The 144,179-nt window shown below is 40.5% G+C and overlaps 1 protein-coding gene and 1 long non-coding RNA gene across 3 annotated transcripts; one reads left to right on the top strand and one right to left on the bottom strand.

The window, feature by feature from the left end:
• The first annotated feature begins 26,380 nt into the window (after positions 1-26,380).
• LOC126277900 (ras-related protein Rab6) lies at positions 26,381-115,090 on the top strand. 2 transcript variants are annotated; one of them, XM_049977459.1, is made up of 7 exons: positions 26,381-26,641; positions 28,856-28,914; positions 49,732-49,785; positions 52,554-52,659; positions 60,149-60,354; positions 94,268-94,334; positions 109,799-111,034. In XM_049977459.1, exons 1-7 carry the CDS (start codon positions 26,572-26,574, stop codon positions 109,879-109,881), a joined length of 645 nt encoding a protein of 214 aa, XP_049833416.1. In that variant the 5' UTR covers positions 26,381-26,571; the 3' UTR covers positions 109,882-111,034. The 2 variants fall into 2 exon arrangements, with proteins under 2 accessions (XP_049833416.1, XP_049833424.1); XM_049977467.1 differs by lacking the exon at positions 109,799-111,034 and adding an exon at positions 113,672-115,090 and having other exon boundaries at positions 26,386-26,641.
• LOC126277909 (uncharacterized) lies at positions 110,828-112,144 on the bottom strand. The gene is made up of 2 exons (XR_007550620.1): positions 111,657-112,144; positions 110,828-111,534 (listed from the first exon to the last, which is right to left on the bottom strand). It is a non-coding gene; the product is annotated as an uncharacterized LOC126277909 (long non-coding RNA).
• Positions 115,091-144,179: the final 29,089 nt, after the last annotated feature.

Below are 144,179 nucleotides of genomic sequence, written 5' to 3'. Positions count from 1 at the left end.
ATATTTTGCCCACCCACAAAAATTGGGGCTATGCTGGGGACTGTAAAAGATGACCTGGGGCTACGCAAGCCAGGTATTTACAACATACCATGCCAGTGTGGGATGTCATACATTGGCCAGACCACCAGAACTGTGGACATCAGGTGTAAAGAACACCAGAGACATACCAGACTCAGACAGGCAACTAAATCAGCCATAGCAGAGCATTGTCTGGAACTTGGTCATTCAATGGATTACAATGACACCAAGATTGTGACACAGACCTCAAGATATTGGGACAGTGTCATTAAAGAAGCAATTGAGATTAAGGTCACAGACAATCTAATCAACCGTGACTCGGGATACCAAATCAGCACTGCCTGGAATCCTGCGCTTGAGCTTGTGAAAACTCAACGCAGGACACTCCAGGATTCAGAAGGAAATATAAGTGGAGACCGAGGGAACAGCTGTGAGACAAGGTGTTGGACATTAGAGACCAGATCTGACACACCCCAGGTCATGAACTCGACTTCAGAAGACGGCCAGGCCGGGCGCGGACGGCGGAGGGAACACCGGCCACCAGAGAGGGACAATGTAGCCGCGTCTGGCGGGCGCGGACCTCAGATGGAACACACGACGCGGCGCGGACCGATTAGGGAGCGCCCAGCACGCAACAGAAGTGGAAACCGTAGTAACAGTCATGAGATAGAGTACCTAACATCTCAGATCGGGCCTGACACACCTCAAATGACAACCACAACCGTTGAGGACGGCCAAAACCGGCGCCGACGGCAGTCGGAACATCCGCGACTGGAGGGGTCCGTTGAAGCCGAGTCTGGCGGGCGCGGACCACAGATGGAACACTCGACTGGGCGCGGACCGATTAGGGAACGCCCAGCTCCTCCCAGGCATAAATACTGGACTCGATCGACCCTAGGACCAGTCTCAGGTAGCACCTGAAGAAGACAGCGAGGTACGCTGTTGAAATATCGTGCGAGAACGACGCGAACATCCGGCTGGATTCCCGAATATCCAAGATGTCAACAGATCGCCGGGAAAGCATGAAGAATTACATCAGAAGACTCTACGGGGAGGAGATGTACCGTAACATCAAGAAGCTGGACAAGCTTCGACAAAGGAAAGGGAGGATGCTGTGTTCTCTCAGTTTCCTGCTGAGATGCCGAGAGGGTGAAGTAGTTCCAGTTTTCGCCAGGATCAAGCATCACATTAACTCGAGAGCGGCAAACAGGATCAAACACCGAGCTAGTCTCGCTCTGGTTAGAGAGAGAGTGCGCGACCTGCGCCACCGATTGGATTTGACATCCAGGGAACTGCTGTATCTTCACCTAACTATAGCAGCTTCCTTAACCACTCAAGACTGGGACCAGGTTGATGGTGCCTCCTGGTCTCTAGCAGAATGCACCAGCAAGAAGTCAATGGCACGCCAGCTAGCCAAGTTTGAGCGCCTCAACAACAAGGTGCAACAGACTGTGGACACACGCACAGTGGTCAATCTAACTGACAAGAAGCTCGATGAGACCACCTTAAAAGTACTTAGCAAGGGCCTCAATTTCGCAGTGACCCCTAGAAACGTTCCTGTCACAGCCTTTGTCAGTGCAGTTGAGCAAGTGGCCATCACGCTTCCCTCTAGTGTGGCCGAAGAGATCCGAAGAGAAACCTGCAGGGCGCTCACCAAGACCAAGCCACCCAAATCCAACATCTCAGGTGATGAAAGGGTGGCACTGAGGCGACTCCGGGAGGATGACAGCATTGTGGTGTTGCCTGCAGACAAGGGGAACTCCACAGTCATCCTACAAAAAACAGAATATGACAGAAAGGTGCAACAACTTCTGGAGGATCCTGCATACAGGTCAATAGCCGGCGACCCTACAGAGAAAGTGGACAAAAAGACCAGGGCTCTGTTGAAGGAGACAGGCCTGCCTGAACAAGTCATCAAGAAGCTGCGTCCCAAAGCGCCAACACCCCCTAGACTTTATGGACTCCCCAAGATTCACAAGGATGGGGTTCCACTGCGACCTATTGTCAGCAATATTGGTGCAGCAACTTACCCTACTGCGAAATACCTGAAGAAGATGTTGACACCACATGTGGGTAAATGTGCACATCACATCCGGAACTCAGAGGATTTCCTACATCGACTGGGCCAGCAACACATCACAGACACAGACATCATGGTTAGTTTCGATGTGGTGTCTCTCTTTACACGTGTACCACTGAAGGAGTCACTTGAGCTTATTGGAGAGAAGTTCGATGGGGCTCTCCTTGACCTGTTCAGGCATATACTGACATCGACGTACTTCCTATATGGGGGTCAATTTTATGAACAAACAGAAGGGGTGGCGATGGGTAGCCCTCTATCACCAGTGGTGGCCAACCTATTTATGGAAAGGTTTGAAGAGGAAGCACTCTCTTCAGCCAGATATCAACCCAAGTGCTTTTTTAGGTATGTGGATGATACCTTTGTCATCTGGCCCCATGGTAGAAGGAAGTTAGATGAGTTCCTGCTACATCTGAACTCTTGCCATCCGAACATTAAGTTCACAATGGAAATGGAGAAGGATGGAATACTTCCATTCTTGGATGTTCTGGTGAAGAGAAAGGGAGATGGCACATTTGGACACAGTGTGTACCGCAAACCTACGCACACTGACTTATACCTTCAAGCCAGCAGTTGCCACCATCCGGCACAGAAGAATGGAGTGCTCAAAACACTGGTCCACAGAGCACAAACTCTGTCAGATCCTGATAGTCTGGCCACAGAAATAGAACACTTACAATCAGTGTTCAGCAGGAATGGGTACTCCTCTAGAGATATCCAGAAGGCACTTCAACCTGCCAACCGGCCAAAGGATTCAGAAGAAGAACCAGAAGAGGCAAAGAAGATGGCATACTTGCCATATGCCGGACCTATCTCTACCAAGATCAGCAGGATTCTCCAGAAATATGACATCAGGAGCATATTTTGCCCACCCACAAAAATTGGGGCTATGCTGGGGACTGTAAAAGATGACCTGGGGCTACGCAAGCCAGGTATTTACAACATACCATGCCAGTGTGGGATGTCATACATTGGCCAGACCACCAGAACTGTGGACATCAGGTGTAAAGAACACCAGAGACATACCAGACTCAGACAGGCAACTAAATCAGCCATAGCAGAGCATTGTCTGGAACTTGGTCATTCAATGGATTACAATGACACCAAGATTGTGACACAGACCTCAAGATATTGGGACAGTGTCATTAAAGAAGCAATTGAGATTAAGGTCACAGACAATCTAATCAACCGTGACTCGGGATACCAAATCAGCACTGCCTGGAATCCTGCGCTTGAGCTTGTGAAAACTCAACGCAGGACACTCCAGGATTCAGAAGGAAATATAAGTGGAGACCGAGGGAACAGCTGTGAGACAAGGTGTTGGACATTAGAGACCAGATCTGACACACCCCGGGTCATGAACTCGACTTCAGAAGACGGCCAGGCCGGGCGCGGACGGCGGAGGGAACACCGGCCACCAGAGAGGGACAATGTAGCCGCGTCTGGCGGGCGCGGACCTCAGATGGAACACACGACGCGGCGCGGACCGATTAGGGAGCGCCCAGCACGCAACAGAAGTGGAAACCGTAGTAACAGTCATGAGATAGAGTACCTAACATCTCAGATCGGGCCTGACACACCTCAAATGACAACCACAACCGTTGAGGACGGCCAAAACCGGCGCCGACGGCAGTCGGAACATCCGCGACTGGAGGGGTCCGTTGAAGCCGAGTCTGGCGGGCGCGGACCACAGATGGAACACTCGACTGGGCGCGGACCGATTAGGGAACGCCCAGCTCCTCCCAGGCATAAATACTGGACTCGATCGACCCTAGGACCAGTCTCAGGTAGCACCTGAAGAAGACAGCGAGGTACGCTGTTGAAATATCGTGCGAGAACGACGCGAACATCCGGCTGGATTCCCGAATATCCAAGATGTCAACAGATCGCCGGGATAGCATGAAGAATTACACATAAGGAAGCTTGCTCTTGGCGGTTGTTTTCCGGTGAAGACACTGTTACCCTGCCGTTAGCAACGAGACGAACTCCATTAGTCAATCTAGATACTCAGCTGAACTGTGAAATTTTGGTCGATAGCGAAAAGGTACTCAAACTCACAAAAGTACTTCACATACCAGCAATAATCAAATGCACAACAGGAGGTCGAAGAGATATTGTTTTTTTCTAACCATCAGTCTTATGACTGGTTTAATGTGGCCTGCCACAAATTCCTCTACTGTGCCAATATCTTCATCTCAGAGTAGCACTTATAATGTACCTCCTCAATTACTTGCAGGATATATTCAAATCTCTGTTTTTCTCTAAAGTTTTTAGCCTCTACAGCTCCCTCTAATATCCATATGCCCTGATGTCTTAACTGGTATCCTATTATCCTGCTCTTCTTATTGTCAGTGTCTTCCATATATTCCTTTCCTCTCCGATTCTGCGCAGAACCTCCACATTTCACTACCGTACAATGCTGTGCACCAAACGTACATCTCACAAATTTCTTCCTCAAGTTACGGTCCATGTTTTATATCAGTAGACGTCTCGGCTCAGGAATACTCTGCTTTTTATGACCTCATGGATTGTTTTGCTGTCTAGGTAGAAGAATTCCTTAACTTCATCTACTTCGTGATCACCAAGCCTGATGTTAAGTTTCTCGCTGTTCTCATTTCTGCAACTTCTCATTACTTTTGCCTTTCTTGGGTCTACTCTGAATTCACACTGTGTACTCATTAGAATGTTCATTCCATTCAGCAGATCCTTTAATTCTCCTTCACTTTCACCCAGGATAGCAATGTCATCAAATGGCTCTGAGTACTATGTGACTTAACATCTCTGGTTATCAGTCGCCTAGAACTTAGAACTAATTAAACCTAACTAACCTAAAAAATCACACACATCCATGCCCGAGGCAGGATTCGAACCTGCGACCGTAGCAGTCGCACGGTTCCGGACTGAGGGCCTAGAACCGCGAGACCACCGCGGCCGGCGCAGGGAGCATGGATCCATGTGCTTGTCTCCAATGTCATCAGTGAATCTTTCACCTTGTGTTTAATTCCACTCTTGAACGTTTCTTTTATTTTCGTAACTGCTTCTTCAATGTATAGATTGAATATTAGGAAAGAAAGACTACATCCTTGTCTAACACTCTTTTTAATCCCTGCACTTCGTTCTTCGCCTTCCACTCTCACTATTCCCTCTTGGACCATCCACCAATCAGCCAGTGTTCGTTTGGAGTGTCAGTGTCTGAACGAAGCATATTTTGGGAGGAAGTGTAGAAGATACTGAAAAACGACATCATTTAACATTCAGAGGCTCCCCTTCAGTAGTGCTCGTGAACAAGACCGTGGTATTACTGCATCTACTACCGACAACTGAACAAAATTACGAAAAAAGATGTCTACCACTTGCCACACGAGGATGACATGCTACACTGTTTGAAAGGGGCAAAGTGTATGTCAACTATGGACATGCAGACGGGTTACTGGGAAATCGAGACTGACGAAGCTGATCGGGAAAAGAGTAACTTTGTAATACCTGATGGCGTCTCTGAGTCCAAAGTTAATGACGTTTCGACTAGGTAATGCTCCACCCACCTTCGAGTATAGCATGGACAACCGTCTCTGACACCTTAAATGGATGACGTACCTTTGCTTTGTGGTGACATTGTCGTTTTTTCCCGAATGTATTTGAAGAATATCTAAGTTGCCTGATAAACGTGCTGAAGTTTGTTCACACCGTAGGCATCCGCCTGAATCCAAAAAAGGGCCTATTCATCGCCCAAAAAACGAAAATCTCGGAGCTTCTAGTTAATGATGATACAATCTGTCCTGATCCAGAGAAAATTAGAGCAGTCACCTGCTTTCCGACTTCTTGGCACTTTTGTGATGTCAGAAGTTTTGTCGGAATCCGGTTGTAGCCCACTACTGACGATTCATGTAAACGCCTTCTGTACCGTCGCCGTCCATTGCAAGAACAACTGCAGAGAAACGCGATTTTTTCCTGGAACGAGGCGTAAAAAACCTTTCCTTGTCCGTAAGAAGACGCTAACATCTTCCCCAGTCCTAGCATTAAATGATGAGAATGCCAAGGCGTAGTTCTAGTGCAAATTCAGGAAGGTGTAGAAAATGTGATAGCTCATGCTACCAGAGTACTCTCGAAGTCCGAGATGAACTACGCTACAACCGAGAAAGAGTGCCTTGCAGTTGTTTGGGCCATTAAAAAGTTCCAGACGTCTTTATTTGACAAACCTTTCACCACTGTGACAGACCACCAATCCCTGTATTGTCATACAAGCCTGAACAATCCGTCAGGTCAACTGATGTGATAGGCGCTGAGGCTTCAGTAGTATAAGCCACAGTGGTATACAAACATGGACGCAGACACAAGGACGGCGACTGTTTTTCAAGGAATCATTCGACAGAACGCAGCAGCATGGACGAAATCTCAGTCGTTGGTGCATTAAATGACGTTGCTGCTGAACAGACGGAAGATCCAGCATTGCTGTAGCCCACAGAGGCGTTGAAGGAGGAACAGACCAAAGAATTCCAATTAATAAACGGAACATTGCATAAGAGGAACTGTGAACCGATGGGGCAGAAATGATTGCTCGTAATCCCAGCTCATCTACAGCCAGCTATCATGAAGTATTTGGTGCAAATGGCTCTGAGCACTATGGGATTTAACTTGTGAGTTCATCAGTCCCCTAGAACTTAGAACTACTTAAACCTAACTAACCTAAGGACATCACACACATCCATGCCCGAAGCAGGATTCGAACCTGCGATCATAGCTGTCACGCGGTTCCAGACTGTAGCGCCTAGAACCGCTCGGCCACCACGGCCGGCCATGAAGTATATCCACGACGCTCCAACATCTGGTCACCTGGGATTCGCTGATATCACTGGTAAGCTCTCCAACGATCCGTTAGACACTATGTGACCCACTGTAGGTAATAAATACAAAATATATCTGTTTTAAAAAGCAGATAGAAATTAGCTTGGCGCCTTCCTATCTAATTACGCAAGCATAGGCCAGATGTGGCATAAATTAGAAGAAATAGGATCGAAGACATCTGAGAGATTTGTACCAAATAAATCAATAAGAAATGGAAATGATCCACCATAATACACAAAAGATGTCAGATCACTGCTGCAGAAGCAACTAAAAAAGCATGCCAAATTTAAAAGAACACAGAATTTCCAAGAGTGGCAATGTTTCACAGAAGCTCGAAATTTAGCGCGAACCTCAATTTTTAATAGTTTCCACAAAGAAGTTCTGTCTCAAATTATGGCAGAAAATCCTAACACATTCTAGTCATATGTAAAGTAGCCCACCGACAAGACACAATCAATACCTTCAATGTGCGGTAGCAGTCGTAGCGTTGTCGATGACGGTGGCAACGAAGCGGAATTACCCGTACTAAACACGGATTTCCTAAATTCTTTCATCAAAGAACGCGAAGAAAATATTCCACAATTCGAATCAATAACAATTAACAATAAGAGAAACATGTAAGTAAGTGTCCTCAGTGTAGCGAAACAATTTAAATCACTTAATAAAGACAGGTCTTCTGGTCAAGATTGTGTACCAGTTAGGTTCATTTTAGAGTATGCTGATACAATGGCTGCATACTTAGCACTCATATACAACCGCTCGCTCGACGAAAGATCCATTCCTGAATACTGGAAAGTTGCACAGGAAATAATAGTAACCCGCTCAATTATCACTGACGTCGCTCTGAAGTATGATTTTGGAACATATACAGTCTGGAATCGTGATTTACCTCGAAGAAAACGATCTATTGACACACAGTCACCACGAATTCAGAAAAAGTCATTCCTGTGGAACAGAACTACCTCTTTATTCACACGAAGTGCTGGGTGCTGTCTACAGGGGTCCTCAGATTGATTCGATATATCTATAGTCCCAGTTAGCTTTTGACACCACATCTCACAAGCGACTTCTAATCAAATTGCGTGCGTATGGAGTGTCGGCTCAGTTGTGCAACTGGATTCGTGGTTTCCCTTCAAGGAGATCACAATTCGTAGTAACTGACGGGAAGCCACCCCGTGTAAAACAGAAGTGATTTCTGGCGTTCCCCAAGAAAGTATTACAGGGCCTCTGCTGTTACTAATCTACATAAATGATTTAGGAGACAATCTGAGCAGTCCCTTTGGACTGTTTGCAGGTGATATTTCATTTATCGTCTCGTAAGGTAATCAGAACACCAACAGAAATTTCAAAACGACTTAGACAAGATATCTGTGTGGTGAGATAATTAACAATTCCCATTAAATAATGGAGAGTGTGAGGTCATCCACATGAATACTAAAAAGAATCCATTAAATATCGTTTACAGGATAAATCACACAAATTTAAGGGTTGTCAATTCAACTAAATACTTAGGAATTACAATTACGAACAATTTAAATTGGAACGATTACATAGATAATGTTGCGGAGAAGACGAACTAAAGACAGAGTTATATTGTCACATCACTGAGATGATGTAACAGGTCTACTAAAGAGATTGCCAACCTTGTCCACCTTTTTTGAAGTACTGTTGCGAGGAATGAGGTCCTTACCGAATAGGATTGACGGAGGACGCCGAAAAAGTTGAAAGAAGGGTGGCTAGTTTTGCATTATCGCGTAGTATTGGAAAGACTGTTACGGACATGATATCTGAGTTGGGAGGGGCAATCACACTCACAGGATGACAACTGCTATCACCCACAAACAAATGGACTCTTCACCAAATAGTTTAATAAGACACTAGCGGATATGCTTCCGATGTATACGTTGATGTTGAATAGAGAAATTAGGACACAATACTGTTTGTCAGGACATAGCTGAATAACTCCTTGCTCAAGTGCCAGAGGTGCACAAACGCATTATTAACTTGCTCAGTTTCTGATGCTCTTTCTCTTGAATAAATGATCCAATTTTTCTGAAATTGTAAACTGATCAGGAGCGAATTATTTTGTGTCACCTGTGTGCTTTGGTAGTTTAGTTTGTATGTTAACCAAATTTATTAGATACAGTTCTTGCACAGTGTCTACAGTAGAGATTTGCAGCGTGTGTCTATAGTCGCTTGTCTGTCAGTATAGTGCAGTTTTCCACCATCTTTGGAATGGATACAGATTGTGATTGCTGTGTGCGGACGTGAGCTGAGTTGATGACACTTCACTCTCAGCTCCAGGCTGTGTTGGTTTCGGTTACATAGCTTGAGGCTGCAGTGGATGGGCACCACTGTTGTGGACCGCCGATGGGGATCCAACGGACGTCCAGCAGGACCCAAGAGTCCGCCGACCGATCTACGCTTTTGGTCAGCCCAGTTACTGCTCGCATTGGAGTTCAGTCCCTTACCTGTGGTCGAGCGGGAGGTCGTAACAGTATAGTTGACAGCACTGATTGCTGACCTGTAGTACAGAGCCGAGAACAGAGTTTGAATCAGAGGCTTCGATTGTTCTGCGACAGTGTGGTAGCAGATTCCTCGACTTGCGATACAGGGTGGTGGGTTTTCGGGTTCCGCTAAATAGGTCAGGAGCCCATTACACGCAGGAGGCTGCTACACGGCTAGCGGGGGCTGAGTAGGGTGGACTGTGAGGTTTCTTTTTTTTAGGTTAGAGGGCCTCGGACAAACACAAAAAGGGCTTCAGTCTCAAAGAGTGCAGAAGGAACATAGGATGAATGTAGATCTAGGAACCATCAGTATAACAGTTGTAAACTGTTGTAGCTGTATTGGGAAAGTACCAGGACTCCAAGCGCTGAAAATTGGCCAAAGCCGAAGATAAATCCAGTCAAAATGTTTGCAAATGATCCAACGGTGATCAGAAAGGATAGGTGGAGGCGTGTTTGTTGCTGTTAGAAGTAATCTATCTTTTAACGAAATTGAAGTAGGTAGTTCCTGTGAGTAATCAGGGATAGTGCTAATTCTTGGCAACAGGAATAATGATTGGATCCCTTTATCTACCTCCCAACTCAGATGATATAGTTACTGAGAGGTTTAAAGAAAACTCGAGTCTGATTTTAAACACGTAGCCAACTATTACAATTGTAATTGGTGACGACTTCAATTTTTCCGCGATATGTTGGCGAAAATACGTGTTTAAATCCGGAGGTACGTATGAAACATCATCCGAAGTTGTACTAAACGCATTCTCTGAAAATTTTTTCTAGCAATTAGTTCATGAGCGCACTCGAATAGTAAACGGTTGTGAAAACACACCTGACCTCTTAGCCAAAAAATAATCCTAAGCTAATATCGAGCATCAAAGCAGATACAGGGATTAGTGAACTCAAGGTTGTCGCAGCGAGACTGAATACCGTAACTCCCAAATCCCCCCAAAATTAATAAGCAGATAATAATTTGCTTGACGCCTTCCTGAGAGAGAATCTCCACTCCTTACATACTAACAAAGTAAGTGTAGACCAGATGTCCCTTGAATTCGAAGAAATAGTATCGTTAGTAATTGAGATATTTGTACCAAATAAGTTAACAAACGACGGAGCTATCCCTCACATTACACAAAACAGGTCAGAACACTGTTGCAGTAACAACGAAAAACCAAACTTAAACGAAAGCAAAACCTCCAAGATTGGTCATATTTTACACAAGAACGAAATTAAGTTAGGGCTTTAATGCGAGTTTCCACAACGAAACTTAGTCTCAAAACGTGGCAGAAAATCCAAAGAGATTCTGGTCGTACGTAAATTATGCTAGCGGCAAGGCACAATCAGTGCCCTCTCTGCGCAATAACAATGGAAATACTGTCGATGACAGTGCTGGTAAAGCAGAGTTACTAAACACAGCCTTCCGAAATTTCTTCATCAAAGAAGACGAAGCAGATATTTCAGAATTTGAATCGCGAACAGTTGCTAACATGGCTAACTTCAAAGCAGATATCCTCGGAGGAGTGAAAGAACATAAATTACTTATTAAAATCAAGTCTTCCGAGCTGGGTTGTATACCAGTTATGTTCCTTTTAGAGTATTCTGACGCAAAGCTCCACACTCTATCTAGGTATTTAGTTCTGTTAAGGCTGTACATCAGTGTACCCAATAAACGGAGTTTCAGTGCTAAACGTTCTACTTCACTAACGGCCTTACTTTCCAATTTAGACTTGAGTGTGGTTACGACGCGACAACCTACAACAGTGGTTGCTGTAACACTACTAGAATGCGAATTTCACAAGAAACTTGTTTGTTCATTGCTTCAGCACTGAAAGTGCTTTTGGCAAGAACATCGCGTTTGCTATCAAATACTAATTAATGGAATGCATAAGACAATGGCGCGACACCAATTTGCTGAAATATTTCCAGATTACAAAAGTGACATGGAAGAAACATTGCTGGTCTCTGGTCAGTGTTAACGGATATTTTTTACGGTCTGCTTCATCCCGGAAAACACTGTATTTCTAAATCGTTTACGTCCCTCGGAGATGATATGAGTTGAATGGGTGAAAGTCCTGGTTCACTGCTTCAGACTCACTACCACTACGTTTCCTATGTGGTCGCATTTGTTACAAATCCTACAGGAACATGGAATAAAGGACAATCGTACCATTCATTGACATAAAAGCAATATGGACACGACAGAAGAGCTTGTTGGGGGAATGCACTGATGACTTGGTTCGCCGTTTCTTTTTCTGACAATGGTGTTGCTACACGACGCTTAGCCAACGGTCTAAAGTTACAGACACAGAAATGACCAATGGCTGGCTGAGGCCTCAGCTGCTTAGAACGAGACAGTAGTCAGCCGAAGGGCTGGCAGTCGTTATGTTGCGCCTCATGTGCACCACAGACACGGCTATATATCTGTGACATCTCACTCCGGACCAAAAAAGAAAATACATTGGGGCATTATAAGTTACAGTCCAACTCCACGAACGGCATATTTGTACCTTTTCTTGTTAACTTCGCTAACATTAAGAGGAATTTTTGATTTTATTAGTATGTCGGAACAATTTTTAATGGATCTCCCATGAACCTAGCAATAAGCTGAGGAACGAAGACCAGTCTGGACTCAATATTTCTGACAAGAGGTCTCGTCCAAGACGTGGAGGAGATCACACTGCTGGCAGTTGTTGAATGCATTTAGTAGAACCAGTGGCAAATCCTTGTTCATATCAATATCAATACACATGTAGTCTGAGCGCAGTGGCGACTTATTCAGTAAAATCTAATGACATAGAAACAGTCAGAATGTTCTGCACTTTTCCAAAACTGCTATTTTTTTTACTTCTAGAACAAAGAAATAAAAGATACACACAATCACAAATGTTGACAGCAAAGTAGAGCCCAGTTGTCATCAATAGCACGTGTAAAAGTTTCGAAAATAATTATTCACTAGTGTTTTGGGACAAAGTGTATAATCATCATACTGTAGTGTTGTAGAATAGTAAAGAGTTGGAAACGTGGAATATTGTCAAAGTTTTGTTGCCTATGCCGAGAGCCAGAGGCAGTAGGTTAGCCAAGAGGTAAGAGCATTGCACATATATCGGAATGTGTCGTCATGCAGGGGCAGTGGCCTGGTTACACACAACAGGCAAGAGAGAATTGCTTAGCACACGGGTCTGTGTTAGTCGGAGACTTTCGTAGAGTGTAAGACAGAGATATAGCGTCAGCTGTACTGCATTTCACAACTTCGCGTAAGTCTGCCGTAACAACACATAACTCTGTCGCAAGAACACCTAGGGGGCGAGTATGACAGATAAATCAGCAGTATAAGTGGAACGAATGCGTTCATTACAAACGAGCATGACATCAGGATGTCGCTCGTGCTTCCTTTAAATACGCCAGCTTTGATAGCAACACGGCACTCGCAGTCAGACTTGCAATTAGATGTGTACTGGGTCGCTGCGTAGCGCTCAGCTCGGTGATAGACATGTTAATCTTTATTAAGGAGATGTTGCAGCAAAGGCGGCCCATCCAGCAGCAGACATGAGGGGACACTACCAGCTCTGGTCCTTTCTGCTGCCGCTGTCAATCATCAACCCAGGATTAGCAAACATCGCGGCAGTCTCGCTCGCCGCCAATGCTGACCACATCAGTGGGCCGTCGTCGAGATCGTGCGGCGCCTAGGCCCTGTGCATCCGCCGTCACAACCGGGTGAGCCGACGACACTGGGGGACTGCAGCCCGTTCCGGTTGTCCACCGCGGACAAGCCACCAGGAGGAGCAGGGAAGAAGACGGGGTGGGAGAGAGTACACTCCCCACTACGAGAACGCCTCTCGTGCCGACAGCGCCGGAATTCCAACCCGGAGCCTCCTGCTGTCCGTCGCCGAGCCGGCCGGCCAGCCGGGAGCCACCAGCCACTCGCGGCCGAAGTACGAAGTAAGGACGTTCCTTCGCTACATCACAGCACGCGGCGCTGTGCTAGCAAGACTGGTACGGCCCGGAGCTGGTGTCATCGCTACGAGTCAGCGAGGACTCGGGGAAGGTCGTTGATATCTCCAAGTTCAGCCAACATGTGTTACGCGGACCACATTGTACTTGGCAGGTGTAAAGGTGTTGTGAATTAATAATGTTTCTTTGGCGTTTCTGACGCGTCCACAGTCATTTCCTGGCAACCTTGCAACTGGAGAGGTCACTGCTCGGCCTACAGTCCCCCGTAGGTGACTGGGACCACCGGGGCGCCTTCAGGTTTGGTGTCAGAAGTCCTCGCGCCCACCGCCCATAATACAGAGAAAGAAGAGGATTTTAGCACTAGAAGACGCTAAGTGTAGCAGCAGCATACGAAGGAAGACAGTGACAGGGATGGCGTATTTCAGTCCATGTGCTAGGAGACGTACACATAACTCTCTTCCATGAGTGTGACCACTTGAGTACCATCATCTGCAGGATGTTTGAGATCAGACATTAATCAAATGGAGTGCTTTAGAGCTGTGGCATAAGATCCTTCTCTCTCGCTCTCCAACCCCCATTCTTCAATCTGGCATATACAGTTAGAAGCAGCTAGTGCTCTAGAGGTCGACGTTAGGAAAAAATCAGTTGAATCTTCTGGAAACTTGTGAGGCACGCATAAGATAGTCTGCATGTTAATATCAATTGTGTAATACGGTATTACTGTGTCAGTGCGAAGAAACATTGCATCGTGCTTCTTACAAACACAGGCACTGCAACATCGTATTTATCTGCCGATACCAAGCTAGCGACTTTCGATTAAATGTATCCCCTGTATGAGAATGATGGTAAGTATACGAGTGCAGTTTAATGGCGATGGATGATGACACATGGAAGTTTGGATCTGGCCATGACATACTCATATAGCTTTAACGGTCAAGGTGAAAATGGAATGTCATGTGGCTAAGGCCTCCCATCAGGTAGACCATTCGCGTGGTGCAAGTCTTTTGAGTTGACGCCACTTCGGCGTCTTGTGTGTCGATGGGGACATGATGATGATGAGGACAACACAACACCCAGTCCCTGAGCAGAGAAATTCTCCAACCCAGCTGGGAATCGGACCCAGGCCCCTGGGCATGAAACTCCGTTATGCTGACCGGGGCGGACGGTGGTCAAGGTGACCACTCACGATGGTTGGGACATCCAGGTTCAATTCTTGGCCAGGTGCAGGTTTTCAATGTCATTATTCCATTCTACAGTTAGACGTTGCCCAAATTTGCAACTGTGAATACATTTCCTGTGCTCTGTTGTGTGAGATGGTGGCAGTTACATCATCCATTTGTAAATGAAGTCTGCTTTCAACTGCCAATCAACCCTGTGATAGGCCTGAGGGGGATGGCGTCGTACTCTGTTGTGGGAATGAGGTCGTTCCTTGAGAGCTGAGGGCTATAATGTATCCACTTAGTATACATAGTGGGGCACACCATCATTTATTTCAAGCCAGAGAACAGGAATAGAAATGAGTTTGCCAATTTGCAACCGTTGATAGTGGTCCACCAATTACAGACATAGCTGGTTCAGATGATGGGTTTCCTGATCATCATGTACTTATATCATGCTAGACTCTAGGGGTGGGGGAGGGATAGAATGTCTTTGGCTCATGTCTGGCATGCATGGTGAATGAATGTGCAGACGAGATAATGTTGCAAAGGGCTCTTAAGGAGACAGCCTACAGTGCTGAATGTAGGTGTTGCAGCAGCACATAACGCTACTGGCCATGTATCACCACCTTGGCTGGACAGTGCCGATTAAATGGCGTAGTCCAATAGGTGGTTGAGAAAGGGGGTTAGTGTTGTACTGGTGAACGGCTCTTCCGCTTCTTTTTATATCTGTTTCTGAAAGTTGTGAATCATTCTAAGACATCATCTGCAGATTGTAGACCGAACGTTTAAGAGAGTAGGTGCTTGCTGCTGTTTTTCAGCAATGAGATGAGATCACACACAGGACTAATCTGAGGCAAGACAAACACAAGATGCGAAGTGTGAGCAAGAAATTTAATAGGGCAAAGGTGTATGTGCCAAGCAGCTCTCACCTATCCGCTTTCTGCCACCATGACCATCACCTGTACTGTCTCCACAGCCTCCTTGGTCATACCACCATAACCTCCATAACCACCCTCATTACCTGTGTCTTGACTACCATATTCTCCTCTTCCTCTTCCACTTCTGTGACTGCTATTATAGATTCCAGCCATTCCATCTAGCTTTTGCATTGCTTTTCCATTGATGCTTCGTTTTGCCGATCACAGAAACTCCTGCACAACATGTTCAGGTTCAAATGTGATACAGCAGAAACTTTTCCACTGGTTCTTTGACTTGACAACTGTCATTTCTACCTCCAGTATTGTTCCTCACTGTAAAAAGTAGTTCTTTATGTCATCAACTGACAGCTGTGGAACCAGAGTTTTCTCATACCTGGCCTTCTCTATCTTTGGCTCAACCTTTCTGTCGTTTATTATGTGGCCCCCTGCACTCATTACATTGTTAATTCAGCCTCCCTGTGAGGAACAACCAAGGCAAACCCTCTTGACCTGCCAGTGTTTAGGTCGATCTTCACAGTAATGGATTCAGTCCAACCAGATGTTTGGAAGTGTTCCCTTTCTTGACTGTCGTTTTTCAGCTGTGCCACCAGCAAACAGTTACCTGTCAGTGTCCCTTCCTTAAGCTTCTGCTCTATTGCTATTTGTTGGCACATCACCATCACCTCCATCATCAGCATTATTTGTTTCTTTCCCTTCAGCATTAACTTATTGTTGCTGCTGCTGTTGCTGTTCGTCAGATTGGCTTTTCTTTTCACCACTGTCCTGCTGATACTCGCCGTTTACAACCTCATAGTCGCGATTTTCATCCATATCTAGTCTCCGATTTTCTCACACAACTTCAGTCTAACTGTAGTTGATGAGTTGGTAGCTTTGACTGTATTGTTCTCAGTTGCCATTACTATCAGCACATCTGATACAGAAGCCTCCCAGATCTCCCTTTCACATGCAATATCCCATCCAACGTACCCTAAAAAGGTAGCAAGCCACACATAGTAACTGAAACACAGAGAATGTGGCCATAGAGTAAAGAAGTAAACGTCAGTTTTGACCTCATGGCTAGAAGCTGCATAACCTCCTTTGCCCAAAATTTGCCTATCACACTGTAATATATATCCTGTTATGTAACTGAATTATTATAATTGAAACGAAGATACAATAAATTCTTTTCCCTTTATTGAGATGTAGCTGACTGGTTTCTACACATGTGGTGCAATTAATTACATTTCGCTCATTTCCTGACAAATACCACTTTTCCTGGACACCACACATTTGTAAAAGCGCCATGGTGAGGCAGCTGGTGTATATACTGGTGCGCCGGCAGTTTGTGATAATAATGACGATTCTTGTGATCCTTCTAGTTCATCAACCTACTATGCAGAAACCGGTTTTCATTGCAGAGTAAATTTGCGAACGAGTCCTCCTTACGAGACCTAACTTTACTGACAAAAGAAAATTAAATTATACCTACTATAACTTCTTTTGGACACAAGGAAGGAAATTATGCATACACCAGTTGCAACCTCAACGCCTCTTTCGATTCATATCACACAGATAATCTACACAGTCAATGACATCACAGAAAGCGGACCTTTTCTTATGTAATTATAGTGCATGTCAACTATAGCACGATTTTTAAATCTGATATTATAATTTTGCATGTTTAATTTATGACTATCCTCATGGGCAAATTCGAGTAGTCATCCATACACTTTTATTGTTTACTTTTGAAGATTAAGCAACAAATGTGACATGTAAAATTAACTCTCTTTTGTTACAATAGATGTCTCAGAAACCACAGCTATGAAAGTGGAAGGGTGCCCTCCCCCCCCCCCCCCCCCCGCCATGAAGTTATTTTTAATATATCAATAGTAGGTTACAGCACTTTTATGGATTAATCGTGCATAATTGTGCTGTCTGGTGGAAGGATTTAGTAGTGCATTGACACTCATCCGTAAAAGAGAAAGTGTTCACAAGGACTGCCAATTTAAGTCCATCATCTTTCACAATTCGAGCTCAATATAAGTGGGAAACTATTCCCCCTTAGGGACCACTAACAAAGGATCTAAAACTACACCCTGTAGAATGACCAAAAAGTTATATGAATAGATAGTCATTGAAGAATAGACAAAATTTGTTGTATGTGTAGGGAATTAGATCAGGAGATAAGACACAAAAATGAGTTTTGATATTTCAGTAGGAAAATACCTGATGATAATATTTCAGAGGATATCGAATGTAGACTGACTATAGCAAAAAGATAAATATGTTACAATGGAGTATAAAGTTAAGAGTCAGGAAGTCTTTCCTTAACGAATTCGTTTGGAGTGTTGACTCACATGGAATTAAAAAGTAGAGGATATACACTAAGGATAAAGAGAGAGTCGAAGATTTTATAATGTGATGTTTCAGAAAAATATTGAAGGTTAGGTAGGTAGATAACACAACCAATGAAGGGATACTGTATCAAATGGGGAGAAAATAACTTAAGGGCACAACTTGAGTATAAGAAGGGATGCTTAGGCATTGAAGAATACAGGTGCTCAAATTGCTAATGGAGGAAAGTGTGTTGTGGGTTGGAGGTAGGGAGGGAGGGGTGGGCTAAAATTGTAGAGAGATATCAAGGCTTGACTGCAGTAAGCAACTTCAAGTGGATGTTAGTTTCAGTATTTATGCAGAGGCTTGCAGAGGCTAGACTACCCTGGAGAGATGCATGAAACAAGTCTTCAGACTGAAGACCATGACAAAAAAATGTGCTTATCGGTAGAATTTATGATTAGCATGGAGGATATAATAATTTCATGAAAGGTTTCTGCTGTTTACTGAATGCACTCTCTACAAACCAGCTACCCTTCCTACAGCAGTTGTGTAGCAGTAGAGTAACCTCGAAGGGGTCACACCAGCAGATGACAGAGGTTCAATCATACATGCTGCCTTGGCCATCAGGCGGCACAGCGAGCACAGCCAGAGGTCGCTGGCCGTGCGGCCCTGTTTCCCTTCGTGGGTCATGTGGCTACAAACAATTCCTCTAGTATCTCTATGCGACGTGGTTATTCAGAGCGGCACTTTTTTACACCAAGATGCGTGGCCCCTTTAATGCATGGGGTTTGTAGCACTTGTTAACTCTTGCTATGTGGCTAATCCAGCACTGCAGGTAGACAGTGTCAGTGGCACCCAGCAGCACATCTTCTTCTTGACCTATGCAGTCCTGGAAATTTATCATGTACTGCAGCAACACACCCTGAAGTGGAACCGAATGCCCTCCCATACAATCCATTGAAGAATTGTTTATTAGACCGATGACCTCAGCAGTTTGGTCCCATAGAAACTTACTACCACCACTTGTTTATTAGAGTATTTCGACTCTCGTGGAGCTTGAAGTGGCCTTTCATAGGAATTTTAACTGCCACAAGCATAGTGGGCAATTTTACAGAGATTTAATAGACCTGCCTGATTTAACTGGTGATTGTCGGTGCCATTGTTATAAGCCTCAATGTAAACAGTTCCGCGTGACTTCTTCTGTTGAAGATATGATTCTTGTGCATTCACCAGGGGAAGGAATTCGTAACGACTCCCTCAAACTCAAGGATCCCAAGTTAGAAAATTGCCTCCCCATCCTTAGGGCTTTTGAACAGTCTCTGCTGTCATCAGCAACATTATGTAACACTCTGCAAGTGTTTGCAGCCAGCCCGACTCACTGACCCCAATCCCAGACATGTCGTTTACAACACTCTGATTCACCTCTGGCCGGCAAGCCCTCAGCCAATGTGCAGCACCCACAGCAGTTATCCTCATGCAGCATCTATTTTGTCACTCATCCACAGCAACAGTGTTATTATCACTGGGCTATATGATTTTCATGTGGCAAGACAGGATGCAAGGCAGAAGTCTGCCAATCTTCCCTCAAGATGAATGTAGACTGTGTCCACATGGACCCCTCTTCCCCTGGAGTTGAGGAGGTGGGTAACACTGGAGTTAAGACTGATATGGATTCTTCAATAGCTACTGAGATTTGGAGACTTATCAACGTTTGGGCTCACCCACGCTACAGGGATTCTGCAGATGTCTGCATAGCTATGGCAGTGATACTATCGAAGTGAAACGACATTTCATGGCTTGCATTTGGTATCTTTCTACTATGCTAATAGCATGCATCTTGGCAGTTTATACTGATGAAGCCACAAGCATCCTTGGTTTGAAGCTTTTTAATACTTTGGGCTTACATGTACATGACTCCACCAGTAGTAGTGATTAGCTGCTACTTATATGACCTATGCTGCAGGTACAAGTCAGTTTTTTCTCATTCTACAACTGGTGTCACTGGTTTAGAGCGGCATGTCATCCTCCTTCCGACAGCCACTCCTCCACTTCATCAAAGTATAGAATGTTCTATTCACTCTGGGGGCAAGCTACAATCAGAACTACAGCACCTGCAAGAGAAAGGCATTTTCAGTTAGCCACCAGCAGTCAGTGGGCTACCACATCGTTATTGTGGAAAAGCTCAATGAGTCACTTCGAATCTATGATGACTTCAAGGTCACAATCAACCCACAGTCCATCATTGAAGCCTACCCAATTCCAAAAGTGGCCTGCATTATAGCACGACTTGCAAGAGGCAAGGTTTTTACCAAAAATGCTTTGCGAGATGTTTATGTTCAGCTCCCTCTGAACGAGGCTTCACAGAGCATTCTGGCCATTAACACTCTGTTTGGATTATTCTGCTACAACAGGCTTGCTTTAGATAATCTCTGTGATTTGCCTGTTTTTTCAGTGGTACTTGGAACAACTGATGTGGGACGTACCTGGCGCAACAAACTATCTGGATGACATTCTGCCCACTGGTAACAACGTCCAGGAGTTGGTGCCAACCTTGACGGTCTTTTTGATGTTCTTGAAGAAGCCAATCTCAAGTTTAACGCAGAGAAATGCCGCTTATTTGTCCCTCACGTTCAATGTCTTGAATGTGTTCTCAGTGGTTCAGGAATACGACCCACATCACAATATATTCAACCCTTCCATCAACTCCCAGTCGCAAAGGACATTAATCAACTGTAATTTGTCGTCTGCCAATTCAATTATTATCGCAAGTTCATCTCATATCCTGTGGCCATAGCACAACTGCTCCATTAGTTGTTATGGAAAAATATAGAGTTACAATCGTGTCTGTGACAGAGTCATCCAAGATCTCAAGTGAGCCCTGCTCAGCCTGACATGTCCTATGGCCCGTGAACCATTAAAACCTTTAGTCATAGCAGCTGATGCCTCTGATTATGGTTTGACTTTGGTGTTATCTCATGAGATAAATGGTGTGGAACGTCCTATTGCATTCATATCGACTCTTACACAGATGTAACGCAACTACAGCCAAATAGGAAAGGAGGCCCTGGCTATCATGTTTGCAATAAAGAAATTCCGCGATTATATATACAGTCGACGTTTTATGTTATTAACTGGCTAGAAAAACTCTTTTGCTATTGTTATAGGCACAATCCAGTGTTCTGATCAAATCAATATATCGTCTCTGGAGGTGGCCACTGTTTTTGTCTTGCTACCGATATGATGTCAGATATGCTCAACAGCTCTACATAAAATTCTCTCTAAGTTGCCATTAGGACAGGACATGCATTCTGATTTGTAACAAGAAGTCTGTAGCAACATAGACATGGAAGCTGATGAAGCTATAGAAACCCTATCCCTGAATGCAAGAGTCATCACATGCCACTCCTTGGTGGACCAAGTTATCTGGGAAACACTCTATCTGGTTCACCAAGAGTGACTCACGGATTCGAAACAATTGGATCACCCATAAGTCCAAGCATTCTCGAACACCCACATTTCCACCCTCCGCAGAGTCCTCTTGTTGCAAGTAGAAAATGCATCATGATCCCTTCCGGCTTCCACTTTATAGCACCATACCCTATCCCTCCTACATCAAGGCCACTGGGGAATTGTGCACACAAACAGGCTGGTATGTCAACATGTGTACTGGTGAGAGATCAATGCAAATATTGCCAACAAAGTGGTTTCATGTGAGACCTACTAAAGCAAACAGGCAGCACACGCTCACAAATACACTCCTGGAAATGGAAAAAAGAACACATTGACACCGGTGTGTCAGACCCACCATACTTGCTCTGGACACTGCGAGAGGGCTGTACAAGCAATGATCACACGCACGGCACAGCGGACACACCAGGAACCGCGGTGTTGGCCGTCGAATGGCGCTAGCTGCGCAGCATTTGTGCACCGCCGCCGTCAGTGTCAGCCAGTTTGCCGTGGCATACGGAGCTCCATCGCAGTCTTTAACACTGGTAGCATGCGGCGACAGCTTGGACGTGAACCGTATGTTCAGTTGACGGACTTTGAGCGAGGGCGTATAGTGGGCATGCGGGAGGCCGGGTGGACGTACCGCCGAATTGCTCAACACGTGGGGCGTGAGGTCTCCACAGTACATCGATGTTGTCGCCAGTCGTCGGCGGAAGGTGCACGTGACCGTCGACCTGGGACCGGACCGCAGCGACGCACGGATGCACGTCAAGACCGTAGGATCCTACGCAGTGCCGTAGGGGACCGCACCACCACTTCCCAGCAAGTTAGGGACACTGTTGCTCCTGGGGTATCGGCGAGGACCATTCGCAACCGTCTCCATGAAGCTGGGCTACGGTCCCGCACACCGTTAGGCTGTCTTCCGCTCACGCCCCAACATCGTGCAGCAAGCCTCCAGTGGTGTCGCGACAGGCGTGAATGGAGGGACGAATGGAGACGTGTCGTCTTCAGCGATGAGAGTCGCTTCTGCCTTGGTACCAATGATGGTCGTATGCGTGTTTGGCGCCGTGCAGGTGAGCGCCACAATCAGGACTGCATACGACCGAGGCACACAGGGCCAACACCCGGCATCATGGTGTGGGGAGCGATCTCCTACACTGGCCGTACACCTCTGGTGATCGTGGAGGGGACACTGAATAGTGCACGGTACATCCAAACCGTCATCGAACCCATCGTTCTACCATTCCTAGACCGGCAAGGGAACTTGCTGTCCCAACACGACAATGCACGTCCGCATGTATCCCGTGCCACCCAACGTGCTCTAGAAGGTGTAAGTCAACTACCCTGGCCAGCAAGATCTCCGGATCTGTCCCCCATTGAGCATGTTTGGGACTGGATGAAGCGTCGTCTCACGCGGTCTGCATGTCCAGCACGAACGCTGGTCCAACTGAGGCGCCAGGTGGAAATGGCATGGTAAGCCGTTCCACAGGACTACATCCAGCATCTCTACTATCGTCTCCATGGGAGAATAGCAGCCTGCATTGCTGCGAAAGGTGGATATACACTGTACTAGTGCCGACATTGTGCATGCTCTGTTGCCTGTGTCTATGTGCCTGTGGTTCTGTCAGTGTGATCATGTGATGTATCTGACTCTAGGAATGTGTCAATAAAGTTTCCCCTTCCTGGGACAATGAATTCGCGGTGTTCTTATTTCAATTTCCAGGAGTGTACTTTGCTTGGCCATATCTACATCTACATCTACATCCATACTCCGCAAGCCACCTGACGGTGTGTGGCGGAGGGTACCCTGAGTACCTCTCTCAGTTCTCCCTTCTATTCCAGTCTCGTATTGTTCGTGGAAAGAGGGATTGTCGGTATGCTTCTGTGTGCGCTCTAATCTCACTGATTCAGCACTCTGATCATGACGCCATTTAGATTTTGCAGGCCCCTTCATTGGCTAGTCATGAGTTACTATGGGTGCTCCAGGGACCAAATTCCCCATGTTTCTCGGATGTCTTCAGCTTTCTCAGCACAGACTATTCAGACACTGGTATGGATCTTCACCGAAGAAGAATTCCTGGAAACCATGGTAACTAACAATGGGTCTCAGTTCACATTTTCCAAAATTACCTTTACATCACCAACAGAATCACCCTGGTGTACATAGCATCTCTCCAACACTTATCCAATGGATTATCGGAATGTTTTGTCCACATTTCAAGTCACACTAGGCAAAGCTGCACTGCTGTTATGACTTAAATCAAGCCCTCACTCTAGTTTTGGCGTCTTAACGTGTCACCTGTCAGGATGGCGTCAGCTCAGATGGAGATCTCCCTGGATGGCAGTACCAGGTCAAACATGTCATCCACTATACTATGAGAACTCTGTCCCAACTGAGGTGTCGACGCCACCGTTAGTACAAAAAAAGATGATGTCTAGGCATTATTTTCTCCGAAATTCGCCGCCAGTGGTCACCAGCAGTGATCACCCATTAGCTGGAGTAGATCATGGTGCAAGCACGACTGCACCATGGTTCCATTTTTCACACTGCCTCGGCCTGCATGTGACAGATCAAGCATCACTAGAGATCCCTGGCCATGTGGTGCTGTTTCCCTTCAGTGGCTACATGATCACAAATAGTTCCGCCAGCATCTCTATTTGGTCTAGGTATTTAGAGCAGAGGGCAGAGCAAAACCTCTCTGTCACATCTTCCATTAATGCTTTGGCCGAAATGCCGACTGCATTTGCAGTTCAACAAGAGTCTCAATCGGAACCTTCACAATGTTCGATGCTATGTCAACCACTTGCACCCTCAGCAAACAGAGATGCCTCCTAGCTGTGAATTAACACAATCTTTTGTCCCAGAGTTGGACATCCCTCCTCCCAAAATCTTGGACAGCAGCACAATCACAGCAGCTAAAGGGTCCACATTCTGCGGCCACTTGTTTCTTTCTGTCTCTCTTTGTCGTGTGGCAGCTTGCTGCCAGGTGCAAGTCTCTTTATGTGATGCCATTTAGGCGACTTGTACGTCATTGACGATGAGGGCAATACAACACCCAGTTCTCAAGTGGAGAAAATCTCTGAACCAGCTGGGAATCGAACCTGTGCCCTTTTGGCTGGCATTCAGTCATGCTAACGCCACAGCTACTAAGGTGGATTCAGCCTACGATGAGAAACCCCCCCCCCCCAATATGGACACCAGCTTTGATGGACATCATCCTCAGCCCTATGGGGTCACCAGTTCCATAGGCAGCTAATGAAGAGGCACCAGGTTCCTAGGACATTCAGATGTGCTGCACCCTCTCGTCCTTTGAGTGGAGGAGGGATGCTGTGTATGAGCTGTATGCTATACAGACAGGCAACCCGTCTCACAGTAGTGGTGTGGTGGCGGCCTAACCTCGAAGGAGCTACATCAGCAGATGACAGTGCATGAATGATGCACACTGCCTCGGCCTGCACGTTACAGATCAAGCATCGTAGAGATCCCTGGCCGTGTGGTGCTGTTTCCCTTCACTGGCCACATGATCATAAATAATTCCACCAGCATCTCTACTTGGCCTAGGTATTGAGAGCAGAGGGCAGAGCAAAACCTCTCTGTCGCATCTTCCATTAATGCTTTGGGCCAAATGCTGACTGCATTTGCAGTTCAACAAGAGTCTCAATCGGAACCTTCACAATGTTCGATGCCATGTCACATCAGCACCAACGACTAAGGGAGCTGTTAGTGTCTGCCTTTACCATCACTGGGACTTGGCCTCTGGACTCAAAATTAAAAATATTCTTTAACCGCCTTGAAGGTAGTCTTGACAGTATCAGGGGCCTAAACAAAACAATTATAGTATGTGGAGACTGTAACGCTGACTTTAACAAAGTTTCAAAAAATAGAGATGACCTTATGGTTATTTGTCCAACACGCAACCTGCTCTCAATTATAAATTCCCCTACCTGAGTTACAAGTGTATCCAGCACCACTATTGATATGATACTGATAAACAAGGAAAGCCATGAAAATGCAGCTAGAAACTTCATCACAGATTTCAGTGACCACTATGCACAGCTTCTTGAAATACCTTCAATACAAACCTAATTAAAAAAATAGAAACAAAAAAGTAGGAAGAACCTTCAGTCACTAAAACATTGAATACTTTAGGAATTTACTAAAGATGGAAACATGGACTGAAATGTAGATATGAAATCACAGATGAGAAGTTCAACATATTTATGGATATATTTACACACTATTTTACCACGTCATTTCCAGTTAAAAATCAGAAAATCACGTGTAGATTTCTAAGACTCGATTTCTCCGTGATCTGTTTCAAATTTTTCCTCGATATATGCAACCGAAATGTGATGTATCAAAATTACATTTCTCTGAATCCTCTGCGTTGCTAAATAGGGCTGTTAGCGTTGGCAGGTAATATCGATATCAAACTAAAAACATCTCCCAATATTCTGACACTGTCTGATATTACAAGTGAAATCTGACTGCAAGAAAATTACATTTGTCATGAGAATCATTGTTTTCTCCTTTCCTGCAAATTTTAAAATAAAATAAGCTACCTCGTTTTATTTTATCGGGGAAGTGTAAACACAACTACAGCCTTAGTTAGGAATACGTGGCTTTACGGTATGCACACTGTAAGTGACTGCTGAACTCTGTCTTGTCCATCATATCATCATATATGATGAAGACATTGAAATAAATTCGGAGACTAGAGAGAACGAAAAGTAATAGAAGAAAAAAGAAGCACAAATACAAGCACTTTGATAAAGCTTCACATGTTATCTGAAATTTCTGACAGCGTCTGATAAAAGGCGGAGATGCTTGCTGATGTTTTGTGTGATCGAACATTCAAGATTTTGTTGTGATAATTTGCTAAGCTCTCTTTCTGTTTATACGAAAAAAGGTATAACTTATTGGCAATGACGATGTAATTATATAAAACATGAAAAGCTTTGGAGTGGATTAACGCTTTTATTGATATCCTAAAAACTCTGATTATATATATTATTATAACTAATTTGAGAGCCGTGTACTGCCTCTCATATGATCATTCCAAAAATAATCATTGATCGCCTGTTTTATCGGATCCATAGTTATCGAACTACATTGTACGTCTCTGGAATAGTCCACCTATTGTTATCTATGACAGAAGTGGGATTGTAGTGACGTCACGGGCTGTAACGTCGTAACGTGGCGGATTAGTGATTAATAGGAGGGGCTGTCAATTTTCGTGGTTTAATGATTTCTGTGAAACGGTTTGCATAAAAGTTACATCTAATATACGTACTAATTTAGATAAACGAGCCGAAAAATGTCATCCTCGGGCGATTTCGGCAACCCATTACGCAAGTTTAAATTAGTTTTCTTAGGAGAGCAAAGCGGTAAGTTGTGCTTTACTGTTTTCAGCATAAAAGCATTCTTTATAAATATTACGAGCAATATATCGTGTTCATGCTGTGATTATTTTATTGGCAACTAGACTATGTACTTTCGAAACATGACGTGCATTGTTCATATCCGGCTGTCAACTACTGTCATACCGTAATTTAAGTTTGTTAGTACTATTGTGCACCAATTTTTACATTGCTGTTACTTTGCCTAGATGTAAATAACGGCCGTCGTACAACATATTTACTTTCTGCGGTAGTGACGGGTTCCTTTACTTAATAGAGAACAAACTTTCATCGATGTTTTTGCGTATTACCAATTAACCCATAAAATTCAGTAAATAAAATTCCGTATTTTACTCATAAATTGTATTATAAAAGATCGCGAAAGGACATACTAAGTTTGCTCATAAAATTACTAATTTTCTAAATGAGATAAAAGCGTAAAAATCCGAATGACTTTTTAAATTCTTCCGTGCTCGTAATATGTTGATGCAAAGTTCACTGAAGATAGATATAATTTGTTGTTTTTCTGTAAATGGTACATGCCCTTTATTAAATGTCATTGTTTTTTATGTTAGGAACTTTCAGCAATTTCCATAATGTACGTGACGTTTTTATGTATCAGCAACGTACATTTTTCACGATGAAGGAGACAGTCAGGCTCAGAATGTGGGTAGTTGAAACTTAGAATGTAATATTTAATGATATTTCGGTTTGTCAGTCTGATTGGTAGTGATCCTTTCAATTATTTCTTAATAATATGTAAATATCACTCACAAATGGTTAAGAATTAGACGTGATGGAAATGAATTGCTTTCTCTTATAATGTACGTGAAATGGAGAAGTAGGCAGTTGTCAGTTATATGGTTGTAGGCATGTAGATCTTCAGTGACATGTTTCAGTGGTGCTGCTGCTATATAGAACCTTTCTGCTCCATTGATATGAGTAAATCTGGCTCGTATATGTACTTCTTTGAAAGTCAATATGACAACTGCAAGCAGCACAGTATTATATGGTCACTACTATGTCCTGCATTAGACATTTATTGATTTGATCCCGTTAGGAAATAACGGGCTTCACATTCCCTTCAAATCATCCTGATTTAGGTCTGTCTTGTGGTTTTCCTAAATAGTTTAAAGCAAATATTTAAAGATTTCCATTGGTTTTGTCCCCCATTGTTGCCCTACATGAGATTTTGCTCCATCTGTAATGGCCTTGTCATTGGTGGAATGTTGTACCCTAAATTCTTCTTTACGTCTGGCACTGATACAATCAGTTCATACCAAGTGAAGTGATGCCGTAGTTAGAACACTGGACTCTTATTCAGGAGAGTGATGGTCAAATTCTCATCTGGCCATCCAGATTTAGGTTTTCTTTGTTTTCTTTAAATCACTCCAGGTGAAAGCCAAGATGGCTCCTTTGAAAAGAGTATGGCCAATTTCCTTTGCCATCCTTTTGTAATCAGAGCTTTTGCTTGGTCTCTGATGATAGTTTTGACAGGGTATTAAACTTCTTTTTCCTGTCAGAAGTTCTTGCAGTTTCATCTATGAATGTGATAGGAACAGAGAATCAGAAGAAGATAGCAATTAGAAAGAACAAGTATATCAAATGAATCAATCATTACAGTTGCCAGCTAAGTAGGACATACATTGCACATACAGGTGACTAGGGTAAAAGTTGCATAGTGGACTGTGCTTGTATTTTTGTTGTTTATGTATGATCTGTGTACTTAATGTGCATCAAAATACTCATCCATTATCTGATGTAGGTTTTCTAAATTCATCTTTGAGTTTTAGCTTTCATGGTGAGAAGTGTATTAAATAGGGCACGAGCATAAACAGTAGGGTGGGCAACAGATAACTGTAGTACCACAACCTTCGTTTGGCTCTCACATTTGTTGGCTTTGCCAACTCTCAACCAAATTATTACCTTCCAACGTAACCTACACTTTGGGTTATGCTACAGATCAGTGCCAAGACAATAAAGACTTTGGAGGGAGGGGATTCCAGTGTCACACTCTAGTCTTGGTCAATATTTATGGAGTGTTTCTTTTACATGTTGGTAAGACCTAGTTTGCTTGTTGCTTTCTGGTGCTGAATTTTGAAAGCTGCCTAAAACAATTTAAGAACTTGATGACATAATTTAACATGCATTGTTAAATCATTTTATCAATAATGCTTGTAATTAACAATTTTCTTTTTGCAGTTGGGAAAACGTCTCTCATCACAAGGTTTATGTATGACAGCTTTGACAACACATATCAGGTAATGAACTCATCCTTATTTTGGTATGTGAAATATTTCAACCTACTTCAGACATTTTACAATAATGTCTGATTTACCCTAAATCCACATGGCGTAGATGACATTCATTTGCTCGCTCACTCACACTTGATCAATTTCTGCATTGGTTACAATAACTATTCGGACTAGCATTTTATGTGCCAGAAAGTGAATTCCACTTTGATGGTTGAAAATGGTTACTGCAGTAACTGCAGTTGTAAGGCATTGGTCGTTGCAGTTGTTAATGCGTGTTGAGCATGGTAAATTGTTAAACAGTTGTATGTTTGGTTATTAATATGAATTTCCCTATATATTTCCTGCATTCTGTGGGCAGCTTGTTAAATTGAAGTTTCCTGTGTTTGAAATATCATATGAATCACATCTGTCAAAAAAATATATTAGCCTACTCACATTACAGGGACAAAAATTTCACGATAAAAATAGTAGATAAAATGGAGAAAATGAATGTCACTTACTGTGAATTGATGTTTTGGGACATAAAAACTTAACTAGTTTCTGATCCATCAGTGTTTTTCTTTTGTAAGTTCTCTCTCACTGAATAAGGGTTGTCAGTGTACTGTTGTGCCAGTGAATTGTTGCACATCAGCAATGTGCCACTGTTCATCTATTTTCATTTTTGTTATTACTCATCCAATATAAACATAAAAATATTGCATGGCAGTTGTATTAGTGCAGTGCTTAAAATGAAAAACTGATTAGTTATAACAGTATTTGTAAATGAAAATTATACCCCCTAGTCTCAATGTTTTGGAATTTGTTTACTATCAAATAATCTCAATTTTTCAACATGTAATTTTTGTGACTTTACTTCATTGTATATTTATTAGGGCATGAATATGATCATTCCTTACACATAGTTACATTCATTCCTTCTTACGTTATTATCCATTATTCTTTTACCCTGGGATGAAGGGAAGTAGTATCACACTATAATTAAAAGGTTTGAGGTAGGTAATGTAGATCTATAAATTACAATGGCTGTTGTAGCATTGTAATGTTTGCAGGTGCATGTTGTGGTGATGTAAAAGGTGTGCTGATGTAGTCCATGCAGTTGTGCAGAGCCACTATGCAGGGGTGGCTTAGGGGTTGTGCAACTGCCTAGCAGAAGATTGGTGAAATCCCAGGCTTCTTACCTGAAAGATTCTGCTAGAATGCAGTGTTAACACTTAAAATTGAAATTAACCAGCCCTTTTTCAAACCTCATTACTTCGTTGTAGTACAAGCCAGCAATGTAACATTTGCAGATTGTGTAAAAGAAATTGCTCAACAAATTCTGAAAATTTACTGGCTAAAGTAAGCATAGTGTTCAGTTCTTCTATTTTGTGCTGCTGTTGACATTACATCATTGGCTATAGCCAATCTGGTGGTAACATAGCGTAGCCAATTGTAGACTGATAACGGAAATGCTGAAAGTGCCAAATGTCAAACTAAGAAAACAGAAAGTAACAAAGATTTATTCACATTAAAATTATATTATTTGAAAGGATGCAAATTATAATTTCATATCATTTGCAGTATCTAACAGAAAATTTTTTACAAGAGTGTAAAAAGTTCAGAATTTAAAAAAAATATGAAAACAAAAAATTTAGGTAAAAATTTAAGTGCCATGGTTCATTTCTGAGGAGTCACTGAATGTGTAAAGCTCTTATTTCAAATCAATTACAAAGAATACAGTAACTGAAATCACTGGTACAATAGGAAATAAAATTCCCTGTGTTTCACTTAAAAGCGGTGGACCCTGTTTCTTTTGTTTTCAGCACTTAATATATTGATCAATGGGAGGTAGTGAACATTTCCTAGGACGAGTAGATCATGCCGCTTGAACCCCAAAATTACTGCAAATTTTGTTTTGTTTTATTATGCTGTACAATGCGCAGCTAAATTCGAGTGATTTCAACTTACGTCTTGGTAGTTCTTTTTACTAGACAACAGCTGCCATTTGCTTCAGACACTTTCCTGGAACACTTCGCTGAGTATTCTTCTTCATTTCTAATCTTGTTGTTCCTTTCCAACATAAAGCACAGGACACTGAAATTAAGTAGCATATGCTGTTGCTTGTCGCTTGCAGCAAAGTTAGTGAGAAAAAGGTTATATCGTGCTTCCACCACAGTCGCATACATTTGGGGCATTCAGTATTCCTTATGCCTCGGACATAGGATCTTACACTGCATAATCTAGTGTAATGTTTTGAAGTGCCAGGGAAGTCATTTGGGTACTTTCAACGTATATCTCAAGTTATTAGCCTTGGCACATTCAGTGGTTTACAGGAAACAAATGAAAGTATCAAATTTTGACACTTTCTGCGTTTCCAGTTTTGAGCCTTCAATTAGAATCACTCACTTGTCAAGTCTTGGTCATCACAAATATTTGGCTGATATTTCCAAACATGTCCCAATTTATGGTGTTGTGGTCAGGTTGGTACCTAGTGATGCAGCTTAAATTGGTGCTAATGAAATGAGCAGCAATGAAATTTGCAATCTTTTTTGACATTTATAAGTGGCTATTTTGTACAAGATACTGCAAGATTTCTGAGGTTGTGGTTAGGCTGAGACCCAATAGTACAGTTTACATTGCTCCAAATGAAATAACATTTCTAATCTGGATTATCACAAATATTTGGCTGTTTTAGAGTGAAACAGAATAACAGCCAATTTGATTTATGAGGGAAAGAAAATTATGGATGAATAATTTGACTGACTCCACATCCGAAACAATTCATCGTGATCACTTCTCGTCATTTGTTAAGCAAACCATTACTAACAACAGAAAATCTGCAAATATCTTAAGTACGTTTTCACGCATTTACTTAAATCATGCAGACAATTATGTGATAAGCAAATGTGATAGAAGTGGCCAGTAACAGAGTTGAATAAACTGATTTCTTTTGTATAGTTGCACCAAACTTTAACATTGTATACTGTAAAATGAGTAGCTTTTATTGACTTTTCTATGTGCCTTGTGGGATGTATGCCAAGGCTTGCTGGTGAGATTGCAGTGTAGTAATTTTCCTTGCACTCATCTGACGGCTTCTGTGTATGTAAAATGACCCTTGGACAAAAGAATGTAGATACTGATCCTTAACAACTGTGTCAGCATTCCAAGATTCCATTGGCTTCTCTGAATATCCACAAATGTAGAACCAGCTGATTCATATACACACACACCCCACAATATTGTTTGACATATTGCAACATGTTAAGGACACACAAAACACCTGTTCTGTTCATATTTGTCTGTGTAAAAGACGCATCAGTATAAAAGACTCATTCTTTTTAAGATCTTTTTTAGGGAAAAAATTTTCTCACCTAATACATCTACTGTAAGACAACTATAACGTGTATTTGAATGTGTGTCAAATGTCTAGGCAGTGTAAGTAGGAAAGATTGCTCACCTTTTAATTTTTATTCTCAGAAACAAAGGAAAAATACTTACAGCTGTCATGTCAGTGTGTGGATCCTCATACCATAAATTATCCTCTGTACATTCCATTTGAATATTGATTCCAAAATTCAAAGATGGGTTAATCAATGTTTCAGTTTCTATAGGAGTCCCATGAAGCTCTGACTCTCACACATGAGAAATGCTGTTATCTTCCTCCTTTCTGATGGTGTAGTTTCAAACCTCCTACATTCGTCCCTTAACTAGTGCTTTGATAGATGCATCTAACAACTGAAGTAAACTAGTAGCCCACCTGGACTTAGAGATAACGTGTCTTAAATTAAATTCGTCTTTTTTATTGTCTTGTTGTGAGAGACGAAGTCTGATACCTTACTAACAGAGCAGACTTCTTCAATTGGTCTCCACATTGACTATACCAAATGTAATTGGCCAATGACTGTGCAAGGGGTCTTGTCATGATTTGAAGTCTTAACAGTAAGTGATCGAACAAGTGTTTGCCTGGGATGCACCCAGTTCTAACAGTAATGTCTTTTGTGCCCTTGGAATTAAGTTCTGTTTGAAGTTACATTGAAAGTTAGCAGTGTTTTGCCCCTTAATAAAATTTTGCAGAAGTTCAAACTTTCCTCTTTTCCTTGCATTAATGACAAATCAATGAAATTCAACAATTTGTTCTTCATACTCATCATCTGCAATATTTTTGCCGTGGCCTGCATACAAAGTTGAGACCGCTTCATAAATCTTCAACACTGCGATGTTGATGTTGTGAAGCTTGGCATTGCTTTTGCTCGAGGATAAATTTTGTAAAAACTGAAATTCCTGCTTGTCTGTTGTCTAAAATTCAAGTATTGAGCTCTGCTTCAAGTTTTGGCCCTTTAACAGTTCAACTTCTCATATTATGTTTACTGTAAGGTACTTTCTTTAAAATGTCTACCTGATCCCACCAATGTCTTAAGATTTTTTCAATTGGAGGTGGCCCAAAATGGCTTTCTACAGCCCTGTTTTTATGTTCTTTAGTATATGCAATCACTTGCACCTTAAATGCAATAGTATAGCAATACCATTTTCCAGCCACCATGGTTTGCAAGCAAAACCACAATAAAGATATGACTCCAGTGGGTCTCTGCATGAGACACAATAACTGAAGCTTGAACAAACTATATAAACTGTTAACAGCTGCGCATGTGCATCTAATAAACTCTGAACAATGTTCAAAATTTCCAAGGAAGCTAACAGTGATTTGCTTCAAGCCCAAACACAGAAATTTTGAGCTTTTAGGTATATACCGTAACTTGCTGCCAGTGTATGATACACCCAGTTTTCGGGCCTATTTTCGAAGGAAAACATGTCGTAAAAATCTGGAGAACATCAGCATCAGACTTGGCTGGAAGTAGAAAGAGAACTGAAGAGTAGAGGAGATGGAACAAAAACCAAAAACATAACGTGGATGAAGGCTGAATCAGTTGCACAAACTGTTATTTATGGTGAAAACAATATTCCATGTACCTAAAAAGGAGTCTCTCTCTCTCTCTCTCTCTCTCTCTCTCTCTCTCTCTCTCTCTCTCTCTCTACCCTTGAGCAAGTGCACCTATGTATAAACTGTGCCAGCCACAAATAACATTGTTTTGTACTGTTCCATTGTTTTCAGTTGCAAACCCTCTTTTATTCCTTTATTATTTATTCAGCCAACAGTGATAAGGTGTATTGCTATGCACCCAAGTAAGCAACAGTAATATAAAATAAACAGCAAGCCAAGTGAGAAAAAAATTACATTCCATGCTAGCAGAATAACCCCATAATGAGGCAGTTGCCCGCGAGATAATTACTAATCGAATGAGTTTTTGGCAGGTATCTGATGGAACTGTACTGTTTCATGTTCCGAGTGGATTATTACTGTGCAGTAACACTTGAATGGGGCAACTGTCATATGATGAAAGTTCATTTCATTGTTTAATTAAACTGAGGTTAAACTGTGATTCTACTCATACATGTTTACCTTGGTAACAAATATAGTTATCCTCTACATGTATGTAAAGTATGCCATGCACCCATTCCTATTATGAAAATTGGTGTGCCTGCTCAAGGATTATAAAGAGAATAAGCAGAAGTGTACAGTTTTACATGAGCCACAATAAAGTGAAGGTTAGGGTGCCAGAAATGGTAAAGGTAGAGAAACAAGTTATTGAGATTGAGTATTATATTTTAAGTAAGACATAAGGTCTACAGGCCTCAAATTTGCTGCAGTGTTACTGACAAAATACTGGAAGTGCCTCACAATGGAGGAGGCATTGAAAAAGCTTGTTAAGAGTATTTCAAGCAGAAAACTTTGGAACAAATGAAGTGAAAAAAAAGTTAGAATTAACAAGAATCAAAAAAATGTCAGATTAGAATGGTTCCAGAAAAGAAAGATGTAACCTATAACTATGCAGTACACAGCAATTCATCTGCAAAAATTTAATAGGAGAGGAGGAATAAAAGTTCATAAACTTGTGTGTGACAATTTCAAAACTGTTTCCTACAAATTAGCAAATCGAATGACTATGAACCGATATTCATATCTTCCTGGAAGGAAATAAGCTAGATTGACTCACACTTTCAATAATTACTGTCATATTGAAGACAGCTTTAAGAGGCAGAAGAGGCTCAGTAGAATTCAAAAACAGTGAAGGTTATCATTCATATGGAGCTACATAATACCAAGAAATGCTTAAATAATTACCTGTCTTGCCAGTTGGTATTTACAAAATAGAAAGATGGAGTAAAATCGAAGTACCAGGAATAAAAGTAGGCAGTACTGTTAACCACTGGAGCAGCAACTATAATATTACTCAAAACAGGGACAAGTCGATGGTGAACTACCTGCTGTATTAAGAAATCAGCAGCTGGAAACTGGTATGGCCATGTTATAGCAATGAAAAATATAGACAGCAAGCACAATGATTTGATGCAGAGGAAGCAAACGGGTACTAGGCAGGTAGTGGTTAGGAATGGTCAAGACAGAAGTAGTTTGTGAGGGGTTAAAGTTCAGAAGCAGGAAATGTGAAATGAATAGAAGAGTTGAGATTTTTTGCACCATGCCCAGGAAGTTAAGAGTTTAATAATATTTTCATCTGAAAAAAATCAAATGAGGAACACAAATTAGGGGGTATGTATATGAAGAATATTGATCTCCATGCTTTCTGTACTTAGACGTAAGGCATGTACTTCTCAGTTATTGTTAAATTGCTACATGGGAGATTGTTTTTACACTGTTTCATATAAAAGTCTCGTATTCTGCCAAGGCTCATTGTTTGTTTCCCACATAGTCACCAATTTATCCACGTGTACTTCCAGTAATTGGTGCCACTACGCAAAAGTTGCAAATTGTTTGAAACCAGACATGTTGGACTTCAATCCTGCAAAATCCTCTTCTGTACACAACATAAACATTTCTGTGTGTACATATATTCTTATTCATCATGAATTAGGTTATGTTTGACTATGTGGTACATCCAGGAAGTCATTTCTGAAAGCATTTGTATGGCATGTAGCCATGTATGGAAGTGAAACATGGACGATAAATAGTTTGGACAGGAAGAGAATAGAAGCTTTCGAAATGTGGTGCTACAGAAGAATGCTGAAGATTAGATGGGTAGATCACTTAACTAACGAGGATGTATTGAATGGGACTGAGGAGAAGACAAGTTTGTGGCACAACTTCACGAGAAGGGATCGATTAGTAGGACATGTTCTGAGGCATCAAGGGATCACCAATTTAGTATTGGAGGGCAGCGTGGAGGGTAAAAATCGTAGAGGGAGACAGAGAGATGAGTACACTAAGCAGATTCAGAAGGATGTAGGTTGCAGTAGGTACTGGGAGATGAAGAGGCTTGCACAGGATAGAGTAGCATGGAGAGCTGCATCAAACCAGTCCCAGGACTGAAGACAACAACATCAATATGTGGTACATCATGCTCCAGGACAACATAAAGCCCTAAATTTTTGTTTTTAACATACTAATTTCTAATATTTACTTTTGTTTGTATAAACTTTATTATACCTGAAGCCATTTGGTAGAGTTATGACATCATTTAGTGTCTGTCTGGCTGCCCAGCAGTTGTAAGTGGGTGCATCACCAGAGTTCGTTTATATGAAACAGTAGAAGATAAAATGGGAGATAATATAATTCAAACCCATTATGTCACTCTTCTAAAGTTTCATGTGACATTACATTGATTTGAGGTACTGTGCTGTCATGGTTGTTACTATAGAAGTAAAAGGCATTCATTTTAATAATCTACGAAAAGACGGCACTTGTAAGTTTTGAGAAAATAAATGTTTCCGAAATATATACATCGTCTTAAAGTTAAAGGAAGATAATAAGGCTCTGATCTCCAGCTTATTTCGTTTTAGCTGCTGTTACGCGATGACAGTATTATTTGACCTGGCACGTTTAGGACCATTCAGTGTGTTATTGTTGTTTGGTATGAAGCCATGAAGAATTTTATATTTTGATAAGGCATTTAGTAACAAAGCCCATTGAAATATCGTATTTACTAGTTTATCTGTGTCTGGTGCGTTTTGTTACGAAACTCAAATTTCGATGTCTCTTTTACAGGGTTTAGAGAAACACTTGCGTCGAATATGGACGGAGACGTACATTTTACGTTAGAAACGCGCCAGATTTCCGTGAATCTGTTTAATGTACGGATATAATTTATTATTATTACGTTAGCCATAAAGAAATAACCATCCACAGACAGATCTGTTAATTATGTAAATATTTTGCATTTGTCGAAAATGAACTTAAGTATCGGTAGAAGATTGACTTTGGGTATGGAGAGGTATCATTAAAATTTTTGACGTAAAATAAATGAAAATTCCGAAATTACATATTTAATTTCTATTATTAGGCCTACTCTTCTTTATTCGCCTTCCTGTTATTCGTAGTTAGTTCATCATTTTTCGTTAGTCACAGGTGTGAACAACCTCTTCCAAAAGTAGACGCAGTTACGATTTGTTTCTCTAGGTAAATGTTAGCAGAGCAGTGTCACCGACCTGCTCGGTACCACAGTGGAAGGTAGGAGAACGATCGTCTTAGGAGGGAGTATTGATTTTTTCCCCCGTGTCGCTGTTAACAGGCGCCGGGCTGGCTGTGTTGAACTAAGCGTCTCAGAGGCGGGACATGCCGCAGTGTGCGCGTCAGTACACATTGTTTATTTTTCTTGGCTCTTTGTTAGAAAGGCCTGTTTGAACCAGTCGTGATTATCTCATACTCTGCAGAGTAGCTTCGCACCTTGCGTGTTAACTATTTTACTGAGAAGAAAAGTATTTTGGGTGGTAAAACAGCATTCAGAGCGACAAGTACGGGTACTAGTTTTGGGGAGATTTGCAGACGCAAGAAAGTACTGAACGCATTAATGTGAGAATTTTGTAGGAGACGTATTCCCTGAGACTAAGTGAGGCTGCTCTCTGAAGTACAGTTAATCTCAGTTTCTGATAGCAGAGATAGAAAAAAAGATTTTCAAAATTTTGTGTTACGTTCACAGTGGCACCGACAACGGTCGTCAAACTCTGTAATCAGAAGTCGTCCAGTGACATCATGGTCACAGTGTTCCCGATATCATTCCTCGGTTTTTGGCGGGGTAGTGGTGGTTGAGGTTAAAATCTAAACTGCTTCATACGCAGAATTGATTCTAACCTAAAGTGGATAACATGACACTTCTGTACTTGGATACGAGTACTGCAACGCGGCGTTTGCTATTAAGATGATGCTGAATGCATGTAAACGAGCTATAGGGCTGTCACGAAAAGAACATGATGAGTAATGTAAACTTCACCGCACTGTAAAAACTTGCCAAGTGGATTTGAGAAAGGAGGTAACAAGATTGCTGGTGCCAGTGTTACTTCAGATTGAATATAGCTTTTAATAAAGGAAATCATCCATATTACAGCGTTTCTTAATAGACTTCCACGAAGCTCCAGAATTCGGTATGGAATAATTTAAAAAATCGTATTTGGGATGCAAGAATGAAAATATTAGCCTTTAGATTAGTAATTTAGGGCATCGTAAATAGCGTCAAACATATCGCACAGAACTTTGAAACTTTACTTTTCAGAACTTAGTATACTGTTATGCCGAATGATTGGAAATATGTAATAGTTGGACGTCCAATAACAAAGTGACACTACTTTTACTTGAGCCAGAACTGTATCTTTAATGTGAGTATCGGATTGTTTAATAGAATTCGAATCATACCTCTACAAGTACTCAAAATCTGCTTTGATGAATTTATTTGATGATGGGCAGACATACGCCAACTAACCTTCAATGGCTGTCATTCGGATTACGCATGACATCGTTTATAATAAGATATTCAGAACACCTAAAGTACTGAAAAGTGGAAAAATGTACATACATAAAATGTGCAAACCACTTCATGTGACAGAATAACAATTCTACTAGAGTAAAAACGGCAGTAAGCAGTAATAATAAATTGTAGGCAGCTGACGTCCACCCATCACTGTCCAAAAATATCCCTTGCAGTAACTTTGAGCATAAGATACACCATACTTGTCACGTTAACTAATGTTTTTAGAGGTTATAATCTGTTCCTTAAATTTCGAATAAAGACTTTGCCAACTTGTTGTTTCCAATAAACTTTGATTTCAGTCCATTAAGTCCGCACTGAATCCCTATTATGATATTTTTCACCCCCCAGGACGCCAGACTTTTCTGACTGCACTTAAGTTTCCAAGTTTATTTTTAGTGTCGTATTGAGCATTATGACTAAAAAAAAAAGCTGATTTGAATTTCACCTATCTTCGTCAGAAATCCTTACGTTCAGGCGATGAGATATGCAGCATTGAGACCGCGCACGTGGTGGCGTAATTATTCGAAAAGATATGCCGTCATTGGCCGATGAGCGCTGTCGAAGTGGCACTGATATCTGTGGATACCGCCGACGACCGACATCGGCCGAAGACGGCGGATGAAGCCTTCGGCTGCGGTCACAGTGGCTCAGATATCAGTGGATTTCGCCGACGGCCCCCGTGGGCGGGGACGACCGATCTTATCCAATCACTACGTCCGCGGTCGCACGACGCCCGAAAGTATGGACCTCGGACGACGATCGGTGAAATTAAAATCAGTTCTTCTTCGGTCGGATCGACCCACGTTCTCGAACACAAAATATGGAGTGTGGGAAACTGACAAGATTAGTTCAAGAAAGACTGAGCTTGTGGTATCCTGAGGATGAAATTATAATAATCAGGATATAGGTCAGAATCCGTGGACTGAAATCACAGGTTTAGTCGAACCTTAAAATAGGCAAAATCTTTAGTGGAGATTTTAGCCATAGATTGTAACTGCAAAACTAATTTGTTCAAAAAGGGTGTATCTTATAATCTTATAGCGACTGTACTGGATCTTTCTTGTGATAGGTTGTCATTAGTTGTCCACAAATTTATTACTTCTTACTGGTGTTTTATGCCAGTAGGGTACTGATTTAGTATGAAGTGGTTTGGAAATGTGGTGTGTAGTATGTATCTTAACTTTGAAGTGCTTTAGATTTTCAGAGTATTTTATGCTACAATTTATGCTTGTCTTTCACTCGAATGCTAAATGACAGTCATTGAATGTTAGCTGACGTAAGTCTGCACAACTTTACATAAATAAATCAAAATGAAGTTTATAGCTTGCTTTTCCAGATCACCACAAATTCTCGAGTATATAGCAGAACGTTTCTCCCATCATCTCGTTTGTAAAATTTGTCTGCTTATTCTGATAACCGTGTATAGTACTCACTATTTTGTTTACAAGACAAGAAAGCTCATTCACATGCATTCAGTATCTCTTTAAGTAGCAGAAGCGGCTATGCAGCACTGGCTTCCAAGTGCAGAGGCATCATGGTATCCACCCCACATTAGTAGGTTAAAATCTAACCTACTACATACATAAGAGATTCTAACATAGCCTAACCTCCTTGACTGACCATGCTATCAGCCGATGTTATTGGGCGACCTCTGCCAATGGTGTCTGACGACAATTGTTGGTGCCAATGTGAATGCAGCCTTAGAGAAGTGTCTTCTGTATGTGAGAACTTTCGGCAAACTTTTTAATAGGTTGAAAACTAAAGCTCTTTTAAAAGAGGCAATCTGAGATGTGTGGTACAGAGTAGACAAGGGCTTCATTGTTGTCAAGCATGTAGTGGCTTAGAAATCAGCAAATATTTGTAGGTGCTTAATTGGAACTGTAAAGCTAACCTTGTGATTGTTGATGGCTGACTGTACACTGCAAACACATTCTTGGTGCCTGGGAAACTAGGCCTTGAATGCATTGAAGTGCAGTGCTCTGACATTTTTTAATGATCGGAATAAGCCTGCATTCTGTAATCGAAGTACTACACTTTAGAACTTGGCCCCATTTGTGTAATATCAGTAAATTTAACATCGTCAGAAAATTTGGCAGCTGCATGAATCAAACAATAACATTCCGGTCGCCTTGAAACCATTCTTGTTAATTGCCTTTTTTGTCATCAATGTGATGAAAAATATGAAAACAGTGTGCCAGAACAGCCACAAAATTATCAGAGCACCTTACCAGCAAGAAGCAGATATAAATCCCTGACATATCAAATACTGACATTCGTAAACTTATATACACATAAATAGCTGTATACTTAAAATTTAATGTACCTTAATTAGCAAATGTAAGGGTTGTATTGGTCTAGCAAAAAATGAAATTTTTAAAAACTCTTTTTCCCTGTTGTAATAGTTTGAGGTAGATTAGTACTATTACTTCTAAATTTGTTTTGAGAATTGTGTGTTGGGGAATATCTCTGTACGAGCTGTTTCTTGGGTGGTGTTACTACTGTGTCCATGCATGCTCTATGTGGGTATCAGAATGACTTTCCTAAATTTTTCTTCATAGAATTTGCATGAAATTGGGCATATTTAAAATTTTTCCTCCCTTTTTCATTACATGAGTCAAATTTTTGACCAGTTGTCGCTGTTTGCACATTGTTGTATTCATGTAGTCTAACCGAATATTGCTACCACACATTTGTATAGAAGCCACAAGCATTTTGTAAGTAATGTCTCCTGGGGATACCCAATAAACAGCAGTGGCCTGAAGCCTGTATTGCCCAAGTAATAGCAACAGGAATTTGAGTCTGAGAAATCAGTCAACTGAGTATATTAGTTAATTACACGAATTCTGTAACACCAGTTGTCAATATAAACAGTATGCTTGTTAAAGACTGACTACATATTCCTTCTCTTAAGCATCACACACAACCACATCATGTACTGAGATTACATCTAATATAATCTGTTGGTATGACTTATTTTGGAGCTATAACCATTCCAAAGAGCACACTTGAAATTATTCATGTCATCAAAATTCTTGTTTCTTACCCAATTCTCATGATCATAAAGTGAGAAAATCAGGGGTGACGGCTGAATTGTCACTTAGTGTAATGAAAATGATTCTGTACTTTTACCAACAGGGTTTTGCAAGAATGTCACCATCTTTGTTTCAAACTTTCGCATTTAAATTCCAGATGTGATGATACATGCTCCTCCTCAGAATGTACTATCTTGGTATAATGTATTAACTTCTGCAGTTCGTCAAACAGTTGGTTCTGGGTCAGCATCATAATACTTGATGCCATTTAACAAGCAATAAGCAATGCCTTTGTTGCACCCTGATTCAGGTGTTAAAATGCTGAGTAATATTACAGAGCTGCTGTATTCAACAATGTTTCCTCACAAAATTCCTCCAAAATTGTTCCTTGTTCAGTTCATTGTGGCATCAATACAGACACTAAGTACTTTTAAAATTATTGAAGTTGCTTTTTCTGCAAAAATTTCAACGCAGTTTTCTTCTTACAAAGTGACCATAAACCAAACACGTAATGCTGATACACTAGCCTAAAGTAAATGTCTATTTTATTATGATTTGATTTTGGCCCTGTTAAAGGTTGTAGACCTACTGTAATCACATTTTTTTCGCAATCAGTAAAGTTCCATCCCTGATTCTTTAAAGAATCGAACTCCCATGTTTACGTTGGCACCTAAGTTTGTAGCATTTTTCATTTTGCATGCTGATATTCCCATTTATTAATGGGTCATTTTCTTACTTGTCGTTGACTGTTCCACAGGAGTTTACATTTTGTCATTTGGAGGTAGTGGAATGGTGCTGTGGATGCTTGAAATTGGAATGCCAAGTGAAAAAATATCACAGTATTCATTGTGGAAAGGTTGACGTATCTGTGTCAAGTGACATGAACTTTGTGATGGCATGGACATAAACTTAAAGCAGCTATGGAACAACCAATATGCACTCACGACACAGAAATGATGATTGACAGCACCAGGAATGGAAAAAAAAGTATCTAACAAAGTCTTGCAGAAGAAATAAAAAAGTTCTCCGCAAAATACAAAAAAAATTCAGATTAGGCTGATAGTTGTGCTTCTCAAGTTGCCCTGTCGGCAACTCTGAATCATCGGCGCAGTGGTGCCTACTTAAAATAATATGTACAGATATCATAGTGTTTCCTCTTTGGCATCAGTTCATATGAACAATTCAGACATCTTACCTCAAAAAGGATGATCGCAATTGGAAATAAATTTCTGCTGCTTGTCATAAATTTGCTCCTAAGGCAGCTGATCTAATACTGGTTCATTTTTGTTCAAAAAAGGTAGCAAACATGCAAAAACTAAATATATCTACTCAGTAAATACATGTTTCAAAATCAGGTAGCCCAAAAGCAATGATAAGCAAAAACATTGGTGTACTCAGTGACAGTCATGAATGTGTAATTGGTGCATTATTGAGAGATAAATGTAATTTCATGATAACAGATTTTGTAAAGCCAGTAGTGCAGTTTTATGAAAGAAACTAACAAACTATTCTTTAAAATCTGGCATCAGTAAAGGCGATTTTGGTGTACTTCTTGGTGGTTCGAATGATACTTATATAGAAATCGTTAAGTTTACAACAGAAATGAATAAAAGTTTCAAAAATTAATCACATACAAATATACTCATTGTTAATGTTCCTCCTCGTGATTTCTCTTCCTGGTCCTGTGTTGACTGAGAAATTTGCATTACAAACAAACTAATCTCAGAAATAATGTAAAGATAGATACATACAGTTTAGGAAGATGATTTTCATACAGCTCATGGGATACATTTAAATATATTGGGGAAAGACCAACTAACAGGAAATCAATAAAATCATATCCTGAAGAGAACAACCCGAAGTTTCAAAATAGCCAGACAAACACAAATTACAGAGTGGTTTAGACGAAATATAACAGTAGCATGAGCTCAAGCATAACAGTGCCAACCATTCAAAATCATATCATCTACTGAAAATTACCTGCAAGAAGCCACACACAGAAAAAACTAATCTGCAAATTTTTTAGGTAAGTGCTTTGTCACATTAACTTTTAGAAAAAGTTAATTACACATTCATCTCAGAAACCACAAAGCCCAACATTTGTTGTATTACGTCATAATGTCCAGTTTATCAGAAACAAAATTCCATTGCTGGGAGTATTTCTTAAGTCTCAGATTCAGAAGTAATGTGCATTACTGAATAGTTGCTGTGTAAAGAAGAAATTCAGTCAATGTCTAGTCCAAGGTACCCACTATTGTAGGCAGTTCTTCACTCAAGGTGGTGCTGCCATCTTTGCAAGGGACCAGAAAAATTCAGTGAGGTTTGATCTGAACTGTCAGTAGATAAGGACTGTGAGCTTTGTGTGATGAAACTGCCTGATCTAAACTATATAATTAGAAATGTTAATAGAGCAGCAAGTTTTAGTATTCTTATCATTATTAGAAGTTCTGCTCATTAGTGTCAGCTCATTAATATGAAAATAATACTTCATGGAGATTTTTAAGTGATTTTCAAAAAAAAAAAAGCTGTAATACTTCACATGCTGTGATAAATGTATGCAAATTATTCAATATTATCCCTACAATACTCTCTCCAAGATCAACTGAGCACACAGGTTCAATAATTGACCAAATCTTCATAACTGATACTAGCTTTGTATTTACTGCCACTGCTACTGATCATTGATATGGGAAAAAGTAATTCAAAGAAGAACCTTTTCTGGAGACAGTATTAAGAGTTTAATTTCCTGTTAGCCAGTGGAAATTGGAAAAGTATTTACATGCAAATTGCTGATGGCAGTAGGTTCTTAAGTTTTCATTACATCTTATTTTAATGCAGGATTTCCTCTTGAAACAAAAATTTCAAGCAATAAAAATAGAAAGTCGTAGGTAACAAAAATAAATGTAAATGTCTAGTGAGAAAAACAGATTTCTACAATATTTCTTAAATACAGTCTCTAAAGATTTTTCCAATTATTGTAAAGCCTGCAAAAACACATCTTAGAATTAATAGACAGGCAAAACTTTTATGGAATGACTATTTCATAAGTAACTCTTCAAACAAAATGAAAGCCATGTGGAAAGCTATTAAAAAAGAAACTTGTAACGCCTAAAAAGAGAATATCTGTTACTTTAAGATTCTAAGGTTATAGATCGACATACAGTTGTCAAGAAATTCAGTGAATATTTCAACTCGGTAGCCAAATATTATTCAGGCTAACTGCAAGGTACCAATCTCAAGTGCCACCAATCTACCGCACACTACTGACATTTTAATGTTAGTTAATGAAGCAAACCCCAACAAAATTATGAACATAATAAAATCATTGAGCAATAATACATCTAGCAGCTATGATGAAGTACCTGACTCCATATTAAGTGTGCGCTCCCCTCATAGTAAAGCCATTATCAACCCTCTTCAACCATTCACAAAAAATTAGTGCACTCTTGGATTTTCAGTTCTTCCACTCTATTGAACAACCTTCAAGGAACTTCCTTTCTGGATGAAAATGTGCCCTGAACATGAATCAACAAGTTGTTCACCTCACAACCATGTGGTTTTTAGAGTCGCAGAATCAAAAAGTTACCCCAGCATTGGCAGATAGTTGTAAATAATAAAGGAAATTTATTACTGATAACTAGAGTGTCTGTTAGGTGTATCTGTTGCTATGTACTTTTGTACCAACCTAATATAAAACAACTTCAGCTGATTACTTTACAAATTAATTAATGTGTTAAATATTTGATTAATCATGTGAGAGAGAAGTTTAAAAAAAGGTGTGAAACTATCTTTAAAGTTTGTTGGATGCCACCTAGTGCCCGCATTCTCAAATATTGGAGGAATAATATTCTCTTTCTAACTGTAAGGTTTTACTTACTGTGTTAAGTCTATAAAATTGTAGGGCTACCTCTTTAATGATTGACACATTTTAAATTTTGGTCAGTAATTACATGAAACATTGCAAATGAAATTTGTGTTGCCCCTTAAAGCTGTTAGATAGGCAACCTGCAACTAATCTTCGCACCAGATTGACTGTTTAGTAATATAGATAGGACAATTTTTTAATTTATTTTGTTTGTACAGATTCAAATTGGTGCATCAAAATAGATGACAAAGTTGACAATTATTTTGCTGCTTAAACAAGGGTGAAAAAGTTTTTATTACCCCCTCCATTGTCTTTCTGCAAAATAATACATAAATTTTATTTTGTAAATAAATACTATTACTCCTTGCCTCCAAACACACTTTACCTGTGATATTATATCTATACATTTTTGTTAGATAATTAAATCAATTTTACTTAATAAAATTTCAACAGTAGTTGCTAAAAAATTAAATCAAAATCTCAAGTACGACTGAACAGCTTCTCAGTTGCAATTCAAATGCCACAAAATGGCAAATGTACTTAAAAACGACTCAAAAATGGAAAACCTAGGATGGAACGTAACAATATTATGAAAAGGAAATTACATTCTCCACCAGGGTTTCGACTATCTGAAATGTGAAATGTCCTGTCCACTATCTTTCCCACCCCTTTCACAGTGATATTCTGCCGTCCACCTAACCTACACAATATACTCGTACATGCCTAACAACCCATGCTCCTCCCAACCCCTTAACTTGTGGCTCATATCCCTGTAAAAGACCTAGATGCAAGACCTGTCCCATACAACCTCCCACCATCTGCTCCAGTCCGGTCACATCACCTATCCTATCAGAGGCAGGGCTGCCTATGAAACCTGTCATGTGATCTACAAGCTAAACTGCAACCAATGTGCTACATTGTATGTGGCATGACAAGACATGTTGTCTGTCCTCACGAATGGCTACTGACAAACTGTGCCCAAGAAACAAGTGGACCACCCTGTTGCTGAGCACGCTGCCCAACACGACATCCTTCATTTCAATGGCTGTGTTACAGCCTGTGCCATTTGGATCCTTCCCACTAGCACCAGCTTTCCTGAATTGCGCATGTGGGAACTCTCCGTACAATATATCCTACATTCCTGTAACCCTCCTGGTCTCATCCTTTGTTAGTCATTGTCCTCACCCATCCAGCCCCTTCCCTGTTCCCATTACAGCAGTACAAAGCCCTGTTCCACCAATGCGCCCATTCTTTTTACTTCTCCACTTATCCGCTACCTCCACCTCTTGCCTGCCCCCCATCTAACCTCCCAACTGCCCCTAGCCGCTCTACCCCTCTCCACCTTGTCCCTGTGTGCTCCCCAGCAGCAAGTCAGTCCCCCACTGCTACCCTTACCCCACCCAGTTGAATTGCTGCTGCTGCTGTTCAGTGTGTCTTCAGCTGCCACAGAACTGCAGTCGTGCGTGTGTGCGTGCATGTACAGTCTGTTTCTGACAAAAGCATTGTTGGCCGAAAGCTTATTTGTGACGTTCTGTTTGTTGTGACTATCTGCGACTCAGCTTCTCTGCAGTGGTGCCACAGTTGGTTGAATTTGACTCCCATGATCACACTGCTCTTTCACGTAACAAAATACAATAAATAGTTTCTCATTATTGAGTGTTGCTGAAGTGGGAGAAATGAGTGCTGAACTTCATTTTTGTAACCTTACACTGAGCACCTCTGTCATATTTTGTATGGAGCATATCAATCTTTCATTCTTAGCTTCATGTTTCTGAATTTGATGTCTGCGGCCATTGCCACACTGATAAGGACTCAAGATGCTGGAGTCCCTTGCACTTCTCTGGAACCTTTCCAGCAAATATCTTCCATTCACCTTCTGTAATCCTGATGGTAAAATCAAGCTTATCCCCTTTTTGTACATATTGTTTCTATTACCCGTAAATATTTAAATGAAGACATACAACCCAAATGTTCGCTACTGATTTTATAATTATGTGCTATTGGGTTCTTTCTGTTTGTTACGGACATTACCAAGCTATTCCTTGCACTAAATGAAACTTTCATCAAAGTTTGGTAGGAGTTTCTTAAAATAGCCAAACAACAATATTTTCTGGTCATTGCATTGTTAGCAAGCAGTCTTGTTTATTGTATTTGATAAACTGACTATTCGTATAGAGACCATCAGAGGTGTTGTTCTAAACACTCCTAATGCTACTTTTTTCTTTTGAACATCCACTACCCAGTATCACATCTGGTTTCAGTTAGTGAAAATGCAGCTGGAAAATCGCATATCTGCAAAGATACTTAGTATGATTGATTGTATTTTGGTTATTAGTTGTCAGTGTGATGCTGTCATATGCTTTTCATAAATATTGAAGAATAAAACTACCATTCAATGCCCATTGATTTTTCACAAAATATTGTGTATCAGTTAAGCAATCTGCATTTGACAAGAGTGGTTTCTTTCTGAACCCATGCTGGTTCTTTGAAAGGTGCTTCCATTCCTTGAGGTATATCATAATGTTTGACTGCAGAATATTCTTATTGATTTGCTGTCTGCAACAGACGGAAGATCTGTAAGGCATTGGTTACTGAGACCCCAGGAAGAGAGGATCCCAGGGCTAGGAACCCTCTAATCCTGGGATCTTTGTGGCAATTCCTTCCCTTTGAATCTTCCCCAAAGAATCCTTCTCTCCTCCCTGAGGTTTCAAATATCTATTAAGTTTGTTGCTTTCGTTTTTGTGTGTGCATGTTGGTAATGGTGTGTGTGTGTGGGGGGGGGGGGGGGGGGGGGGTAGTAAAGTGTGCTAGACTATGAGAGCAGAGGTCTTAGGTTCAATCCCCAGTCGATCTTAGGATTTTTATCTGCCACTTACCTCCTCCTTCACCTGTGCAAATGATTGTTGGTACAAAAAAAGCTGAGTTCCGCTGTGGTTTGGAATCAGTGTTAAACTTTAGGCCTCCCCCCAATAGCTGGATAAGTTAGTTCAAAGGATGTAGCAAGCCAACAGCATACCATGTCCAACAGAACCATGTGTTCTCGTGCACTGTGGTGTTCTAATAATTGAATTGATGACTGCTGAACTTCAGTGCAGTATTACATACTTCGCCCGCTAGGCAGCAATTTTCGCAAAATATATGTGTGAACTTCGGTGTTTTTTTTTCCCATCTTGAAATGCCTTCTGGTTATTCTATGAACTTCGTTGGGCTACTGAAGCATGTGTACATCAGTTTTGTCTGTTTCAGTTTATGGATGTGACTGTAATGTCTGCAAGACTAATAATTCAGTTTAATTTTAATATTTTATTTCTAATAATTTTGCGTACACATTAGTGTGTGAATAATATCTGTAGCTTGACTGAAATCTACAACATTGAACTTGTGTTTCAACCATACTTTGTGGAAAACAAACATTTTTATTATTGTCCAGATACATTAGACAGTGATAATTCATCGGGTTTGATTTCAATATTTTCAGTTTAATCAGTCTCAGTTGGGATGAGAGAAATTTGAAATATGTTTATTATTTGAAGTTGTGGGGAGAATCATTTATTGAACACTGTTGTAAAATACATACATTTCCAGTCCATGTCTTCGGTTGAAATAGTAAAAGGGAATAAATGTTTATGAAACATATTTGAGAAATAATTGAATTCCTGAAAGTAAGCCATAGATGATCAGTATATGTTCTTAAACAAGGGAAGGAGATATTAAAGGTACTGATATTATAAAAAACTAAAAATAACTTACCAAAAACAGTTTCCCTACTGTCAAGCTTTCAATGGTTGTCAACAGAAGAGCAGCTTCAACCAAGAATAAAATTTATAAAACACAGTGAGCTAGTTTTTAAACACGTATTTTACATGGAGTATATATACACACACACACACACACACACACACACACACACACACACACACACACACAAAGGCAAGGTGAGCTGATAGTTAGTAAAACATAGGAAACTCAGTTAACACAGTGTTTCTTTATAACATTAGCAGACGTGTACACATGGAGGCCAGTTATAAAATGGACAGAATTTAAATTTAGTATTTTCCTGATTTTCTTGCACTTGCAGCAGTTTCATCTTAGTTGTTTCATTTGCTACATTTCTTTTTTTCTTTTGTTACAGGCTACAATTGGAATTGATTTCCTGTCGAAGACTATGTATTTAGAAGACAGAACGGTATGTAAAGCAACAGATATGTGTTTAACTTCCTTAAGTTTAATTTAAAACTTACAGCTCCAGTTAAGGAACTACTTCTTAAATAGGAAAATGAAACTGAGGATTGTGCAGGAGTCATTGGATCCCTTTAAAGCAATACTCTTGGCCACACCAAGTACTTAGTTATCCACAATGACTTTTCACTCGTCACTAGTGTGTGTGCTTTTTCTCTAGTGTCACAAGGTATGCAGGGTAATTTCTATGAAGTTCAGAATGTAGAAGAGATGGTACTGGGGAAGTGAGTGTGTATGAGTATGGGTTGTGAGTAATGTCTGGGTAACTAAATTAGATAACTTGGTTGTGAAAGGCAAAGGTTTCAGGGTAAAGTCCCAGTCTGGAATAGTCATAATGGTCTGTTTTCGCATACAGAAATGCCGTAGATTCCCAGAACCTCTGTACCAACTGTTCTTTAAATTAAAAAATTTCAACCTATGGTTTTAACCTCAAGCTGAGAGTTGTATTTCTGTGCACACTGCATCAGGGACACTGTCTTAAAAAGAGCGCATAAATAATTGACAAAAAGTCTCATCTATACTGATGTGCTTGAACTTAGGAACAGAAACTAGTGATGTATTACCTGATTTTTCTATAACATATTTCTTTCTGTAATTCCCCATCCCCCCCCCCCCACCTCCACCCCCCTTCCCTACTACACTCTTGTTCCCCTTCAAGATAACTCGGTAGTTTCCAAGATGCATTTGCAATCAATATACAGGGTGTACATAAAGTTCAGGAACACTTTCATTTATTGCTTAAGAACTAAAGATTATACAGATGTCATGCATACTGCATTTTGAAGAGAAACTCAAAGTTTTTTTTTTACAAACATTTGATATGCAAACCGTGAGTGACCCGGCAGATGTCAATACGGTAATTGAATTCTTGCCATACCTGTCCCAGGATATCATAGACTGGCAGTCACTTCCCGTATTCTTTTCCGGAGCTCTGCTACATCACATGGTAGAGGTGGTATGTACACCTGATCTTTAATGTGTCCCCACAGAAAAGTCACATGGAGTGAGATCTGGTGATCAGGGAGGCCATTTCATGAAACAGGCTTTGGGGAATTGAGCTCAAATTCAATCCATTCATGTGGATGCTTTGTACTCCAGATTCGACAATTATGCCTGTTCACTTTCCCATTAGTGTGAAAACTGACTTCGTCAGTAAAAATTAAGTGATCACAAATGCCATCCCTGTCCTCATTTAATTGTTGCAACTGTGAACAGAACTCAAAATGCTTGTCTTTGTCGTCATCATTGAGCTTCTGCACTAGCTCCAATTTTAATAGGTTCTTGGGCAGCTTCTGTCGCAGGACGTTCCAAATAGTCTTTGGAGCCATTTCGAGCTCATGGGATGCATGATGTTTCGGTTTCTTTGGACTCCTTATGAATGTTTCTCATACGTGCTCCACATTCACTTCACTCACATTGGGACATCCGCTTCTCTTTGCTGGTCACAAGCAATCTGCTGTAACGAATTTGTTGTGCCAGTGGTAAATGGCATTCCTTGTTAGTGGCTTCTTACTGTACTTGAATCTAAACATCTATTGAACAGCTGTAGCACACTTTTTTTTGTAAAACTCCATAACACAGAAAGCTTGCTCCGCACCTGAACTCACCATGTGTGCAATTATCAGCATATTACCAAACTATCCTGTGGCAGTATACATGAAAAAAACTCTCAGGTTTTCTCTTCCAAATGACATGTATTATATCTGTACAGTGTTTGGTTCTTCTGCAATAAATAATTGAGTGTTCCAGGACTCTATGTGCATGCTGTGTAATTTTTTTATTTTATTTTCCAGAGTTACTGACATCAGAAGGTGGATGTAATGATTTACTTAAATGTTATCTTAGCAACAAGTGCTTGTGAGTTGTGACATGTAATCTACTTCAACCACCTTGTTTTCACCACCTACAGCAAGACTGTCATTTGTCACAATCAAATAACACACCTTCCAACAAAAACCATAGTAATCATAAACAGTGTTTTTAGATGACCCAGTTTCCCAATCAGTGGTTTCTGGCATATATTCTTGAACCTGTCAAAGAACTAAAATAGTACCCTGCTGTATCAGTAATTTACATGGCTTGAACGATGTGTTTTCCCAGATTGCAATTATTTTGCAATATTTTGTGCAATATAATTGGAATGGGAAGTCAACATTGCTGCTGGTTTTTTTCAGGTTTCACATGCATCTCCCCATGACAATCCACACATTTCCTAAAATTGTGATTTGGCAATAAATGATACTACAGAGCTCCAAAGCTACTTTCCCTAGTACACACTCCCAGAATTAATTCTCATTAGGTAATAGTAGTGCAAGTCAACACTGCACAAGCTTCATTCATCTCTATAACACTACTGACATTAGAAGAAGCTGTGTTGTCAACAATGCTACAAATAAAATTGATCTCTTGCCATGGCAATTGTGTGCTAGATATATATTGCTTCCATCTTATATTAAATTACATATTCTCCAGAAGCTGCCACCATATATTTGCCTTTCCATGAAACAAAAATAATTTTAAAGCTCAGCCACCAGAACCTTCGCTAGGGCTATGTGTGATAGGCTGAAAATGTAACATTGGACTGGAATCTGTTCAACTTTGGACAAACTCCTCTTCCTTACAGAAATCTCATAAATAAGAGTGCTGCATTCTCTGAGCACACATGACCACAATTTCATTCTACAGTCTACAAATTAATGGAACTTGCATGTTTAGGTACGCCTGCAACTTTGGGATACCGCAGGACAGGAAAGGTTCCGGAGTCTGATTCCTTCATATATACGTGACTCAACAGTTGCTGTGGTAGTTTACGATATCACAAGTAAGTACAATTACTTATACTATCTTTTAAAAATGTTGCATTAGTTTTTGTTCATTCATTGATTAACTTAATAATTTAAAATAATTTTTAAAAAATTAAAAATTGCTTTTTAATTTTTTTTCCTTCTGGGCTCTGTGTTTGAATTAGAAGTAGTGATAAGACTGTGAACTAGTAACTTGCTGACAAACAACTTTTATAAAAGTTTATTGCTACCTCATAGCAGCCATAATGGTGTTCAGTGCATTTATTTTCCAGACTTGTGTTTGATGTTGCTTTACCATGGATACAATCAATAACTCCTACGCATAGATTTCAGTACGAAAGTTAGCCACTGCATGTTACTTTTTGCCACATGTGTGTGTGGCACAAATGTCAAAGCACCTATTGCATTTCTTCTGGTGGCACTGTGAGACAGCACTTTCTTTCCACTCACCATGGATGTCTTGTGTTTTATGGAGTTGATTTTTATCACTGTGATATCGAATTAGGTACATTTTTGCATTAGTATTACCAATAGACAATTGTAAGAATAAAATTTGTTTTCTGGGCTTCTGATACACCGCTTGAAGTATGTCACAGTTTTGAATAATGAAAAATGTGGGTTGAGTAAAAAAACTCGAAATAAAGTACTGCTAAGTTTGTCACCTGTATATCTGTGCAAAGAAGTGACCTAAAAATGTTCCTCACCTTTAAAAATTTCCTTTAACTGTTGCTGTTCTCTTCAGTCTAATGAATGGTTTGATGCAGGTCTCCATGCTAGTCTTACACTACACAAGCCCCTTCGTGTCTAGATAACTTCTGCAACTCACATCTTCAAAAATCAAATAAAAACAGTCTTGATCATGTTTTCAAATATTTGTTTGCTAAGCCATGTAGTGTGTCGGGGTATTTGTGAACATCCCAACACACCGTTGGAAAGCTGTTGACAAGAGGTGCTCACGAGTAAATTGAATAAGGATAAATGTAGTGGGAAAGGGAAACTGTGTTTTTTCCTTTCTTGTATGCAGTGAATGTGGAGCAGTGGTGGAGTCAGCAAGAAGGGGACCAGTATTACATCCACTGGTCATCTGGGAGTCATTTTTCCCATGGTGCAGCAAGTGCCTGAATCAGAGCCATGGACTAAATGACACACCAATGGGACATAATGAACAATGGAAGAGTGGTAGTTGTTTTTCTGGATTTTATCTCTGATCCTACAGTACACAAGTTTGAATGTACTCAAGAGAGTGGTATTACCATAGCAATAGTTAGTTGTGTGGTGAAAAGTAATAACAAAAATGTTGAACAAAATATACCCCTGTTTGTGAGAAGTGTGGCATTTATCTAGTAGCACAATATAGAGAACTTGCAGAAGCATTCCAGGGATCTTCACTGCAGTTGGTTTGGCAGGGAGCTGGCATGGAAGGATCCAGACCACAAAAAAAAACTTCTTTGAGAAGAGAGGATAAAGGTAATACTACTATCATCTGGCAGTGTATTGGGGTCAGAAAAATATTGCCCTGTTATATCAGCCAGGGATGCAACTTCCCACTACTGCTGGTATAAGATCCACCACAATCTCACAAAATAAACACCAGGAAAAGAAAGGAAAATACACCTCAGCAGCCGATTTCAGCCCTTTCCTCAATTTTCAGGCTTTTTCCTACAGTTTTATTATGGTCCCGTGGCCTGAGGAAAGGGCCGAAACCATTTGCTAACAAATAAAAATCTGAAAATACTATAAAGACTGTTATTTGATTTTTAGCATTTTATACCAAATGCTGCTTTGCTCCATTTACTTAAAGCTTTCTAAAATTTTACATCTCTTCAAATCTGCTTACTGTAGTCAAGCTTTGGTCTCCCTGTAGAATTTCCACCACGCACACTTGCTTGCATGGCCAAATTGATCATTCCTTGATGGCTTGGAATGTTGTTGAACTATCCCTTCATGTTGTCAGATAGAGCTATAAACTCCCCCCTCCCCCACTTCATTTCAGGTATTGATTAGGTTTTGGTATATCACTCTAATTTTCTGTATTCATCCGTAGGAACTCGTTCTCAAAAAAAAGCTTCTTTCCCCTTCTCGTCAGGACATTCTCATCGACATTTCACTTTTGTACAAGGCTACAATCGAGACAAATACCTTTAAAAGACTTCATGACACTTGAATTTATATTCAATATTAACAAAGTTATCTTTTCAGAGATGATTTTCTTACCATTGGCAGTCTCCAATTTATATCCTTCTTATTTCGGCCTTCGGCATTTGTTTTGCTGCCCAAATAGCAAAACTTTTACAGTTTATATTATCTCTTTTTCTAATTTAATTCTGTCAGCATGACTTGAGTTAATTTGACCACATTCTGTTACCTTGTTTCACTTTTGTTGTTCATGTCATACCTTCAGTTCAAAATATTATTCATTTCATTCACCTAATCTTTAAAGTCCTTTAACAGGTCTGACAGTATTAAGACATTGACAAACCTCGTTGTTTTCATTTCTTCTCCCTGACTTTAATCTCCTTACTAATTTTTCCTGGGTTTCATTTACTGCTTGTTCAATATACAGATTGAATAATGTCGAAGGTAGGCTGCAATTATATTTCACTCCTTTCTCAACTCTGCTTCCCCATCATGTCCTTTGACTCCTATAACGTCAGTCTGGTTTCCGTTTGAGTTGCAGATAACTTTTTCCTGTCTGTATCTTATCCCTGCTATCTTCAGAATTTCAGCGAGTGTATTCCAATCGAGGGTGCCAAAACTGCTCCCTAAATCTAAAAATGTTTTAAGTTTGCCTTTCTTCAGTCCATCGCTAAGATACATTGTAGGGTCAGTATTGCATCATTTGCACCTACATTCCAGTGGAACTCAAACTGATCCTCCCGGAGATCAGCTTCAACTATTTTTTTCTATTCTTCTGTAAGTAGTTTGTCTAGATTTTGCAACTATGACTTAGTAAATTGATAGTTCTCTAACATTCATATTTGTCAACATCTACCTCTTCTATACATTCTTCTTCAAGTCTAAGCGTATTTCCCGTCTCATAAATTCTGCACACTAGGTGGAATAGTTCTGTCATTGCCAGTTCTCCCAAGGATTTGAGGAAATGTCATTCAATGCAGGAGCTGTATTTTGACTAAGTCTTTGTGCTCTGTTGGATTGTTCTCACAGTGTTCACCCATCTCATCTTCTTCCTCTATTCTTTCGATAATAGGTCGTAAAATATTTCTCTTGTGTAGAGCTTCTGTGTATTCCTTCCACCTTTCATCTCTCCTTTCTTTACTATTAGCTCAGGTCGTAAAGTTGAAGTATGTACTTCTCCACACTCAGATCTCCTTCATACTCCTATGGATGGCATCTTTCCCCTAGTCAAGCACGCTTTCACAGACTTCCAGTTTTTCTTTGGGTCACTCCTGCTTTGCTGTTTTACACTTTGTCACTAATTTTTATGAGCCTGTATTCCCTTGTTGTTGTTGTTGTTATTGTTGCTGTGGTGGTCTTCAGTCCTGACACTGATTTGATGCAGTTCTCCATGCTACTCTATCTTGTGCAAGCCTCATCATCTCCCAGTACCTACTGCAACCTACATCCTTCTGAATCTGCTTAGTTGTATTCATCTCTTGGTCTCCCTCTACGATTTTTACCCTCCACGCTGCCCTCCAATACTAAATTGGTGATCCCTTGATGCCTCAGAACATGTCCTACCAACCGATCCCTTCTTCTGGTCAAGTTGTGCCACAAACTTCTCTTCTCTCCAATCCTATTCAGTACTTCCTCATTAGTCATGTGATTTACCCATCTAATCTTCAGCATTCTTCTGTAGTACCACATTTCGAAAGCTTCTATTCTCTTCTTGTCCAAACTATTTATTGTTCATGTTTTACTTCCATACATGGCTACACTCCGTACAAATACTTTCAGGAATGACTTCCTGACACTTAAATCTATACTCGATGTTAACAAATTTCGCTTCTTCAGAAACGCTTTCCTTGCCATTGCCAGTCTACATTTTATATCCTCTCTACTTCGACCATCATCAGTTATTTTGCTCCCCAAATAGAAAAACTCCTTTACTACTTTAAGTGTCTCATTTCCCAATCTAATTCCCTCAGCATCACCCGACTTAATTCGACTACATTCCATTATCCTCATTTTGCTGTTGTTGATGTTCATCTTACACCCTCCTTTCAAGACACTGTCCATTCCGTTCAACTGCTCTTCCAAGTCATTTGCTGTCTCTGACAGAATTACAATGTCATCGGCGAACCTCAAAGTATTTAATTCTTCTCCATGGATTTTAATACCTACTCCGAATTTTTCTTTGGTTTCCTTTACTGCTTGCTCAATATACAGATTGAATAACATCGGGGAGAGGCTACAACCCTGTCTTACTCCCTTCCCAACAACTGCTTCCCTTTCATGTCCCTCGCCTCTTATAACTGCCATCTGGTTTCTGTACAAATTGTAAATAGCCTTTCGCTCCCTGCACTTTACCCCTGCCACCTTCAGAATTTGAAAGAGTATTCCAATCAACATTGTCAAAAGCTTTCTCTAAATCTATAAATGCTAGAAACGAAGGTTTGCCTTTCCTTAATCTTTCTTCTAAGATGAGTCGTCAGGTCAGTATTGCCTCACGTGTTCCAGTATTGCTACGGAATCCAAACTGATCTTACCCGAGGTCGGCTTTTACTAGTTTATCCGTTCGTCTGTAAAGAATTTTGCAGCTGTGGCTTATTAAACTGATTGTTCGGTAGTTTTCACATCTGTCAACACCTGCTTTCTTTGGGGTTGGAATTATAATATTCTTCTTGAAGTCTGAAGGTATTTCGCCTGCTTCATACATCTTGCTCACCAGATGGTAGAGTTTTGTCAGCACTGGCTCTCCCAAGGCCGTCAGTAGTTCCAATGGAATGTTGTCTACTCCGGGGGCCTTGTTTCGACTCAGGTCTTTCAGTGCTCTGTCAAACTCTTCACGCAGTATCGCATCTCCCATCTCATCTTCATCCACATCCTCCTCCATTTCCATAATATTGTCCTCAAGTACATCGCCCTTGTGTAGACCCTCTATATACTCCTTCCACCTTTCTGCTTTCCCTTCTTTGCTTAGAACTGGGTTTCCATCTGAGCTCTTGATATTCATACAAGTGGTTCTCTTTTCTCCAAAGGTCTCTTTAATTTTCCTATATGCAGTATCTATTTTACCCCTAGTAAGATAAGCCTCTACATCCTTACATTTGTCCTCTAGCCATGCCTGCTTAGCCATTTTGCACTTCCTGTCGATGTCATTTTTGAGACGTCTGTATTCCTTTTTGCCTGCTTCATTTACTGCATTTTTATATTTTCTCCTTTTATCAATTAAATTCAATATTTCTTCTGTTACCCAAGGATTTCTATTAGTCCTATTTTCTATTGTTCCTCTGCTGCCTTCACTACTTCATCCCTCAAAGCTACCCATTCTTCTTCTACTGTATTTCTTTCCCCCATTACTGTCAATTGTTCCCTTATGCTCTCCCTGAAGCTCTGTACAACCTCTGGTTCTTTCAGTTTATCCAGGTCCCATCTCCTTAATTTCCCACCTTTTTGCAGTGTCTTCAGTTTTAATCTACAGTCCATAACCAATAGATTGTGGTCATAGTCCACATCTGCCCCTGGAAATGTCTTACAGTTTAAATCTTTGTTCCTAAATCTCTGTCTTCCCATTATATAATCTATCTGATATCTTTTAGTACCTCCAGGGTTCTTCCATGTATACAGCCTTATTTTATGATTCTTGAACCAAGTGTTAGCTATGATTAAGTTGTGCTCTGTGCAAAATTCTACCAGGCGTCTTCCTCTTTCATTTCTCTCCCCCAATCCATATTCACCTACTGTGTTTCCTTCACTCCCTTTTCCTACTACCAAATTCCAGTCACCCATGACTATTAAATTTTCGTCATACATTTCTTCAATTTCTTAGTCATCTGCAGAGCTAGTTGGCATATAAACTTGTACTACTGTAGTAGGTGTGGGCTTTGTAGCTATCTTGGCCACAATAATGCGTTCACTATGCTGTTTGTAGTAGCTTACCCGCATTCCTATTGTTTTATTCGTTATTAAACCTACTCCTGCATGACCTCTATTTGATTTTGGGTTTATAACCCTGTAGTCACCTGACCACAAGTCTTGTTCCTCCTTCCACCGAACTTCACTCATTCCCACTATATCTAACTTTAATCTCTCCATTTCCCTTTTTAAATTTTCTAACCTACCTGCCCGATTGCGTGATCTGACATTCCATGCTCCGATTCGTAGAATGCCAGTTTTCTTTCTCCTGATAACGACATCCTCTTGAGCAGTCCCCGCCCGAAGATCTGAATAGGGGACTATTTTACCTCCATAATATTTTACCCAAGAGGACGCCATCATCATTTAATCATACAGTAAAGCTGCATGCCCCCGGGAAAAATAACGGCCGTAGTTTCCCCTTGCTTTCACCCGTTCGCAGTACCAACACAGCAAGGCCGTTTTGGTTATTGTTACAAGGCCAGATCAGTCAATCATCCAGACTGTTGCCCCTGCAACTACTGAAAAGGCTGCTGCCCCTCTTCAGGAACCACACGTTTGTCTGGCTTCTCAACAGATACCCCTCCGTTGTGGTTGCACCTACGGTACGGCTATCTGTATCACTGAGGCACGCAAACCTCCCCACCAACGGCAAGGTCCATGGTGTATTCCCTTTCCCTACTTAATTTTCTGCGTTGTTGTGCTTTCTCCTTTGTCAAATTCAGTCCCTCACAAGTTACTCAGATTTCTACTGTATCTTGTTTTATTTTGCCTACTTGATTCTCTGCTGCCTTCTTTCATATATCAAAGCCACCCATTCCTCTTTTATTGTATTTCTTTTTCATGTGTCAGTCAACCATTGCCTAATGTTATCTTTGAAACATGCAGCAACCTCTGATTTTTAAATTTATCCAGTCCTCACAGCTTCAGTTCTGCCAGTACAATGTCTCCTACCTTCCAAACTTCATGGAAGCTCTCCTATGAACGGGTCATGTGTCGTGCTTGGGTAGCTCAGTTGGTAGTGCACTTGCCTGCGAAAGGCAAAGGTCCCAAATTCAAGTCTTGGTCCCGCACACAGTTTTAATCTGCCAGGAAGTTTCATATCAGCTCACACTCTGCTGCAGAGTGAAAATTACATTCATGTAACATTTTTGTATAGAGTTAATAAGGAAACCTATTCAGTTCTAGTTACTGTTTATTTGGATGCTGAGTACTACCTGTCAAAGAATTGTTTGTAAATGTATAGTTTACCTGACCAATGATACTTAAAAGCATTAAAACTGAACATTAGAAAAAGTATTAAATATGATGATTTAAATGTTTAAAATTATGCAGAAGAAAAGTCCTTTTTTAATGGAAGAAAATTTTCTCTTTGGTATTGAGAGTTAAATAAAATCCAAACCACACATTAGCCATATTTGTTAGTGTGTTGTCATTTGCACAATTACATCTAATTGATTCCATTTGCAGATGCGAATTCCTTTCATCAGACATCTAAATGGATTGACGATGTTCGGACAGAACGTGGTAGTGACGTAATAATTATGCTTGTTGGCAACAAGACTGATCTCTCAGATAAACGACAGGTCTCCACTGAAGAAGGAGAACGGAAAGCCAAGGAACTAAATGTCATGTTTATAGAAACTAGTGCAAAAGCTGGCTACAATGTTAAGCAGGTAGAGTAAACTTAATTTTCGTCTTGACATGGCTTATAGTAAGTTTGCAATAGGTAACATATAAATTAATATTTTGTTAAATTAATTTACGCTTGGAAGCAGGCTTAAAATTTTGTCTTGCATGAATGAAGGAGTGTTGTTGAAAATACCTGTTAACAGTTATTTGTATAAACTGTAAAATTGCTACTTCCATCTTTAGTACCTCGGTAATTTACAGAAACAGACTTACGCAGTGTCCATTGTTGCTAAGTAATATACTGTAGCATCTGCTGGATTTGGTGGCTGCTGTTGTTTTTATCTGTGCTAAAAGTGCATTGAAACTCGAGGCTCATCATGATGTTAAAGTTTCGTAGCACCGTATCAAAGTAACTACAATTAAAAAGTAACAAATATTCGCAAAATGTGAAAGAAAATTGGCAGTAAAATGTTTTCTCGTGCATACTTCAGCCTTCTTGAGCTTTCAAGGTGTTGCTTCGAAATACAGTGGTAGTGCTAGGCCTTTGTTCAATTACACACTACTTACTAAGAATGTAAATCTTTTTTGTTTGATATACGTATCATTTATGAAAATCACCTGAAACATAGAAATGTACACATTTTTATTTTAGAACTCATGTACGCAATTTGTACTAAATCTCCGTTAATTCAATTGAATTATTATTCTAAAAATAATTATCCCTATCTGAAGATGACAGTATAATGCTTGAAAAGAGATTGTTGAATCATAAAAGGTGCTGCTTTGTCATTCTTCTGTGTTTTCATTGGTTTATTTCAATGGAAGTTGGGCGGTATGTGAGAAGCTGCCTTGATAAGTGTTGCAATATGTTTATCAAAGCAGTGCACTAAATTTTCCTGTAAACATATTCGGTGTCTAGTTATTGTTTGCACGAACATAATTCAAGAAGTAGGGGGAGACATATGATCACATTTTTTCATATTAGTAGTGGAAATTCCTGTATGGAATAATATTTAAAATAAAGGAAAAGCAGTCACTAATATATAGCTGACTGGTTTGTGGTACATAGGGCACAGAAAAAACAGTATTTACACTATTGTTCACATAATGTAAGAAGGCAGCCAAATTTTCAGCCGTTCTGCGCATCCCCCTCTGGTAGTCACTGGTGGCCAATAATATTCGTTCTCTTTCTGAGCAGCTAGCAGAGAGTTACAGCTAGAGAGTGAGAATCTGCTGTACTGTTGCTGCATTTCACAACAGAATTATTCATTCAACTATCAATTTTCCCCCCCCATGAACCATGGACCTTGCCGTTAGTGGGGAGGCTTGCGTGCCTCAGCGATACAGATGGCCGTACCGTAGGTGCAACCACAACGGAGGGGTATCTGTTGAGAGGCCAGACAAACATGTGGTTCCTGAAGAGGGGCAGCAGCCTTTTCAATAGTTTCAGGGGCAACAGTCTGGATGATTGACTGATCTGGCCTTGCAACATTAACCAAAACGGCCTTGCTGTGCTGGTACTGCGAACGGCTGAAAGCAAGGGGAAACTACGGCCGTTATTTTTCCCGAGGACATGCAGCTTTACTGTATGATTAAATGATGATGGCATCCTCTTGGGTAAAATATTCCGGAGGTAAAATAGTCCCCCATTCGGATCTCCGGGCGGGGACTACTCAGGAGGATGTCCTTATCAGGAGAAAGAAAACTGGCGTTCTACGGATCGGAGCGTGGAATGTCAGATCCCTTAATCGGGCACGTAGGTTAGAAAATTTAAAAAGGGAAATGGATAGGTTAAAGTTAGATATAGTGGGAATTAGTGAAGTTCGGTGGCAAGAGGAACAAGACTTCTGGTCAGTTGACTACAGGGTTATAAACACAAAATCAAATAGGGGTAATGCAGGAGTAGGTTTAATAATGAATAGGAAAATAGGAATGCGGGTAAGCTACTACAAACAGCATAGTGAACGCATTATTGTGGCCAAGATAGATACGAAGCCCACACCTACTACAGTAGTACAAGTTTATATGCCAACTAGCTCTGCAGATGACGAAAAAATTGAAGAAATGTATGATGAGATAAAAGAAATTATTCAGATAGTGAAGGGAGACGAAAATTTACTAGTCACGGGTGACTGGAATTCGAGTGTAGGAAAAGGGAGAGAAGGAAACATAGTAGGTGAATATGGATTGGGGCTAAGAAATAAAAGAGGAAGCCGTTTGGTAGAATTTTGCACAGAGCACAACTTAATCATAGCTAACACTTGGTTTAAGAATCATGAAAGAAGGTTGTATACGTGGAAGAACCCTGGAGATACTAAAAGGTATCAGATAGATTATATAATGGTAAGACAGAGATTTAGGAACCAGGTTTTAAATTGTCAGACATTTCCAGGGGCAGATGTGGACTCTGACCACAATCTATTGGTTATGACCTGTAGATTAAAACTGAAGAAACTGCAAAAATGTGGGAAATTAAGGAGATGGGACCTGGATAAACTGAAAGAACCAGAGGTTGTACAGAGTTTCAGGGAGAGCATAAGGGAACAATTGACAGGAATAGGGGAAAGAAATACGGTAGAAGAAGAATGGGTAGCTATGAGGGATGAAGTAGTGAAGGCAGCAGAGGATAAAGTAGGTAAAAGGACGAGGGCTGCTGGAAATCCTTGGGTAACAGAATAAATATTGAATTTAATTGATGAAAGGAGAAAATATAAAAATGCAGTAAATGAAGCAGGCAAAAAGGAATACAAACGTCTCAAAAATGAGATCGACAGGAAGTGCAAAATGGCTAAACAGGAATGGCTAGAGGACAAATGTAAGGATGTAGAAGCTTATCTCACTAGGGGTAAGATAGATACTGCCTACAGGAAAATTAAGAGACCTTTGGAGAGAAGAGAACCACATGTATGAATATCAAGAGCTCAGATGGCAACCCAGTTCTAAGCAAAGAAGGGAAGGCAGAAAGGTGGAAGGAGTATATAGAAGGTTTATACAAGGGTGATGTACTTGAGGACAATATTATGGAAATGGAAGAGGATGTAGATGATGATGAAATGGGAGATACGATACTACGTGAAGAGTTTGACAGAGCACTGAAAGACCTGAGTCGAAACAAGGCCCCTGGAGTAGACAACATTCCATTAGAACTACTGACGGCCTTGGGAGAGCCAGTCATGACAAAACTCTACCAGCTGGTGAGCAAGATGTATGAGACAGGCGAAATACCCTCAGACTTCAAGAAGAATATAATAATTCCAATCCCAAAGAAAGCAGGTGCTGACAGATGTGAAAATTACCGAACTATCAGTTTAATAAGTCACAGCTGCAAAATACTAACGCGAATTCTTTACAGACGAATGGAAAAACTGGTAGATGCGGACCTCGGGGAGGATCAGTTTGGATTCCGTCGAAATGTTGGAACACGTGAGGCAGTACTGACCTTACGACTTATCTTAGAAGAAAGATTAAGAAAAGGCAAACCTACGTTTCTAGCATTTGTAGACTTAGAGAAAGCTTTTGACAATGTTGAATGGAATACTCTTTTTCAAATTCTAAAGGTGGCAGGGGTAAAGTGCAGGGAGCGAAAGGCTATTTACAATTTGTACAGAAACCAGATGGCAGTTATAAGAGTCGAGGGGCACTAAAGGGAAGCAGTGGTCGGGAAGGGAGTGAGACAGGGCTGTAGTCTATCCCCGATGTTATTCAATCTGTATATTGAGCAAGCAGTGAAGGAAACAAAAGAAAAATTTGGAGTAGGTATTAAAGTCCATGGAGAAGAAATAAAAACTTTGAGGTTCACCGATGACATTGTAATTCTGTCAGAGACGGCAAAGGACTTGGAAGAGCAGTTGAACGGAATGGACAGTGTCTTGAAAGGAGGATATAAGATGAACATCAACAAAAGCAAAACGAGGGTAATGGAATGTAGTCCAATTAAATCGGGTGATGCTGAGGGAATTAGATTAGGAAATGAGACACTTAAAGTAGTAAAGGAGTTTTGCTATTTAGGAAGTAAAATAACTGATGATGGTCGATGTAGAGAGGATATAAAATGTAGACTGGCAATGGCAAGGAAAGCGTTTCTGAAGAAGAGAAATTTGTTAACATCGAATATAGATTTAAGTGTCAGGAAGTCATTTCTGAAAATATTTGTTTGGAGTGTAGCCATGTATGGAAGTGAAACATGGACGATAACTAGTTTGGACAAGAAGAGAATAGAAGCTCTTGAAATGTGGTGCTACTGAAGATAAGGTGGATAGATCACGTAACTAATGAGGAGGTATTGAATAGGATTGGGGAGAAGAGAAGTTTGTGGCACAACTTGACTAGAAGAAGGGATCGATTGGTAGGACATGTTTTGAGGCATCAAGGGATCACAAATTTAGCATTGGAGGGCAGTGTGGAGGGTAAAAATCGTAGAGGGAGACCGAGAGATGAGTACACTAAGCAGATTCAGAAGGATGTAGGTTGCAGTAGGTACTGGGAGATGAAGCAGCTTGCACAGGATAGAGTAGCATGGAGAGCTGCATCAAACCAGTCTCAGGACTGAAGACCACAACAACTACTATCAATTCTTCTTCTTCTCACCCCCCCCCCCTCAGCGGTATAGCTGTGAATTTGTATGAAAGAACAGATACCGGCCAATGATCTTCAGTGCTGATGCAGCCCGATCGCTCAGACTCTTACGGGAATCAGGAGATAGACCGCTGCGAGTAATGAGTATAGTGAGCAGGGGCACTCCAAATGTAGTTTGTGGACAGTAAGTTTGAAATGTGGGTCTCACGGGGACCGTGCCAAAGATAAATCACTACAGTCGTACTATCCTCTGTATCCTCGACGGTTGTCAGTTTGTCTGCCATGTAAGCAGGAGATCTCGGGTTCAAGTCCCAGTTGGGGCACACATTTTCAGCTGTCGCCCTTGATATTTATCAACACCTGTAAGTAGCTAATGGTCTGGATTTCATTGTAATTTCATTCTTAGAGAGCTGCAAGATCACTAGTGGTATCATATATTCATATATAAATGTTGGAGCTGTAGGAACCGTAAAAACAGTTGGATTCATGTTGCCTGGAAAGCATTGAAATCACAAGGAACCTGTAACACAAATAGATAGTTATAAGAGTGAAGTTTTAATGTGCTTCACGTGAATGATGAATGCCCAACATAACAAAAATGTGTTAGTTATGCAGGCTTCAGTTGTAAGTGCTTCATCAAGATAAAGAATTTTAAATGATGTTGGTTCCAGATATGTTAAGAGTTTTTAGTTCAAAGAAGTGACCTAGATGCAGTATGAGCTATATCCCATATAAAGAATCCTGATTCAATAGGAGGAGGTAGTTCAACAGTGTATTAGGTTCATTAAACATGGGTCAATTATAATCATTCAAGATCTGTTGGAAAATGAGTGATGGTACTGTCGGTTTTGATGATCTTATAGGGATACGTTCTCAGATAATTATTCTGCTTGCTGACTCTTCTTCTGGTTTTATTTCTGAGAATAAACTTGTATTTACGTGCAAGAAAAACAGCAGTGATAACCATTCGAGAATTAACACTGTCAGTTTCGTGACGTGATTCACAATTCTTGTCATACCTTGCTTCAAAGTCGGTCATTGCCAGTAATAATTCAACTGTTATAGAGAAAATATCAAGTACAAACACCAGAAAAGCTGATATTTTTCTCTGGCTTAAAAATAAAAACATTAAACACCATATGAACCAGACTCGTACTGATCTGCTGCAGGTTGTTAATTTATACTGTAAAAGTCACATGACAGAACGTACAAACTTGACTTCCTTGCACGTGAATGGGACCACACAGTTTGCATTTACCCCTGTGTCGCTGTCATCGTAGCCCCGTGTTACAGTCATTGTAGCCCCATGGAATTAATTTGGGTAAAAAGTTTTAAAGCTATGTTGGAGAAGAAAAAAAACATTCAAGATGACCTACAGTGAATCACTTGTGCATGAGGCAACAGACAACATCCCACCTCTAGCGTGGGCAGTCTGTGTGGCATGCTGAAAAGCTTCAGAAAGAATAATTTGACAGGGAAGTGATGATGGATATAAGCCTTGAACCTATCATCGTAAATCTAAAATCAGATTGTTTGGAAACACTCATAGAAGTGACAGTGGTATTACAGTGTAGACTTCGAAGCTAAGTAATAATATTTCTTAGTTTTAAAGACTCGTTGCTTAAAAAACATATCAGTTGCATGTATATTAATGAGAACTTTCTAGCCTTTTTTATTAGGACTTTGTATCCTTTTGATGATGCGACTATAATGTTCAAGGACTATAATGTCAAAGGAGAAGTTAAGCTTCTTCCACTATGTTGTAAGCCTGTCATTTTCAAGTCACGAACTGGATAAGGCCCTAAAATGACAGTAACTGTTACTTGTCAAGATATTGGTGGTTTTTGATGTTGTCGGTCAGAAACCCTGGAGTTATTTACAGATGATGGTTAATTATTTGCTTGTTCAATGGATTATAAATACAGTCTTTCACTGTAATATCGAACATTTTAGTTTACACTCATAATGCCCTATAACAATGAAAAATGACAACTTACTGACCGTTCTTACGATAGTCTTTTACATGTCTTCTCCACCACTAATTCTTTCTTACACACAGTGATTACACTTCACTATGGTCACACATACCCACACCTCACACATTTTTTAAAATTCTATTGATCAGAAGCAGTTGTCAAGCAAATGTAATTATTTCAGTTTGTGCTTGAAGTTAATTTTGTTGTATATTAAATTTTGACTTATAATGCAGTTCAAATACAAATAAACAGTAATTATTGCAAGCAGTTTCAATATTGTTTTGAGAAAAATTGTTCTTCACGTCTTCAAAAGGTGTATCAGCTGTTCTCGCCTCCTGACATCATGCAGAGTAAATCTGTGGAGCAGTGGATGTGAATTAATATTTCTCTCATGACGAGGGGTATCTGTTGAGAGGGGCAGCAGCCTTTTCAGTAGTTGCAGGGGCAACAGTCTGGATTATTGACTGATCTGGCCTTGTAACATTAACCAAAACGGCCTTGCGGTGCTGGTACTGCGAACGGCTGAAAGCAAGGGGAAATTATGGCCATAATTTTTCCCAAGGGCATGCAGAGAGCTGCATCAAACCAGTCTCGGGACTGATGACCACAACAACAGCAACAGCAACAGCAACAACAACAACAACAACAACTCATGACGATTGATCGAAATTGGTTTTAATATTTATTATTCCACTCATAGATTTGAGCATATAATGCAATGTTCCGTAGGCAAACGAGCCTGACTGTTCTCCGCAGGGATGCAGTTTGCCAACGTGGTCTTTGTTTGCCCACTCTCTGTTGGCGCGCATGCCCAGCTCTCATCCCCCCATGCTTCCTTTTCGATCCCCGCGTTTTAGCAGAAGTGCCGGCCTAGGTGACGTGGGCTTTAGGACATGGGCTTACCATATTGGTATCTCAGCCTGTCACCCGTCCTATTGCAAGAATGTCAACCTTCTCCAATTCCATCAGTCCCTCACTTTCATCATTCTGGTCCATCATAATCATAAAATTCAAGCTCAAACCAAGCTTGACAGCCTCTACTAATTTTGCCATATCCTTTTGCTCTGTGACCAAAACTTCGTGGGTGCTATCACTGTTACAGAAACGCTTGCCTTTAAACAGTTAAAACAGTATTTCCAGTGCCATCTGAGGAAGCATATCCCTGTTACTCCTGTTACATGCTTGCACAGGATTACCTACAGCTAAGAGAGCCTGTCGTTCTGTTCTAACTTCTGTGAACCCTTCATAACTCCCCAACCGTGACTGGCTGACTTTCTACCTTCCACATACCAAAAATTTCCTCCCTCCTCCATCACACAGTGCTCCTGAACACCAATCATGTAACACTGTCATCAACCTGTTTTCCAAAATTCCAGAAGTATCAGTACTTTTCAAAGGCCTCACCTGTAGACCAAATCCCAAGTTCATCCATAGTGGATTGGTAAGGATCTTCTTCCTTTTACTCATTCTCTTCAGTGGAAACATTTCTCAGCCACACACTGCACTGACAACAGCCAACCAAAACCACATGTAGAATCTTGCTTAACAATTGCATTCTTGCAACTGTCATCTTCCTCCACTTCCATAGTCATCTCCAGGAAACTTTACAGGAATGCCTCACTTATAATCTGGCCCCTTCTTGTTTTCCTAAATTCCTCTTGAGTGAGTCCCACTTCACTCTTACGGAATAGACAGCTATCCGTAAGCTAAAAACCAATCCAGCCTTTATCATCCTTCCTGCAGACAAAGGCTCCACTACAGTGGTCATGAATCGTAGTGTCTATGTTGCTGAAAGTCTTCCACAAAGTTTGACACCTCTCTATACAAGCCTTACAGCCATGATCACGTCCCAGAAGTCCAACATAACTTATAGCAGCTCCTCAAGGCCTTCGGTCCATCCCAGAATCTGACATTTCAATCCATCTCCCTCCTCATACTAACTGCTCCACACACTCCTACCTTTTACCTAATCTCACAACCACACTCACAGATTTCCCTGCTGATTGTCCTGTTGTGGCTGGGTACATTGCTCCCACAGAACAAACCTCTGCCTTTGTTGGCCAACACCTCCAAACTACTGTTTATAACCTCCCATCGTACATTCAATATACAACTCGCTTTCTTCACCACCTTTCCACAGTTCCTGTGCAATTAACCCCAGATGCCCTGCTGGTCACTGTGTTTGCGACTTCCATATACAGGGTGGTCCATTGATAGTGATCGGGCCAAATAACTCGTGTAATAAGCGTCAAACGAAAAAACTACAAAGAACGAAACTTGCTAGCTTGAAAGGAGAAACCAGATGGTGCTATGGTTGGCCCATTAGATGGTGCTGCCATAGGTCAAACGGATATCAACTGCGTTTTTTTAATAGGAACCCCATTTTTTTATTGCATATTCATGTATTATGTAAAGAAATATGAATGTTTTAGTTGGACCATTTTTTTTTTCGCTTTGTGATAGATGGTGCTGTAATAGTCACAAACATATGGGTCACAATTTCAGATGAACAGTTGGTAACAGGTTTTTAAAATTAAAATACAGAATGTAGGTACGTTTCAACATTATATTTCGGTTGTTCCAGTGTGATACATGTACCTTTGTGAACTTATCATTTCTGAGAATGCATGTTGTGACAGTGTGATTACCCGTAAATACCACATTAATGCAATAAATGCTCAAAATTATGTCCGTCAACCTCAATGCATTTGGCAATATGTGTAACGACATTCCTATCAACAGCGAGTAGTTCGCCTTCCGTAATATTCGCACACGCTTGTTGTCAGGCATTGTCGGTGGATCACGATAGCAAATATCCTTCAACTTTTCCCATAGAAAGAAATCCGGGGCCGTCAGATCTGGTGAATGTGCGGGTCTTGGTATGGTGCTTCGACGACCAATCCACCTGTCATGAAATATGCTATTCAATACCGCTTCAGCCGCATGCAAGTTATGTGCCGGACATCCATCATGTTGAAAGTACATCGCCATTCTGTCGTGCAGTGAAACATCTTGTAGTAACATTGGTAGAACATTATGTAGGAAATCAGCATACATTGCACCATTTAGATTGCCATAGATAAAATAGGGGCCAATTATCTTTCCTCCCATAAAGCCACACCATACATTAACCCACCCAGGTCGCTGATGTTCCACTTGCCACAGCCATCGTGGATTTTCCGTTGCGCAATAGTGCGTATTATGCCGGTTTACATTACCGCTATTGGTGAATGACGCTTTGTCACTAAATAGAATGCGTGCAAAAAATCTGTCATCGTCCCGTAATTTGTCTTGCGCCCAGTGGCAGAACTGTACACTACGTTCAAAGTCATCGACATGCAATTTCTGGTGTAGAGAAAATATGGTACAGGTGCAATTGATGTTGATGTAGCATTCTCAACACCGACTTTTTGAGATTCCTGATTCTTGCCCAATTTGTCTGCTACTGATGTGTGGATTAGCCGCGATAGCAACTAAAACACCTACTTGGGCATCGTCATTTATTGCAGGTTGTGGTTGACGTTTCACTTGTGATTGAACACTTCCCGTTTCCTTAAATAACATAACTATCCAGGGGACGGTCCGGACACTTGGATGATGATGTCCAGGATACTGAGCAGCATACATAGCACACGCCCGTTAGGCATTTTGATCACAATAGCCAAACAACAACATGATATCGAACTTGAAACTTACTGGCAGATTAAAACTGTGTGCCAGCCCGAGACTCGAACTCGGTACCTTTGCCTTTCACGGGCAAGTGCTCTTATCCTTTCTTTCAGGAGGGCTAGTTCTGCAAGGTTCGCAGGAGAGCTTCTATAAAGTTTGGAACGTAGGAGACGAGGTACTGGCAGAAGTAAAGTTGTGAGGACGGGGTGTGAGTTGTGCTTGGGTAGCTCAATGTAGAGCACTTGCCTGCAAAAGGCAAAGGCTTAAAGTTCGAGTCTCTGTCCGGCACACAGTTTTAATATGCCAGGAAGTTTCATATCAGCGCACACTCCGCTGCAGAGTGAAAATAACATTCTATGTTATCGACCTTTTCCCCAATTGGTAAGTGGTCCATTTTAACATGGGTAATGTATTACATAGCAAATACTGTCCACACTATCACAGTGTTACGTGATACCATGTACTTATATGGTCGTGACTATTACAGTGCCATCTTTCACAAAGCAAAAAAAGTGGTCAAACTAAAACATTCATATTTCTTTACATACTACATGAACATGTAATTAAAAAAATGAGGGTTCATATTTAAGAAAACACAGTTCATATCCGTTTGACCTGTGGCAGTGTCATCTGGTGGGCTAAACAGAGCACCATTTGGTTTCCCCCTTCAAGCTAGACGAGTTTCGTTCTTTGTGGTTTTTTCATTTGATGCTTATTTTGTGGGATATTTGGCCCAGTCACTATCAATGGACCACCCTGTATACAAATGTCGTGCCCCATGCCCATGTCTTTGCAGCAATTGAACACTGATACCAAACCCACCAACTGTTTCCTAGTCCTCCTAGCCAACCTTGTATCTTCTCATGATCCACAGTTACTTCATTTCTGAAGGGCAGATCTATAAACAAATATGTGATACTGTCACAGGTACTTACATATCACCATCCTGAGAAAACATACTTATATGCCATCTGCAGGAAACCTTCCGATGCAGTCAACTTGATGTCACTTCCGTATACACTGTTACCCTTAAACAGTTGGAACAGCATTTCCAGCATGGTCTGAGTAAGCCATCATTGTTACTACTATCAAAACTTACCCAAAGTATGATTCACGTGGGACTTCTCAACATGTCACATTCAGAGATCTTGATCTTCATGTCTCTGATGGCCCCTTAAATACATCTGTTCACATCAAGTGCACCAACAGTACCTCCACTTTGACAGCTGTCATCCTTTCCATGTCAAAAAGTATGTTCTTTCCAGCCCTACCATCCATGGACATTGTCGAAATGACCGATAACCTTGCCTGAGACATTATTCACAGGCAGTATGCTGGCCATCTCATCTGTGAACAGATCCCCAAGCTATCTCCTCCCAACACCAGTAAACCCCTTTAACTAGCCTCTGAACAACATTCTTCTGATCACGCCTGGCCTTGAAAAGCTCAACAATGTCATTCACCAGGTCTTCCATTACCTCTTGTCATGCCTTGAGATGAGGGATATCCTATGAGTAATTCTACCTACATCACCCAAGGTAGTGTTCCACTCCAAACCCTCATCCCCCACCTACAGAATATCCTAGTCCATCCAGTTCCAATCCTGCACTTCATGGAACTTTCCCTTGCAGTTGGGTCTGCTGCAAGACCTGTTCCAACCCCCATTCACCACATGCTGTTACTGTCCAAAGGCACTTCATGCGATATAAAAGTGGGGAGGGGGCTTCGACCCCTTCTCCTCACTCCGAATTAGCCTCAGTTTTTATGGATGTCGCCCCCATCATCTTTGGTAATGACCACTAACCCCATGACGTGACCTCTGCTCTGCTTCTTTATGTCTAAGTTGGACTCTTGTCACACAGTAATCCAGTGGAATTGCAATGGATATTACAGCCAACTACCGGAAACACAACAGCTTGTTTCCTCTTATTCTGTGTTGTTGCTCTTCAAGAAAGCATTTCTGTGATGACCACTTTCCAACATTTTGTCGTTACCGGGCATTCTGTCAGAACTGTGCTGGCCCTGAGGTAGCATCTGGAGGGCCCACCATTGTCATTAGTGACTGGATCTTCCTCCATACCAACGTGGAAGCAATAGCAGTAAAAATTTGAACGACCCCAGCAGTCACCATTTGCAATGTCAACCTCACTCCAGGTAGGCCACTTCCTTATGTTGAACTGCCTACATTAATACAGCAACTCCCACTCGCTTATCTCCTCCTCAGGGACTTCAATACACCCTACCCCTGTAGGGGAATGCCACTTCAGTGTGACAGGGGTTTTCTAATTGACCAGTTTATAAGAGACTTTGATTTGTGTCTCCTCAATGAAGGTCGTCTTACCACTTCAGTGCCACTCATGGCACCTTTTCTGATATCGATCTTCAGATCCCCTACCCTGTTCTCACAGCTTCATTACATTGGCCACCCCATTATGATCTTTGTGATCGCTTTCTGGTGATTTTATTGTGCCCCTGCCGCTGCCATGCAGGCAAGCCCCCACATTGGACATTCCGTAGTTGGCCTTTATGTACGTTAGCTCTGCACTTGGACACCTCTCTGGTTGCATTGATGCAGTTTTGCAAAACATCACTGATACTATTCTTCATGCTGCTATCCCCCTATCCACAAAACCCCGTCGTCATCAACCAGTACCATGGTGGACCACGGACGTAGCAGTCGCTGTACGGGACTGCCGATGGGCACAACAGGGCACTACAAAAATTTAAACAACACCCTTTACAGACCAGCCTTACTGCTTTTAAGCATCTCCATGCTAAAGCTCGGTATCTTAATAAGCAGAGTAAAAAGGAAATCTGGGAGTGCTATGTTTCCTCCGTGGGTACCTATGCCTCATCCTCTCAGGGTTGGTCTAAGCTCCAGAGCCTTCTGGGCACTCAGTGACAATCAACTGTCCAGGGTATTATCCTAAAGGGTGCTCTGTGTACTTATTTATTGGTCCTTGCAAAACCTCACAACACACTTTGTGACAGCATAGGCATCACCTTACTATCCTGGCGCCCTTTCTCTGGCAGAAACAGTAAGTTGAACAACCCCCCCCTCCCTGTGCCGCCCTCCCCCCCTCCTGTTTTTCAACCCCCACCTAGCTGAAGTCTGTAATGACGCTTTTCACTGAATTCTTACATGCTCTTACTACTTCATATGATGCTGCCCCAAACCAAGATTCCATTCACAACCAGGTGATCCAACATTTGGACATTACCCAGAGGTAACATCTACTGTGGATCTTCAAACGCATTTTTCTCGTAGGTGTCTTCCCCTCGCAAAGGAGAGACAGCATTGTTATCCCCATACTCAGGCCCGGGAGGAACCCAACATCTGTCGATAGCTATTGACTGTTTAACCTGACAAACATACTTTGCAAATTACTTGAGAGGATGTTTAGCTTCAGATTATGTTGGGTATTCGAATCTCAGGGCCTGTCATCCCTGTATCACTGTGGCTTCTGGGAAGGACAGTCTAAAACTGATTATATACTCAGATTGGAAACAGAAGACTGATAGGCTTTTCCTGAATGCAGGCACCTTGTTTGGTCTTCTTTGGCCTATATAAGGCATACAACATGGCTTGGCACTGTCAATTTTAGTTACCTTCCATAACTGTGGCTTTCGTGGTGGCCTTCTAATTTTTATCCACATGTTTTTATCCTACAAGCTCTTCCAGGATAGATCTCTGAACCCCTCTGATCCAGGAGAACAGAATTCCAGAGGGTTCTGTGTTAAGTGTCACTTTCTTCCTCATCACTGTCAATGGGCTTGTAATCTTTGTTGGTTCTCTGGTTAGCCCAGTGCTGTATATTAACAATTATTCATATGGTGCAGCTCCCACCGGCAGAGTCCAAATTCTTGACTCTCCATTCGCACAAGAATTACTGGCATGTCTTAATGGATGATACCAGATAAAATAGTTTGGTGTTTCGCTGCTCATATTACCTTAACCTGTAAGATAACTTGCAAAAAAAAAAAAGGTAGGACACACCATGCAATTGAGCAAACAACCAACAAGAAGGGAGCAAGAAGTGAATAACAAAGTTTGCTGTGTCATGTGTGTTGTTGCGTTCATGTAAGAAAATAGTAGTGGCTTCCAGCAACTCCATTGTCGAGAACAGTTGCATGCTGCATCAAAACATTCTAAACAGTTGAATGTGTGTTTTTTCCAACCACTTACTGCACTGGCTTTGTTTAATTGCCGACATGAAAAATGAGGAATCGGATTTATGTCCATAAAAATCCATCTTCGGTAAACTTTTAAGTTCTCCATCATTGTAAAGATTCCACTTTGCAGGTACAAAAGTTTAGAGGTACGCATTCTCCCAGAAAGACTACTGTCTGTATGTACACTTCAGCATTAAGACTTAATCACCTATATTGCAAGGCTGACTAATCAATGAATGTCTTTCCCGTGTGTAACTATGCATCTGTTATTAACTATTTTAAACCAGAGGGGCACTCTGAAAAGTCTGTGGTAATTGTGAGCTCGTGTGTTCCAATTTAAGCCAAGGGATATAGATGGTCTCTCCGAAGCCCTATACACTTTCAAGTGTCGTGTGGTATTGGCGGATTTTACTATTGTCAGCAGATTTTGTGTATTCAGTTCATATTACATTTGCTGCTTCAAAATTTGAGTGAATACAGGCTTTTTTAAGAGGGAGAGGCAGAGAGAGAGAGAGGCAGACAGACTTAGTTTAAATTTGAAAATTCGCTGGTGAATTGTTTTCAGGGATTGTATAACGAAACCATCTCTGAAAAGATTTAAATATCAAATTTTGACTATGAATTGTCTAAATGTGTAAACTGCAACATAAGGAAGTGAAATGTAATGAGTCTAGATTCAGAATTCAATTTACAACCAAAGTTACTGTAGTTACCGCAATAGAAATTAAAAAGCAAAACCTTCGAAGAATAGGAATGACAAAAAACTTATGAAAACTTCTAAACAAGAAAAAGGGTCAGACGATCAGTGTCACATGTATCGACAGAAGAAAAAAAGATAACTCTTGGCTATGAGAATGCTGTAAAATGAAAATTTTCAGAATGAAAACATAGTTTCTTTAGTTGTACAGCTGGCAGACTCAGTGTCCACTGTATCTGCAACTTGCACCAGTAAGAAATACTTTATTTATTGCTGTTGGTCAGAGCCCAGAAAGTAGTGGAAGATGCACAGGTCAAGCAGTTTACCACATACAGAATGATAGAGAAATGGAGTTTGTTAAAAAAAGTCATCGAAGTAATAATATGTCAAAACAATGACAATAGCAAGTTTTGAATCCACTCTCTATAAAACAACAAAACTAAAATAATAGTGCTGGTATACACAGTTTGGAGTGTAAAATAGGCTCTTAACGTTTACATATTAAAGCCCATGTTAACTGGACTTTTTCTTGTTTTGATCCATACTACCATGTCTCAAAATAGGGAAAGCAAAGAGCTTGCAGAAGAAGATATTTGTTTCACAATATCGAAGATGTAGTGCTCATGGCTGTTGAGGTATGCTTTTTACAGCCCCTGTTTATTGTACTTTCTTGCTTCGCATGATTGTTCTTGTTAAAGCCTGAAATATTTTCATTCCTCCTGGGACACTCTGTAAAAGTCCAGATATGTTTCTTGAAATAACTGAAAACGAATTATTTGTTCTTGTTGATTTATTACAATCCTTTCTTGTATTAACACATTGATAAAACAGTTTTTTTATTAAAGTGAAAATAGTTCACATATACTGCACTTCAGTTCACTGTTTCACAACAGTTACATCAAGCTGCATACATAACTGTTTCTATGTCATGACTCCTGAACAGACTGATCACCTCACTTGGTATCGTTTCAACCCCAAGAACAATAATACTCAAACATTAAGTGTTAAAAAAGATACATAGATTTAAATATTAATAGTAATGTGCATTGTGCACCATGGGGAGATTCATTATTGTAAAATATAATTTATGTTTAATGTACTGTCAGTGGGTGTACTGCTGGTTCATAATGCCCAACAGGTACTATGAACTGGCAGTACACCCACAGACTGTTTAATCAAATAATATGCCAGGAGAAACTGAAGAATCACATAATTTAGGTTTATTATTATACTTACATTTTTTATACTCTGTTGAATTTAACCATAGGAGTACTAGGATGACTAGCTTTCCATAGTTTTCGTACACTTGCATTCTGAGTATGACACATCCCCAACTGCTTCAAAAATGATAAAAAAATAGTAATAGTCAGTATTGGGATAATACACCAAACTCCCTACACAAACTGAGAAATTTTGCAATTATAAACAAAACAATATCAGAAACATTGGTAAAGAAACTCAGCATTGCTAGATCAGATTTTGATCAGTGTTTATCATCCTTGGATTGTTGCAATCTACAGACATAAATAAAGACATTACTGAAGTGTTCTAATTATGCTTTATGACTCCCATTTTAATGATCAGGTGACACACTTGAAGAGTGTATGGTCTTAGACTCCTCAGGAGTTCTTCATAGACCTTCAGCAAACAGCCTATCTTTGATAAGGACACTAAATATCTAGCTGCTGTGCTCTCAAATCAGTTTAGCACTGAATGTCTATTATAGGCTCATCTGTTGCAGGTTTTCTTCCACAATATTGATTAAGTGAGGTGCTGTAGCAGTTTGACATAGCACTTGCTTTTGCAAGAAATGTTTCAAATCTTCATTCAGCATTCCACATTTGGGTGTTCCATAGTTTCCCTAAATTTCAGAAGCCAAATGCTGAGATCATTCTTTTGGAAAGGACACTGTTTTTCTTCTGTCCCCTCATCCCACCTGAGCCAGTGTTTTGACTCAAAACACTAAAACACTTAGTAATTGATAGGAGGCTAAACCCTGTTCCATCTTCTCCTGCAGCTTCTGAAAAAGGCATGAAAGAAAAAAATCCTTATTTGAATAACATTCCCACTGCAGTAGAAGACAGCATAGACATGTGAAGGAACTTAAAAGCATACCTCAAGGCAAGCCTTTCTTAACAGTATAACTCCACTTACACGTTCCCGGAATTAACTTTTATGCTCTGTTTACGACAATTTTTTTTTATCGGTCCCATCAAATTTCCTATGCCCACAATATTAATTTGCACCTGATTTTGCATCAACATATTTATAATTTTCCTGCGATTTACGCATTATGAAAAAATGTTTGTGGAGAAAATGTGATGCTGGCATAATGTTGGCCATCCAGTAGTGTTTACAAATATTAAGTGGTTAAGTTTCTTGACACCATGGCACTCTATTCAGCGGATTTGAATGGGTAAACAAATAAAGGTTGAAACAATTCGTGCCCTATCTCCCGCCACTGCCCAGCTCTATGTGGCATGATGGCTGACGAGAGTATATAACTTAAGTTCGTTCGAATGAAGATATCGTGACCAATTACAAGCATTTCCTAACTGTGTCTACTGTGCAAATGCAGATTCATGATTGTTGTGATCGTGACACCTTTGTCGAAACATATTTAGCGTGTTTTGGCGTATGGCTACATGGAGCGCTAATTGACACCATCATTCACTTTGTGTTACTCAAACATTTTTAGTGTACATACAGTGCCGGTTATGTATTGTATTCAGGCTGAGCAATGTGTTTTGAGAATTTATTCTCATTGTCAAGTGCAGTATTTATGTATGTATTTTTTGTGATGTTACACAAACAAACAGTGTCAGTGATTGTGTGTGTGTGTGTGTGTGTGTGTGTGTGTGTGTGTGTGTGTGTGTGTGTGTGTGTGGTTTTCTGCATAACTGGTGAGGCACAGTACCTGATAACCTCAAAAGACGCAGAATAACACACGTTCAAACACCATACACCATACAAAATACTTACTTACATATTTGTACTTGATAATGAGAAAAAAATTCTTGAAGCGCGTCTTGATAAGCATGAAGAATAAATATCTAGTGCAGTCTTTCATTATTTAAAAAATGAACATTATTTCCCACATTCTACACTATTTTTTTGAAGTCCCTTGAAATGTGTAAAAGCGGGGTTTCACTGTATTTAGTTCCACTAAATTCACTGAAACCCTTACAGTGTGGATGGGCTACATCTTCCATGAAAAAGATTAGTGAACAGATCTAAGGAATAGATGGGTTTTTGTATTTGTGCCATTACACTCCTCACTTCCCCTGCTTGAAGCCCTTGACTGAGTGCACCCCCCCCCCCCCACCCCCCCCTCTCACACACACACACACACACACACACACACACACACACACACACACACACACTCTCTTTTTCCCCCAATTCGGAACACAGAGATGTTCTTAATGTTCTGTATGCCTCTAGTTACACCTTGCTTAGGAATATAGCAGTAGTCTCTTGAATGCAGGACACACAAGCTACACATTTTAGAGCTACAGCAGCTTCCTTCTGGGGTATCAGTTTTTCTGGCGGTTCAGGTTTTATGTTTTCTGCAGAGAAGTGCGTTGGTGTTAATTCTGTGAGATGCACTTAGCAGAATTTTAATTTGGCAGTTACTTCCAAATTAAAGCTTCCAATAATGAAAAACGGTGTTCTTGTCTATAGTGTACAAACTTCACTCCAAAAGATTGATAATCTGCTATCTACTTATTTGTGGCTTCGACTATTTAAGAAAGTAGACAGTATTGATTAAAAACTATCACAATAGTTTGTTCCTTTCACAGAGCCTCCATTTTAGTTTCACTGAAGTGAAAATGGGCAGAATTGATTCACAGTTACTATGGTAATCTTCTGTTTGCAGTTCCAAACCATTAGACACAGTCGATGTTTATAAGAAATATCCAAGGTTTATCAAAGGTTAAAACTTTTTCAATAAATCACAATTAACATATAATCATTGACACATATCTAGCCTTAAATAGATTCAAAAACAGTAATTTCAGTGATTAATATAAATTAAGAAATGGGGTAGGTGTCACCAGATGGTTGATCCACTTAGTCGCCCATAATACATACGGCTCAGTGTGAAATACAGCCAATGTTTAATATTGAGTTTGATGCGAAGCTGAGAATGCAACATGTAAGGGAAATTAACCAACATCAGCAACTTGTAAAAGTTCGTGGGGCCTGTGCCCAACTCGTGTAGGCTGCATGACGATGTCATTGTTAGATTAATGACTGAATCATTCTTTACATAGCTTGCTTGAAAATCCTGCAAGATACAGATAGAGTAACCAGTCCAAGTATCTCAGGGACATATAGTGTAAGACACAATGAAAAGTAATGAACACGAAAACTGTTTGGTCATTAACATCCACTAACAATGTGCTGTTGACGCCTCTGTTCCAGTCACGATCCTATGAAAACACATTGTACAAATTAAAAATAATATAAAAGTGATGTGGTTTTTATTAGAAATAAAAGCCAGAATAACTTAACTCCATACTATATTAAGAAAACCTAATTATCATTTACATAATAATCTTAAGAATGAGCACAGCAGAATGGCATCTACACCTTAAGAGAGTGAGACAGTGAATGACAAAACTCGCAAGAGATAACAGAATATCCAAAGTTCAAAAATATCAAACGAAATTAGTCCAGTGATTAGATGTGAGGATTTGAGAGTTCATACGTAAACGTATATGGGAGCATCATTTACTTTCCAAAAACTGTTCTTACATACAAAATAGGATTAAGTAAGAAGTAGTAATACTTTGCGCCCACACTTCATCTCTCTTACACATTAGAAACTTTCTAGTAGGCAGAGCTTCTTTTAATGTCCTGAAGATAAGATTTGTGACGACTCCCTAAGATATGGAGTATGTCGGTATATTTACAAGTAAGATAAATTTTCTGTGAGAAAATTCTTAGAAACTCATAACTTTTTTTTAATCCACATAATTTGATAAATGTCCCACACACACTCAGTTACAATCAGTTGAAATTCATCTGTGAAGTAAGAGTTGTGAAGCAGAAATGATTTGTTTTTATACCTTGTGCCAGCACTTCTGATTAACAAGGAAATTGGTCAAATAATTTTTATGGCTACATACTGTGCTGATCCTGTGCAAGAGTAACAGTAAGTTGTAGTTATTGGAGGCTACTTTAGTTCCTAGTGTTATGTTTATGAAAGATGCTGTTTCGACACTGTGCACAGTTATTCACAAAAAACTTCACAAGAGAGCAAAAGCATTGTGATGCTGTTTTTTAGTACGAGAGTTAACAAAAAGGGGCACCAAGGGAAGTCTCGTGCAGCAAGGGACAGGGTGAAGAGATATTTGTCTGTGTGGCTGTAGCGTGGTCAAGTGATGCTGAAGTCCTTGCTGGTAGTAGTCAGGGAGAGTGGTGGTTGTAAGGGTAAAATCTTTTCACATGCTTGCCTAGACAAGATGCTCACTATACCAAATCTGGAAGTTGAGTGCTGGCAGGCCAGGGTAGAGTGTAAGGGTGTGTTTGCACTGTGTGCCAGATCGAGATGTGCTGAGCTGGGTCAGAATTCATATTGGCAACCAGCCTGTGCCACATTGGCGACATAAGAAATGTTTAATATTGCCAGTGGCTGGCTTAAACTTGTGGAGCTGTATTTCAGCTTCTGCAGTAAATATATATCTCCCATCTGTTTTTACCAGCAGTGTCACAGTAATGTTAATCAGGATCTGTCACTGTACTGTTTTTGTTGATAGCTCTTATTGTGTATGGAAATCCCTTTTTGCGTGCGTGCGTGCATGTCCGATTGGTGGAGCAAATTCCTTTGTGTGCTATCATTTAGTAGAGCTTTCTCTGGTATCTTGAACTGATTTTATTACTGCAGGCCATGTTCCATGAACTGCTGTGTAGTGTTCTTGCATAATTACTCTTCCTACACATGCTGTTTACTCACCACTGACCCCCCCCCCTCAATAATTATACACACACACACACACACACACACACACACACACACACACACTCTCTCTCTCTCTCTCTCTCTCTCTCTCTCTCTCTCTCTCTCTCTCTCTGCTATGCGTTATGGCATACGTGAGGGAGAAAAAAGCATCCCCGCCAGATGGCAATGTGTTTAAGTACCTCATCACTAAGAAAAAAGTATAGTGGTGGGCAAAATATTTAAGAATTTTTAAAGCTCAATAGTGACAGATTGTCTGTTGTGAAGGCACTAAAAATGCTGTTACTTATCACGTCTGGATGAGTGTAAGCAGTGCAGTAAACATCCTTCCTCTTCATAGACAACTGTTTGTAAAACTTAAAATGCAAGAGCCTGTGTACAATGAGTTGCAGGCAGTGAGCTCAGTACAGAGTTCATCTTCAAAACGAGGACTGTGCACTAATTCAAAATTAGTTCTGTTTCGAATTTTTTGAGTGTTCATCAGATAATAAAATGTATTATTGCTCATTCTGCAACAACAGTAAAAGTTTTTGAGGGATGATTTGTAGTTTCATGTGAGGAAAAACTCTTCTGAATGTTAGTCAATATTCGTAGGGTGAGTTGATAACCGTCCTTTTCTTATGTGCTTCAAATTTAAATGAGTCAATATGCTGTGCAAACAAAATCACTGGTAGAATGAAATAATTGTGTAAGGTGGCTCTAATTAGATAGCAGTGAAACACTTCTGGCTGCACTCGTGTTGTCTTCGACCTTTAGCTAGTAAAGAGTGAGGGTCCCTTGCTGCTGAGGACAAACCCACAAAGAGAGAAAAAAAAGTACGTGGAAACACAGCTATCTTTTAAACTGGTTTGAAGTGTGTGAGTATTCAACATATCCATCAATAGTAATTCATTTACCTGTTCTGCAGTGTTTGGGGCTACACTGAAGCTGCGCATTTTTCTGTCACTTGAAGTAGGAAAATCGAAAAGGAAGCACCTTGTAGACAAAGAGAACTTAATTTTGTCATCGAAAGATTCATTGAAATGCAGTTTCACTTAGTCATGATTTCATTAGATTAATTTCCTAAAATAAATACTATCTATAAGAGCTGTGCACAGTTATTTGAAAATGGGGGGGGGGGGGGGGGTACGGTTGCTGTCAAGCATGTAATTATTTACACTTTGTAGTGCTGCACTTTCCCAGTACTAAAAAAGCGAAAATACTAAAAATGAACATCTTGTTTATTAGTTAAACTTAGACATAGAAATAGGTTTTTAGCATCTGCTGTTTTCCATCTCCAGCTAGAAAGGAATTAAGTAGTGTGTTGCAAGCTTTTATTATAGCCCATCCACATCAGTCTCATCTCAGATGATTTTTTTTTCCTTCCCCTCTACTTCCAAATACAAAATGTACATTATACCAATTTTAGTGTGGGGACAACAAATAATTCTTTGTCTTTCATAATGTAAAGAGTGGTCCATTATAAAACAATAGCAGATGGTTGTCCAGTATAATCGGATGTTACCAAAGGAAAAATTTCTGTATATTTTGTCTTCTCTAGACATGGATCATTAAAATAAGATGTGGTGTCCCCCCCCCCCCCCCCCCCCCCCTTTCCCTTCAGCAGTGTGACACACTATGCTACACCCGCGTGAACATGGGATTGCGATGCAGCATTAATGCCTCTTAGTAACTGGCATTTCCTGGAGAATGAAGATGGGTATCACAGTCAGTACCAATTCAAAAACTTTTTTGTATTTGTAGCTACATTTCACTTCCAGTAATGGATGGATTAAAATGTAACAGTGAGCTACCTGCTATGAAACTTTTTTTCATGGCTGATTTGTGAATCAAGTACACTGGGTTGAGAAATAGCATCATTTCTTAGTGACTGTTACAAACCGTGAAAAGGTAAATAATTTCTTAAGAAACTAAGATGCTACCCTACCAAATGTGTAAAACCCAGATTTTTTAACTACGTACTTTCTGGAATTGATTGAGAAATGTAACTGAACTAAAAACCCACATGAAGTGAAAGGTGTTTTACCACAAGTAAAGCTTCTAAGGAAAAAATAAGTTCATAAAACAGTGTGGTGCAGTCTTACACACTGCCAGAAGTTTTTACAACAGGAAAATCAGGAAGTAGATTTCCCCTTTTCCTTTCTTCCGGCCTGGTGCGCAATGTGAATACCCAGGATGGCTGTTTGAACCAGCTAGGCCCGGGCTGGGCCGGTAAACGTCACCTCAGTCCGAGCTAACCCCATGCACTATATGAACACAGTATCATGGACATGCACATTCAGGTGCCAGTGGGCAGTGTGTCTTAAAATGGGATGCAAAGGACATTCTCTCCCCATACAGAGGTAGTTGTAACACACATTGAAAGGCAAATGGATTGGAAAGTGGCACACATCACAAAGCTGATCAAACAGGTAATTTAGGTGTTGCAGGGTGCCAACACATTTCCAAGGGGTGTGTGTGTGTGTGTGTGTGTGTGTGTGTGTGTGTGTGTGTGTGTGTGTGTGTGTGTGTGTGAGCACAAAAGTACATTGTTCCCTTGTACTGTCAGCACTGTTCTCTCTAGACAAATGTTGATGGTGTTGAGACAGCAACCAGTCACGAATTATTTTCAGTTCCTATATTCAAAAGGTATCGTTTCCGGTTTCAATTCATTACGATTCGCCTTCAGATGGTTTTCGTGCTTTCATTAGAACATGTGGCGTGTTTTTTACAGATTAATTGTCCTAAAATATAAATAATACATTATTATAAGCATGCCACGCAGATAGTTGCGTTACAGATTTGCATTGGATGTGACTTACATGAAGTGTCGGTTTGGAATATTTGTTTTGATAGTTTTCGCCCAACAGATGTGAATACATTCCCACTGTATTATCATGTAAATTTTTCTCACTGAGCACTTTAAATTTGTCACAGAATAGATTTATAACATGCACCACATGTTTTTATACATACAAAGTGCTTACAAACATAGGAGTGTCAAAGCTGCTGTGGTATATCGCAACATTATAAAGATGGCATACATGAGGCCTCTGAGGTCTGCTCCTGACTTTTATCTGGAACTTTCTTTCATATCCCACTTTTCAGATAAAGGTTGGTGCCTCCTATAGCCCCTCCCATCTGCAAGAGAATTTGGTTCTGTAGGGTTCTGTTTTGAGTGCCCCTCTTTTTTTAGTGGCTATCAATAGTCTGATGGTGTCCCCATCTTTGTGTGCTGATTATTTTTGCATTTCTTGAGCAATCTTGGGCTCTTACCCATGGCTCCCATTTTTCAGCTGCCAAGACCTGCATTAAGCATTTCTGTTGCCCCGTACAGTCCATCCCCATCCAGACCTGTATTCTTATGGCCAGTCACTCAATTTCGTTAACTCTGTTTTCTGGGGCTGGTTTCAGATGCCTCAGCAACACCAATTGGGGTGTGGACTTCTCTGCTCTGATATGGCTCTACACAGCATTGGTCCAATCCTGTCTAGATATCAGGAGTCTCTCATATGGCTCAGCAGCACCTTCAGTGATACAGGTTCTAGACCAGATACACAATTGTGGGATAAGGCTGGCAACTGCCACCTTTTGGACTAGCCCATGGCAAGCCTTCTAGCCAAGGCAAGGTTTACACCACTGTCGGTTCTTCGCCAACAACAGTGACAGCTTATGCGTTGCATATCCATTGCTCCCCGGACCTCCCGAACTACTGTTTCCTTTTTCCAGATACAGGGATTCACCTCTCGCAATGGTGGCCTGGGGACTATGATTGCCATTGGTGCAACCCCTATCCACAACACTGTCTTGAGCTATCACATGGTCCGAAAGACTCAGCTCATCCTGAGCTGCCAATTCTTCTCCAATCTTGGCATGTTTTGGTGTTCAAAAGTAGCCTTTACTGGTGGCTCAATGGTTGTCAGTTATGTTGGCTTTGCTTACGTTCATGTGGGCTGTAATGAAATCGGCTCCTTTCCAGAAGGCTGCAATGTTTTTGCTCTAGAATTGGTAACTATCTATTGTGCTCTTGACCATATCTGTTCCTTCGTTGGTGAGTCCTCAGTCATCTGGAGAGACTCTATGAGCAGTTTACAAGGTCTTGACCCATGTTACCATCACCATCCCTTGGACCTGACTGTTCAGGATTCCCTCTTTGCTCTTGAACAGTATGGAGTCTTCGTGGCTCTAATCTGGACCCCAGATCACATTCTGATCCAGAGGAATAAACCTGCTGACAAGCTGACTGAATTGGCTACCAATAAGCTACCTCTTCATCAGTATTATGTAATCAGACCTTTGATGATATTACAATGTCAACTTACAAGAATTTGAAATATGGAATAGCGTACTCTGACTTTGCTGAACAAACTACACACGGTAAAGGAGACCACAAGTTTGTGGAGGTCCTGTGCAGCCCTTCTGCAAGGACTCCATTATTCTTGGCCAGCTCCACATCAGCTATACTTCGCTAACTCATGGTCATCTCCTCCATTGCAAGGATCTGCCCCACTGTCATTGTGGTGCCTGTTTGACATTGGTTCGCAGTTTGCTGGACAGTCCTAACCTAGCCTCTGTGATGAACTCTTAATTCCTGACTCGCTACCTGATGTTAGCACACGATGGGTTGTAGAGCCAAAACTTAAGATAACTGCCTATGCTAGGAGTTTGCTGGGGAAGTAGTAAAAGTGTATGATACCTCAAGATTATCCAGTCCATTGTGGTGGCATTTCTGTAATGTCAGGGAGAGGTACTCTTTGAACTGTGCATTCCACAGGGTGGCCACCAAACCCTGAAACTGTGAAAACTGGGAAAAAGCCTTAAATTTTGAAAAAAAACTTGGAAAATACCTTTAATTTCTGTGAGAAACCTGTCATTTTCATCTAACAATTTTTTTTTTTCAGTCAACTGTTCATAATATAGTATACATTATAATACTGTATAAATGTTCCAAATTGTATGTCAGACTTGTTATTTATAAATTAAAACCAGATTTGCTTATGTTTCTGAAATATAGGGATGTGTATATATGTCATGTGATTTCAAAAAATATTATTAAAGTTGATAAGAAAACAATATAAATTGTTACATAAGGATGCAAACTCGCATTTATGTAGTTTGCACATTATCTATATGTATGTCAGTGTCTTTTTAGAACCATAAGAACAAAAAATGAAGCATTTTAGTTAAAATAAACTAATATTTTCATTTAGAATGCATTGAGCATGTACCAGTAATGCTTGTGTTACTGTTAGGCTCTGAGAGACTGAATCCTACATGTCCTTTGTTCCTGAAACGTGTTTTAGGTTTTTTAAAACCTTTTCTGAATTCCAGAACTCTTAATTTCCAACATTCTGCATGAGGCCTGTGTGTTATTACACACACTGAGGCATCAATATTCGTTGATGTGGTGCTAGTTTTGTAGGGCAAAACTTGTTTGCTACATAGATGTTTTAAAACCGTTGTTGTGAAAAATATGAATGAAAAACTGAAACAGAAAAAATAGCTGTTCATTTCCTGAAAGAGTATGTTATACAAAATGCATTAGGTTTTCAAATATTATTTTGGAAATAGTCAGTTCTCTCTCTCTCTCTCTCTCTCTCTCTCTCTCTCTCTCTCTCTCTCTCTCTCTCTCTCTCTCTCTCTGTGTGTGTGTGTGTGTGTGTGTGTGTGTGTGTGTGGGTGTGTGTGTGTGTGTGTGTGTGTGTGAGAGAGAGGGGGGGGGGGGGGGTGAGATAGATAATTGAGGCCCCCACGATGTTTCCTCAGAAATAGGACTTGAACCGATCCGTTACTTTGTATTGCAAAGTATTTGTTAGAGAATCATACAAGTTAGAGATAGTCTAAATGATTATTCTGAAGGAATCATTATTGTGGTTCCAGTTTCTTTTTTATAACTGTTACTTTTAACAGTTATAAATAACTGTCAAGTTATTTTTCAGTGCCGAATGTTGAATACTCTGACGGGGTTACAGTTGAATAACGAGTAGGTGAAATTAATCATTTTAGTTACCAATATAACTGCTAGTACTGCGAAATGGCAGGTATGTCATATGAATCGTGCCATAACCTTAGCTAATTAACAGTGGGTACATTTCAGTGGATGTTAGAACGATTATTAGTGTTTCATATTACATATACATTGGTTATCGGTCGCTATGAGATATATTATCCTCACAGCTGTAATAAAAAGCACTCGGAACGTCGCCAGGGCACTGTTTAAGTAAAATTTTAATATCATGTGTTTTTAAGTATGAAGTACTATGTAAGCTGAAAACTGCAGATCAAATTCGAGGCTTAATTTCTTGTGCTGTTCACTTAATAGAATAAGTGTATGGCCTTGTAAATATACATCATGTGATAGATTCGTTTACTCTTGTACAAGATGTTCCTATTGAGCAAAGTGTGGTTCGCCAATCCAAGTTTTATTTGAGATTTGGAAAACTGCTAGGTTTCTCCAGAAACAGCATGTGTATAACATGAAGACATGCAGATCGAAAAGATTGACATTCGTGGGATTACAACTTGATAATAAATTCAGTTGGAAAGGGCATACCACAGAATTGCTGAAGCGCCTAAACAAATCTTTATTTGCTGTGAGAATGATGTCAGATGTAGGAGACGTAAATACAAAAAAAGCTTACATACTTTTACTGTATTAAATCATAAGGGATCATATTCTGGAATAACTCATCCAACCAAGCAAAAGTTTTTAGCTTGTAAAAGTGTGTAATAAAAAATCATTTGTGATATAAATTCGAGATCATCATGTAGAAACCTGTTCAAGGAGCTTCATCTACATCTACATCCATACTCCGCAAGCCACCTGATGGTGTGTGGCAGAGGGTACCCTCAGTACCTCTATTGCTTGTCCCTTCTATTCCAGTCTCTTATTGTACGTGGAAAGGAGGATTGTCAGTATGCTTCTGTGTGGGCTCTAATCTCTCTGATTTTTTCCTCATGGTCTCTTCGCGAGATATATGTAGGAGGGAGCAATATACTGCTTGACTCTTCGGTGAAGGTATGTTCTCGAAACTTTAACAAAAGCCCGTACCGAGCTACTGAGCGTCTCTCTCCTGCAGAGTCTTCCACTGGAGTTTATCTATCATCTCCGTAACGCTTTCGTGATTACCAAATGATCCTGAAGCGAAGCGCGCTGCTCTCCGTTGGATCTTCTCTATCTCTTCTGTCAACCCTATCTGGTGCGGATCCCACACTGCTGAGCAGTATTCAAGCAGTGGGCGAACAAGCGTACTGTGACCTACTTCCTTCATTGTCGGATTGCATTTCTTTAGGATTCTTCCAATGAATCTGTCTGGCATCTGCTTTACCGACGATCAACTTTATACGATCATTCCATTTTAAATCACTTTTAATGCGTACTCCCAGATAATTTATGGAATTAACTGCTTCCAGTTGCTGACCTGCTATTTTGTAGCTAAATGATAAGGGATCTATCTATCTATGTATTCGCATCACATTACACTTGTCTACATTGAGATTCAATTGCCATTCCATGCACCATGTGTCAATTCGCTGCAGATCCTCCTGCATTTCAGTACAATTTTTCATTGTTGCAACCTCTCGATAGACCACAGCATCATCTGCAAAAAGCCTCAGTGAACTTCTGATGTCATCCACCAGGTCATTTGTGTGTATTGTGAATAGCAGCGGTCCTATAACGCTCCCCTGCGGCACACCTGAAATCACTCTTACTTCGGAAGACTTCTCTCCATTGAGAATGACATGCTGCGTTCTGTTATCTAGGAACTCCTCAATTCAATCACACAATTGATCTGATAGTCCGTATGCTCTTACTTTGTTCATTAAACGACTGTGGGGAACTGTGTCAAACGCCTTGCGGATGTCAAGAAACACGGCATCTACCTGTGAACCCGTGTCTAAGGCCCTCTGAGTCTCGTGGACGAATAGCGCGAGCTGGGTTTCACACGACCGTCTTTTTCTAAACCCATGCTGATTCCTACAGAGTAGATTTCTAGTCTCCAGAAAAGACATTATACTCGAACATAATACGTGTTCCAAAATTCTACAACTGATCGACGTTAGAGATACAGGTCTATAGTTCTGCACATCTGTTCGACGTCCCTTCTTGAGAACGGGGATGACCTGTGCCCTTTTCCAATCCTTTGGAACGCTTCGCTCTTCTAGAGACCTACGGTACAGTGCTGCAAGAAGGGGGCAAGTTCCTTCGTGTACTCTGTGTAAAATCAAACTGATATCCCATCAGGACCAGCGGCCTTTCCTCTTTTGAGCGATTTTAATTGTTTCTCTATCCCTCTGTCGTCTATTACGATATCTACCATTTTGTCATCTGTGCGACTATCTAGAGAAGGAACTACAGTGCAGTCTTCCTCTGTGAAACAGCTTTGGAAAAGACATTTAGTATTTCGGCCTTTAGTCTGTCATCCTCTGTTTCAGTACCATTTTGGTCACAGAGTGTCTGGACATTTTGTTTTGATCCACCTACCACTTTGACATAAGACCAAAATTTCTTAGGATTTTCTGCCAAGTCAGTACATAGAACCTTACTTTCGAATTCATTGAAAGCCTCTTGCATAGCCCTCCTCACACTACATTTCGCTTTGCGTAATTTTTGTTTGTCTGCAAGGCTTTGGCTATTTTTATGTTTGCTGTGAAGTTCCCTTTGCTTCCGCAGCAGTTTTCTGACTCGGTTGTTGTACCACGGTGGCTCTTTCCCATCTCTTATGATCTTGCTTGGCACATACTCATCTAACGCATATTGTATGATGGTTTTGAACTTTGTCCACTGATCCTCAACACTATCTGTACTTGAGACAAAACTTTTGTATTGAGCCATCAGGTACTCTGTAATCTGCTTTTTGTCACTTTTGCTAAACAGAAAAATCTCCTACCTTTTTTAATATTTCCATTCACAGCTGAAATCATCGATGCAGTAACCGCTTCATGATTGCTGATTCCCTGTTCTGCATTAACTGATTCAAATAGTTTGGGTCTGTTTGTCACCAGAAGGTCTAATATGTTATCGCCCACGAGTTGGTTTTCTGTTTAACTGCTCAAGGTAGTTTTCAGATAAAGCACTTAAAAATATTTCACTGGATTCTTTGTCCCTGACACCCGTTATGAACGTTTGAGTCTCCCAGTCTATATCCAGCAAATTAAAATCTCCACCCAGAACTATAACATGGTGGGGAAATCTACTCTAAATATTTTCCAAATTATTCTTCAGGTGCTGAGCCACAACAGCTGCTGAGCCCGGGGGCCTATAGAGACATCCAATTACCATGTCTGAGCCTGCTTTAACCGTGACCTTCACCCAAATCATTTCACAATTCCAATCTCCGTCAATTTCCTTCGATACTATTGCACTTCTTATCGCTAAAAACACACCTCCCCCTTCAATGTCCAGAGTATCTCTGCGGTATACATTCCAATCTGAGTTTAGGATTTCATTACTGTTTACATGTGGTTTCAGCCAACTTTCTGTCCCTAGTAGTATGTGGGCGTTGTGACCGTTTATTAATGAGAGCAGTTCTGGGACCTTTCTATAGACGCTCCTGCAGTTTATTATTAGCACATTAATACTGTTATTCCCCGTTGCATTTTGCCTACTCCTGCCTTGCTGCGTCTCAGGAGGCGTCTTGTCGGGCCTAGGGAGGGAATTCTCTAACCTAAAAAAACCCCATGTGCACTCCACACATACTCCGCTACCCTCGTAGCCGCTTCCGGCATGTAGTGCACACCTGACCTATTCAGGGGGACCCTACATTTCTCCACCCGATAGCGGAGGTCGAGAAATTTGCTCCCTAGCTTTCCGCAGAATCGTCTGAGCCTCTGGTTTAAGCCTTCTACTCGGCTCCAAACCAGAGGACCGCGATCGGTTCTGGGAACGATACTACAAATAGTTAGCTCTGATTCCACCCCGCAAGCGAGGCTTTCCGCCTTCACCAACTCCGCCAACCGCCTGTACGAACTGAGGATGATTTCTGAACCCAGACGACAGCAGTCATTGGTGCCGACATGAGCAACAATTTGCAGTCGGGTGCACCCAGTGCCACATCTCGGCTGAGACCCCTTGGCAAGCAGACAGAGTGAACACTGGCCTTCTTCCACAACCTTTCCGCTATTTCCCTAAGGGGCTCCATCACCCGCCTAACGTTGCAACTCCCAATAACTAATAAACCCCTCCCCCCATGTGCCTGCTCGGACCTTGCTGAAGGAGCAGCCACATGTCCACTCACAGGCAGAGCGGGCGACGCCACACAGCCAGCCTCCACATTGACCCTCCGCCTCGTGCGCCACAAACGGCGCTGAACCCGCCACTCCCCTTGGGGAGAGGGTGGCCCAACCGCGCCCGGTACGTGCGAAGATGTCTCGACAGCAGGGACAGTGGGTGAAGCATGTAACACCTGGGGTGTACCTTGCGACGCACCAGACTCCCCACTGCCGCTACACTCCGAGGCAGTAGCCTGAAGATGGCTGACCGCGGCCATCAAGACGCTCAGCTGTTCGCGAAGAGTGGCCAGCTCCTCCTGCGTCCGTACACAGCAGTCACACATTCTATTCTAACCAATGCTTCCTAGTATATTTTATTCCTTCATGAAATTTGTTGCACGTTTTTCCAACTGGCAGCTCAATACATAATATAAATACTAGGAATAAGAACAACAATGTACATAAAGACCTAAAATCACTTACCTTGATCCAGAAAGTGGTCCAGTATTCAGGAACACACATTTTCAATAAATTGCCAGCAAGTCAGCAACCATTAAAAGCTTAAGTTTCAGATAAAGGATGGTTTACAGGGACTTTTGATAGGCAATTCCTTCTACTCTTTAGATGAAAATTTTAACAGGGACTGTTAAACCAGCTTAAGTAAAAATTCTGCTATACTCCAGTTTTGAGCACTTGGTCACAACAGTCAAGATCAGATATTCTGTGTATGATACATTTATTAAAAGTACATAACTATGTTTTATTCTGGCAGTGTATTAATCCTATAAATATTAGCAGCTCCAATTTACTGTAATATATTCACATATTCTGACAATCTTCTGACAGATAAGGATAATAAGTATTATATTCAAATGTTTTCATTCTCTCTCTCTCTCTCTCTCTCTCTCTCTCTCTCTCTCTCTCTCTCTCTCTCTCTCTCTCTCTCTCTCCCCCCCCCCCCCCCCCCCCCCCTTCCTCCCCGATGGCCAGAGGCTATTTCCGTAGCAGTACAAAAAAATATTTGTTCACTCCGGTAACTATATTCTGGAAATATCACCGGAGTCTACGACCTTTAACTGGAATCACGAACATAGTTACTCAGTTACCAACTTACAGGTTACCTGTTGTGGTTGCCTATTAACTGCCAGAGAACAAGAACTGTGAGCAAATAATGATAACTGCCAGAGAAAAATACTGACCTCTGACAATTACTTCCATAGTCGATAGACTTTCTTGTGGTAACTCTATTTGTACTACCCACCTAAACTAAATTGACAAATAAGGCGGTGGCTCAAGGGGACGACAATACATGTCAATGCCTGTAGTGCAGCTCCTATCAGCCACCACTCTGATATTAACTTTATTTAATTGTTTTTGCTGAAAGTAGCAAAGACATATGAAATAATACATAGTTCTATCAACAGATGACACAGTCTCTTATTTCCACGACCAATATTATGCCCTCAAAATGGTCTATTCCTCTCCTCCGTAGCCAGATTTCCAATGAGTTGACGCAAAAGCGTAATACGATCTTCGGTCAACAGATGGCGCAAGGCACTGTTGGCAGTTATTGAAATAACTGCCTGTATCAGATGAGCAGTTATCACAGTAACCTTTACTTCTCAGCAACCTGTTACTTCTATCAGTTACATTATTTTTTGACACCTCTAATACAAGACATTTTTGTGGTAAAGAAACCAATTTTAAGTTATTGTTGCCTCTATAAACTTCAACGAGAAAGTTCTAGAACAAACTAAAGTATTCTTTCAGAATGAAATGCAACATTCTACAGCCATTAGTTTGTGGGAAATGATTCTGTATTTTAGTGAGTTTACCCTTTGTTGCTCCTGTCATGCACTGGCTGTTCAATCCATAAAATGATTATAAGACATGTAGCTTAAATGAACAGACAGTGTTATATAAATGAATGTAGCTCTTGGTAGATTATATTGTAGGCTGTGTGTTGCACGTCATAACATGACTTGGTTTAGTTTGTATGATACACACTTTAAAAATATGTTACTTGTTATTTCCAGCACATTGTGTTTGCTAACCTCATGTGGATGAAAATAAGTTATGCGAAAACCTGGAAAACCAGGGAAAAACCTTGAATTTGAGAATTAAGATTTGATGGCCACTCTAGTTCCAGTACACACTCAAATTTCTGTTGCCAGTGTTATTTACAGAAGTGTCCTCCACTGAGTATATAAGGGCTGGATGTATTGTCAGATTTGGTTTGGGTTACCATGTTCCGACTTCAACCAGTTTTGATGTCACATAGTATAGGCACCTAACTAAGGTTTCATATATCACCTCTGAAGAAGATTCAGTGCAGGATTACAGAGTATCATGTAGTGAAAGATACTGAAAGTGTCGTATAGAACAATCTGTAACCATTGGGACCATCGTGATGTACTTAAATACAGCGCAGTACTTATATACAGTGCAGTACTTCATTCATGTAGCATCATTGATTCAAGTACTTTCTCATCATCACTGCTGTAGGGAATTTTGTAGAAGCTATTTACCATGATCACAATAAAGAGAAGCATACATTTTATTTATAGTTTTAAGTTCCTCAGTAAGCCATTGCGGTATTTACGGTTGCACTGATTTGCTTAAAAATATAAATTGGAAAGACATTAAAAGCATCATTTATGTTGGATGTTATATTTTTGAAAATAATGCAAAATATTTCCAATGTTTTGTAGCTTTTCCGACGTGTCGCTGCAGCCCTTCCAGGCATGGACTCTACTGAAAACAAACCACCAGAAGACAGTATCCTTAAATACAAGATACATAATTTTTTAAATAATTTTGGTTCTCTATATATTTTAAATTCTGTGTTGTGTGTCTCAAGGTTGTAGTAGTTCCTAATAGGTCAGTGGAAAGTTAACTTCATTTACTACCCACCACCCTCCTTTTTAAGACACTAGTTTTCAGTGATTAATGTGGCATATTTTGACAGTTTTTTGCTTTTGTTCATTAAGGTATTTTTAATTATCTGAATTATTATTATTATTATTATTATTATTATTATTATTATTATTATTATTATTATTATAACTAAGACAGCCGCATAGTTAATATGGTAGCTTATATGTTTTCCACGATGACAGTGGAATATGGCAGTATTTATAAGTGCACTTTAAGAAAAATCTCAGTTTGTTGTGAATATTTCCTGGTTTTCCCATTACGTAATTGAATGAAGCATTATCTAGTCTTATAATGGAAGTAGTGCACTGTATTTAAATGTAACTTGGCTTTTCATACTAAAGTTTTTGTAGGTGAATGTAAGACACTGTGTAACTCCACTCCTGGCATTTCCCATATGTGAAATGTCAAGTTTCAGTGTGCATATAGTAATGATATGATTCCACAATCACACTCCTTCGTATTCGTTTTCTTTATTACATGTAATTTTTCTAAATTTTAGGTACATGCTTTCAAAAATATGCATTATGTAAACATTGCTTATTTATGTAAATATTATTCTTTATATATATATTTGCAGCAAAAATAGTAACTTACGCATTGGACTATTAGTGAAAAGTAACCTGAAGTGAAGGGTTGAGAGAGGTGCTTAGGAGTGTTAGCTACTAATCCTCACTTTTTTCCTTGTTTTAGGGATATTATTAGTTATAAATTAAGGCAATTGGAATTTGTTTTGTAGGTTAGAGCTCACATACAAGTAAATTTTGAAACATGTGACTATTGACTTACTACCCCTCCCATTCATTGAAAGTAGATTAGCATTTATTCAATAGTTCAGAAGAAGCAAAATATCTGAAGAAATCAGTTTCACTAACACCTCATCCTGGATAGTTAAATTTTACAATCGCACTCTTCACTTTCACAATCATTAGTAGCTTTGTGGATTGTTGCCCATGATTTTATTTGTGCATGATTATTAACTCACTGAGTCACTATCAGGCTATTTTCAGAGTTCCACATCTCTTCACCTGTACTACTAATCAATGTTCTTCTCTCCACCATGATTTCCCTGCTTTATGAACGTCAACATTAATCTCACGTATCGTGGATTACACTCGCACATAATGCTGCTACTGTAACTCTGACCCCACCCAACACAAATGACTGCTCCCTACAAAAAATGCATGTGAACCTGAATGAAAAACTCAACGTCAGAAACAGTGGTGCCTAATGAATGTCCACCTGTCTGTCAAAGAAGTTAGCCACAGTAGATGTGGTACACTAGTTTGTTACACATCACTGAGTAAATTGAAGATGCAAGTATTTAAAATGGGTACCGAATTGATTGGTGAACCTGAAGTTTTCAACTGAAATAAACATGGAAATAACAGCAGTGGGGCTGAGAATAGATCACTAAAAGTTGAAGTGAAAATAATTGCATTACAGCAGAACAGAAATGTTAGGTAAATAGGGTAATGAATAAACAATTCTTCGGAAATCAAAGATAAAATAGCAAGATTTAAATGAATATAGGTAGAAATTTCTACTTGGGGGAAGCCACAGGATAGCTTAGTTTACTTATAATCAAGAATGTGTGCTTGCTTCTGGAGCTGAAGGTTAATTATCTGGCAAAAAAGGGGGATGGGAAACAGAATGAATTGTATATTAATTAGGAAATACACAGAGGATATTGGATCAATGGAAAAATAACTGAGCAGCACAAAAGGGAAATCAATATTGAAATGGTAGAAACAGATTGTGCCCATGAACCTGTGCAGTCATCAGTACAGTTGGCTGTGGATGGGATACTGGAAACAAGCAGCTCAGAATATGTATGGGAACTTCTGAAATGTGACTAGTGGATAAGAAAGGAAAATCATCGAAAACAGTTACTGAATGTAAGCAGGGATGGCTAGAGGACAAATGTAAGTATGTAGAGGCTTACCTCACTGGGGTAAGATAGATACTGCCTACAGGAAAATTAGAGAGACCTTTGGAGAAAAGAGAACCACTTGTATGAATATAAAGAGCTCAGATGGAAACCCAGTTCTAAGCAAAGAAGGAAAAGCAGAAAGGTGGAAGGAGTATACAGAGGGTCTAGACAAGGCCGATGTACTGGACGACAACATTATGGAAATGGAAGAGAAAGTAGATGATGATGAAATGGGAGATATGATATTGCGTGAAGAGTTTGACAGAGCACTGAAAGACCTGAGTCGAAACAAGGCCCCTGGAGTAGACAACATTCCATTAGAACTACTGACGGCCTTGGGAGAGCCAGTCCCGACAAAACTCTACCATCTGGTGAGCAATATGTATGAGACAGGAGAAATACCCTCAGACTTCAAGAAGAATATAATAATTCCGATCCCAAAGAAAGCAGGTGTTGACAGATGTGAAAATTACCGAACTATCAGTTTAATAAGTCACAGCTGCAAAATACTAACACGAATTCCTTACTGACGAATGGAAAAACTAGTAGAAGCCGACCTCGGGGAAGATCAGTTTGGATTCCGTAGAAATACTGGAACACGTGAGGCAATACTGACCTGACGACTCATCTTAGAAGAAAGATTAAGGAAAGGCAAACCTACGTTTCTAGCATTTATAGATTTAGAGAAAGCTTTTGACAATGTTGACTGGAATACTCTCTTTCAAATTCTGAAGGTGGCAGGGGTAAAATACAGGGAGCGAAAGGCTATTTACAATTTGTACAGAAACCAGATGGCAGTTATAAGAGGCGAGGGACATAAAAGGGAAGCAGTTGTTGGGAAGGGAGTAAGACAGGGTTGTAGCCTCTCCCCGATGTTATTCAAACTGTATATTGAGCAAGCAGTAAAGGAAACCAAAGAAAAATTCAGAGTAGGTATTAAAATCCAGGGAGAAGAAATAAAAACTTTAAGGTTCACCGATGACATTGTAATTCTGTCAGAGACAGCAAAAGACTTGGAAGAGCAGTTGAACGGAATGGATAGTGTCTTGAAGGGAGGATATAAGATGAACAGCAACAAAAGCAAAATGAGGATAATGGAATGTAGTCGAATTAAGTCGGGTGATGCTGATGGAATTAGATTAGGAAATGAGACACTTAAAGTAGTAAAGGAGTTTTGCTATTTGAGGAGCCAAATAACTGATGATGGTCAAAGCAGAGAAAGTATTTGTATGGAGTGTAGCCATGTATGGAAGTGAAACATGGACGATAAATAGTTTGGACAAGAAGAGAATAGAAGCTTTCGAAATGTGGTGCTACAGAAGAATGCTGAAGATTAGATGGGTAGATCACGTAACTAATGAGGAGGTATTGAATAGAATAGGGGAGAAGAGTTTGTGGCACAACATGACAAGAAGGGACTGTTTGGTAGGACATATTCTGAGGCATCGAGGGATCACAAATTTACCATTGGAGGGTATTGTGGAGGGTAAAAATCGTAGAGGGAGACCAAGAGGTGAATACACTAAGCAGATTCAGAAGGATGTAGGTTGCAGTAGGTACTGGGAGATGAAGAGGCTTGCACAGGATAGAGTAGCATGGAGAGCTGCATCAAACCAGTCCCAGGACTGAAGACCACAACAACATGCACTTACTAATACAGGCTACTAAGTCATATTTCAGCAAAGGGAGAGCTCTCTGTAAGGTGATGATGACCCATTTCAGTGTGTGACTGTATATTACATAGCAGTGTGTGCATTTTTTAAATTATCTTTCCCCATTTCTCCTTCTTCCACCCCAGTTACAAATTGTTAGCCTTTGTTGTAAAATCAGAGAAATTTTAACTTACACAGGCATTTTGTGAACAACATATGAAGTAATATGTTGTTTGATTCCTCGTGTAATGTGCATGTTATGATTTTTAACATTAAGCATCTGTGCGATATACTGTACCTCTCAGATAGTGTGTGCTTTTTAGTTGGTTGTATGTCTCTTGGCTAATAATGACCAAACTGACTTGCAAGGAAACACACAGCATTCAGTGCAAACAAACTTCAGAATTATTTAACACGCTTTCTCTCCTTTTCCTTCCCTCCCTATCACCTTTACCAGCAGTTCACATCAAGAACTGTTGTTAGAGATCTACACAGGATCTTTCTTTCAAACCAGAGTGCCATGATCACTTTTGGGTAGAAGGCTACAAACAAGAAGTCACACCTACAGCCTGCATGCAATGCTGATAGTCTTCACCACATGAGCCTGATGTCAACAAGCTGAAGGTAACTTCTAAACCCAGAAAAGGCAACCTTGCTGCCAACATAAAACAGTGTGTTCATTGACTGGCAGCAGAGGCATTCCCTCACTCAAATCTCGGGTACGAAACAATAAGGCCTAGAAACTGCCATGAGTCAGTGGAAGGTGGCATCCAGGCATAGAGAAGACTAGTTGCCATCTTCAAAGTGACAACCCCCAGGGAGTCCATACTCTTTTGCGGATACTTGCATGGCGAGCACGGGACCCTGAGCTAGTGTGGCCCCCTTACCTTTCTGGGTTGCATACCTTTCTTTTCCACATCCTTCCCCATCCTCCTCCCCCCACCCCACCCCCACCTCTGCCTCTTCCCTTCCCCTTCTCCCCCTCTGGGAGTATGTTTTGTGCCTACGTCCGAATAAGGACGCATGTAACTGTAAGACAGTCTCTCATCTTCGCTTTCTCTGCTGGAAAGTCTGTCCTTCCTGTGTCATTCTTTTCCTTGCCTCTTCTCTTTACCCTCTTCTCTGCTGTGGCATTTCAGACCTCTCTTCTTTCCTTTACTTTTCTTTGTTTGTCCCTTTGTCTTTTTTTCCTTCCTGTGTGTGTCTGAAGGCCGACCCACGCATTCCCATGTGTAGAGGGTGACGGGGTAACGCATAATTCCCCACCCCGGGTAGACAGGTAGGTCACATACGTACCACCTGGTAGTGGCTGTGGGCAGGCAGGGGTGATTGCCCAAGCTGGTACCTTCAGAATGTGCCGATTGGTCCCTCCGTCCGTTTCTTGGATGGTGTCACTGGAGGTTTGAACAATCACCTAAGGCAGGCATGCCCTCAGAGAGCTCACACAAGGAAGGAGTGCGCCATTGGAGACGCTGGTAATTGTGGGTGATACTTCTGCAATGGTTTCCTCATGATATAGTATGTCTGCTTACAAGCGTAAGTTAAATGAGTCTCAGCCACGGACAATTTTTCCATCAGTACCACAGTTCCTTGTTGTTTCTCAGTCGGACGAAGGTCAAGACTTCTCCACAGTCAACCCTTTCATTATTCAGGAAGGTATTGACACAATTGAAGGTCCTATAAAGTCTTGTTCCCAATTACAAAATGACACCTTGTTGTTAGAAGCAGTCAGTGACCTACAGGCACAAAAATTGCTGTGAACTTCACTACTACACACCTTCCCTATCTGGATGGCGCCACACTTAAAATTCATCATGCGGGGTGATTTATACACACTCCCTTGAGGGATTGCCCGATAAGGAAATTCAAAACTATGTCTGACCAGTATGTAACGGCTGTTCGAGTCACGAAAAGGGTTGACAAGAACTTGGTTCAAACCCGTACTATCTTCTTCACATTTCAGAGTTCAACTTCCATCGAGCATAAAAGTGGGCTATGAGATAATTTCAGTTCACCCTTACATTCCCAATCCTAAACATTGCTATCGGTGTCAGCAGTTCAATCACACCAGCCAGTCGTATTCCAATCTGGCCAAATGTGTTAAGTGTGGCAAGGATGCCCATGAAGGTGCTTGTCCACCTCCATCCCTTCGTTGCATAAACTGTATGGGTGACCACACTGCTTCCTCTAGAGATTGCCCCATTTTCAAAGATGAACGGCTTACTCAGGAAATCAAATCAGAGTGAAGGAAAAGGTGTCGACATTTGCTGCTCGTAAGTTATTCGCCAGTCAAAAGCTCACTGTGCCTCCTGCAGGTAAATACAGCACTGTCCTGGCATCTTCTCGGCCTACTAAGCAGGCAGCCAACCAGACTTGTGATCTCACCTTTAGTGCCCCGGTCATCAGATCGGCCAGCGCGAAGATCACCCATTCAACCTCCCCACAATCACCTTCTCACTCTACGGCTCAAACTTCTTCGGCTTCTGCTAAATCACAAGCCCCAGAATCAGACACCCGGACTTCCAAAAAAAGAGCATACTCACGAAGATTTTTTTATGTACCCCGACTTCTCAACCATCGATTTCTCCCTCATCTCACCGACCTGTTTCCAAGAAGGCTCATAAGAAACCCAGTTCCTCTCCTACTCTGCCATGGCGTATCTCATCTACAGCACCACCTGGTGGGAACCGCCGTCGACCGTCTTCTGTGTCGCTAAGGCACACTGTTGGCGGCCGATCGCTGGTGGCAGGAGCTGCTCCTGAACAACCTATGGATCAGGATCTTCTGCCTTCGGCTGAATACCGTTCCATGCTGTTGGCCGCCAGCTCTCAGCAGTCGAGCCGAGGGCAACCATGGTAAGAGTCTTCCCTTTCCTGTCCATCCTATATCGATTATCCATTGGAATATCCGCGGCATTAGAGCCAATGGGGACGAATTGTTGAGCCTTTTACGATCCTACTTGCCAGTCATCTTTTGTCTTCAGGAAGCAAAGCTGCGTTCCCATGACCGCTTTATTTTCCCTCATTTTCAGTCAGTCCGGTTTGATCTCCCCTCTGTTGACGGCACTCCAGCACATGGAGGACTCACGATTCTTCTTCGTGATACTGTCAATTATCACCCAATCCCCTTAAACAGTCCCTTCCAAGCAGTTGCTTCCCGTCTTTCCCTTTCTGGATACACCTTCTTTGTACTGTATACATTCCATTGTCCACACCAATCGCAAGAACTGATCTCCTTCATCTCGTTGGTCAGCTCCCGCCCCCTATTTCCCCCTACTTGCTGGTTGGAGACTTCAATGCCCACCACCTGCTTTGGGGATCTCCGTGTCCTTTTCCATGAGGCACCTTATTGATTGAGGTCTTCCACCAAGCAGATCTTGTTTGCCTCAGCACTGGGTACCCTATATTTTTGTCTGTCTCCGCGACAAATTTTTATCATTTAGACCTTTCGCTCGGTACTGTTCCACTAGATCAGTGCTTTGAATGGTTTGCTCTTGCTGATACACACCCACGTGACCATTTTCCATGTGTCCTTAGATTGCAGCCATAACTGCCATCTATGCGCCTGAGATGCTGGAAGTTTGCCCAAGCCAATTGGACACTTTTTTCGTCTCTAGCGACACTCGATGACAGTCACTTTCCTAGTGCTGACGATCAGGTCACTCATGTTACAGAAGTTATTCTTACAGCTGTGGAATTTTCAATACCTTGCACCTCCAATTTACCCCGGTGCCCCCCAATTCCTTGGTGGAACGAGGCATACCATGACGTAATACATGAGCAGCGACGTGCTCTTCACATTTTCTGCCACAATCCTACTTTGGCCAACTGTATCCTCTATAAGCAGTTCCGTGCGCAATGCCGGTGCATCATCCGCGATAGCACGAAGGCAAGCTGGGACTTTTTTACTAGCTCTTTTAACACCTTCACTCCCTCCTCTGAAGCTTGGAGTCGAATTCGACGGTTATCTGGAGCGCGTAGTTTCTCCCCGATCTCCGGGCTCACTGTCGCGCATGATACCCTGTCCCAATTTTTAACTCATTGGGTCAACATTTTGCTGAGATTTTCAGCTCTTCAAATTACCCGCCAGCCTTTCTTCCGAAGAAATGTGCAGTGGAAGTGCAACCTCTTGCTTCCTCCTCTCAAAATAGCGAAAGCTATAATACTGTTTTCTCCATGCGGGAACTCCAACACACTCTTGTTCTCGCTCTTCTGCCCCAGGACCAGATGGTATCCACATCCAAATGTTGCTGCATTTATCATACCGTAGTTCGCTACCTCCTTCGCCTGTATAATCGAATATGGACCAACAGTACTTCTCCCAGAAGATGGCGGGAAGTCGTTCCTGTCCCGAAATCTGGAAAGAAGAAAAATCTTCCCTCCAGCTATCGCCCCATTTGTCTAATGAGTAGTGTATGTAAGGTTTTGGATCTTATGGGGTATTGCCGTTTAGCCTGGTGACTGGAGTCCCAAAGCATTTAACACCTGCCCAATGTGGTTTCTGAAAGCATAGTTCTGCAGTTGACCATCTTGTTGCTCTCTCCACTTGTATTTTTTTCTCAGGAAACGCCAAACAGTAGCAGTATTTTTTGATCTGGAGAGAGCATACAATACCTGTTGGAGGACAGGCATCCTCCGCACACTGTTCTCTTGGGGCTTTCGAGGTCGGCTTCCCCTTTTTATTCATGAATTTATGGCAGAGCGCACATTTAAAGTGCTGGTGAACAATACTCTCCGGTACTTTCTCCCAAGAAAACGGGGTACCCCAGGGATCCGAGCTAAGTGTTGTACTGTTTGCCATTGCCATAAATCCAATTATGGATTGTGTCCTTCCTGATGTCTCGAGCTCCCTCTTTGTGGATGATTTTGCGATTTACTACAGCTCATAACAGACCAGCCTTCTTGAACGAAGTCTTAAAGGATGTCTCGATCGCCTCCACTCTTGGTGCATCAAAACTTGCTTCCGATTTTCTCCCAGTAAGACCGTTTGTGTCAATTTTTGGCATCGTACGGAGTTTCTTCTGCCTTCCCTACATCTAGGCCCTGTCAACCTTCCATTCACGGATGTCGCTAAATTCTTGGGACTTAAGTTCGACAGAAAACTGTGCTGGTCCACCGACGTCTCCTATCTTTCGGCTCGCTGTCTGTGATCCCTCAACCACCTTCGTGTTCTGAATGGTACCTCCTGGGGAGCGGACCGAGTGGTGCTTCTCTGCCTCTATCGCACTTTAGTGCGCTTGAAATTGGACTGTGGAAGCATAGTTTAGCGTCTAGAGTTTTTTTACACCAGCCCTGTGGAAAGCCTTTATGCTGAGACTGCTGAATCTCCACCATCCAATCGACGAACTAGCCTGAGTCGTTATGCTAGCCATCTGTCTTCCATGCCTGCTAATCCAGCTCATGACATTTTTGACACCTCCTTGGATTTAGGGTATGCAGGCCGCCCTTCCTCTCTCCTATGACCAGGAGTCCGCTTCCATCAATTGCTACATTATCTTTCATTCCACTTTCCTATAACTTTCTTGGTAACTTGGGATGCAGCACCACCTTGGCTCTGCCCCCAGACCTACCTGCTCTGTGAACTTTGTCAGTTTCCCAAGGATGGTACCCCTTCTCTCGTTTATCATCAGGCATTTGCTGCTCTATGTACACAAATGAAGGATGCTACATTTATTTACACTGACAGCTCAAAAACATCATTTGGTGTAGGGAGTGCATGTATTGTTGGTGACACACCTAATAGATTTCAGATTCCTGAACAGTGTTCAGTGTTTACTGTGGAGCTTTACTCTGTTCTCCAGGCTGCCCAATTCATCTGTCGCCATCAGTGGATACAGTATGTAATATGCTCAGATTCGCTCAGCTCTCTCCTCAGTTCCAAGCTCTCTACTCTGTCCTCCCTCTGGTCCACCGGAGTCAGGACTGCCTCAAATTGCTCCACTTTGGGGGCGTCTCTGTGGCGTTCCTCTGGATCCCAGGACACGTTGGTATCCTTGGAAATGAGGCAGCCGATATAGCTACCAAGGCTGCAGTCTCTCTTCTTCAGCCTGCTGTTAACATGGTTCTCTTCGCCGATCTACAGTGTGTTTTATGTCACGTGTTGCTCTTTTATGGCATGCACGTTTGTGTACACTTCCCAATAATAAATTGCAGGGTGTGAAAGCTCTTCCCTGTGCTTGGACCCCTTTCTCCCGACGTTGTCGCTGGGAGGAGGTAATTTTAACTAGACTCCGGATAAGGCACTGTCTTTTTAGTCATTGACATTTTTTTTAAGTGTCTATCCTCCCCTGCTTTGTCCCTACTGCCCTCAAATGTGGACGATGAGACACCTTTAACTTGACTGCCCCTATTTTACTCCATTATGTGCCTGTCTACAACTGTTGCCTGATATATCTTCCATTTTAGCAGATGACACGCGCTCAGCCGATCGTATTCTCGAATTTATTAGTGCCAGTGAGATGACGTCAGTCATTTGAAGCTCTTTTTGCGGACAAACAACCCCCCTTCTATAGTGGTTTTTTAAGCTTTCCTTCTGTTTCTAGTTTCCCCCACTTTTTTGAGTTCGCTCCCATTGCTGCAGATTTCCAGTTGGTTTTTTTACCTTTTCCTAAGCCACAGACCGGGTGCTAATGACTGTAGCAGTTTTGTGCCCTAAAACAACAACAACAACAACGTGACAACACCGTCACTATTGCAGGTGAACTTGCCATTACATGGGTTGTTTCTGGGTGCAATTGCAGTGTGTCCGTTTGTAGTCTGTGCTGTTTGACTGTGGTGGTAATTGTCTTGTAAGTTAACTGAGTTTTAATTAACAAATGTCATAATCTGCACCTTACTATATGTTCAGTCAATATGAGGGACTCTTATTACTTCAGGGACTTCATAGACACTTATTTTATAACTGTTATATTACCTCACTTGTCTCTTTACTCATGGAGGTACGAATTAAGAAAGACTGAAATTCTGTTACATGAAAAATTTACACTCGTTACTTCTAGTAGTCAGTTTTACCTGAGCCTTAAGACTGTGTAATCTCTATATGGCAGTGAATCGTATGAACTGATATGTGGCACAGCAATGTATTACTGACTATTGCCAGTACTGAAAAATTTGTGTATGCAATATTTTTAAAGACTAACGGGGTGTATACGAACAGGGACAACCGGGAAATCCAGGAAAAACCTGGGAATTTTTCGGAATTCCAGGAATTTTTCATTGTTCTAGCTATCAGTTAAATTTTTGTAATTTTGACTGGTAAGAATTGATTCTCTAGCGAAGAATGTTACTGTGTCCTGCTACTGGAGGAAGATACTGCAGCAATGAAATATAAACAAGAGGGAAAAAAATAAAACTTTACTGGCAAAGGGAATGCGCCATTTACAACAATAAAACCACCGTGCATGCACAAGTATCCACAAACAGCAAAAACATGTCAAAGGCCTTAGGGCGAAAACTATGTAATACTTCGTAGCAATAAACTATTTTCTGTGAGCGTGACATCACAGCTGTTTACATTAGGTTTGTTTGACCCGTTGCCAGCGGGCTCATGCACATGCGCAGTTGGCTCACGTATCAGTCAGTACCTTCTCCCGCTACTTGAAGTGTGGCTGTTAGTTGTGTTGGCCGCAAGCAGCTAGATGCTAATGAGAAAAATTAGTGGGGAGGGGGTTTTCCCCACCTGACCCCTGTTTGTGTAAAGTGACTTTGTTATTTCCTCGTCGTTTACAGCTCCCACGTCAAATGAAAACAAAACTGATTTTTGTGGCTGGGAGCTATCAAGTGAATTACAATAAATTCACATAATTATGGAGGGCAAAAATATATTATTAATTTTAGTTTTCTGATTTTATTTCGAAATTATTAGCAGTCACGCATTAATCGCCTTGCAGAACAATGAAGTTATTTTTGTCAGTTTGCCAAAGAAATTTGGCTGTATCAATCTTTCTGCTGAGGCAATCAATTTATTTGAAACAGTGTTTCGTTCCACACTATTGGATTCTTAAACTGTTCACTGAATTTCAAGTGCATGTTTTCATCTTGTGCCATGTACAGCATTATGCCATAATAAAGAACCAAATATGAGATAGTACAGTATTGGTACTCCAAGAAAATTTACATCCCAAAAATCACACTGAAAAGTTAATATCAAATGTGACCTGCTTCATTGTGAATCTGGAAAACAACCATGTGCACTTAAAGCCAAATTATGCATTTTAGTGTGGTTTATGAAATTCCGATGCTTTTGGAGTATCCTCTGATGTCCTGTATCTTTTGTGGCATAACGTAAGCTCTCGTAGTGCTTTATACATGGCGACTTCCTACACCACTGCAGCTGCGCACGCGCAATAATGCCTGTTTTCTGGTGCTCTCTGGCAACTGCTAAATCGAACATATTTCTATCAGTCTCGGGATAGTATTGCGAACGGTGATTCAAAAAGCATTACTTTCAAAGTAAATTTCTTACAAAGAGATAGAGGGGCTGGCCAGTACTTACCTCAGCTCAGTACAGCCGATAGAAAAACAAAAAACAACCGAAAATTTAAGTTCCTAGCTTTCGGAATAAATGTTCCTTCATCAGGGAGGAGAGAGAGGGGAGAGAAAGGAAAGAAGGGAAAGTGGATTTAGATACTCACAACCCACGTTATGAAGCAACAGGGAAAGGAAAACAGGGAGGGTAGCAAGGATGGAGGCATGGTTGTCAGAGGGAAGCTATCGGCTGTACTGAGCTGTGGTAAGTACTAGCCAGCCCCTCTCTCTTTGTTAGTAATTGTTTCACATCTTTATGAGATTTTCCATTAATTAGTAAAAGTAAATTTCTTTTTACTCAAGATAAATTATGTTATGTATGTGAAAAGTGGGATGAATTTCTTGAATCACAGAGTGTTTAAAACTGAACGGTTTGTGGACCAGCCACTTAACAAGAATTTAGAGCCCAGAAGACCAGACATTTGTCATTATTTTAAATGTACTGGCACATTTGTGTGATGTATCTGAAAGTATCACACACGCAAAATAGATCAATATACATCTGAAAGCTTAGCTTCTCTTGTAGCTTACTAATCATTGAACCAATATTATATGTGAAAGCTTAGCTTTTCTTGTAGCTATACTATGTATATTAATGTAAACCATTAACTTTTCCCCCTTGTGTGTTAGCGCTATGTAACAGTGATCTTACTATTGGCTGACTACATCACATGTCCTATGTTCTGAATACCTGCTGTCGTCGGCTGGCGATAATACGTGGCATGAGATATGATTGGCTTACAAAAGGACATCGCAATCCCTGTTTCAATGCTCCGGAAACTAATGTGCTGTGTTTGGTGCAATTCGAATTTATACTTTCGTAATACGAAAATATGCGGTGTATATGTTGGTGCACATCAAAAGTCTTTCCAAAACTTCTCTACCCCATTTTTCCTTCCCGACGCTAGTGTATAAAATGTTAATCATTTAGAGGAGTTATAAGTTTTACAGTTCCAAAGGAAAAATCTACAGAAAACCTAATGTCGCTTAGCACAGAAAAAGTGTATTTTCGCCCGGGAAAAAGTATTTTTTTTTTTTTAACGAAATATCCGGGAATTTTTGTTGTCCATGTATACGCCCTGAATAAGGCTGCATTCAGTTGGCGTCAAACTGACATACTCTTAGCAGTTTATGGCTAATACTTCAGTAATATGTATCCTTGGTGAAGTAATAGTATAAAAGTTTCGAGATCATACAGTGGCCATATAAAAATTATATCTACTATGGAGGCAGAGAGAGACAGGGAAGTACCCTTTTTGTATTCTCTGCATTGGAAAAACACACTAAAGAGCTTTGCAGGTAAACACAAGAAGTTTCCATGATCTAGTGGTGAGAGCTTTTCAAATGCATTATGTTGTTATAAACTAATGTCACTTACAGCAGGTAAGTCTGAATAGATACGAGAGGAAAAAGTGTTAAAACTTTGCTACAGCTGTTTTATCTGTGACAGGATAACTTACTGGTCAAAGCATGCAAGGTGGTGATGTGCATGGATAGACAAATAGAATTGACTAGTGTGTGGCAGCAAAAGCAACAGCAGTGGCACTGTTGTGAGTGCGCACATCATTTGGCTCTTGTTTGACAGAACATACGGTAGATGTGGCACAGTCTTTCAGCAGCTCTTTTCACAAATATTAAAATTACCAGCCCACCTTTTCAACATCCAAAAGCTGTTTACTCCCTTATTTATGGAGCGAACATCATTGTGTCCTCACATACCCTTTTTTACTCTGATGAAATGAAACATCGAAGTGGTGAGCCTTAACATCAGAAGCGTCTGTGTCTGATCACTGTGGAAGACTGTGAATATCTCTCTCTCTCTCTCTCTCTCTCTCTCTCTCTCTCTCTCTCTCTCTCTCTCTCTCTCCCTCCCTCCCTCCGTCCGTCTGTCTCCCCCCCCCCTCCCCAATCTTAATTGTTATGAATCTTGTCTTTCTTCATACCATCCTGACAAATTTGAAACTCGCAAGTAAATGACTTCATTTTAGATGATACTTCACTTTCAGAAAATCCTTTCCTTGTAGTCAAAGTTTGTGTAGGTGTTATGAGATGAGCAGAGATCTTACAGCTGTAGGGTATCTGTATTATTACCTGAGTACATATTCAACTTTATTTAGTTTGTTTGTTATGTGTAGTTTTAGTTCAGAATTTTGTGTTATATTCAAATTTCTATAAGTTACATGTTTTGGCTGTATAATTGTAATTCATTTTTCATCCTCATAATTCAAATAGTTGCAGCAATATATTAGTCAACATTTAAATATTTAAGTGGCAATAATTCCTTGATTTTGAATGTGTTCAAATGTTTCATTTATTTGCATGCTATATACAAATTCCTTATTTCCGGATTGTGCATGTCCTCTTTCCTACAGCAGTATTTTTAAAACAACTGAGACAGTATTATATGCAGTATAATTTTCTTCTTATACATATGTCCCTGCCTTCATACAGAATGGCCTGATGCCCATTCTATCACACAGAGTGTAAGAAACCTGTATGTTTCACACAACTGTTAATAATGCAGAAATAAGATTTGATGTAGATTCCAGATGAAAATGGCAGTTTTGAACATTTCGCTATACTTGTATGACATTCAGGCTAATCCATCTGTTGGCGGTTTGTGAACATCCATTTCTATGAAGAAGGAAATGAACAACAGTTGTTTTGTAGTAGTACATACTTGGTTCAGGTTAAACAAGTGACATTAATTTTCATATTGGTTTAAAAAAATGGAAGTTGCCGTGTAGTTAAGTGCCCTTGAAGTATCATATATTGGAAGAGACTGTCTCTTGCCTTGCCAACAACTATGATGCGTGTCACTGTCATGTGTGGGATCTCTCTCTCTCTCTCTCTCTCTCTCTCTCTCTCTCTCTCTCTCTCTCGTGTGTTTTTTTTGTTTTTTTTTTTCAATGGCAACATTTTTAATAATCTAATAGCAGTAGATACTTTGTTAAATCCTCAGTTTGTAACCACATCTGTGCTTCAATCTCAAAGCAGCCCTGAAGTTGGCCAGTAAAACTTTGGTTTTTATTGATTTGTTTTAATGCACTTTGAAAAGAAAGTTTCATACGTCACGCTGCCTGTTGAAAAACTTTAGTTTATTCTTCTCATTGTTCAGTTTCATTTCTTTATGTTAATTTTTGTGACTTCGTAATTATTTTGTGTAGTTTTGTATTATTTTCCTTAATATTTTTTTAGTGCAAGAGGTTGTGTTAAAGGATACACCCAATGAAGTGAAAAACCAAGAGGGAGGGTGCTCATGCTTAAGGAAAGGTTACTGAAGTCTCCTTTTGCTGGAAGACTGGTTTGTTATAATTTACATGGGAGCAAAAACACATGGTTGCAGTACATTAACACAACGTGATCAGGTATTAGTCAGTGCTCCTCAAATGAGATTTACGTGAATTGTGTGTAATTGTTTTGCTGTGTGCCAGCAGAATAATGCTTTCAGAACTAATTTGTTCGTGAGCATCGGCAGCTTGAGAAACTGTGGAATTAAGTAAGGTTGTGTTTTCTTATCCACTGAGGGTTAAAGCTGATTGTCATGCAGGTTTTTTTAGTGATCAATGGCAAGTACTTCCATAAAAATATTGGAAATATGCAGACAAATAAAATTGTGTGCAGTGGCATCTGTGCATATCCGCATAATTTGTGCGTAAATGGTGTAGAAAAATTTCTTTAAGAAAAGAAATGATATACAGACAATTTACAAGGCTCACATTTCATTTGGGTATGTTGCAGAACTTGTACGTTGATGTCAGTTTATCAAACTGTATTGTGTCTTCATTAAAAACAGTAACCTGTCATTATCAATGGCTTTCATCATTTGTTTTGTATATGACTTGCCATTTATTAATATGAATGCGCATTGTACATAAGTTATTTTTAGTCTTCAGCTGTAATTGAAGTAACTATTTCATGTGTAAATAAAATAGTAAATCTGTGAAGCCTTCAGTAGTATACAAATCATTCCATTATATTAAATTAAAAGTTTTGCTTAATAACTCAGTGTTACCTAATCTGACTTGGCTTCATTTGAGAGCTGAGATATTTTTATTTATATAGTACCTGCAGAGAACAGTATGTTGCCATAGAATGTCTTGTGAAGTGCATTTTAAGATGAATCTTCATTGCAGAATTGATTCCACTTCTGGAAATTTTATGCTTCATATGTAGAAATCTGCATGAAATTTGTGACTACTGTTTATAGTAGTTCAATTAATGTAATTTTTACTTTTTACCCAGTTTTACAAAGCAATTCTATTAATGCATTGAGCATTTCAATCTTACCTGACTGTCTAAAGCAATTTAAACAGTAGGTAGATAGATTAATGATGTTTGGAGATGTCTGTATATAGTTTTTTCAGAATTGAAAACTAAAAAAAAATTGTAAAGGTAGATGGAAATAAAAATGTGAGACTTAATTTATTTTTATATTTGTGTTTTTGTTCATGTGTCACAGTGTCTTTATTTCAATATTTTACAATGAAATTTTTATCATATCATGGCTCATCAAATAGACTTTGTTAAAATACCAAATGTGGCTATGATTAATTTGAACCTGCTGTGTGAAATCCGTTGCAGAAAATTTGATGTTATACAAATAACTACTGTTGCTTTAGGTATTGAAAACTACATACTTTCATGCTATACATCCACGTAAGAGATGAAAATATTGAGAAAGTAAACTCAACATATATTCTTTTTTCCCCTCTTCCCTACTCTATTCTTACTTACTCTCCCTCTCTGTCCGTGCCATTGAGATGTTTGTGGTACAAAATGTATAAAGTGTCACATACACTGCATAGTCAGTAATTTAACTCCTGTTAGTGACAGTAATACCTACTGGGTAATATTTGGCTTTGCTTTGTTCCTCCAATGGAAGTTTCATTACTTTGAGATTGTCTTCTGCAGAAGCTAAAAGCATTTGTCATCTGTGAATTGAATAATTAAAACATTTTCAATATCTATTTCGTTTATAATTATTTTTCTGTAAGTATTAGTTCTTATATTGAAATGCTAATGTACTAATAGACCTCATGACTGAGTTACAAACCTATTGCACAAATTCTGCTGCTACATTCTGGAGTACATTAAAGAAAATTTGGAGAGCACATTAATTTCATATAGAAATTCCACTGCAGTATCCGCACCAGGTATGTGCCCAGCAACTCCATGACTGCAAGGCAAAAGAATTAGATCAGTCACTTCTCAATCGTAATGTATTTTTCTTCTGATTTTGTATCCAAAGAACTATGATATGATATATTAAGAGACCATGAATGTGCATCTGTTAGTTTTTCTATCAATTGGTTCCTGCTTCATGAGACAGGTGAGTGATCATCTCTGAAAATATAAATTGGAAAATGATTTATTATCCATTCACAAGTGAAGCATTGTCATTTTTAAATATTACGTGTCCCAGATAGAATGAAACAAAAAAATCCAGTGGTCACAACAAATTAGTAAACTCTGCCTATTATGTGACTTTGAATGAAGCAAATCAACCTGATACAGCATTTCATCTGTTGGTACTATTACCCCCCCCCCCCCCCACACACACACACACACACACACACACACACACACACACACACAGCACACACACACACACACACACACACACACACGTATGTCTTCACTTTACTGCTGATTTGTGCTAGACAAGGCATTAGTTTCATAATGCCTACAGAGAAACCAACAAATTTGGGCAGTATTCTGCTGCATCAATATGAACTTCAAAGTGATTTAAGTTAAAATAAGTCTTATCAACAAATTTAACTGTCTAGAATGGAGGTAAAATGTCATTTTTGGGAGACTTGCGGAAATCAAGTCAGTTGTTATGGTTCTACTTCCCTTAAGTTGTTCACTTTCCAGATTATTCCTTCTGAAAGATAAACTAGTAAGTAAAAATAAGCATTTAGTGTCAATGGTAAGAGTGCCAAAGCGGGTGGGGTTATGGGAAGCCACAGTATTTGGCGTTTGTAACCCTGTTGCAAATTTTCACTTTCACCCTGCTCAGGAAATACCTAGTGGTATAGGCAATGCTTAATTTGCATAATGAAATGTTTGTAGATTACCTGTATTACACAATATAGAGGCACATAAATTCACTGTTGGATGTGCAAAATTTGGCCTGTCACATAATCTGAAAGTCTTGTGAACGTCGTGGAAGCAGGTGTAGCATTTGATTCAGCTGCGTGGAACTCTAGCATATTATTCATACAGAAGTGTGATTACTGATTAAGTAGCTTCATGTACCTGTTCTAACTAATCAAAAATAGCTACAAACTTTTAAAGGAATCGAGGTACTGGGCTCAAAACGTGTATGTTTCTTCCCCAATGCTATAAGACCTATTACACCCACAGTTGCAACAGAATTCATACAGTTTCTATATTTTCTTCCATCCTAACAAGAATTAAATTGCAAAACTGCCCTTTATATTTGGCTGATTCCTGGGTAAGGATGCCAGTGGTAAATGAATAAACATAGAATTGTATTGGTTCAAAAATGTATTTTAATTGCAGAAATCATCAGTTGTCTTGCCTTCAGAACATAGTGTAGCAATAAAGAGAAAATTATTTTAAAAAATTAAATAACAATCCATACTGATATAACTTATCATCTGTGGAACTGTCATTCAATGCTGCATTACAGTTTATAGCTAGTGAATGACTTATAAAAAGAATTTGCGCTGCATGCATGCATTTTGTGCTTTAGATTGGAAAAGGTTGTTCTGTCAGAATTAAGTGTCTTAAACTATGATCAAACATGGACCAAGAGGATGATGAAAGGAAAATTGTAGTGTGTAAGCTGTTTGTGACGTTAAAACATTTGAATCTAATTCTTCGTGGACTAATCAGCATGCTTATATGGTTATATATGAATAATATAATGCATGTCTTAAAAATAACTTTTTCTAATTGATCTTCAGTTCACAAAAATGTTAGGTTTCTCTGAATAACTTTTACTTATGGTTGATATAAATGAGTTGATTTGTTGCTGGGATTTTTCTACTGTAATTTGTTTAATCTAGTTACTCATATTTTCCCTTAACCACTTTTCTGTAGCTGTTGATCTTCAGACACAGACACCCCAGCAAAATGACCAACAGGATTCTGAAGGTGGCTGTATGTGTTAAAACTTGAAAGTGAATGAAAAATGGAAGAAAATCAGTTATATTTGCAACAAATCTGGGAACAAGCTCGTTGTCATTGTGATTGTTGCAAAGACTGAGGTTAATTCTTGCTTATTTCAAACGAAGTAATGTAGGATATTGAGTTGCTGTAAGATGCCTAAATTTTTTTATTGAACACCGTCAGTTGATAAGGTCTTCATTGTATTTCATAATCATACTTACCTTTTTAAAAATGCTGTTACTGAAACTTTCATTCATCAACTTGGATCTAGGACTTCGGATTCACATGTTACTTACATTTATGCTTTACGTATAAGATATTTACATAAAGAGCACAATGTTAACATAAAAACAGAAACTGAACACAAACTGTTAATATCCCATAAAATAAGTAGTTCTGAGTAGTCACTGGATAACTTGTTTTAATTTTGTTATTGTGAGGCAAGAATTGTACTGTGTTCTAATGCATATACAATTCTGTAAAATTCAGTTTTTAAAGTTAGCTCAATTTTGTCTAATTTGTAATGGACATCATGTGTTTCAGAATGTGTACATAGAAGTGTCCTGTTTTCATGTTGTTCACTTTTTGTTTTCCTTTGCTTTCATTACAACAGTCCTAAATTCAGCTTGAAAAAAAAAAACCCAAGCATTGTTCAGAGAGTAAAGGCTTGTACCCATCAGTAAAAAGTTAAAGCTAATACCTGTTAGTGCACTATCATCCAGAGTTCTAGTTGCATCATTTTGTGAGAGTTTTATAAAGCAATTCTGCATATAAGATAGAATTTAATCAGAAAATAACTTTTAAGATGGGATGCTGCAATATAATTCTATTAACATATGAAAATTAAAGTATAGGGTTGAATTTTGGAGATGTTGTTCATGAATTTCTGTCGGAACTTGCAAAAAATAATTATATCCGTTACAAATCGTATAAATATTTAAGGTGTTAAGTTATAGCAGACATCAGGATTCATTTATGCAGTTCATAACAATTCATTATGGAGAGAAACAGAAGTCTTGCAAAAGGAATCACTGTCACCTCAGATGGCTAACTTATCTCATGTGGTATCAAAGTCGCTCTTTATTTTAAATTGTGAGCACTTTGTGAATCTCGATACTTTTGTGTAATTGTTTGGTTTATATAAGATAAATAAATCTGTCTGTTGAAAAGTGATGTATTAAGTGAGATGCTTTAATGTTTACTGGTTGAATGTTTTTGCACCAGTTAAACTGTGTTTGGCTTTTGTGCAGCTTCCCTGTGCATTATTGGCTCAAAGTTGGTGAGATTAATTTATTATGAATTCCATAGTGGAATGCTTATTTAAAAATAAAAATCATTGAACATGTTAAATGGTTTGTCTTTATAAATATGTAGCAGCATGTTGCTTGAAATGCACATTTGAAACAGTATTAACAAATTTTGTAATTGTGATTCTGTAAATAACAATCTAGAATTACTAATTTCTTTTATTTTATACTGTAAGTTTCAAGTAAGTATTACATATCATGCCATGTAATAAGAAGGAATAATAGTAGTAGCTTCATTTCACTGGGGGTGTTTGTGAATTTAGTAATTTTTGCCAGTTCTGAGATTGTCACATAATTTGTTAGATGTCAATATGAAAACCGAGAACTACCACATTTTGTAACTGAGTTTACAATTTTTCAATTAACCTGCACCCAAAATTTTTATTGTGGAGTTATCAACAATAAGCTGGTATTTGATTTTGTTGGAAACTCATTTAGAATACTTAAGACTGTGTCTACAGTACAAGGTTGTAAGATATTTGCGAACACCCATTAACTTCAAATATTTAAAAATTGGTAGCTTTTCCATTTATAATTGGTAGCTTTTCCATTTATAATTGGTAGCTTTTAAATATTTTTTTTTAATATTTGAAGTGGAAAACATGAGGAAGATGTAAAGTGCTTTTATAACCAGAAGCCCCCTCGTGCCAGAATTTGTCATCGAGGGCTTATTCAATGTCGCTTTCTTTCTAGTCATAAAATCTCCCTTGACCCAGAATCCATTGTCACCTTTCCTATATCCTGAAGCTTCACCAGTCTTATTCTTCAACTATTACATCTCGTCTACCAATAAGAGCGCCTGGTTCTGATGGCTAGCAGCTTTGTCTGAGTTGATTCTATTGATACTGTAAAGAACATTAAAAGAAAATGGTAGTTGCTGAGGTTTCACTCTGAACTTTGTTGCAGAACATACATTCAGCTATAACAAATTCTTTAGGTTTTGTTTTAACATTTTTGTATTTCCATTACACTAAACCTTCAGTTTTTTAATAATTTTTATGTTGAAAGTATGTATTTCCTGCCACAAGTCAAGATTGATAAACTCACTAACAGTAAGCTTTGTTTTTCAGACACATCAGAATTTGAAACCCTGTTTAGATTCTCAAAAGCACCCCATGGCATTTAACACTTTTGTTTATACTCTGTCTAGTGTTTCCAGCTGCCACTAATTTAGAAGCTTCTCAACTTCTGCAACGTGCTTGGTAATTTGTACACTATTTTCTTTTTAATATTTGTTATATTGTACATCAGTTAAGTGGTGTTAGAATTGATTTTCATTTTATCCATCAGTTTCACTCTCTTGAGTTCTATTAGTTCTTGGAGTTTATCTATACTAAAAATAAATAGTACAATGTTATTAGCAACTCATGCAGGCTTAGTGCTCTGCAAATTCCAGGTTAAGGAGGAGGCCACCAGGGATGTGGAATGAGTCAAGTTATACATTAGCAGTCGCTGCAGGCAACTTCTGTTGAGTATGTGGAGATTGTTAGCCATTGTAAACTTCAAGCTGTCTATACCAGAAAAGTTCAGTACTTATGTGATATAAACATTACTGCTGATCAGAATTTACATCACACAGTTGAAATATTGTGATAAATTATAGGAAGATTGGCTGGAAAGGTATTTGTATACTTTTTTAAATTCAAGTTTTCCAGTTTCCTGCCTGTTGTCACCAATAAGCTGTTACGCTTCTGCAACTCTATTGTAAACCTTAGACAAGGATGCATATTCTACAGAACTTCTTGTCAAGTTGTGCCACAAACTCATCTTCTTCCCATTAGTTACATGATCTACCCATCTAATCTTCAGCATTCTTCTGTAGCACCACATTTCGAAAACTTCTATTCTCTTCTTGTCTAAACTATTTATCTTCCACGTTTCACTTCCATACATAGCTACACTCCATACAAATATTTTCAAAAATGACTTCCTAAGTGTCTTATTTCCTAATCTAATTCCCTCAGCATCATCTGATTTAATTCAACTACATTCCATTATCATTGTTTTTCTTTTGTTGAAGTTCATCTTATATACTCCTTTCAAGGCCCTGTCAATTCTGTTCAACTGTTCTTCCAGGTCCTTTGCTGTCTGACAATTATAATGTCATCGGCAAACCTCATAGTTTTTAGAAGTTTCATATCAGCGCACACTCTGCTGCAGAGTGAAAATCTCATTCTGGAAACATCCCCCAGGCTGTGGCTAAGCCATGTCTCCGCAATATCCTTTCTTTCAGGAGTGCTAGTTCTGCAGGTTCGCAGGAGAGCTTCTGTAAAGTTTGGAAGGTAGGAGACGAGGTACTGGCAGAAGTAAACCTGTGAGTACCGGGCATGAGTCGTGCTTCGGTAGCTCAGTTGGTAGAGCACTTGCCCGCGAAGGGCAAAGGTCCCGAGTTTGAGTTTCGGTCGGGTACACAGTTTTAATCTGCCAGGAAGTTTCAAGTCTCATAGTTTTTGTTTCTTCTCCATGGATTTTAATTCCTATTCCAAATTTTTCTTTCGTTTCCGTATGTACCACCATATTATTTGAAACAGTTATCATGATGATGTTTCTGTCTTTGGGCTTCATTAGTCTGTTTCTTTCTAGCTTATGAATCTAAGGGCACTTGAAATGTGGAAATGATTTAGGACTGTTGCATGCTGTATATCTCTCCACTATTTGATAAAATGTGGTCAGGTTAATGTTTACTTTTGTTTGGTACTTGTCAAGTCCCTTTCTTGTTTTCTTTTTTGTTTTTTTCTGCAAGAAAATACTTTCTGTTAATGTATCTAGAGTTTCTCACTGACAAATTAGTCTTTAGTTCTTGTTCTACATCCATATTAAAATCCATTATCACCTTGTAGTGGGATAAATCATCGTTTGTGTGCATCAGAGGCTATTTGGTTAAGTGGCAGACTATTAATCCAAAGATTTATATAGTTTGATATTGTATAACTCCTTTCAACATCAAAAACCTCTCCTCAGATGTAAGGCTTCTGAAATTTTTGTCCCTGAACAAAAAAAGTTGTTACAGTTGTGGTTTCAAGGTCAATGCTCTACCTATTTGGTTCACCATCCTATAGCAAAGTACAGTTAAAATAGTAGCTAGGCATGCCTCATGGCCTGGAGCCATGCCAACTTCCCTCAGTCCATTTATCTTTGAATGCAAACAACCCTGAAACTAGAACATGTAATAGGGCCTCCAACAACCCCACCAATGTTACACCTGCATACCAGGGAGTGTAGAGTTCAGTATCATGTGCAAACTACATTAAATTTTGGCAGAGCAGTCTCATATTGGGTCTAAGTGCCTATAAATATTGAAGCCTATGATGAATACCAGTCTGTTTGCAAATCACATGCAAACAGGGATGAATAGTTAGTTTTTGTGTCAGAAATAATGCATTTAGTTGAGATTGTAACAGATATTGGTGAGCTACTGTGGGTTGGTTGGTAGGTGAATGTTGTTGTTGTTGTTGTTGTTGTTGTTGTCTTCAGTCCTGAGACTGGTTTGATGCAGCTCTCCATGCTACTCTATCCTGTGCAAGCTTCTTCATCTCCCAGTACCTACTGCAACCTACATCCTTCTGAATCTGCTTAGTGTACTCATCTCTCGGTCTCCCTCTACTATTTTTACCCTCCACGCTGCCCTCTAATGCTAAATTTGTGATCCCTTGATGCCTCAAAACATGTCCTACCAACCGATCCCTTCTTCTAGTCAAGTTGTGCCACAAACTTCTCTTCTCCCCAATCCTATTCAATACTTCCTCATTAGTAATGCTATCTACCCATCTAATCTTCAGCATTCTTCTGTAGCACCACATTTCGAAAGCTTCTATTCTCTTCTTGTCCAAACTATTTATCGTCCATGTTTCACTTCCATACATGGCTACACTCCAAACAAATACTTTCAGAAACGACTTCCTGATACATAAATCTATATTCGATGTTAACAAATTTCTCTTCTTCAGAAACGCTTTCCTTGCCATTGCCAGTCTACATTTTATATCCTCTCTACTTCGACCATCATCAGTTATTTTACTTCCTAAATAGCAAAACTCCTTTACTACTTTAAGTGTCTCACTTCCTAATCTAATTCCCTCAGCATCACCCGATTTAATTTGACTACATTCCATTATTCTCGTTTTGCTTTTGTTAATGTTCATCTTATATCCTCCTTTCAAGACACTGTCCATTCCATTCAACTGCTCTTCCAAGTCCTTTGCCGCCTCTGACAGAATTACAATGTCATCGGCGAACCTCAAAGTTTTTACTTCGTCTCCATGAATTTTAATACCTACTCCAAATTTTTCTTTTGTTTCCTTTACTGCTTGCTCAATATACAGATTGAATAACATCGGGGAGAGGCTACAACCCTGTCTCACTCCTTTCCCAACCACTGCTTCCCTTTCATGCCCCTCGTCTCTTATTACTGCCATCTGGTTTCTGTACAAATTATAAATAGCCTTTCGCTCCCTGTATTTTACCCCTGCCACCTTTAGAATTTGAAAAAGAGTATTCCAGTCAACATTGTCAAAAGCTTTCTCTAAGTCTACAAATGCTAGAAACGTAGGTTTGCCTTTTCTTAATCTTTCTTCTAAGATAAGTCGTAAGGTCAGTATTGCCTCACATGTTCCAACATTTCGACGGAATCCAAACTGATCCTCCCCGAGGTCTGCATCTACCAGTTTCTCCATTCGTCTGTAAAGAATTCGCGTTAGTATTTTGCAGCCGTGGCTTATTAAACTGATAGTTCGGTAATTTTCACATCTGTCAGCACCTGCTTTCTTTGGGATTGGAATTATTATATTCTTCTTGAAGTCTGAGGGTATTTCGCCTGTCTCATACATCTTGCTCACCAGCTGGTAGAGTTTTGTCATGACTGGCTCTCCCAAGGCCGTCAGTAGTTCTAATGGAATGTTGTCTACTCCGGGGGCCTTGATTCGACTCAGGTCTTTCAGTGCTCTGTCAAACTCTTCACGCAGTATCGTATCTCCCATTTCGTCTTCATCTACATCCTCTTCCATTTCCATAATATTGTCCTCAAGTACATCGGCCTTGTATAAACCTTCTATATACTCCTTCCACCTTTCTGCCTTCCCTTCTTTGCCTAGAACTGGGCTGCCATCTGAGCTCTTGATATTCATACATGTGGTTCTCTTCTCTCCAAAGGTCTCTTTAATTTTCCTGTAGGCAGTATCTATCTTACCCCTAGTGAGATAAGCTTCTACATCCTTACATTTGTCCTCTAGCCATCCCTGTTTAGCCATTTTGCACTTCCTGTCGATCTCATTTTTGAGACGTTTGTATTCCTTTTTGCCTGCTTCATTTACTGCATTTTTATATTTTCTCCTTTCATCAATTAAATTCAATATTTCTTCTGTTACCCAAGGATTTCTAGCAGCCCTCGTCTTTGTACCTACTTTATCCTCTGCTGCCTTCACTACTACATCCCTCAGAGCTACCCATTCTTCTTCTACTGTATTTCTTTCCCCTATTCCTGTCAATTGTTCCCTTATGCTCTCTCTGAAACTCTGTACAACCTCTGGTTCTTTCAGTTTATCCAGGTCCCATCTCCTTAATTTCCCACATTTTTGCAGTTTCTTCAGTTTTAATCTACAGGGCATAACCAATAGATTGTGGTCAGAGTCCACATCTGCCCCTGGAAATGTCTTACAACTTAAAACCTGGTTCCTAAATCTCTGTCTTACCATTATATAATCTATCTGGTACCTTTTAGTATCTCCAGGGTTCTTCCACGTATACAACCTTCTTTCATGATTCTTAAACCAAGTGTTAGCTATGATTAAGTTGTGCTCTGTGCAAAATTCTACTAGGCGGCTTCCTCTTTCATTTCTTAGCCCCAATCCATATTCACCTACTATGTTTCCTTCTCTCCCTTTTCCTACACTCGAATTCCAGTCACCCATTACTATTAAATTTTCGTCTCCCTTCACTATCTGAATAATTTCTTTTATTTCATCGTACATTTCTTCAATTTCTTCATCATCTGCAGAGCTAGTTGGCATATAAACTTGTACTACTGTAGTAGGTGTGGGCTTCGTATCTATCTTGGCCACAATAATGCGTTCACTATGCTGTTTGTAGTAGCTTACCCGCATTCCTATTTTCCTATTCATTATTAAACCTACTCCTGCATTACCCCTATTTGATTTTGTGTTTATAACCCTGTAGTCACCTGACCAGAAGTCTTGTTCCTCCTGCCACCGAACTTCACTAATTCCCACTATATCTAACTTTAACCTATCCATTTCCCTTTTTAAATTTTCTAACCTACCTGCCCGATTAAGGGATCTGACATTCCACGCTCCGATCCGTAGAATGCCAGTTTTCTTTCTCCTGATAACGACATCCTCCTGAGTAGTCCCCGCCCGGAGATCCGAATGGGGGACTATTTTACCTCCGGAATATTTTACCCAAGAGGATGCCATCATCATTTAATCATACAGTAAAGCTGCATGTCCTCGGGAAAAATTACGGCTGTAGTTTCCCCTTGCTTTCAGCCGTTCGCAGTACCAGCACAGCAAGGCCGTTTTGGTTAATGTTGCAAGGCCAGATCAGTCAATCATCCAGACTGTTGCCCCTGCAACTACTGAAAAGGCTGCTGCCCCTCTTCAGGAACCACACGTTTGTCTGGCCTCTCAACAGATACCCCTCCGTTGTGGTTGCACCTACGGTACGGCCATCTGTATCGCTGAGGCACGTAAGCCTCCCCACCAACGGCAAGGTCCATGGTTCATGGGGGGAGGGGTAGGTGAATAGCTCATCTATATTTGTTCTACATAGTGATGCAATAGCTCATCTATATTTGTTCTACATAGTGATGCAACACCTTACTGGCACTAACAACTGCACTGTGTGATTACCTGGACTTGGTATTTGGGTCCACCCTGCTGGGTTCACCAAGATGTGATTAAGGGCATTCACTCCCAGTTCTAAGTAGTCACCTTTTGCAGCCATAGATATCTAAAACTCACGAAATATAACTCCCATGTACCCTCCAGAAAGTGACAGTAATAGAAATAAATAAAGTTTTATCGCTTGATATTACGTTTTGTATCACTCTTCAGTGGAATAGTTATAAGAATATAAGGAGTTTTCCTACTACATTGTTAGATGTAAAACATATTTGAATAGTGAATAATTATAATTGCACAAGGCATTTCCTGTGAAAATACCTGGATGATTTTTTTAGTATGAATTGTACTGTTTTGATGTTGCTCAGAAGGTAGTTTATGACCCATTATGCAAAAGAAAAAATGTGTGATGCCTGTCATTTGGGCTACAAGGAAATGTAGACTACGTTTTAGTCAAACTTGGAAGCTAGATATTTTATTCTTTGGGACATTTCAAAATCTTGTATTTTTAAGGTTTTTTCACGCACACTATGAAATTGCTTTGCCACACTATTTTATCCACCCTAAGTTTTATGGACATATAGTCTTCATATAATTATTTTTCCTCATTGTTAGTTACTTTTCGATACTTATCAGTCAGTAGTAATCCTTTTAAAGCTGCTAGTTTTGTAACTAGTGAGCCACACAATGTTTTTGTATCCTGTAATTCTAGCTTAACGATGAAAATACACTGATTTATGGTAAGAATAATTTCCATGTAATTGTGGAAAATGCAAGTGAGGACATTTGTAGAAACACAAGATATAAATTGTGGCGACAACGTAGACAAATGAGTTGAAACTAAAAAAAAAAAACTGGGAAATGTTCAAATTTCAGTTCATTGGGCCCATTGTCTCCCTTTGACTCTGCACAGACAGATGAATTCCTTTCTAAGTACAGATCATTGCTTTATATATTTTCATTAATCATATTTCTTCTTCCCGCAACACCTCTCACTCTTGACAGAGATCTCTCATCGCAAAAACTTGTAAGATGTTTGGCCATATTAATGTATCATCACTTTTAAATATAATAAATGTACATTAATGGGAGTAGCAATAAACTGGCAACTGAAATTTGCATTTCGGAGTTGTAATAATAATGGATTTGCAACAATAGTACAAAGATAGCAACTAAATTTGGAAGAAATGACTGGCTACGAGTGGTGCTAAAGAATTTAAAAAATGGAGATGGACTGGCTGGGGGGTAAAGTAGCAAACTACAGTTCGATATTAGTCTACATACACCCTAAAAATAACACTTTAAGTTAAACTCAATCCAGAAAATATTATGTATTCACTTTCTGTGACATAAACAGACATGTTAGAAATTGAAAAACATATACATCACATAATTAATAATAATTCCATATACTGACATCTTGAGCATATAAATGGAACAGTGGTCAGATACAAAAGTAAAAATATACTAAGATGATTTTCACAATTTTTTTTACACAGGTGTAAAGTTACTCCACTCTTTCACTAAGGCTGCTTTTGAATCATCTTTGCTTTTGATGTTGTATTCTTTTATCCTACACTTCAGTTCTCCCCAAAGCTGTTCAATTGGGTTAATATCTGTTGACTGGGGAGGTGAATGCAACTGTTTTGGTGCATTGTAAAGTAGCCATTCTTTTACAACAATGGCCATATGCTTTGGGTCATTGTCTTGCTAAAACACCCAGTCTGTTTTTAGTCCCAGTTTCTCCGCAGATAGCTTCAGATTCCCCTTGAAGATGGTGATACACTTCCATTTATTCATAATACCTTCAATAAATGCTAAATTCCCAACTCCAGCTCCAGCCATGCAACCCCAAACAACAATATTTCCATCACCATCCTTCACTGATGGGACAAGATTTCTCTTTCATTCCTTTTTCTCCACACCTTTTTCTGTCTGTCACACTGGAAGAGGTTAAAGTTACTCTCATCTGTGAAAAATACTGTGTTCCATAATGTGGAATCTTTATTTCAGTGCATAGTTGCAAATTCTAGGCACTCCTGTTCATTTACCCTGCTTATGAATTGTTACTTCCTTGCTGTTCTACTTTCAAATCCATGATTGTGCAGCAGTCTTTGTACTATTATGGGATGAACATTATTTCCACTAGTACTTGCAACATCTAATGTCAACTCCCTAGCTGTAATTCTGGGAACTACATTCACTTTTCTAATGATGTGTCGGCACTCCCTGTCAGATAATTTTGGTGATTGTCCACATCTGGCTTTGTTTTCTACACGTCCTTGATCCCTGTATTTTCTTATTATGGTTTGGACACTTGCATGGCTCCTAACAATTTCCACAATTTTCTGCAATGAAAAGCCCTCTCCACTGAGCTCAATATTTTTCCTCACCTCCATTGGTATTTCAGTTCTTTTTGAATCCATGTCACATGATCGAATTATGTATTCCAATACACATCTTTTATATCAACAATCCACACAACTTGCACTGTGTTCACTGCAAAATCTCTTGCAACTAGCAACATGTGGGGCGGCGAAGAAGTTGTCGAATGAGTTGTTTGAATGTTCATTTCACGTAACAGACTATTGCCGATGCAACATATGTGGGACGGCGAAGAAGTCGTTGTTTAATGTTGAATGAAAGTTGAACATTGCCACCTTAAATCACGCGAGCCTGGCAACTAATTTGGTGGCCAGTCAGAAAGCGAAGGGAAACTTACTGACCTTAGTTCCCAGTCTGCACGGCCACATTCCTGTACAGCCCAGCTAAACGAAAAATATCCATAGTTCTTCACGGGATTAGGGCTGCTTCAATAAAATTTAAAGTTCCAAACAAGACTTTATTATCTTAAAGGCTCACACAAATTACTCGAAACTTCTGAAAATGCTAAAGACATTAAATATTGTTAATTCAGCCAATCGTTTAATAGTTCAGAGGCGACTTCTACAGCAAGTTCCTCCCGAATAGTTCATTACTCTAACTAACGGTGCTCTATTAATAGTTCGCAATAATGTTAAAAAAAAAAGATTAATGCTCGCCTTAAAAGTGGAGTTAGTCACCACTTGCCACGCGGAATTATACTTCACACGGACGGCACAATAATAGTTTGTTACCGAAGTCTAAACGATCCAGGACGGTGTACAGTCCTCGCGATTTTCAATGTCCGTTTACATTGCTAAGTACGCGCATGTCACAGCCCGCTATGACGTCACCCGAGGCGAGGCGCGATCGGACGTTAAGCTCGCGTGGACTAGGCGTTGGTCTAATGCGGAGTGAGCTTACTACTGCCTCTGCCGCTCTTTTTATATAGCTCCGGCGCGTACCGCCAAGAGAGCATCTGTTCTTTCCGTTCCTATGCAGATGCCTGCAGCCTCCAAATGATTGCTATCTCAGGCACATAATCTTAAATATCACATTTAATAATAGCTTTACAAACTTCTCAATTTTTGTATACATACATCTGAGCAGTACAGAAGCACGTAGAAAATCTCAGCCCGCTAAAATTAAAACTTTACTCTCTAGAATTTTTACAATGGAACTAACGGTAGATTGTTACCTCTGAACCATAGCTTTATCAAGACTTGTATCAGCTGTTAATTATGCTACAAGACTAAAACTTGGTGTAGCTTTGTTAATTGTCCTATCTGATCATTGGTCTTAAAGAATTTGTTTTATCATTAAAATTTAAAGTACTTAATCTATAATGCTTATGTACATTTTACTCACAAAAGTAGTTTTTACTAAATTACTAAAAAACTAGAAGAGGTAACTGATTGTGGTATTTCCATTATTATTATTAGGGTGAACTGAAGCATCCTACCAATTTTCAATATTGTAGCTCTATTATTTCGCGCCTCTGATTTTTCCGAAAAACGCGGATTCTGGAGTCAATTTTAGTTTTATGGTTTTGGAAACCAGCACCACTCATTAATGACTTCTTACTGCACCTTCTCACCAAATTTTGGCTTCCTAGCGTCATTATTTAGCGCCTCCTATTTTTCTTTCAAAACGTGAATTTTACGTAAACTACTAATTTTATAACATTAAGATTTGTTACCTGAAACATTATTACATAGAACTATACTTTAACAAAGTTTTACACACAAATCTTAATTTTTACTTTTATGTTAAATGTGGTGCAATACTATATGCAGGCGCGTTACGATGACGTGACGCTACTAGCAGTGAACTAGGGTAAGTCCCGTGCACTCGCTCGTCTCTGTATCTTATACATGATACAGCGCTTGCTTTGCTTCAAACAGACTCAAAGCGTGTGTTGACTTTTGTACTGCTGTAAGCAAACACTGTTGCATCTACCATGCTTTCAGTGTACGATACTGATCTGAAGACCATGGTTTGTTATTGTGGATATGGACACAGGCACAGAGTTGCACGTCTACCTCTGTGCATCCAGGCTGTATGCAGCATGCTACAAAATGGGGGTGTAAGTAGACTTCAGTGTCCGACTGTATAACACAATGAAATAATAAAAATCATTTTAAAGGGATGTGGAGCAAAATGAGAAGATCCAACCTGATGAAATGAACGTAACACAGAGAGAGAGAATTTTTTCCCTTGATGCAATAATTTACCAACAGCCACATGTATTGTAGAAATTCGTTTTATGAACATGTATGTGCTACCAGTTTCGGCATTACATTGATGCCATATTCAGGCCCCTATACAGTGAGTAGAACAAATGTACTATTATAAAAAATACAGAACATACATTAACAATTGACAGGTATCATGTTAACTATGTGAGTGGCTCAAAAAGACATATTGTATATCATTAAAACTATATGTAACATCAGGGCAAATATGGTTCTGCCTATGTCATGCTGTTAATAGTTTACACTGTTATACTTGAATACAGCATGATAGCTGGACACAGCTGGACACAGGTATACGCTATTATTCATAAATCCTTACCACACAGTTGTAATAGACCATGCAACATCTCAAATGTACTGCATACAATCATATGCCCAGTGGAACAGTGGAAGAATATCTTTTCCTCTCTCTCTCTCTCTTTCTCTCTCTCTCTAGCAAAGATGCTGTGACTTACCAAACAAGAAAGTGCTGGTAGATAGACAAAAAACACATACACACAAATTCCAAGGTTGCTTCATCAGGAAAGACGAAAGGATGTGGGTTTTAAGTGAGAGGGTAAGGAATCATTCAAATCCCAGGAGCGGAAAGACTTACCTTAGGGGGGGAAAAAAGGACACGCACACACAGCCGCCCCTCGTACATCACCTGTCATTGAACAACATCTTTACCTCTGTACTTCCGCCTCGATTGACATCTCTGCCCAACCTCTTTGAATTTACAAATGTCTGCCTGTGTCTGTATATGTGCAGATGGATACGATACGTGCGTGTGTGTGTGTGGGGGGGGGGGGGGGGGGTGAGAGAGTGTATACCTGTCCTTCCCCCCCCCCCCCCCCCTCTAAGGTAAGTCTTTCCACCCCTGGGATTGGAATGACTCCTTACCCTCCCCTTTAAAACCCACATCCTTTCGTCCTTCCCTCTTTCCTGATGAAGCAACCTTGGGTTGCGAAAGCTTGAAATTTGTGTGTTTTTTATTGTGTGTTTTTTATTGTGTCTATCTACCAGCACTTTCTCGTTTGGTGAGTCAGACCATCGTTGTTTTTTTATACATATTTTTCCCACGTGGAATGTTTCCCTCTATTATATACAAAATAAATTAAAATAAAAGAAAATGTGACATAACCATGTCAGAAATCATAAGTTACATATGTGTAGCCTAGATCGTATTGTGAGTGCTACAACGAATAGCTGCCGCAATATTAACAATAAAAAGTATAAAAGAGTTTGCCTTAAAACCCAATTGCATTCACGAAAAACTAAGGCAATCGTACTATAAAAATCATCAAACACCTGTCATCATAGGCACTTTATTAGAACCCCTATGTAAGACCACCTCACACTGTGCTTAGTGGATTAATGGCAACGACAGTAGCTGCGTCATATAGTCATAGTTACAAAGAAGATTCTCAATATCTGTATATCAAAAAATGTCTTATCTCCCTACATATGTATAAGTCCTACACAATTATGTAGGATTATACCAAGTGGAATGAAAGGAAGAAAAAGAAAAAAATATAGGAGGCCGCGTATATGGTCGAACATTATGTGTGGACCCAGAACAGAATCATGTGGTAACCAACACTTTTCATTACTGCTGTCAGATTGAAGCTGCCTTCCTGTTTGTTGACACTAGAAGGACCAACCACTCCACTTTCCAGATATTAAGTGAAACATTGTTGAGCTCTTTTCTCTCACGGTGTTCCAACTTATGCATAAGTATTGTACGATTCACACAATCAAATGCCTCCGTTAAATCAAAGAAAATACCTGCGGGCCTCAGCTTATTGTGTAGACCTGCATGTTCCTCACACACAAAAGAATTAATGACATATTTTGTGGATACTCCATTCCTTGCCCCAGATTGAGAGTCGACAGCAAGTTATGTGAACTGAGACACGCCAATACTCTTATAAATTGTCCACCCCGATAGATGAGTGGTCAGCGTGACGGATTGCCGTCCTATGGGCCTGGGTTCGATTCCCAGCTGGGTCGGGGATTTTCTCCGCTCAGGAATTGGGTGTTGTGCTGTCTTCATAATCACTTCATTGCCATCCAGTGCGCAGGTCATCCAACGTGGTGTCGAATGTAATAAGACCTGTGCTAAGGCAGCCTGACCTGCCCTGCAATGGGCCTCCCGGCCAGTGATGCCAAATACTCATTTCCATTTCCTATAAATTGCTTTCTTATAAACCTATGAAAACACTGGTAGCAACGAAATTGGTCAGTAATTGTCAGTTTAATCTCTTTCACACTTTTTATAAAGTGGTTTTAGCAACAAATTTTCAACCTGCTAGCAAGTTAACCACATGTTTAACAGGTGAGTGAGTGCAAAATTAAATCATGGTCCACTGATCATAATTCTAACTGGCATTTTGACATACCCATCTGAGTCATTGCTCTTTAATGATCTAGTAGTTAATTGAGTTTCATCTTTGGTTGTTCCCTATTGCTACATGTGATGTGTTGTCTCAGAACATACTTTCAAGAATTACGTATATTTACCTACACACTGATAACATTTTGATTTAAGTAGCCAGTTACTGACAGGACATGATTCACCCAGTTTCACTCTCACACAAGAGAGTTGTAATATGTTGAGCACCCACATTCTGCCCTGATACCTCTTTCACAATTGGCCATGTAATTTTCGCTTTGTTCAGAGACTTTCTAATCTCTCTGTGTAATACAGTGTTTTAGCCTGACGATATTCCTCAGCACCAACTGACATGTATTCAATGCACTGCTTCTCATACAGGAATGGCTGCCACTAAACTTGCTGAGGACATAATTGGATATTGAAGAACTGTCCACTTTGGGACATCTTATATTCAGTTGCTGGGTAAAGATGGTTCAAGGGACCATAAGTGCCAGTGATACCACAGAGATCAAATGGATCCACTTATGCACTATCAGCTTCCCTGAACCAGAGTTATGACTACAGGGATATGCCAATATTGTTCTATACATTTCTTTCTTAAAAAGTTTTGAAAAAACTGCTAGCAAGTAAATTGGCCAGTAATTTTCAATGTTATCTCTCTCACACTTTTTATAAAGTTTTTTTCTAACTAGTTTCTCTCCAGGATATCTTTGTATCCTGCAGTCCTCCTAGGCTTGTTGTTGTTGTTGTTGTTGTTGTTGTTGTGGTCTTCAGTCCTCAGACTGGTTTGATGCAGCTCTCCATGCTAATCTATCCTGTGCAAGCCTCTTCATCTCCCAGTACCTACTGCAGCCTACATCCTTCTGAATCTGCTTAGTGTATTCATCTCTTGGTCTCCTCTACGATTTGTACCCTCCACGCTGCCCTCAAATACTAAATTGGTGATCCCTTGATGCGACAGAACATGTCCTACCAACCAATCCCTTCTTCTCGTCAAGTTGTGCCACAAACTTCTCTTCTCCCCAATCCTATTCAATACTTCCTCATTAGTAATGCTATCTACCCATCTAATCTTCAGCATTCTTCTGTAGCACCACATTTCGAAAGCTTCTATTCTCTTCTTGTCCAAACTATTTATCGTCCATGTTTCACTTCCATACAAATACTTTCAGAAAAGACTTCCTAACACTTAAATCTATACTCGATGTTAACAAATTTCTCTTCTTCAGAAATGCTTTCCTTGCCATTGCCAGTCTACATTTTATATCCTCTCTACTTCGACCATCATCAGTTATTTTGCTCCCCAAATAGCAAAACTCCTTTACTACTTTAAGTGTCTCATTTCCTAATCTAATTCCCTCAGCATCACCCGACTTACTTCAACTACATTCCATTATTCTCGTTTTGCTTTTGTTGATGTTCATCTTATATACTCCTCTCAAGACACTGTCCATTCCATTCAACTGCTCTTCCAAGTCCTTTGCTGTCTTTGACAGAATTACAATGTCATTGGCGAACCTCAAAGTTTTTATTTCTTCTCCATGGATTTTAATACCTACTCCGAATTTTTCTTTTGTTTCCTTTACTGCTTGCTCAATATACAGATTGAATAACATTGGGGAGAGGCTACAACCCTGTCTCACTGCCTTCCCAACCACTGTTCCCCTTTCATGTCCCTCGACTCTTATAACTGCCATCTGGTTTCTGTACAAATTGTAAATAGCTTTTCGCTCCCTGTACTTTACCCCTGCCCCCTTCAGAATTTGAAAGAGAGTATTCCAATCTACATTGTCAAAAGCTTTCTCTAAGTCTACAATTGCTAGAAACGTAGGTTTGCCTTTCCTTAACCTTTCTTCTAAGATGAGTCTTAAGGTCAGTATTGCCTCACGTGTTCCAGTATTTCTACGGAATCCAAACTGATCTTCCCCGAGGTCAGCTTCTATTAGTTTTTCCATTCGCCTGTAAAGAATTCGCGTTAGTATTTTGCAGCTATGGCTTATTAAACTGATAGTTCGGTGATTTTCACATCTGTCAACACCTGCTTTCTTTGGGATCGGAATTATTATATTCTTCTTGAAGTCTGAGGGTATTTCTCCTGTCTCACACATATTGCTCACCAGATGGTAGAGTTTTGTCAGGACTGGCTCTCCCAAGGCCATCAGTAGTTCCAATGGAATGTAGTCTACTCCGGGGGCCTTGTTTCGACTCAGGTCTTTCAGTGCTCTGTCAAACTCTTCACGCAGTATCGTATCTCCCATTTCATCTTCATCTTCATCTACATCCTCTTCCATTTCCATAACGTTGTCCTCAAGTACATCATCCTCGTATAGACCCTCTACATACTCCTTCCACCTTTCTGCTTTCCCTTCTTTGCTTAGAACTGGGTTTTCATCTGAGCTCTTGATGTTCATACAAGTGGTCCTCTTTTCTCCAAAGGTCTCTTTAATTTTCCTGTAGGCAGTATCTATCTTACCCCTAGTGAGATAAGCCTCTACATCCTTACATTTGTCCTCTAGCCATCCCTGCTTAGCCATTTTGCACTTCCTGTCGATCTCATTTTTGAGACGTTTTTGCCTAGGCTTAACCCTCATCAATATACCCCTTTGTTTCTTTTTCTTGGTAGAATTTGTTTATTTATTTACACAATAAGTAAGTCTACTTTTTTTACCTTCTTGTTTCCTCTTCCACCCCACACCTTTTCTCCCTCTATGACCGAGCGAGGTGGTGCACGGGCTAGCACACTGGACTCGCATTTGGGAGGACGTCGGTTCAATATCACGTCTGGCCATCGTGATTTAGGTCTTCTGTAATTTCCCTAAATCGCTCCAGGGATGGTTCCTTTGAAAGGGCATGGCTGACTTCCTTCCCTTTCTCCCAGAGGAAGGAATTTCAAGTTTCAATAGCTAACAGAGTTGTTTTTACTTTTATATGTGTCTAAGTCAGCAGTATCCTGAAGGTAAATACTGGTCAACCATTAACTCTCCTTGTGATTTTATTTAAAAATCCTGGCAGACATGTTTTTAAGCCCTCTAAGGCTGTTCAAGGATGATGGAAGATGATAGGAAAGTCACTTCATTAAACCAACAGTTGTCCCGTCCCCCCCCCCCCCCCTCCCTCCGCATCATTCTTTCATGGATTAGGGTGGAGGAGTGGGATAGTTCTGGTATATCATGTACCTTTTGCCACATACCATACTATGACTTATGTAGTACAGACGTAGACAGGGTAGGCATCATTTTCATTATCCCACACATAGATTTTCTGTAAATCCCCTCATGAAAGAGAGCCCTCAGGGATGTGGAGTGAGGTAAGTTATGCATTAACTTATGGGAGTACCCACTGCAGACTACTGTAAATTATATTGGTAACCAGTTATGACTAGTACCAACCTACTCCCACTGGTAATTATGGATATTGCTTCTTTTTGTTTTTATGTAATATTGCATACCCCCCATGAACCATGGACCTTGCCGTTGGTGGGGAGGCTTGCGTGCCTCAGCGATACAGATGGCCATATCGTAGGTGCAACCACAACGGAGGGGTATCTGTTGAGAGGCCAGACAAACATGTGGTTCCTGAAGAGGGGCACCAGCCTTTTCAGTAGTTGCAGGGGCAACAGTCTGGATGATTGACTGATCTGGCCCTGCAACATTAACCAAAACGGCCTTGCTGTGCTGGTACTGCGAACGGCTGAAAGCAAGGGGAAACTACAGCCGTAATTTATCCCGAGGACATGCAGCTTTACTGTATGATTAAATGATGATGGCATCCTCTTGGGTAAAATATTCCGGAGGTAAAATAGTCCCCCATTCGGATCTCCGGGCGGGGACTACTCAGGAGGATGTCCTTATCAGGAGAAAGAAAACTGGCGTTCTACGGATCGGAGCGTGGAATGTCAGATCCCTTAATCGGGCAGGTAGGTTAGAAAATTTAAAAAGGGAAATGGATAGGTTAAAGTTAGATATAGTGGGAATTAGTGAAGTTCGGTGGCAGGAGGAACAAGACTTCTGGTCAGGTGACTACAGGGTTATAAACACAAAATCAAATAGGGGTAATGCAGGAGTAGGTTTAATAATGAATAGGAAAATAGGAATGCGGGTAAGCTACTACAAACAGCATAGTGAACGCATTATTGTGGCCAAGATAGATACGAAGCCCACACCTACTACAGTAGTACAAGTTTATATGCCAACTAGCTCTGCAGATGATGAAGAAATTGATGAAATGTATGATGAGATAAAAGAAATTATTCAGGTAGTGAAGGGAGACGAAAATTTACTAGTCACGGGTGACTGGAATTCGTCAGTAGGACAAGGGAGAGAAGGAAACATAGTAGGTGATTATGGATTGGGGCTAAGAAATAAAAGAGGAAGCCGTTTGGTAGAATTTTGCACAGAGCATAACTTAATCATAGCTAACACTTGGTTCAAGAATCATAAAAGAAGGTTGTATACATGGAAGAATCCTGGAGATACTAAAAGGTATCAGATAGATTATATAATGGTAAGACAGAGATTTAGGAACCAGGTTTTAAGTTGTAAGACATTTCCAGGGGCAGATGTGGACTCTGACCACAATCTATTGGTTATGACCTATAGGTTAAAACTGAAGAAACTGCAAAAAGGTGGGAATTTAAGGACATGAGATCTGGATAAGCTGAAAGAACCAGAGGTTGTACAGAGTTTCAAGGAGAGCATAAGGGAACAATTGGCAGTAATGGGGGGAAAGAAACACAGTTGAAGAAGAATGGGTAGCTCTGAGGGATGAAGTAGTAAAGGCAGCAGAGGATAAAGTAGGTAAAAAGACTAGGGCTGCTAGAAATCCTTGGGTAACAGAAGAAATATTGAATTTAATTGATGAAAGGAGAAAATATAAAAATGCAGTAAATGAAGCAGGCAAAAAGGAATACAAACGTCTCAAAAATGAGATCGACAGGGAGTGCAAAATGGCTAAGCAGGGATGGCTAGAGGACAAATGTAAGGATGTAGAAGCTTATCTCACTAGGGGTATGATAGATACTGCCTACAGGAAAATTAAAGAGACCTTTGGAGAGAAGAGAACCACGTGTATGAATATCAAGAGCTCAGATGGCAACCCAGTTCTAAGCAAAGAAGGGAAGGCAGAAAGATGGAAGGAGTATATAGAAGGTTTATACAAGGGCGATGTACTTGAGGACAATATTATGGAAATGGAAGAGGATGTAGATGAAGACGAAATGGGAGGTAAGATACTGCATGAAGAGTTTGACAGAGCACTGAAAGACCTGAGTCGAAACAAGGCCCCCGGAGTAGACAACATTCCATTAGAACTACTGACGGCCTTGGGAGAGCCAGTGCTGACAAAACTCTACCATCTGGTGAGCAAGATGTATGAAGCAGGCGAAATACCCTCAGACTTCAAGAAGAATATAATAATTCCAATCCCAAAGAAAGCAGGTGCTGACAGATGTGAAAATTACCGAACTATCAGTTTAATAAGTCACAGCTGCAAAATACTAACGCGAATTCTTTACAGACGAATGGAAAAACTGGTAGATGCGGTCCTCGGGGAGGATCAGTTTGGATTCCGTAGGAATGTTGGAACACGTGAGGCAATACTGACCTTATGACTTATCTTAGAAGAAAGATTAAGAAAAGGCAAACCTATGTTTCTAGCATTTGTAGACTTAGAGAAAGCTTTTGACAATGTTGACTGGAATACTCTCTTTCAAATTCTGAAGGTGGCAGGGGTAAAATACAGGGAACGAAAGGCTATTTACAATTTGTACAGAAACCAGATGGCAGTCATAAGAGTCGAGGGGCATGAAAGGGAAGCAGTGGTTGGGAAAGGAGTGAGACAGTGTTGTAGCCAATCCCCGATGATATTCAATCTGTATACTGAGCAAGCAGTAAAGGAAACAAAAGAAAAATTTGGAGTAGGTATTAAAATTCATGGAGAAGAAATAAAAACTTTGAGGTTCGCCGATGACATTGTAATTCTGTCAGAGACGGCAAAGGACTTGGAAGAGCAGTTGAATGGAATGGACAGTGTCTTGAAAAGAGGATATAAGATGAACATCAACAAAAGCAAAACGAGGATAATGCAATGTAGTCAAATTAATTCGGATGATGCTGAGGGAATTAGATTAGGAAATGAGACACTTAAAGTAGTAAAGGAGTTTTGCTATTTAGGAAGTAAAATAACTGATGATGGTCGAAGTAGAGAGGATATAATATGTAGACTGGCAATGACAAGGAAAGCGTTTCTCAAGAAGAGAAATTTGTTAACATCGAATATAGATTTAAGTGTCAGGAAGTCGTTTATGAAAGTATTTGTTTGGAGTGTAGGCATGTATGGAAGTGAAACATGGACAATAACTAGTTTGGACAAGAAGAGAATAGAAGCTTTCGAAATGTGGTGCTACAGAAGAATGCTGAAGATTAGATGGGTAGATCATGTAACTAATGAGGAGGTATTGAATAGGATTGGGGAGAAGAGAAGTTTGTGGCACAACTTGACTAGAAGAAGGGATCGGTTGGTAGGACATGTTTTGAGGCATCGAGGGATCACAAATTTAGCATTAGAGGGCAGCGTGGACGGTAAAAATCGTAGAGGGAGACCAAGAGATGAATACACTAAGCAGATTCAGAAGGATGTAGGTTGCAGTAGGTACTGGGAGATGAAGCAGCTTGCACAGGATAGAGTAGCATGGAGAGCTGCATCAAACCAGTCTCAGGACTGAAGACAACAACAACAACAACAACAACAACAATACTGCATAAGAAATATTTATGTACTTCTAACAAGAATAATATCAAATGCAATCCGGGGCACAGGTTGGGATCTTGCTAAGGACAGCAGTTGCGTCGTTTTTGGAATCGCCATGCCATCATCGTGTCTACATCCAAAGCCTGGCCTGGAGGATTCAGCTTGTGCTTCATATTTCATAAAGTCACAATTGGACTCTACAGTTTTCATTATTTTGTCATCTTGTGGAACTCCACTTGGTCAGAACATTTCTTCACTGATGTTAATGATCTCAGCTGCCTCATTGAACTATATTTTCCATTTGTATGCCATGAGTAGGAACAGGGTGGATTGGCTGTATCCTCAATAAAGTGTATTTTACTGTTTGGCAGCTCAGCTGTGAACAGGCACTGTCACCATTTTATTTCCTGTCTGCTTTTGCTGGACAGTAGCTTTATGGTTATTCTTGTTTTTATGGAAAGCACCCATAACCTGGTGGGGCTTGCCTCTTGTTTCTCCTTTTTGTTTCATGACCTCTCATTTCACTCTAATCGTGTGGGAGGCAGCTACTCTTGTGCCCTACTGTATGACACCAAATAACAAAAACTCCAAGTAGGAAAATAAACAATGTAGGGAAAGCTGCTTACAGTAAAGAAGACACTTTACATTGCAGAGAAGCACAGGTAAAAGACACTTACATAAAGCATTCAGTCGCTGCCTTTATACTCCAGCATCTTTGGCCAGAATGAAACTATCACGTGGAATGCAAACAGCAATCTGGAGGGGGCAGGGAAGGAAAAGGGTTAGTAGTGTATGGGTGGGGAGAGAGATGAATGCTGTCCTTTGGAGTGTGCAGGGACTATAATGCCAACAGGTGCACCGTCAGGAGGAGGTGGGGAAAACAGGAGCAAAAAAGGAGAGAAGCAGGGAAAGACAGGCGGATGTACTGGCAGAGGGCTGCACTCTGCTCCCTATGCAATGTACTGATACTGTGCAATCCCTGCTTCATACATAAAATCTCTGGCATTGAATCCCTCACTCTTCAGCACCTGGAGGAACATTTCGGACACCACTTCCATATGTTATCCAATCTGCTGACATCCTACTGCTACCTCAGGACACCACTATCCATCCCTTATTGTACCCACTGTGTTCTTCCTCATCCACCCCTCATAACAGCTAAGCCCTGTCTACCTAAGCCTCTTCAGCTTGCCACATCCCCCAAAACTCTCTGACAACTCTGCACCAAATCCAGAGCCAAAACATTCCTGTAACACTGTTTTTAACCTTTCTACCAAAACCCTCAGCTCCACAGGAGTTTCAGTCCTACCCAAATTCAACCATGCTGTACTTTTCAAAGACCCAATCTCCTGCCACCAATTCCTCCAACCAAAACCACCCTAATTTCAACACTGAACCTGCCTCTTCCAGTTCACCCACCTCCAAGCATGATCCCCCCCCCCCCCTCAACCTCCTAACCACCCACTGGTCACCTCCTAGGAATTCCTTACCTCCAACTTAGCCTCACTTTCCTTCCCCAGACCCCTTCCTCAGAACACCAACCTTTCAGTAGAAGAAAGAACAACCATACACAACCCCAAAACAAATCCTGACCTAACCATCGTACCTGCAGACAAAAGTTATATCACTGTTGTTATGAATGACAATGACTATCTGGCATAAGGCCTCCGCCAGTTACCTGACTACTCTACCAATTAACTCTGCCAGAGTAATCCCATGTCAGAAATCCAACACAACCTCCAATCCCCACTTACGCCTTAGGTCCTTCCCTGAACATCTTCCCTGAATCCATTTCCGTCCTCAACCCTGCACACTCATCTTCTACATGCTCCCCAAACCTAATAATCCTGGACACCCTATTCTGGCTGGTTATTGTGCCTCCATTGAAAGAATTTCAGCCCTCATTGATCAACACCTCCAACCAATTGCCTGTAATCTAGCCTCATAAAAGACACCAACCACTTCCTTCAATGACTGTCCGTCATCCCCATTCCTTTACATCCTGGATTCCTTTTCTCACTGTTGATGCCACCTCCTTATATACTAACATCCCTCATGCCCTAGTCTTACTGCTGTTGAACCTTATTTTTCCCAACGTCCCTCAGACTCCAAACCCACTACCACATTCCTAACTTCCTAACCCACAGCTACTTCTGCTTTGAAGGGAAGGTATATAAACAAATCTGCAGCACACCCATGGGCACCTGTAGGCACTCTCTTATGTCAACGTTTTTGTGGACCATGCAGAAGGAGACCTTCCTAGCCTCCTGAAACACCAAACCCCTAGTCGGGTTCATGTTCATTGATGATATCTTCATAATCTGGGCCAAGACACCCTTTCTTTGTTCCTTCACAACCTCAACACCTTCTCTCAAATCCACTTCACGTGGTCCTCCTCAACCCAACGTGCCACCTTCCTAGATGTTGACCTCCTCCTCTCTGATGGCTCCATCCACACCTCTGTCCACATTAAACCCACCAACAGTACCTGCATTTTGACAGCTGCCATCAGTTTCACACCAAAAAAAAAAATCCTCCCATATAGCCTGGCCACCCAGGGATGGCTTATTTGCAGTGACAAAAGCTCACATGCTCAGTATGCTGAGGATCTCACCAAGGCCTTCACAGATAGGCACTATCCCCCAAACCAAGTCTTTGAACAGATCTCCTGTGCCATTTCCCCTCACATTACCAATCCTCCCTCCACCTCCAAGAACCAGCCACAAAGGAGTGGCCCCTTTGTCCCCCAGTGCTACCCTAGACTGGAACAATTGAACCACATCCTACACCAGGGGTTTGATTATTTGATTACCTACCACCATGCTATGAAAGGAGACGTCCTACCTGAGATACTTCCCACCCCTCCTAAAGTGGTGTTCCACCACCCATCCAACCTCCACAACATCCTAGTCCATCCCTATCCCACTCCCCAATCCCAACCATTTGCTGGAAGGATCATATCCCTGTGGAAGAGCCAGGTGCAAACCCTGCTCAATCCACCCTGCCACAGGTTTATCCGACCCCATCAGGGACCAGGCCACATGTGAAAGCAGCCATGTTATCTACCAGCTCTGCTGCAATCATTGCTCAGATTTTTTATGAGTATATTGGTATGACTACCAACCAGCTTTTGACGAGGATGAACGGCCACCACCAAACTGTGGCAAAGAGCAAAATAGGCCACCCTGTGGCACAACATGCAGCTGAACATAACACACTTGATTTCTATGGTTGCTTCATTACCTGAGCCATCTGGATCCTCCCCTCCACCACCATCTTTACTGAACTGTGCAGATGGGAGTTATACTTGCGACACATTCTCTGCCCCTATAATTATCTCAGCCTCAACCTACAGTAACTACTGTCCCTGCACCAGCAACCCCAATTTTGGTGGGTGGGCAAAATGTGCTCATGATGTCCTATTTCTGGAGTATCCTGCTGATTTTGCCTTTGTCTTCTCTAGCCATTTGGACACAGTGTGTATCGCAAACCTGCACACACTGACTTACACCTACAAGCCAGCAGTTGCCACCATCCAGCACAGAAGAATGGAGTGCTCAAAACACTGGTCCACAGAGCACAAACTCTGTCAGATCCTGATAGTTAGGCCACAGAAATAGAACACTTACGATCAGTGTTCAGCATGAATGGATATTCCTCTAGAGATATCCAGAAGACACTTCAACCTGCCAGTCAGCCAAAGGATTCAGAAGAAGAACCAGAAGAGACAAAGAAGATGGCATACCTGCCATACGCCACACCTATCTCTGCCAAAATCATCAGGATTCTCCAGAAATGTGACATCAAGAGCATATTTTGCCCACCCACCAAAATTGGGGCTATGCTGGGAAATGTTAAAGATGACCTGGGGCTAAGCAAGCCAAGTATTTACAACATACCATGCCAGTGTGGGATGTCATACATTGGCCAGACCACCAGAACTGTGGACATCAGGTGTAAAGAACACCAGAGACACACCAGACTCAGACAGGCAACTAAATCAGCCATTGCAGAGCATTGTCTGGAACTTGGTCATTCAATGGATTACAATGACACCAAGATTGTGACACAGACCTCAAGATTTTGGGACAGTGTCACTAAAGAAGCCATTCAGATTAAGGTCACAGATAATCTAATCAACCGTGACTCGGGATACCAAATCAGCACTGCCTGGAATCCAGCACTTGAGCTTGTGAAAACTCAATGCAGGACAATCCGGGATTCTACAAGAAATAGAAGTGGAGACCGAGACAACAGCCGTGAGACAAGGTGTTGCACATTAGAGACCAGATTTGACACACCCCAGATCATGAACTCGACTTCAGAAGACAGCCAGGCTGGGTGTGGACAGCGGTCGGAACAATGGCAACCAGAGGGGGCCAATGTAGCCACATCTGGCGAGCACGGACCGCAGACAGAACACACGATGCAGCACGGACAGTTTCCCGCATTAAGGGCAAGAGAGTGCTCTCTTGCCCTCTCTGAAAAGGGTGTTGACAGAATTGTATCTGAACTTTATTTTATGAGTTAGTTAACAATATTTCAATTATAGGCAGGACGAGGTTTGATTAGAATACATTGTTCTTTACTGTTGTGGGTCTCAGTGTGGTAGAATTGCAGAATGGCAGTATCATCTTGTTTGGTATGTGTTTTTCTCTTTTCTAGTGTTGTTTTAAAAGTTCGAAAATGTACACTGGCATGACAGAAGTCATGGGATACTTGCTGATATCATGTTGGACCTCCTTTTGCTTACCATAGTGCAGCAACTTGACGTTGCATGGACTTGACTAAAACTAAACTGAACTCTGCCTGAACATGCCGTGAGGGCCACAGTCACTGGAAGTCCCCTGCAGAAATATTGAACCATGGTGCCTTTATAGCTGTCCATAATTGCAAAAGTGTTGCTGGTGCAAGATTTTGTGACCAAAGTGATCCTTCCATTGTGTCTCATAAATGTACAATGGGATTAATGTCAGGCAATCTGGGTGGCCAAATCGTTTGCTTGAACTGTCCAGAATGTTCTTCAAACCAATCTCAAACAATTGTAGACCAGAGACATGGCTCATCATTATCCATAAAAAATCCACCGTTGTTTAGGTGGTGGTGGTGATTAGTGTTTAACATCCCGTCGACAACGAGGTCATTGGAGACGGAGCGCAAGCTCAGGTTAGGGAAGGACTGGGAAGGAAATCAGCCGTGCCCTTTCAAAGGAACCATCCCGGCATTTGCCTGAAACAATTTAAGGAAGTCACGGAAAACCTAAATCAGGATGGCTGGAGACGGGATTGAACCGTTGTCCTCCCGATGAGAGTCCAGTGTGCTAACCACTGCGCCACCTCGCTCGGTCGTTGTTTAGGAACATGAAGTCCATGAATGACTGAAAATGGTCTTCAAGTAGCTGAACATAACTGAAGCCCCAGTCAATTCAATGTAAACACTGCCTACACAATTATGGAGCCGCTACCAGCTTGCATAGTGTGTTGTCGGCAACTTGCATCCATAACTTCGTGAGGTTTACACCATGCTCAAATACTACTATCAGCTCCTACCAACTGAAATCGGAATCATCTGACCAAATCACAGTTTTACAGCCATTCTAGGGTCCAACAAATAAGGTCATGAGCCCATGAGAGGTGCTGCAGGCAATGTCACACTGTTACCAAAAGCACTTGTGTTGATTGTTTGCTGCCATATACCATTAATGCCAAATTTCACCACACTGTCCTAATGGATACATTCATCATACCTCCCGCATTGATTTCAGTGGTTATTTCACGCAGTGTTTCTCATCTTTTAGCAATGATAACTCTACACAAAAGCCACTCCTCTCAGTCTTTGAGTAAATGCTGTCAGCCACTGTGTTGTCCATGGTGAGAGATAATGCCTGAAATTTGGTATTCTTGACACACTCTTGATAATGTGTCTCTCAGAGTATTGAATCACACAACAACTTCTGAAATGGAATGTCCCCTGTGTTTAGCTCCAACTACCATTCTGCTTTCAAACTCTGTTAAATCCCACCATGAGCCATAATCATGTTGGAAACCTTTCTACATGAATCATTGTGTACAACTGACTGCACTGCAATGTACTGCCTTTTATACCTTGTGTACAGATACTACTGCCATCTGTATATCTGCATCTGCTATTCCATCACTTTTGTTACCTTAGTGTACCTGTTAATTTGTGCATATGACAAAACAAGAAAAAACGTAATCAGGCCTACCATATGAGAATAATATCAATGAGTCACAAATAGAGCTAGTCAGCTCATACAAATACCTGGAAGTAACACTTGTGAGGATGTGAAATGGAATGGTCACATAAGCTCAGTCATAGGCTAAGCAGGTGACAGACTTTGATTCATTGGCAGGACGCTGGAATGTATAGTCTACAAGGGTGGTTGCTTAAGAAACTCTTGTGATTCATACTAGAATATTGCTTTAGTTTGTGAAACCCAAACCAAATAGGTTTCCCAGGGGATACTGAATACATTTAGAAAAGTGCAGAACAAATGTCACAGGTTTGTTTGGCCCTTGAGAGCACATACCAGAAACTCAAAAAACCTGCCCTGGCATATTCTTGAAGACAGATGTTGACTATCCCATGAAACTTTAAATATGAACATTTTTAGTTACGCTTTGCCATCACTGTGATTAAAGTCAAATGAAACAACTGTTACCAACCAGAATTTATTTTCACAATGCATTTTGGAAGTTTAAACCTCCTTCATCAGATGAATTTTTGTGGATTGGAATGATATTAAGTGTTGTGTTATGGCTTTGTGTACTCCATGGCAATAAACAATATTAGCGGCAGTCAACTGATACTATGTGTGAGTGATACCAGAGAAATAGTGTGAAGAATGGCTTCAAACAGAGCAGACATCGCTTGATTGTAACAACTCCATTATAATAAAACTTGTGCTTATTCAGATATGAGTTGTGTTACATCTAACCTATAGTATAGTACTAGATTAGTGACCTACGACAACCGTGTTTGCGTTCATTTCAGGGCATCTATGGTTATTCTACAGCTACAGTACTGCCATCTTGCCTCCACTGTCCTGAGCATTTCATGCATCGAGACAGCACTTCTCCTACTATGATATCCAGGGTTACAGAGAACATCATTCACACAACTCAGGTTATTAAAAATGATAGTGACATTCTCCATAACACTGCTTCAACAATGAACAATGTTGCTGAGCAATGGAGTGTGTCAGATAACTACTCTGTGGTTTTGGAATGGACTCTGCTCCACTCACAAACTGGGCTACTTTTGAGCCATACTAAACCAGCTTGGTGTTCACTCGCATTAGCCAAGGTGTCACCCATGCCATGCATAAATTCATTTGTTCTGGGCCTCATGCAAGCAGCTGCACTGTATTCTGACCTGTCCACTGCACATCAAATTGTGCCACATATGGAGTCAAACTGGACAGCTGTTTTTTATTTATGGATGTCGCCATAGCAACCTACTGGACTGAGGACTCATCTTATGTTGCCACCTTTTGTCCGATCAACCAAGCCTGTGTTTCACCATCGTGGAGAGTATTTTTGCTTTGAGTGGCATCATCAGTGGCAGCACAAAATTCCTCACTCTGCTTAGACACTTGGTAAGCACACAGATACAATCAGCGATATCATCCTCACCTCCCATCGGCACATAAATAGGAGGCTGCTAAAACAGAACTACTCTGCTCCCTCTCCCATTCGCCAGAAGAGCCGTTACATCACACTATCTATGGTGAAGATTTAAAGGACAGGACACCATCCTAACTAGGGCGTCAGTTATGCACTGAAGTAGATTTGGACATCATTCCCAACCATACACTATCGACATTACGGGTCATCAAAATTCCCCCGCAAGGTCAACTGACCATGGCTGCCCATGTGCAAGAGCCTCTCCATGCATGCTTCAAAACTTTGGACAGAATATTTTCTATCATTCACCACTTACACTATATTAATTGCGTGACACAGACAACAGTGGCACTGGACATAACTCGCAACCACAGTGAGGGCACAGCCAACCTCTCACCTACCACAACCTGAGCTGACCTTACTTGACCTCTACCAAATCTAATGTCACCACCATCAGCCGTAGTGATGACCTACAAACCATTAAAAAAAAAAATCTATTCAGCAATCACGTTGCACCTGCACCTGCACAGAACCGCTTCAGCTGGCACCAGACATGATTCTGTGACTGCTTGCCGTTGTCGTCACCCACATGACTACCCAAATTCAATGCATGGCTTGCAGGACGTGCACCAACCCATGCAGGATAGCTGTATCACCTAGTCATTCACAACAATGATGCCAGCTCTCACCTACCTCGCCGTCATCATGACAACAGGCTCTTCATTCTTGGCTGCACCAGGAGCGGATGCTTCCTTGTTGACTCCAGTTCAGAACTTAGTACATAGCTGACTTCTTCTACAACCCCTGATGCCTGGCTTTTTAGCCCTCCAGCTTTGCACAGCAAATGATTCAAAAGCCTGAGATGATGGATCTCAGATATGCATGCTTGAAC

The sequence above is a fragment of the Schistocerca gregaria genome, chromosome 1 (genome assembly GCF_023897955.1).
Source record: "Schistocerca gregaria isolate iqSchGreg1 chromosome 1, iqSchGreg1.2, whole genome shotgun sequence".
Lineage (NCBI taxonomy): Eukaryota > Metazoa > Arthropoda > Insecta > Orthoptera > Acrididae > Schistocerca > Schistocerca gregaria.
The sequence above is the reverse complement of the archived record's forward strand: the minus strand, read 5'-3'. Positions and strand labels throughout refer to the sequence as shown.

Bases quoted from the DNA above. Each gene is read 5' to 3' on its own strand.
- LOC126277900 (XM_049977459.1), top strand. From the start codon at position 26,572: ATGTCATCCTCGGGCGATTTCGGCAACCCATTACGCAAGTTTAAATTA. The intron at 49,786-52,553 runs GTATGTAAAGCA...TTGCATGTTTAG, and splicing joins TGTATTTAGAAGACAGAACG to GTACGCCTGCAACTTTGGGA. The intron at 94,335-109,798 runs GTATCCTTAAAT...ATATTTTTTTAG, and splicing joins AAACAAACCACCAGAAGACA to TGCAAGAGGTTGTGTTAAAG.